The sequence below is a fragment of the Conger conger genome, chromosome 3 (genome assembly GCF_963514075.1).
Source record: "Conger conger chromosome 3, fConCon1.1, whole genome shotgun sequence".
Taxonomy (NCBI): domain Eukaryota; kingdom Metazoa; phylum Chordata; class Actinopteri; order Anguilliformes; family Congridae; genus Conger; species Conger conger.
The window spans coordinates 35,712,348-35,834,243 of NC_083762.1; the positions used below are offsets into that span (position 1 = coordinate 35,712,348).

Here is a 121,896-nt window from a genome sequence, read left to right on the forward strand (position 1 = left end):
TCCTTTTTATCTGATCCAGGGTCCAGTTCGGTCAGGGCATAAAGAGGACCGGCGATGCAGGAGAAGTCCCTAATGTGCTGGCGGTAGTAGCTCAGTAGCCCCATGACTGCTCTCAGCTCTCCTACAGTGTGTGGCCTCTTCTCATTTAAAGCTCTCACCGCAAGAGTGTCAGCGGGGTCTATTTTACTGCCCTCAGCAGACACGATGCGCCCTAAGTAGCGGACCTGTCCTCACATCCTCTACTGAAGACCAGCATGTCATCCAAGTATGGAATACAGATCTCATCCCTCAACCCTTCCAAACATTCTTCCATACAGTGCTGGAAGGCAGCTGAAGCGTTCATCAGGCCAAATGGGATTCTGATCCATTCATAGAGACCCCACGGTGTTACGAAAGCGGTGATGGGTCAGCTCTCCTTCGTCATGAAGCCCTGATGATAGGCTTTCCCTTGATCCAAGAGAGAGAACCATGAGTGTCCTCCTAGGCCTTCCATTATATCTTGCACTATGGGGATAGGCTGGCGGTCAGGAAGAGTCTTTCTGTTCAATACACAGTCGTAAACTCCAGCCTTTTTTTTGAACACACACGACCGGATGATGCGTATAGTGAATTAGACTTCTCTATCCAGCCCTGAGCGATGATGTCATTCAAGTAGTCCTTCATTTCAAGGTACAGTGGCTTAGGCACAGAAAGATATGTTTTTGCTACAGGCTCAGTGTCTTTCAGTGATATGCTGAGTTGTAATTTTTCTCTTCAGCCGATATCACCATCCATTCTTGAAAAGGAAGCACTCCTCTCTTAACATCTTGTGAGCTATCTCTTTCTCTGGCTCACTGAGATGACTCAGATCCACAGGTGGGTCCCAAATATCGCCAGTAGTTTGATCCTTTTCAACTCTGATGTGATTCATTGTAGCTGGAGGTGGATAGACTGCCTGAATATACTGGACAGTCCCAATCACAGTTCTCCCTGCTAACACTATGTCATGGTCTGTAAGGTTTTGCACACTTACAGTAATAGAGGGTTTAGCACCTTTACTCACTTTTATGAGCGTGTCACACAATTTGAGTCCCTCAGTCCAGCGGGGGTTTGCATCAGGCTTGAAGATTAGTGAGGTATCTTCCTGTGGTGAGTCCATATTCACGTCGCACTCAATTTGGACTGACATGTATTTGGGAATGCTAATCGTCTCCTTTTTTGTCTTAACGATTTACTCAATACTGACTTGTTCTACAAAGGCTTGAGCTTGGCCAGGGAATATAGCCCTTACTGTGTCACTCACATTTTTAAGCCTTCCAAGCAGTCAAGGGGTCAGCCCCAGCTTACCTCCAAAAAATCATCAGACCCTACACACCTGCCAAACCTCTACGTTCAGCCACCACAAGCCGCCTGGCACCTCCCCAAGACAAGCATAGCATGTCTAAAAATGCTATGCACTGGGTATAAAAGGATAAGTTAAAATTGCTGAGTTAAAATGCTGTAATTCATTGCAATGCAAGGTTAAAAATAGGGTAATTCTAGGTAAAGCTTAAAGAGGTGCGTCTTCAGTCTACACTTGAAGATGGCAAGAGATTCTGCTGTTCTGACCTCCATGGGGAGTTTGTTCCACCACCGTGGAGCCAGAACAGACAGTAGTCGTGAGCGGGAGGTGGAAGTTTGGAGAGGGGGAGGTGCCAGGCGGCTTGTGGTGGCTGAACGAAGAGGTCTGGTAGGCGTGTAGGGTCTGATGATTTTTTGGAGGTAAGCTGGGGCTGACCCCTTGACTGCTTGGAAGGCTAGTACCAATGTTTTGAATTTGATGTGAGCCATCACAGGTAGCCAGTGGAGGGAAGTAAGCAGGGACATGCAAGTGTTTGAGAAGGTTGAAGACCAGACAAGCTGCTGCATTCTGGATAAGTTGGAGGGGTCTGATGGCAGATACTGGGAGGCCAGCCAAGAGAGAGTTGTAGTAGTCCAGGTGGGACAAAACCATAGCTTGGACCAGTAGCTGGGTCGAGTAGGGGGTGAGAAAGGGGCGGATTCCCCTGATATTGTATAGGAGGAACCTGCATGACTGGGTCACCGCTGCAATTTTCTCGGAGAGGGACAGTCTGTAGTCCATCACCGCGCCAAGGTTCCTTGCACAGGGTGATTGAGTCAGTGCGATATCCCCTAGAGAAATGGAGAGATCCAGACGGGGAGAGTGGTGGTTGTCCATCCAGCTCTGGATGTCACTCAGGCAAGCAGAGATGCGAGCTGAAACCTGTGTGTCAGATGGTGGGAATGAGATGAAGAGTTGGGTATCATCAGCATAGCAGTGGTAGGAAAGACCATGAGCAGTGATAACAGGGCCAAGGGAACGAGGGTAAAGAGAGAAAAGTAGGGGGTCTAGGACTGAGCCCTGGGGAACTCCTGTGGCAAGGGGCTGAGGTGTTGATACTGTACCAACCCAGGCAACCTGGAAGGAGCGACCAGAGAGGAAGGACTTGATCCAGTTCAGGGCTGTGCTGCAGATCCCCGTTACTGACAGGGCTGGTATATACACATCTCCAGGGTGAAGTTGCCCTTACCTGCAGATCAGATTTCCCAACCCCAATTCTTTAACCATCTCAACTTTAACCATTGTAGCCTACAATACAATGCTAAACTAATCCTGAACATCATTATTTGTGAAATAACAGTTTTCACACATAATATTTGTGAATATTTCTAGTTTACTGTATCTTTAGATAATAGGCTAGTTTTGGAGGAGTTCATGGACTGTTCTTAAAACCTAGGTCTATATAAGAAATACAACACTCTGCTGCCTCCTACTGTTGGAACACTGCAAGCATTGCAGTCAGCAGTGGATTAGAGTGCTCACATTTGCCACCTGGTGGTGGTTGAGGTTTTATAAAAAATACATGAACTACATTCGTTCATGTCAATTCATGTAACCTTATTGTGTTACCAAAATATTTAACTCACACAATACATTTTTATTTCTTCTTCTGTTAAATTTAACCGGCAACCCTCCGACTGCCAGACGACTGCTCTTACGGCCTGAGCCATGTCACCCCAGTATGATCAGTAACATTTTGAAATCTGTCTAATATTTATGCAAAAATGTAATCTAGATTTCAATCTGCTGTGTAGGATGCACAGAATCATTCTTGCAGGAAATTCCCAGGCTGACTTATTTCAAGCCCAAGAGATAAGAATCACAGACTGACACTTCAATGCAAATGTCAGCAACAAGGGTGGAGACTGACCCTGTGTGAATGCAGAGTCATCTGTACCATGTGCAGTGTGGAGGAGGGGCTTGCAACAAAAATGGCTTGGTTTCAGTTCCACAATGCAAAAGAATGATGCTTCAAAACTGTCTCATCTGCTTTACATAGGCGATGCATCTGTGTAAAAGCAGTTTCATATTTGTATTCTTTGTGAGTATTAAATATTCTTCATGCTGAGATGTACTTTGAGAGTGTTCTTCTAGCAAAATTTTCATGTCAGTGATACACACTCATTAATATGCCTTCTTGATTTGTGTACTTAACAGGGTGGATTCCAGTCAATCAATCAATCATTAATAAAATAAACATTGTAATTCCCGCCCTGCGATGGACTGGCGACCTGTCCAGGGTGTATTCCTGCCTTTCGCCCAATGTATGCTGGGATAGGCTCCAGCCCCCCTGCGACCCTGTTCAGGATAAGCGGGTTAAGATAATGGATGGATGGATGGACATTGTAATTCCCATCACTTGGAAGCATGTATATCATTTTACATGCTTCCAAGTGAATAATACAAAAAAGTGTATTAATTAATATGCCTTCTTGATTTGTGTACTTAAACTGTATTATTAGTACTAATTTTGACTTATGGCATTTTGCGAGTCTACTCTGATGAGCAGTAATTAAATGTTGGTCTGGGAGTATGGGGAAAATATAAATTCACTGTAATATGTTATTTATGCACAAAGAATAATCAACAACATATCACAGTGTAGCAAATTCCAATACTATTCATGAAAACAAATCAGAGAGAATGCTCCTTAAAAACTAAATAGCACCATCTAGTGATGGAAGAAGTGCTTATACAGTATGGGCCGGTTTCAGAAACAGATTAAATTTAGTCTAAATTTGACACTAAAAAAGGGTTCCCTTTTTGCCTGGTTACTCAGTTTGGCCAGACGGCCAACTCTAGGAAGGAATAATTCTTCAATTTCAGAATTATTGAGGCCACTGTGCTTCTGAGAACACTCAAAGCTTTAGAAATGTTTTTATACCCTTGCCCTGATCTATGCATCACCACAATTTTATCACAGCACTGAGTATACCTACTTTTTCATGCAATTGAAAAAAATTGATCTCAGTGATTTAGACCGTGGCGGCACGGATGGTGCAGTGGGTAGCACTGCCGCCTCACAGCAAGGAGGTACTGGGTTCGAATCCCCGTCGGCCGGGGCCTCTCTGTGCGGAGTTTGCATGTTCTCCCCGTGTCTGCGTGGGTTTCCTCCGGGTACTCCGGTTTCCTCCCACAGTCCAAAGACATGCACGTTAGGCTGATTGGAGAGTCTAAATTGCCCGTAGGTATGAGTGTGTGAGTGAATGGTGTGTGTGCCCTGCGATGGACTGGCGACCTGTCCAGGGTGTATTCCTGCCTTTCGCCCAATGTATGCTGGGATAGGCTCCAGCTCCCCTGCGACCCTGATCAGGATAAGCGGGTTCAGATAATGGATGGATGGATGGATGGATTTAGACCGTAGCATGATTGTTGGTGCCATGTGAGCTGGTTTGAGTATTTAAGAAACTGCTGATCTCCTGGGATTTTCACGCACAGCAGTCTCTAGAGTTGCAGAGAATGGTGTGAAAAACAAGTAACATCCAGTGACAAGTGGTTCTGCAGGCAGAAACACATTGTTAATGAGAGAGATCAGAGGAGAAGGGCCAGACAGGTGACAGTAATGCAATTAACCACGCATTACAACAGTGGTATGCAAAAGAGCATATCAGAACACACAATGCATCAAACCTCGAAGTGGATAGGCTGCAGCAGCAGAAGACTTAATAAGTATAAAAAATAAGTCAAATAAATACCTAATAATGTGCTCACTAGTGTATACAGGTGTGTACCTTTCTAAATTTTGTCCAAGCATGTTCTAGACACATCTCAAGGATAAGTACAGCAACCAGGATGCACCTGGACACGATTTGGAGTGCCACAGCAAAGGGTCTGGGGTACTTATATAAATTTGCTGAAATTTCTAAAAACACGTTTTTCACTTTGCCATTATGGGTTATTGTGTTATTGCGATGGGCAAAAATGGCAATTTTATCCATTTTACACAATAAAGTGGGCAAAAAGTGAAAGGGTCTGAATTCTTCCTGAAGCCACTGTAAATAATTTGGCATTTCATTTGGATTTTGGTATTGGAAGAAAATGGCATCAGCGAGTGCAAGTGAAGGTGAAAACATCCTGTATAGGATTCTGCAGGATTCTTTCACACCCTCAAACCATGAAGAAAGACTGAGAGTGAAACAACAGAAAAGACCTTGTTGTTATAAAAATACTCGCTGGTATGACAGAGTGATTGACAGCTTCACCAAGAAAAATAGGGTGGCAGAATGAATTTAGAAGGTGAGTGAAAGACTTTGAAATGAAATAAATATTTTATTGCAAAAATTAACTTATTTAAAATCCACTGCAGTTATAATGTACAGCCACTGTACAATTACTTGAGATGTGATGACCTAAGTGCAGTAAACTAACAAATCTAAGGACAATTGAAACAAAACTGTGTGATTTTATCATTTGTAACAGGATGACACATCTCAGATCCTTATATTAGAGGTAGGAATAGGTGGAAACAGGAACTTTATTTTATAGGAATATCATTATATCTACGAAGAAAATGCTAATTGATGGCATCCAAATTTACCATGTTCACTGGATAGGATTCAGATAAAAATTTTGTCAATAGTGTTTCCAACATCCGATGTGTAGCAACCTTTTCCCAGGTACAGATTCAAATAAATGTTTGAAATCCATCCATCCTTTGGCAGGGGCCTCTCTAAACCACTATGTAGTTCAAGTTCAATATGTTTCCAGTAGTACTCTATAATTGGCACAGATTTGAAGTAAATTTGATGCTGCTTCATATAAAAAAAGTGTTATTAAATGAGAGTATTTAAGTCAATGAAAGTAAATAACATTTAATATTTGCTGGCATATCCCTTATTTGCAATAACTTTATCAAGCCTGTGGCCCGTTAACATCACTAAACTGTTGCATTCTTATTTTGTGATACTTTTCTAGGCTTTTACTGCAGCCTCTATCAGTTTATTTGTTTCAGGGGTTTTTCCCATCAATCTCCTCTTCAGGATGTAATGCTCAATTGGGTTAAGTTATGGTAAGGTATGGCCAGTCTAAAACCTCCCACTTTTTCTCCATTTATCATTTGTTGTGTTGGCAGTGTATTTTGGGTCATTGTCTTGCTGACAGTTCCTCCCAATTTGTTTGGACACATTTCTTTGTAAGTTGGCTGATATAATGTTTTTGTAGACTTCTGAATTCATCCTGGTGCTACCATCATGATTTGCATCATCAATGTAACGATTAGTGAACCCACTGGTTAATCTTGGTCTCATCAGTCCATAAAACTTTGTTCCAGAACCTTTGTGACTCATCTCTGTACATCTTTGAAATTGTGATCTTGCCTTCTGATTCTTACTACTGATGAGTGGTTTGCATCTTGTGGTATAGCCTCTATATTGCTGCTCTCTAAGTCTAATGGTTCTGATCGATGTCCCCTCTTTTCTAAGCTTCAAAATAGCGTGCTTTTTCAAGATTTAACTTCACTTTAAAGTACTGAACTAATATTTAGTTGCATAACCATTGTTTTTGATAACTGCCGCATCAAGTTAACCAACTTCTGGCACCTAGAAACAGATATTTCAGCCCAGGATGAACAAACTACATTCAACAGTTCCTGTGAATTTTTGGGTTTTGCTTCAGAAACTGCATTTTTAATGTCACCCCACAAGTTTTCAATGGGGTTGAGGTCGGGGAATTGAGCTGGCCACTCCATTACCTCAATTCTTTGTCTGGAACCAAGATGTTCCATGCATACTCGTGTGTTTGGGGTTGTTGTCTTGTTGAAACACCAATTTCAGGGGCATTTCCTCTTCGGCATACGGTAACATAATCTCTTCAATTATTTTGATGTATTCAAACTGATCCATGATCACTGGTATTCGAAGCTAACACCACAGTATGAAAAACATCCCCATACCCTGATTTTTGCGCCGCCACGCTTCACTGTATTCACAGTGTACTGTGGCTTGAATTCAGTACCCAGGGGTCGTCTGACATACTGTCGACGACCACTAGACCCGAAAATATAAATTTTACTGCCATCAGTCCACAGAATGTTACACTAATTTTCTTAGGGCCAATCGATGTGTTCCTTGGCAAATTTTAACTGATTCTGCACATGCCATTTTTTCAACAATGGTGCCTTACGGGGGCTTATTGCTGGTAGCTTAGCTTCGATCAAATGTCTTCTGACTGTAACAGCACTTACAGGTAATTGTAGATTGTTGTTGATCTTTCTGGAGCTGATGAATGGCTGAATCTTTGCCATTCTGACTATTCTTCAATCCGTTTTAACAGTAGTTGCTCGTTTTCTTCAGCGTGTTTCGGGGTTTTGTTGCCATTTCATTTGAGATCAATTTATCTGAGCATCCTATAATTTGCTGCGCTTGCTGTTCAAATGACGTTGTTCCTACAAACAATGTTCGGAACGGCCCATTTTACTTAGCAATTCAGAAGGAAATATATTTTATCACAATGTATGAAACATTTGCTTCCCTTCTTCCTTAATAAAGGACAATTAATGACACCTGTTTTTTCAGAGAATTAATTAAGTCTGTAATTAAACTCCATACTGCTATTATATTGAACACGCCCCTTTCAATGAATGAGTCAATTACTCAGAACAAGCGGTGTGCACGTCATGACAGTTGGGTCTGTTGTTTTCATCATCTACAAGTAAATTATTTGCCATGCAGAAATATCACTTCTACTAAAACAGTGGTTCATCAGGTTACTGATGTTGTACTGCTATTTATTTGAACACAACTCTATTTTGATGTTTTTCATCCTTATTTTAAAGTAATTCCTAGGCCTAGAACTAAGTTTTGGGGTTCAAATTACAGTTAGGATTTGGTTAAGGAATATGATAAATGTTAGGAGTATGTTTAGGAACTAGGGTAAGGGTAAGCCTTTGATTATGGTTGATAACAGCAAAAATATAAAAAAAGAAAAGGCTACAAGAAACTAAAACCTAAAACTGAATAGCAGCAAATTAACCTCTTGACCATGTATGTATGATTTTATTATTAAGTGATGGGATTTGGTCAACATGTAAGCATTTTGGATGACAATCTATCTGAATAGTGATCAAAAAGCCTCCTTTATGTACGTCACACAAGATGGGTCTGTTGAGTCTTGCCGCCTAATAATCACCACACATGTACAACGAGGTTATATTTAACTTACATGTTAACTTGTGGTTATTTGGCCTTTTGGGATTCCTGGACATGTAGCAACCAGAAACACCATATTTGTGCTCAAGGAAATTACTTTCTAAGAGCTTTCCAGTGACGTGGCAGTAATCAACAAAATCACAATCAAGATTATAGAATACCAATTATTTTTGCATGTGTGTCAGCAGTTGTAGACATCCTGTGTAAAAGATATAAATAATCTGCATCTGGAATCAAAGTCACTCACTCAGTCATTAGAATCATCAGTTGACATCTTCTCTTAGAAGCAACCAGACTTCAAAGGCATGAAGGCTGTAATTCTTCTATCAATAGCATTGGTGCTTGTCAGCACGAAGTCAATTCCAATCAAGAAGATTCAACTGGAAGAAATTCATAAAGAACTAAGCAAGAAAGATCCTAAGGTAAGAATCAGGACTTTTACCATCAAGCAGTAAACAAACTGAGAGCCACTGAATAGGTAAAATACAAACTTTTCTATTAATTAAAATATTAAAATGCTTTTTTCCCTCAGATATTCACACACGACTTTGTTTCTGATGTGATCAACTATGACAATTGCACGGTAATTATTTTTTGTATTATTATTATTAACCATTTCATATACCGGTATATATTTCACATATAAATAATTGTATATTTAAAAAAATAATAATTCTTCCATTACAATGTTTTTTTTTGGGCCTGCTCAGTTTGCTAAGTTATAGTATGCAAGGGTGTATGGTACTCACATATTATACAGGTGTATTCCTCTGGATTTCACAAAAATCACATCACCTTCAGGAGACTATGGTAGTTGAACTCATGGGAGTGTAAAGATTCTTTTGACTGTAATTTCAGTGATGTAGCAAGTATGTAAATGTCATGTGAATGTGAATAAAAATCATTTATTCGTTGATGATTTTAATTGTAATACAGAAAGAAGATGTCTGCAAAGCTTGGAAAATCACATCAAAGGTCCTAGGGCCAACGGCCAATATCTCCAGATTGTTCAGGGCCTACGCTGAGGTAAATTTGACATGATTCTGCTTAAGTCCTTATTAAAGGTCATATGTATGTGCAGCATTTAAGTACAGTGCCCTCCCAAAGAATGGTAACAGTAGAGTGAACTCTATTGCAGGGAGTTGCAGGAGAAAAGCAAATACTTAAAAAAAAAATCTTGTATTAATTTTTTTTATATATAGAGTAATGTGCAAAAGTCTTAGGCACCTGAATAACATTCTGTACAGATAAGATTCTTTCAAAAATTATTCAATGAAAGGTCCTAAATAAATGTACTATACATTTTACATTACATTTTAGTCATTTGGCAGAATAGTTAAACTGAATCAAATCAATATTTATTGTTATCGGTGTTAAACTTCTCTGAGATACAGAACTGCAGGACAGCGTTGGCTGCTACAATCAGCAGGGAGGTTGTTCCAAGCATGTTAGAGAACTTGCCACAGTTCTTCTGCAGACTTTGGTTGGCTCCTTGCTTCTGATCCCAGAGAGCCTTGATCAAGTTTTTATGTAAAAATGAGTAAATTGCTTACAGTAATATGTTACTTCTTTTAATGAATTCCAAAAATGTCTCTGTAAAATTAAATCTTTTGGAAAAGGAATATTTGGAAATCTCAAATGTGTTATTATATACTAACACACACAAAAAAAAGAAACATATATATAATAAAGTCTAGGGTGCCTAAGACTTCTGCACAGTACTGTATATAGAAACATTTGAACACATTACAAAAATAATATACGAGCGCCATTCATGGTCCCTTTGAAATATAGCTATATGCTGTCTGGTCATAGTTTTGACAACACTGATTTAGTGGAAAATTGCAGGAAATTGCATAATTATTTTCACAATTATTCTGGGGGAGGACCCGCAGTCCCAAGGAATAATTGATTGTGCCTCCCCTACATTTTTTCCTTGCATGACACCCCTGGTATCAGCACTAAGCCAGTAGCTTCAGCCATTTTAGATAATGCCTATTTCTACCTAATTGTTTCCAGAAATTGTCTGGAGTGCTGCGTCTTTTAGATGGGGGAAATTGTAAAGCAAGTTGTGATTGAATGCATTCACAAAATGTTGACTAGAATATTTACCTTTCTTTCAGGGGACACACTGCACTCTCAAAGACAATGGAAAAGAGCTACAGATGAAAGAATTTTTGAAGCGTATGACTCCTTGTGTTCAGAAAATTTACCGTGAAACGCATTAATACAATTTTCTGCTACTGGTCATTACCTGTTCCTTAGGCACTGCATGTTTGCTACATTCCTGTGTTATTTATTAAGATATCTGTTTATTTATCATATTTTATTATATTTAAATTATTTATAGAGAGAATAAAGTTTACATAGTGATACAATACTATAGTTTTCATGATTCCTGTCATTTTTTTGGTCATTATTTTCAAGTCACACTAAAACAAAAAGGTTTTGTACAGTCGTTCTTCTACTAGCTGCATATTTTATACAGTCAGGTCCAGAATTATTGGCAAAACAAATACCTGATAATGAACATATATAAGAAACTCACAATTTTAGAACTTAAGCACTGCTTTTGATAGTTGACCACAATATCCCGAACTACAGAAGTGTGCTGGCCTCTCTGGCACAATGTTAAATTGGTTCAGGCTTATTTGTCTGGTAAAGGTCATCTAGCCTTCCTCGCGAGCACACCTCAGCTAACATTAAAGTAAACAAGGGGGGCAACATTGGCTCGATAAGAGCAGTGGTCTAGCAGTTGGAGGGTTGCCGGTTCAATCCCTTCCTAGGTGTTCAAAATAATAGCAGTGTGGAGTTTAATTAGAGAATTCATTCATTCTGTGAAAAAACAGGTGTCATTAATTGTCCTTTATTAAGGAAGAAGGGAAGCAAATGTTTCATACATTGTTATAAAATATATTTCCCTCTGAATTTCTAAGTAAAATGTGCTAAGTAAAATGGGCCGTTCCAAACATTGTTTGGAGGAATGTCATTTGATTAAAAAGTTGATTGGTGAGGGGAAAACATATAAAGAAGTGCAGCAAATTATAGGATGCTCAGCTAAAATGATCTGAAATGCTTTAAAATGGCAACAAAAACTCGAAACACACTGAAGAAAACGAGCAACTACTGTTAAAAACGGATCAAAGATTCAGATTCAGCTCCAGAAAGATCAAAGATGATCTACAATTACCTGTAAGTGCTGGTACAGTGAGAAGACATTTGATCAAAGCTAAGCTATCAGCAAGAAGTCCCCATAAAGCACCATTGTTGAAAAAACAGCATGTGCAGAATCGGTTAAAATTTGCCAAGGAACACATCGATTGGCCCAAAGAGAAATGCCGTAATGTTCTGTGGACTAGTGAAAGTTAAAATTTTCTTTTCGGGTCTCGTGGTCGTTGACAGTACGTCAGACGACCCCCGGGTACTGTATACAAGCCACAGTACACTTTGAAGACTGTTTGGGGATGTTTTTCATACTACGGTGTTGGGTTCCGATACCAGGGATCATGGATCAGTTTGAATACATCAAAATACTTGAAGAGATTATGTTGCCATATGACGAAGATTAAATGCCCCTGGTCACAGTTTGTATGTTGTCCCTTTCAACAAGACAACGACCCCCAAACACACAAGTAAGCGAGCAACAACTTGGTTCCAGACAAAAAGGATTGAGGTAATGGAGTGGCCAGCTCAATCCCCCAACCTCAACCCAATTTAAAACGTGTGGGGTGACATTAAAAATGCAGTTTCTGAAGCAAAACCCAAAAATTCACAGGAACTGTGGAATGTAGTTCTGGGCTGAAATACTTGTTTCTAGCTGCCAGAAGTTGGTTGACTCGATGCAACTAAATATTAGTTCAGTAATTTAAAGTGAAGTTAAATCTTGAAAAATGTATTCAGTTTATACAGTAAGTGTTTGAGTTTGAAGAGAAAAATGTCGACACTTTGCTTCCTGTAAAAGAATAACGCAGACTTGATAAAATTTGTTAATGTTTTGATTTGGAATTGAATGTTCCACTACATTTGAAATATGGAACTAAAAGCACTTTATTCACTTCTTTTAACGCACTGCTATTTATTTGATCACAGCTGTACCATAAGAGCAGTGGTCTTGCACCCAGAATTGCTCCCAGTGAAAGGACGGATTGGTGCCTTGCATGGCAGACTTTCACCGTTAGATGCGCGAGTGTATGCATCTTTAACCCCCTTGATTGGGTAAATGAGAGGAATTCATTGTAAAGCACTTTGGATATATAAAGGCAGCCTTTATATGCTGCCTCTGGGAAATATAATCAGGGAAAATGGAATTGTTTACGAAGTGGATAATTATACACCTCTAAATCACCTATCGAAATCTGTGATATTGATAAACTGGTTCAGTGATCATATTAAACTCTGGATGTCATAATTCCTTGCAATTGAACAATGACAAGAGTAGTTATCAGAGCAAAGGCCACAGAGAGATGCTGAGTACAAACTTAACATATCTGGCACAAAATGCATCATAGAAATATTACAAAAGCGCAGAAAACTTTTCCCAGGCAGATACTGAGAGACTAATGAATGGTTTATGGCTAGCAGGTTAGACTACTGCCATGCTCTCCTTTCTACCCAAGAAAGCTTTCAATGCAGATCATTGAAAGTGCACCAGCACACATACTGACCTAGACCAGGAGAGCACACATTACACCTGCTCCTTCTTTGGTTGTCTGTCAGTTTTGGAATAGATTTTTAAATTATTTGATTGGTCAATAGACTAGTATCTGAATACTTGTCAGAAATGATCCTGAGGTATGTTCCTTCTTTTCAAGCTTTTTGTGTCTATGGTCCTCACATGTGGAACACCCTAACAGAGGACCTGAGGGCATCACAATCTGTCAACACTTTTGTGGAAGTACTTTATCCGCAAACCCCAGCTGATCAGAAAGCAGTACGCAAGTATACCTTCATAATAAAAATGATGATGCGTCAAAAAAATGGTTCCAGTTCCAAAGAAAACATGCTTTATAATTATAATAATTTATTTTCTATTGAGCATCAAATAACAAAAGGAACTGTGTGGATAGGAGGACGAACTCATGAAAACGTGCAATGTAGCCTAATCGAGAAGAGTTTTTGTAGTAGGATACTGAAAATGTGCTTTAGATGTGTGCATAAGCCATTACAATACAGCCCTCAGATGACCTGGATATTCTTTGTGGCATGCTGTGTGGTACATAACATTGTTAAAAGTCATGGATGTGTCAGACATACATGACGACACATTACAGGACTTGCAAACTGCATAAAAGAATACAAGACATGGTAGGATTAAATCAGTCCAATCACAAAAGCAAGCACTTCTCCACAAATGAATGTGTGCAATAATTTATTACCTATATTAATTGGGTGTGGGACCAGAACATGTAAACATTTGACATACAATACAGGAAGATTTACATTTTTATATTATATTTAGTCAAAATTTTAAGACTACAGAACAGCAAAGACAACATTAAAACACAAAATAGTATGTTAGCATCTCAGACAAAAGGCATCACATATGGAACTATATAACATGCAAATCCTACCCAGCAATACCATAAAATTAAGTATTAAGTACTATTTGCTCCCATTTCAAATTCAACATTCTAGAATTACATTGCCATCAATATCACATTGGCTGCATGTGTCTTTTAGAGCGCTGAAAAGCAGTTGCACAGTCTTTCTGGAGTAAAAGACCCTGCGCCTATGAGGGCAAAGCCTTACCCTTGGTCTTGTGCTTATCAAGACAGATAACTTCCTGTCCATCAAACCCAAAAGAGCCTTTTGTGCATCTGCAGAAGACAACGAAAGGCCAGCTATTAAAGTGCATCTTAGAGCTCTATTCAATCTAAATGCACTGAACTAAAACACGTAATTCTTATACAGCATTTCTCATCAATTTCAGGAATGGACTGACTCACGGTACACACTGTAAGAAATGAAGAGTAAAACCTGCTTGAATTCAATAGAACAAGGTTATGGAGTTCTCAAAATGACCAACAATTTAGAGTAGAAGAGTAGAGTAAGAGCCTACGCTACTCATGTTATATATACACATATTTTTACATAAAGAAGCCAAGTGTCATCATATGTAAAGTGTTGGTCCATTGAAATTATACCCTGAAACAGTGTTAAGACTTCAGCTTTTGCCCTGCGTTTTCATTTGTTTTATTACATACGGTAAAATGGTAAAACCTTTCAACAGGGACACTGGCATATGAGTAGTATTACATACTGAGAAAATTTCACAGGTTTTTAAAGGTTATTTCCAAACAAAAATGAGAAATAGTTTTCTATGCACAGTATGCATACTTACATTTGAAACATACAAACTGTGACCAGTAAGCCACAATCCTGGCCCCCATAACAATCAATGATCCAGCCCAAACCAGAGAATCTACAGTAAACCAAACTAGATGCTCAGAAATGGCTTCACCTGAAAGATTCCTCAGTCTGGATAACACTATAGGCTTGTATTGTTGGCTATAGGAAGAAACCTATGTGTCTGGCTGATTAAGCTCGGAGTGCCCAGTCATGTATGTAACTGCTTGATACATGCCATGAAACATTTTTTTCATTTTTGATAAGAGTCCATTCATAGACCTGGTTTCTTCAGTGAGGTTGCAGTAGTGACTTTTCTCCATGAAAGGCTTATTGCAGAAGGGACTCAATCACAGCCTCAGGTTTTGAAGACCTCTTCCTGGGTAAAAGTCAGAAAAAAAAAAATCCGGTTTTTTTCCATTCATTATAATTCGATTTTATTTCTTTTTTTATCTTCAGGTTCTGTTCCACAGAAATTTTCTTTGGTCAAATTGACCTTTTTCTTTTTACTGCTGCAAATCATCCCTCAACTATTCAACTCTGAGGATAATACCACCTTTTCAATCATAATGCCATGTGTATGGGGAAATTAGTATAATTATTCACCATGTCTATCTTTGGAGTAAATTTTCTGAAAACCTGATTTTGGACAATATTACAGGACAACTTTGCAAACTTTTTTTTCCATATCCAGGAAAGTGTTTTGAGAAAATTATTTTCTTGTTATTAGCTTTAGGGGCAGGGACAGCATCATGAATCTCATTGTTAGATCCTGAAATTTCATAATTTTTCTTCATGAAAAAGTGATTATTGGGTTCTGGTGATAAATAAAAATGTCTCAAAACAACCGTCAAACATGTCTTATTTAGAATCTGAAAGAATTATAACAATCTTTACTTGGTTCAGATTATAGAAATGTTTGAATTTGTCATTTCCGTCATTTATATTTGCAAGTCCATATCTCAAGATAATGGAAGTATGTACCTCTGAAATGATCTAGATTTCGGTAGAACATAACCTTAACCACGTTGTATATTTAATTTCTGGTTTAGAAAATTCATAATCACTTGTCTGAAGTTAAACAAATAATGTTTACCTTCTGCCTGTTTTTGGTCTGGATTTACCACTCTTGGAGGTCCTAGGCCTCTCCAGTTTCATCAGTGACTGCCTCATGCTCTCCTCTGTATATGCCAAGTAAACATGGGAGAGGTCCACCTCAAATGGCTGAGAGAGAAAGAGAGAAAATGGTTATCGTTTGATGATGGCACCCACTTCCTGCTGAGATTGACAAAGCGGAAGAAAAAGAAAACACACACATTGCAATTTTTGAAATATTTTGCTAACATACAAACATACCCATCCTGTCAAGGAGGGAATAACAGATCTGCAAGTTAGCATTGAAAGGTTAACTTGCTTTTAACCATATCATCATTATCATTATTCTTTTATTTTAGAAGTTATAAAAATGTTATTTGCATTATTCAAACTTGGTTGATATTTGTTTTTTTGTTTTTTTTTCCCTTTTTCTCCCAATTTGGTAGCCAATTGTAGTGTTAGCGGGAGGAGAATTCCCTTGGGAGAATATACATATAGACTGTTATCTGAATTCAGTCTACACTGGCTAGTAACTGTGACTCATAATTAAAAGCATGTATTGGTTCTTCTCTGCACAAAAACTGACCAAACACGGACAGAATATAAAAAGTCAAGTTTTTAATACAATAGATGTTAGGTTTATACTACTTTTTTTTTTTCACTGTGCCTTACTAACACCTGCCAAAAGTTACAGCCTTGCTCAGATGTCCATGATCATATGTTGATCCAAAAGAAGTGTGCTTCTTCACACAAAGGGAACTGTATAGTCACATTTTAACTGGGTGAGGTGTAGGCTATACCATGGGAATACCACAGCTTGCCATCCCAATGTGGCTCAGATGAGTACAACTTACATCTTTTTCTTTCTTGTCTGGCACCGGGGTCTGCTTCCTCATGTTGTTGCCAGTATATGCCACACATTTCTGTAGAGAAACACAAAGTCTCAGTTTAAGTGGTGACCATGTTGTCCAGCTGCCTTTTTTCAACAAATTCCCCAATGCTGGAATTGTTTTTTTTATTGTTTTTTTTTTAATAAAAAGAATCTATTCTTTTTAATTCAAGGGCATTTACTGTACATCCTTTTTTGGTGATCTGTGTCCAATGAATTATGGTGTTCACTGCAACTGTTCACTTGATACAATGGGGTTGAAGTGCAAACAGTCAGATTTCATTTGAGGGCATTTAATTTAATTTCAAAAGGTTTAAATTCCGTGTTCCCCATTGAGGAAATGAGAAAGGACAGGAGTCTGTTAACAGTGTATAGTTATGAAAAATGGGAGTAGCTAATGTAATTTGCAGATGGCCTTTGTATTAATGTCAAATTGTGAGAAAATGAGATTATGAAGGCGAAACATAATTTAATTTCCTTAAATTAAGAAAAGAAGAAAAAAGAAAAGAAAGCTTTCAGCATCAACTCTTGATTCTTGGCTTTAGATTGCCTTTGGAGTCTGTTATTGGAGGCTGTCAACATGAGGACCATTGCTGTGCCAATGGCCATAACAGCCATTATGAGGCTGTTATGGTTTCATTTCAAATCCAATGTGCTGGAGTAGAGCCAAAAAAACAGAAATTGTATCACTGCCCAAATACGTAGAGACTGCACTGTAAATGCCACAAGCAAAAACAGTGACCACCATCGTACCTGTAGCTTTTTTAAATCAATGACAATACAATTCGGTCCCTTTTCATAAATTTGTTTCTGTAATGGTCCACTCACCAGTTGCCATTCACCTATGTCCTCATTCCAGTGCACATAGTTCTCAATCATGTCCTACACAAAAAACACAAACCACAAACACCTCTGGAATTAAGTCTATCAATAATGTTGACTGCAAAGAATCATTTAAAGAGCAAAAAAATTGAAATATGAACATAAATAAATGGTAGCCTATGACTGCATTCCTGCAATAAATACAAATCCCAGGTTTAAACCACAACAGTTTTTGCTCTTTGTGGAAGTTGTGTTCAGAGGAGACAAACAGGCAGTATCAGTAATATACGGTGGCATACAGTAAAGACCACTTCATTCACCTGCTGGTTTTGGGAGGTTTGGGAGAGATGCTCACCTGGTACTCATGGGGGATGAAGTTGTCGATGATGAGCATCTGCAGGCGCAGCTCACGGCTCAGCTGCCGAATGTTCTCGAGCAGCCCCTCGATTTCACGGTGATGTTCCTGCTGCAAGTCAGCCATCTGCAGGGGGAAAACCCGCCATTACCACCCACTGCCAGTGTAAACCTGCCATTACACTCACTGCCAGTGTAAACCTGCCATTACACTCACTGCCAGTATATAATTAAATAATTCACCCCTTATACTGTCCTTTTCACATGATCATATTTATTTTCATAATAACAAGCTGTATTTCCAATTATTTTCCATTTTGTAATGAGAATTTTCAAATGTATTTATTTCACATCCTAATTCACTTATTTATACATTTATTTATATAACTCCATATTTCTTTATTTATTTTAATTTTAACATGTTTAGTCCTTGACTAATGTGTGAAAGAAAGATGCATAAATTAGAAATGACTTATTTAAGGTAAAGTTACCTTTAATTAAAAGGCAAGATTAGGTCTTGTTAAAATAGAATAATCTTAGAATAATGCCTTCCCACAATACTGAACTTATGAAAATCACTTTAACTGTACTTTTTTTTCTTATTTAAACTTAATGCAATTAGGATACAAAGTTTTAGTTTTAGTTAAGCACACAAGCAGCCATGTCTTAATGTGTTGGTTTGTCATTAGATTGTGTGTATGTGGGAGGATGTACATATGTATGCGTGAGAGAGAGAGTGTGAGAGATGATAATCAGTAAAAAAATTTGCTAGTGGCTCAACTATTCAGCAAATTATAAATACAAAATGCTACCATCAAACTTCAGGAATAACTGCTGCGACCTTTGTTTACCATAACACGATCTAGTCACTTCATGAACGTCCCTTCTGGAAATTACCTTTGTGACCACAACTGAAACTATGATTATTATTTTCACCCACATTAACAAGTGTTCTTAAGTAATGTTCCCTTGGGAGAATATACATATACACTGTTATCTGAATTCAGTCTACACTGGCTAGTAACTGTGACTCATAATTAAAAGCATGTATTAGTTATTCTCTGCACAAAAATTGACCAAACACGGACAGAATATAAAAAGTTAAGCTTGAATTTGGCTCCTAATTACCAAATCAAACACGCTTTACGTGTCATGTTTGTTATCAATCACAAAATCGACTTCGTGTACAATGTCAAGTCTGTTTATTCATTTATAAGCTTATTTCAAAGTTCCTGCACAATTTTGTCTTTATTCATCATCTGATTGTATTTAAAAAGTTCATGCTTGTTTCAAATCTCATGGTCATTTATAATATTGATGTTGGTTTAAGAAATGGCATCCATTCATAATCTCATTTTTATGTTCATCCATCATCTCATGCATTTTTATGTTATTTCATGTTTGAGTGGTCCTTCATTATACCTCTGATTTGGCAGCCATTAGCATGGTCCAAACCTTCTTCAGCTTCTTGGTCTTTCCTTGGGCCTCCTCTTGTAAACTAGTGTACTTCTCCTCGATGTCAAGACGCTCTTGCTGTTGTGGGGGCGGCGGGTGTGGGTAAGATTAGGAACACAGTGCAACCGGCTTGTAAGCATAATGGATGTGGGAATAACTCAGATTAAAATCAATATATTTGTCCAAATGTACTTGTTCAATACATTTTTATGAATGCACTCTACTTCTAAGAACAAACTCATTTGGGGATGGGTGCCATTTCAACATACATTTTGCCCACTAATTTAAGAAAGAGAGATGTGCCTCCTGAGCATAAGAAGCCTACTCCACTGCCTGACCTCCTTCTCCTCCAGCTCCCTCCGTAGCTGCTCCGCACGTTTCCTCCGCTCCTCCAGCTCGTTGTTGGACTCCTCCAGCAGCTTCTCCTGCTCCTCAGCCTTGGCCAGCAGGTCCACTCCCCCCACAATCACCTTCTTCTCCAGGGCCAACAGCTTCTCCAGCAACAACTGATGCTCCTGCCTAAGGAAGCACACAAGGCACTACAATACAATACAGGTTCATTTTTGGCATATATGTCTGCCACAAGTACTGGCTCACTGTCTTCATTGATTATGTAAATGCTAATAGCAGCAGCAGAATGACTTTGGAAGTGTACAGAAACATGTCATCTGCTCAACTTCACGCAAATGCCTCAAAACACATTGGAGGGCACTTCATCCAACAGCAAGTGAATGACCCCAAACATACTGCCGAGCAACAAATTAGTTTTTCCAAAGCCAAAAGTTGGAGAATTCTCGACTTGTCAATTTAGCCATGGATTCAGTCAATTCAGTCGATCTGAATCCAACGGAACAGGTTTCAGCATCTGGGTCACAGACGTAAAGCAGTCATCGTATGACTGAGAGTCTGCTGCACGTTGACTGCATGTGAATGTGGTTTTTAAAAATGTCTTTGTACCAAACATTATGGTGACCGCTGCATATCCACTGATAGCACAGAGCTCGTGGGAGAAGGACTCACTGTGCCTTGAGCAGATCCTTCTCTCTTTTCTCTAGTTCAGCACGCGCCTTGTTCCGCTCCTCTTCTTCCATGTCTAGCTTGGCCTCCAAAGCCTTTCTCTCCTCTTCAATCTTTGCCTGCATCTCAACCATCTTATCAGGTGAGACCTTCTTCTTTCCTGAAAGTCAACCAGTTCCACGTATACAGTGCATCATGATGCTCATTTCCAATATACAACATTACCCAGAAATAAATGTACATTCTGAGAATCACAGCCCACTTTTCCAGTATCTGCGACAATCCCATAAAACAACTAATATCAACTCAGCAAAAAACTTCAGCCAAGACACGGTTCATTTTAATTTGTGGTCATTAAGGATGTTTTGTGAGAAGAAATAAAAACTATCAAGTATATTCACCAACATTTCATCACAAAAACTGTAAATTCACCTTCCACAGTAATAAAAAGCTAACCAGCATTAACATGAAAATAATCTCCTAAAGAACGGTTTCACAACACAGTTCTCAACTGAACATAAAAGTCACCACATTATTCATTTTGTCTTTCAGATTTGTTAGCAAGAGATAACGAATACAAATGATTCAATGTATGGTTTAGAGGACGTGGTTCAAAATGAGAATTCTATGAATGTACATAATGAAGATTATGGACAACATTAACATGGTGAGATATGGATACAGTAAAATCCCGAAATGCAGCCAATATTCTGTCTTTCATGGCTATACAGCTGTGGTTGAAAATCTGTTCTTAATACATAGCTCTGCTGGGTAGGGGATCATTCCAAACCAACCTGCTTGGTCTTGAATTAAGAAGAGAATAGCAAGTCAGAGAGGCAGCGCATTGTGCATCAGGGAGGGGGAAGAGAAGAAGAAATACACATTACTTTTTTCACCTGAAAACCCACAACCGCCTACTTTCCCCCAGAGATGACTGACAGACACAGAACACAGACACAGGAAGAGACTTAGCGTAGCGTGAGACACAAGATGTCACATACAGTGGGCTCCAGAATTAAGTCGTATGCTTTATTAATGATTCAATGGAATCAACCAAAATCTTACATTTTTCAAATAAAAAAAACAGGTTTCACAATTATTGGCACCCCTGGATTAATACTTTGTGCAAACACCTCTGGCGAAGATGACAGCAACCAAGGTTAGAGAACACATATGGAGGGATTGTTGACCATTCCTACATGAACAACTTGTCAGAATCATTGATATCCTAGAGACTGAGATAGCCATTCCAGAATATGGTTATTGCTTTTACTTAACCATTTCTGTGTGGATTTTGATGTATGCTTGTAGTCACTGCCTTGCTGGACAATCTACCTATGACCAGACAGAGCTTCCTAGCAGAGGCAACCAGATTTCTAGCAAAGATTTCCAGGTACGTTCATTGTGCCATTGATCTTATATGGTGCCCCTGGATCACTGTCAGCAAACATCTCCCAAACATCAATGACCCACCGCCAGTAGGTATGAAGTGGTTCTCCTGGTATGCATTCCATTTTCTGCTAAACATGTTATTACATCCCGCTTTAGGGACAGGCCGTAACAGGGTAATGACTGGGAAGTGGGGAATGGGAATGAGAACTGCAGGCTGACGAGTAACTCCAGTCCTGTCTGCCTAACCAAATTTAAATAAACCTTGCTAGGTTTACCGGGTGTGAAGCGGACATGTAGCCAACCCCCAACGGAGATCAGATCTCCACCCAGAACCACCTTCATAAACAATAAAATAATCAAGCAAAATAACAAAGTGTCCTGTTGGAAGGATGCAATCCAGCTGGACACACTCCGGAGCCACTATACGGCGAGCAGAGGGGCAAAGCAAAGTCAGAGTCAGGGTGGGTGAACAGGGTCGAGCAATAATAAGTCACTCGGTCAAACAAACCAAAAAGGGTTGAGCTAGAATCAGAGTCATAAAGGATAAAGCAAGGGTCAAAATCCAATCAGCAAACAAATCAAAAAAGCTAGAAGAGAGTCTTAAGTCAAGCAAAAGTCTGTTGTACACAAGTCAAACAAAATCTGTCGTACACAAGTCAATTGAAGTACACTGCGTTCCAAATTATTATGCAAATGATATTTTTCTCTGATTTTCCTAAATAGTTGATGCAAATGACAGTCAGCATAACTTTCAAGTCATCAACTGTTAGGGTATAATTTTAATGTTATTGAACAAACCTCCCAATGATAACAGTATTTTTTTCAAAAATAAAAAACTTAAAATGCACTGGTCCACATTATTACGCAGAACAGAGTTTCAAAACATTTTATAGGTTGTAAAGAACTGAAAATGGTCATTTGTTGAATTTGCAGCATTAGGAGGTCATATTTACTGAAATCAAAAGCTATTTCAATCAAAAACATCTTAAAAGGTCAAGTTACATTTTAACACAGGACCCCTTATTTGATAGCAGCTTCACAATTCTTGCATCCATTGAACTTGTGAGTTTATGGAGAGTTTCTGCTTGAATTTCTTTGCAAGATGTCAGAACACCCTCCCAGAGCTGCTGTTTGGATGTGAACTGCCTCCCACCCTCATAGATCTTTTGTTTGAGGATGCTCCAAAGGTTCTCAATAGGGTTGAGGTCAGGGGAGGATGGGGGCCACACCATGAGTTTCTCTCCTTTTATGCCCATAGCAGCCAATGATGCAGAGGTATTCCTTGCAGCTGAAATGGTGCATTGTCATGCATGAAGATGATTTTGTTACGGAAAGCATGGTTCTTTTTGTACCATGGAAGAAAGTGGTCAGTCAGAAACTCCACATACTTTTCAGAGGTCATTTTCATACCTTCAGGGACCCTAAAGGGGCCGACCAGCTCTCTCCCCATGATTCCGGCCCAAAACATGACTCCGCCACCTCCTTGCTGACGTCGCAGCCTTGTTGGGACATGGTGGCCGTCCACCAACCATCCACTACTCCATCCATCTGGACCATCCAGGGTTGCACGGCACTCATCAGTGAACAAGACTGTTTGAAAATTAGTCTTCATGTATTTCTGGGCCCACTGCAGCCATTTCTGCTTGTGAGCATTGGTTAGGGGTGGCCGAATAAAAGGTTTATGCACAACTGCAAGCCTCTGGAGGATTCTACACCTTGCTGTTAAGTTTTCGTGAAATATCTAAGGTTTTCATACCTTGTCCAAGGCATTGAACTATTTCACGCTTTGCGGCAGCAGAGAGATCCTTTTTCTTTCCCATATTGCTTGAAAATGGTGGTCTGCTTAATAATGTGGAACGTCCTTCTTAAGTAGTTTTTCCTTTAATTGGGCACACCTGGCAAACTAATTATCACAGGTGTCTGAGATTGATTTCAGTGATCCAAATAGCCCTGAGACACAATACCATCCATGAGTTTAATTGAAAAACAAAAAATGTAATCTTTATGACACTTAAATACAATTTGCATAATAATTTGGAATGCGGTGTAATCCACAAGTCTCACACACGGAAAGGGTTCGCAGAGCTAGTCTATCACGGACAATACACTTGGCCTGGTGACCCCAAGACACAACCAATCTCTGCAATTCTTAAACTGTGGTCCTTGGGTTACTCCCTCACCATCTTCCTTCCTGTCTGTGGGGACAATATGCACTTGCTGCCGCTTCCTGGCAAGTTTGCAACCATTCCATGTCTTACGCCTCTTTATTATTGCTCCTACAGTGCTAAGTGGTTAACAGTTTATGTATGTTTTGTACCCATTATCCGACTTGTGATGATCAATTACCGTCTGTGTCTTCTGAATTGACAGTTCTTTGGCTTTTCCCATGGGTATGGCGGACATATATGGCATACTTGTTACCTCATTTATATAATCTAGTGAAACATGAAGTGATGGAATGACACAAAATAGTTCCTTTAGACTGAGATTAACTAAATTAAAGTAAAATAGTATTGCCAATTTCACTTTGATTTCACTTACAATAATTGGGGTTAGGGGTGCCAATAATGTTGGCACCTGTGGTTTTCAGAAAAATGAGATTAGTAAATAAAAACATTAAAACATGAGAGTAAATGTATTGCAATAAAAGTATATAATTTCCCCTTATGTTGGAACATTAAATATACATAATTATCAATGTTGATTATTATATGCAGCCCTTCTTCTACATTTTTATCAAGGGTGCCAATAATTCTGGAGCCCACTGTATAACAGAACATCAAAGACAGTAAAATATTTCTGGACGAGATGAGAAAGTGAATGATCATGTTTTAAGTACTCGCATGGATACGGTCTTTGTGTAAAATAGGCCAAAGTTTACCAGCAGCACCAAATGTTAATCAGTTTTTAAATGCCATTTTCTACCCGACAGCCTCATGGTTGGTCAGACAAAGTGCAGATGATAAACACAGCTGTTCCATGGTGAGCAGTGCCAGCAACATGCATAGGATAAGGGATAATGAATCATTGAAAGAAAGTGCCATGCAGTTTGATGATGCCATTGTGAGCTCTTGCTAAGCATTGTTAAAAGGGAGAAAATTTTTTGGGGATGTTCCTTCCACTCTGACAAAAAAAAATAAAAATAAAAATTACCAAAGGGTATATCAGTCCCATGTGTTCAGAACCAAACAAGTAAAAGGCTATGCACTTGTGTGTAAGTCATAACCCCTGCATGTGAAATCACAATGCAAGTGTCATTCATAATTCTTGTACATGTAAAATAGCCATCCAAATGTTTGGATGTGTTGGTGTGATTTGAGCCATGTTTATGGATCACTGTTTTTGGGGGTTTTATCCCTTCTTATGGATTTATGCATTTAAATGGGTTGTGTCCCAGATCAATTTCAATAGGCCTTGGTCCAGCCACATCATAAAAAGCCCAGCCTGGACCCTTCTTCCCCTTTCAGCTACAGGCCTATATCTAAACTGGCCTTTTTATCTAAAGTTATTCCAACAACTGACAAATGGTCTCTGAAAAAAAACAACCTTTTTGAATCATTTTCCGTTTCCGTTCCACACATAGCACCTCTTGGACCACAGTGCCGCATTTGATACACTAGTAATTTGAGTAGAGATATCTAACATTGCACTTGATTGGTTCAGATCCTACCTTTCAAATAGACAGTTCTCAGTGTGTTAAGGTAGCTCACTATACTCCCCTGAAAACATCCACTAAATAGTCCCTCAGGGAGCAATTTTAGGCCCAATCCTGTTTTCTTTGTACATGCTCCCACTAGGGGAGATTATCAGAAGATATAACATCTCAGTTCATTGCTATGCTGGCGATACACAGCTTTATGTGCCGTTAAAACCTGGAAACAAGTAAAAGAACTGCCTTGTTACAGTGACTCTGACATGAAGTGTTGGATGGCCGAAACCTTTCTCCATCTCAATGAAGACAAGGCTGCGTTTGTTGCTGTTGGGCCTCCCTCAGCCACAAGGCAGTTACACAGTACTCTTACCAGTCTGTCTGAAAATGTGAAGGCTGCAGCTAGCTAGCTAGCTTGGTGCCATATTTGATTCTAAACCTTGATGCTCATGTCACAAAAGATCCTGCTTTCATCACTTAATAAATATAGCAAAGATGAGATCATAAAATGACTTTGAAAAGGTTATTCATACTTTGATCTCCTCTAGATTAGATTACTGCAAGTCAGTATACTTGCCTTAGCTGGAAAACGATTATCACGATTGCAGTTGGTTCAAAATGCCACTGCACGTAAACTTAGAAGAACCAAAAAAAATATGACCCTATTACCCATTTCAGCCAGACTACACTGGTTGCCAGTGAGTTTTAGAATTGATTAAGATTGAAAAAAAGAATAACTTTTAAGGCCCAGCAGGGCTTAGTTTATTAGCCTAATGCTGTCTTTTTACGCACAAGCTCTCACATAATATGTATTGTACTGTATTACAATTAACAGATAAATCCTACACATCTAAACATGAGAAAAAGAGGAAATAAAATCTCAGGTTCACAAGAAAAAGACTGGAAATGACAAGCGCTCCAGCTGAAGCCTTAGAATTTGCACTTTTCCTAAACCAAGAGGCTGCATTACCAATTCACATTGATCAAACTTTCAAGGTCTGCCAGTGCAGATAATGTTTCAAATCAACTGAATTTCCACAGAACTGTCCAACAAAGGCACAGTGGACACATGGACAGTAGTATTGCCTAGGGAAGAGAATAGCCATCTGTAGTCCCCGTCTTATCTGGCAAGAATGACTCCTCTAATCTACCATGTACTTGCAGGCTGCCTTCACCAATTGCAAATTAAGTGCATTTTGCCAACACATTAGCCAAGAAGCTCAGCAAGTGGGCTACAGGCATTTTACATGTACATATTCTGAGGTACAAAAAAGGTGTTAGTCACATGGACTGACAGCGATTCTTCACACAAGGGGCAGGAAGGAGGACTGGGTTAGTTGTTCTGAAGTTGCTCCCACTCACTGGGCTGGGATTTCTCCAATGAGTTCAGAATTACAGAACAGGCGGAGTCTGAATCTGAACTACTGCTGCTGCCTGCAAGAGAGAGAGACACGCCACGACATGGCTGGCCAATCACAGTACAGCACAGCAGAAGACATGACAGGCAGAGAGCAATAACATGGGTGCACTTGCGCTGGGAGAACCCTCAGCCCATCTCTCTTCACTAGGTTCTGTATAGGTAGAAACTGCAGCACACCTGAGCAATTAGAATGCTAACTCACAAGTGGCAAATGTCAACCTTACAAAAACCCAGCTGAGTGTCATTTTTGTGATGAAAATTGACTGCCTGTTTGTTTGACCAAGAGTATTCCAACTCCAACTCACAATAATAACACAATAAATATACACTACCGGTCAAAAGTTTTAGAAGACCCCAATTTTTCCCGTTTTTTTTTTTTTTATTCAAGCCGTTCAAGTCCAATTAATAGCTTGAAATGGTACAGAGGTAAGTAGTGAAGTGCTAGAGGTAAAAAAAAGGTAAGGTTACCCAAAACTGAAAACAACTTAAAGCTGTTCTGCAGCAATGGAGGTTGATCAAGCCTTGAAAGTTGGTGCTACCAATTCCTACAGGTGTTCCAACTTTTCTTGATTACTTACAACAACAATAAAAGTAGTGTTGTAACACACTATGGTACCATACCCTTGTGAGCATCATTTGAACAGTATTGTACTGCAGAAAGTAGTGTGTTACTATAAAAATGGCGAGAAAAAGGCAATTAACAATGGAAGAGAAACAGACCATCATGACACTTAAAAATGTAGGGCTTTCCTACAGAGAAATTGCGAAGAAAGTCAAGGTGTCAGTGAGTACAGTTTCCTTCACCATCAAAAGGCACTCAGAAACTGGGAGAAACTCTGGCAGGAAGAGGTCTGGCAGACCCAAAGCCACAACAATCAGAAGACAAGTTTCTGAGAGTCAACAGCTTGCGTGATAGGCGGCTCACAGGACAACAGCTTCAAGCACAGCTTAATAGTGGTCGTAGTAAGCAAGTCTCAGTTTCAACTCTGAAGAGAAGACTTCGACTTGCAGGTTTGAACGGTCGAGTTGCAGCAAGAAAGCCATTGCTAAGACGTCAGAATAAGAAGAAGAGGCTTGCCTGGGCCATGAAACACCGCCAATGGACTACTGAAGACTGGAAGAAGGTGTTATGGACTGATTAATCAAAGTTTTAAATCTTCGGTTCATCACGCAGGATTTTTGTACGCTGTCGAGTAGGCGAAAGGATGGTTCCTCAGTGCGTGACATCAACTGTCAAACATTGAGGAGGAAGCGTGATGGTCTGGTCTGATTTGTCTGGATCCAGGGTCGGTGACTTGTACAGAGTGAGAGGCACCCTGAACCAAAACGGCTACCACAGCATTCTGCAGCGCCATGCAGTACACTCTGGTATGCGCTTAGTTGGTCAGGGGTTCATCCTACAGCAAGATAATGACCCAAAACATACATCCAAGCTATGCCAGAACTACCTCAGGAAAAAAGAACAAGATGGTAAGCTTGAAAACATAGAGTGGCCAGCACAGTCTCCAGACTTAAACCCCATCGAGCTGGTTTGGGATGACTTCTGCAACAGAGTTGGGAAGAACTTTCTGCAGAAAATTTGATTTCCATTGTAGAAAGAATGCCACGAGTGTGTTCAGCTGTTATATCTGCCAAAGGTGGCTACTTTGATGAGTCAAAAGTTTAGAATACATTTTGGTTTATAAATTGATTCCATGATTTATTTTTTAACCTCAATTGTTTATTTGTTCTATGCTTTCATTTCAGAGTACAATGAGACATTAAACTGCATAATTTTCAATAAAAAACTGGAAAAATTGGGGTGTTCTAAAACTTTTGACCAGTACTGTATGTTGTTCATAATTTAATTTAATCATTTAGTAATTTAATTTTACACTTGCAAATAATAGTAATAATAAATAACCCCAAAAAATGTAACTTTGCCTTTCTGATCAAAATGCATTTTTGCCACACAAACCATAGAGCGATTTCAGTTTTAATTTACTGAAGCTAGCTGGAGTGCAACATCTAATTTTTTCACTTTTCGACATAAAAAAAACACAGAATCCTGCATTGACGTGATCACAACTTAACCTTTTCTTAAACTTAAAACTTAGTTCTGTATTTAGAGGCAAAAGAAAGAGCAAGCCCTTAAGTAACTTATCCAGCAGTATGAAATGCAGTGACTGGTTTTTAGTTCCTTATCATTTATGTCATTTGACATTTCCAAGTCTCTAATAATGGTAAAGTACCAAGAAGTCATCTTGGGGTGTTTCTTTGAAAAACGGATGCAGAAGGAAAAATATGCTGATGAACGCATGTACATTATCATCTGCTGGTGTGACTATTAACCACAACTGATGAGAAGGGGAGACAAACCCTTGCAGAGGGAATCAAGTATAAATCTTTAAATGCATAAAAAAGTTTATATAGCTCCTGTATTATTGCTCTGCAGCCATTCACTGCAAACAGCTGTATCCAAGTCAAACTGTACTAACAGAACTTGACATGAGATATGCAGTGATATGCACTAGAATTAATATGTAAGTGAACAGAATCAAACCTGACCTCTACATGGTAAAATGTTAAACATGACACATTTCTACAAATTTTAAAGCAAGATTATTATTTAATTTAAAATTCTGACAGTTTCAAAATAATGAAAAAAGGCAAAAGGCCCTGTGAAAAGGTGAAAAGGAACCCTGTCAGTTCCTCCTCGAGCAAATATAACAGCTTGTAAACGAGGCTATACTTCAAAATGTAAACCACTGGCGAGCCACAAAAACAAGATGGCCAGGTTCCAGTACTTAAGAGCAACCAGAGAGAAAGAGGTCCGCGGTGAATAGGCTGACAGGAAGGAACAGTACAGTATCAGGAACAATAAGGCAAATACCCACACATTTCAACAGTGGTATGCAGATGAGGATCTCTGAACACACAAGTCAAACCTCTAAGTGGATAGCAGCAGAGACCAATAAGTCTAATAAATACCTAATAACGTGCTCACTGAGCGTATGTGTGTATGTGTGTGCAACAGAAGGAAAATGTAAAAACCATTTGCTTCCGCGCTTTGACGCACGCAGACACAGAAACATGGACACACTCAAATACACATACTCACACACACGCGCACACGCAGACACACTGTAAGTCCTGTAACCACACTTCTATCGCCATTTCAATATTTTTGGATACTGTGGAGGTGATCTTTGAAGACCTAGTCTCTCAGAGTAAAAGTGCCATGCAGGTAGAGATGCACTGTGAACCACGTAACTGAAAGCTGTACCATGCTCCCTCTCCCGGCCGATAAGGCTGCGTACCTCTGCGTTTCTGTCGCCTATCCCCTCCTTCGCCTCCCTCCATATCGCCATCCTCCATGTCCTCGGATCCGCTCCCCTCCGAACCGGAGATCTCCTCCCCTGTAATGCCAGAAAAGGGCTCATGCTTTTCTCCGCAATAACGCACAATCTTTCGCGTTCCCGGCAAAATCACAGATAAAAATTTCCCCTTTAATGTCACAGATGAACATTTTCCCCTGTAATTTCACAGATCAAAAAGTCAAATCTGAATCTTGTTGCATCACATTATAAGATTATAAAGTACTACCCACAACGTATTTCGCAAAACATATAAGAACTTCAATATTAATATAGACATTGACATTTCCTGTTTCTTGTGAATGTGTCATAGTTGTATTCCCTTGTGGTTACTATATGGTGTCTGGTTGGTGTTCGCCAGACATAGCACTTGGAGTTCTGCCCAAAGAGTACAATCACAATCTCATGCTCTCAGAGTCCTTTAAATACCATTTGGCAAACTCCAAACTCAGAAGTGGTTTCTGTCTAGCCACTCTACCACAAATGCCTGATTGCCAACTCTGATGTTTCCATTTCAGAATTATTGAGGCCACTATGCTCCTGGGAACACTCAAAGCTTTAGAAATGGTTTTATACCCTTGCCCTGACCTATGCCTTCTGACAAGGAGGTCTACAGAGAGCTCCCTGGATTTCTGTCCCGATATGCAGTGTGAATTGTGGGACCTTATATACACAGGTGTGTGTCTTTCTAAACTTTGTCCGATCAATTCAATTTGCCAAAGGTGAAATACAATCAAGTTCTAAATCCCAGGAGATCAGCAGTTTCTTAAATACTCAAACCAGCTCACATGGCACCAACAATCATGCTACGGTCTAAATCCATCCATCCATCCATCCATTATCTTAACCCACTTATCCTGAACAGGGTCGCAGGGGGCTGGAGCCTATCCCAGCATACATTGGGCGAAAGGCAGGAATACACCCTGGACAGGTCACCAGTCCATCGCAGGACACACACACTATTCACTCACACACTCATACCCATGGGCAATTTAGACTCTCCAATCAGCCTAACCTGCATGTCTTTGGACTGTGGGAGGAAACCGGAGTACCCGGAGGAAACCCACGCAAACACGGGGAGAACATGCAAAGTTCTAGACCCATCTCAAGGATAATAAAAGCAAACAGGATGCACCAGATTACAATTTGGAGTGCCACAGCAAAGGATCTGAATACTTATGTAAATGAGATTTCCGTTTTTGATTTTTCATACATTTGCAAAGAATTCTACAACATGTTCTCACTTTGTCATTATGGGTTATTGAGCATAGATTGATGGGCAAAAATTGAAATTTTATCAATTTAAAATTAAATCTACCACATAGTGTACAAAAAGTAAAGGGGTCTGAATACTTTCTGAAGCCACCTTACAAGTGATGTTAGAGTACAATTTGTGTATATTTCTTGTGCTACCCTCTTAGCAAGGTTTCTTTGGTAAAAGATTATTCTCATTTCTCATTTCAATAAAAATTACATTTTAAAGGGTGACACTTTCTCTTCATGGTCATCAGAAGAGTCACACTATCCATCTTGAACCAGCTCAACACTGCCATCTGGCTATGGCTTCGGTCATTCCATTCAGGTTTTAAAAGGTTAACCCCTGCCATTTCTGAATGTTCTAGAAAAAAAGCATACCTTCCTCCAGTTTCTTCTTGAGCTCCTCAATCTCCTTCTGAAACTGCCGGAGGAGGGCATCCTTGGGGTCCTCATTAATCCTGGCTTTGTTCTTGATGTTCTTTGCCCGGTTGGCATAGCGCAGGGTGCTGATGGTCTCGTCATAATTGTAGTCCGCAGGCCCAATGTTTGCACACTAACAGGAAATAAATATAGAGTAAATTCTGCCTCACAGGTCCAAAGGGACAGCAAGAATGTATGAAGGGGTGATCTTGCGCTTGAAACAGTGCTAACTGCTGTGCTAGCAGGCTGTCCTTACATTCTGTATCACAGGAAGTAAATAAAAGGCTTCAAACCAATGGTAACATGATGGACATCAAAGAAAGAGTCGTTACCATCATTGTTTTCGAATTTCCTCCCAGTGAGTCTTGCAGGAGGCGGGTGAGTTTGGAGTTTCTGTAGGGCACATGGGTGCTTCTGCCATCCACCAGAGCAGAAATAACATTCCCCAGGGTGGAGAGAGAGAGGTTTATTTTTGTGGCCTCTTTCAGACGCTGTCCTGTTGCTCCCGTCTTTCCCTGCCTCTCGGATCCCTGGACCAAAAACAGCAGAATTCAATTCTACAGAAGACCATTCCCAGGATATATGTAAATAACGACTTTGCATGGGTGACAACAGAGGGTGAGGAAAATGCACTCAACATAACAGTATCTGAACCTATTATTAGCGGATAGAGGGTCACAAGACTGGATCCATGTTGAACATCAGCTAGAGGCTGGAAAGACTCACTGCCAGGTCTATGGCAAACGGCTGTAGAGTCAGACTGCCAACTTGGCAGTGAGGAAGAGAGAAAATCTCATTGCTGTTAGCAGATGGAGGGTCACAACACCAGGTCTGATGATGATGTGTGACATTAACAGCTTAACAGCTTGAGGGTCTTACCGCGAGGTCTACTAGGTGTAGTTTGCCCATCCGCACATGCTGGTTTCCATCGACTCCCTTCTCACTGCATTCAATTGTGATAGTGAAGATGGCGTGAGATCGTGAACTGTGTTCGTTCATGTTCGTCGCTCCCACCGAGCCTAGAGAAGAAGGACCGTTTCATTCACTCCATTTCATATTTCCTTCCACCACTGTATGCATTAAGATGGACAACTGCAGCATCAGACGTTTTGTACATTTCCTAACTTCCTTGTAAACCAAGACAAAATAACAAAACTAATGTAGAGATTGAGATTTTGAGAGGGAAGAGTAAAAGTGCAAGTGGTCACTTCCAAAAATAACGATTGATCTTTTCAGATCTTTTTCAGGGCTGCTAGTTGGCCAAGGTATCAAATCTGGACTATGCCAGTGTCAGTGGCAACTGTGAATTTTGCATTACTACCTGGCAATGCAAAGAAAAGGCTTTGGTGTCGCTGAGGGAAGGATATATTCCGCCAGCCCAAAAGGCCATGTTTCATCACCCAGCAGGAAGCCCTACTGGCACCCAGTCTGCTTACTCAATCTAAACATAAAGCTTCTTCCGCCTGCTCATCGGCTGATCTGCTCATGACGGTGCAAGCTGAACATTTTGCACCGTCGTGGACTGCAGTACGGAAAGATGCAACGGTCTGATTTCACAAGTTTCAGATGAGAGCACATGCGTCTCTGCGCTCTCTGAAACACAAACAACCCCAGATTGAAAAAGATTCCCCCAGATTCTTACATAATCATATAAGCACATACCATAAATGAAGTGCTTTGAAAACTGCTTTTAAGTTATATGGTGAAGAATATTCTGCTGCCTCCACATTTCATGTGTTCAAGACTGTCTGCAAACTCACGGTTCTTGTGCCCAAGTGTCATAATCCTGTCCATGTCATCTGCATTGTTCACCACATAGCCAGACAGGTCCTTTATGTAGACTCCCACATCTGGTCTTTCTTTGACCTGTTCAAAGAAATACACACAGAAAAAAAGCTGTAGATTTCTACTGCTGTAACCTATCCACTTAAGAGTTATGATGCATTGTGTGTTCAGAGATGCTCTTCTGCATACTGTTATTGTAATGTGTGGTTATTTGCGTTACTGTCACCTTTGACCAGTCTGGCCCTTCTCCTCTGACATCTCACTAACAAGGCGTTTCTGTCTGCAGAACTGCTGCTCACTGGATTTTTTTTTTGTTTTTTTGCACCACTCTTTGCAAACTCTAGAGACTAGTGCGCATGAAAATCCAAGGAGATCAGCGGTTCCTGAGATACTCAAACTCAAACCACCCTGTCTGCCACCAACAATCATTCCATGATCAAAGTCACTTAGAAATTTTCTTCAGCCCAAGCTCATCTCTATGAATTTTTCACTCCCCTCTCAATTAGGTTTGTGTCTTCCTGAGTTTGAATGAACTTGGCTTCCATGTTTCAGCGGATACTTTGAATTTTGTGCACAGCACAAAGACTGACACGTTGACTGACCAACAGACAGTAGCTCCCTACTCATTTGATGAAAAAACTGCTTTACCCGCACACCATTGCTAATTGAAGAATAAATGGTTGCAAGACTGAACGTGATTGAATAGGACACATCCAGAACAAAAACAAAGACACGTGGTATCGCGTTATGGCATTTACATTTTAAGACCTTGTGTCACATGTTACAAAAGAAGGGATGTGATCATATTGATATATTACACAGAATTAAATTCCTTCTGTATATACTATAATTTTAGGGTGAAAGTAGTAAAGTTATGTATTCTCTTGACCTGGCCAGTACATGATTGTATGCATTGCACTGCTGCCACACAATTGGCTGATTAGATAATAGCATGAATGCGAGTGTATATTCACAATCATCATATATCATTATGAGGGATTCTAATCTGTGGTCATTACTACTGGTGCACTACTGTTCAAACATTTTCAAATTCTGAGATATGAGGTTGTTTCCTGACTGAACTACGATCAGATTTTGTAGGAAGATGACAAATGTATACGTCTATAAATATGTATTCACAAAGGCACTATCAATGAGCTATTTTATAAGCAAAAGTTAGAGTTAACCCCAAAAGAACAGCAGAATTTATTAACACATTTGTTCAGAGAAAAGGCTTTAGCAAGCAAAAAGATTTTTCTAATTCATTGACCTTTTAAGCTCTGAGTGCAACCTCCCACTACAAGCATAAAACTACCAAATCACCTTCTGTTTCATGAGAATTGAGTGATTATGACCATGAGCACTCACACTTGAAACTCTTTGAAAATTTCATGATCCTTTGGTCTGTTCTTGTGAACTCTCCTCTTCAATTCAAACACGCATCAGTTCAAGTTTTAAGATTGAGATGGCCATAGCAAAACAGTACTTTTGTAGAGAAGAAAAATGTGGCGGAAACTACTGGAGGGAATAGAGCATCTGACTCCCATCTCACCTCTAGCCTCTGCATCTGGTCCTTGCCCAGCAAGTCCCTCACTTCTTCATTGTAAATTTCCAAGTAAGACACTCGTACCAAGAACCTGACAGGAAAGATGTGGATTAACTCTGAAGGTCCTTGCCCTATACCAGTGTGTTGCCCAAAAGCATTAACAATGCAATCTTAGCTTTAACAGTTGTTTTGAATGTAAAATAAGAATTACATTGCATGCATCCAACAAAACATTCAATCACTGCTCATTTCCAGAGGACATGAAATTCTTTTCAAAGATTTTTTTATCCAACGGTGTTTCCCAGCCAACCGTGATAACTTGACATTCTCAAATATATTTAAAAAAACAAGAAAAACACAGCACTCTTTCCCCACATAAATGTTTAAAATGTGATTGTACATTAAAACAAATCATCCTACTAGTGAGCCTGCGTCATTGTGATGCATTACCTACATGAAGCATTGTGTGACATCAAAAATATTTTAAGCAGGTGGGGATGGCGTCAGCTGTAAATTTAGCCAGGATAATTCACATACTGTGCTTTTGGGTTCTCCAAAAGGATGGAGAAAGCCAAAATTATTCACAGATTTCATTAAGATGCCAGCGAGCATAATACCTGAATGCTACCAATGTATTTTACATAGTATTCAGTGGTCACTCAAATCTCTGAGAAGGCACTGAGGCTAAAAGTAAAAATCTTACTTGTCAATCTGCCTCGCAGGAAATGTAGAAGTACCATCATTTATATACAGGAGAGAAGTGTTTTTAAGTGAAAATGTGTGTCTTGTATTGGGGTACAAGTCATCAGCACAATATGCTAATTAGGTTCGTGGTCTCACCTAGTGTCACCCTCTGCTTTGGCAATGTGGCCAAATACATGAGCGAATGAATTGGGAATTATTCCTCTCAGCTCCGGTACTGCTCGGACACCTTCCATTGTGAAAGTCTTACCGGTCCCTGTCTGGCCATAGGCAAATATTGTTCCTGAAACATACAATGAGTGACCTTTTACTGTAACAAACAGACAACATGTTCGCATGTGCAACGTGCATAGTAGACAGTAGTTATAACATATACAGATCAATTTTGGGCCAGATTCACAGATATAGTTTAAGCTTTGTGCTGCACTAAATAGTTTTGTATGGTTCATTACAAATTGAGTTGTAGGACTAGGCTTAATCTACGTTTGCGAAACGTGCATACATTGTATTTGTAGTCAATAGTATTACAGGCCAAGACTTTTTAAACAAAATAATGACACGTGATACCTACTCACCATTGTAGCCTTCCAAAACTGAGTCAATGATAGGTCGGGCAGTTAGATTATAAACATCCAACTGTTTGCTCTCTGGTCCAAACACTGTGTCAAATGTGAATGTTTTTGGAGGTTCGTTGGAAGTTTCTAATTTGTTGACCGTTATTGTCCCCCGTATCTCGTCCACAGACACCGCCAGCTTGTGACCCATCATTTTTTCCTTTTGATTGAGCGGCCGACATCGCACCACCACTTTGACATTGTCACTGACCTCCACCTTTTCTGGTTTTTCCAGCTTGTTACTCTGTTAATAAAAAAATAATAACAGTGATAGCTTGTCATTTATGGAAGCCTATCCATGCTAATTGGCAATTACATTTCGTTTTCATTCCATAGTTACAAAAACTATTTCATAATTCAAATGTTTGCACATTTCCAAGTTAATGTAAGCACTTTATCTCACAATATTAAAATGAAAATGCAAAGTCCATTTTGTATCCAGTTTCTGTCACCCTCTACAACAAAAGCATGTCGTAATTTAAATGAAAATGAAAAACCAAGTTTGAAATAATAATTTATTGTAACCGCATTATGCATGACAAAAATTGGCCGTTTCTCATCATGTAATGTTCATGTTTTCATGGCACAATATTTAGGAAACGGCTACACTGAAGGCGATTTGAAAACACATAATTTAAGCAATTAATTCAAATAATCTCAACTGAAAAAAAGAGTGAAAGAGCTCCTTTAATTTGAAAATGAAAATGCAAAACGGGCTTTGGCATTTTCATTAGAATTATGACTTTTTTTATACACGGAATGAAAACGAAATGTAACTGCTGATTTACATTTTAATTGTGGGGCGGATATGCTTCCCTAGTAATTAAGATGACATGTATTCATAATTATAGAACAGTTAGTACCGACTTCGCCTTGTGATTGGCTGTAACAAGGAGCGATATTATCACAGGATAAGTCACCACTTCTCGTGTATTACTGCATAAGCAAACAGTTGCTAAGCTACATAGACAATAAAATGACTTAGTTTGCTATTAATCAGTTGCAGCGTACATGCACTGCATTTCTAATCAATTTAACAATAACGTTGCAAAATAATGAATCATGTAACATCTCTGTACAGTAGTGCGCACCAGCTAACGTTAGCACTTAGAGGTAGCTACCTGCTGAAAAAACAGCCTGTAACTGGTTGACCAAAGACCAGCTCCCAGCTCGACATGGTTTAACTGGTTGACCAGTTCAGACTAGCTCCCAGATTGACATGTTTTGACCAGGTCAAGCTATGTTTTGAAACAGCTGGTAGCTGGTTGACAAGCTACCAGCACTCGCTGGTTGACCAGTGTTATGACCATCTTGGCCATGCTGGTTGACCAGCTCATACCCAGCTAGACCACCTTATGACCAGCTAAACTAGCTCAATTTTCAAGATGGCATAGCTTGATTTTACAAAAGGGGCGTTCATTCAATTGAGGCAGAAAGGGCAAAATCTGACAAACGTTGGGAATCAGTGCTATCGTATCGTCGGTCAAAAATAATTGGCTAGCGAGATAAATAACGTTGCCTGTACAAATGTCTCAGGACGAACAATTACTGGTTAGCTAGCTAGCAAGCCAACATCTAACATCTAGCTAGCTAGCTAACATAGGCAAGTAGGTCATTTGAAATGTCAAGCAATGCCCACATCTGTACAAAAGGAAACCGCTAACTGCCATACATTAGCAACAATAGCTATAACGTACGGTTGTTAGCTAGCTACTAATAGCCAACCAGCTTACATTACGTACATCGTAATATGGTGGTGTTAGCAAACAAGCTAACTTACTTGTAGAATTAATCAAACCACAAGATAAACAACGTATAATATTAACACGGCTACACTGGCAGGCTAGTTAACTTGCACAAGTAAATACAACACCATGCATGTCGTTAGCTAACGTTAACCATCAACAGAAGGATATAGCCAGTCATCGTTTACCGCATAGGAAGGGAGGGACCGCTGCTAGGCTAACAGTCAAAACAAAAGCATTAACTGGTGAGCTTGTCATCATGCTAGTTAATAGATCTCTTACCGGCATTTTTAGAAATCAGCTAGTACGCTGAAATATGCAGACATCCACTGCCAAAATAAAATGGCAAAAATGTATCTTAGGTGACTTGACAAAATCACATACAGGTAGCTCGTCAACAGAGCTCTACGACCCCATTTAAAAGACCAATACTTTTTTCATTCCTGACACACTGAGCATGTGCAGACCAGTTTTGCCCCATTCGGTTCTTTGAGCCGATTGATGCGAAAAGTAGCCAATTATAAGGAAAGAGCATCTATACTGCACCAATCAAAGAACAGTGGATGGCCAAACTACTGACGTCATTTGATGTCCCTGGCATTACTGTATAATGTTTGCATCTTGTATTTCTACATTGATTTTATTTTCATTTTGTTTTGTCTAATTTATTTTATTGAATGAAGGTATTGTACACAATCATAAAAAAACCAAATGTATAATCAATGGGGATGGACCATGATCTGCAATCACTTTATTGAATTCCCCAACATTCACCGCAGTCAGACAGGATCCCTAATTAGACTGTCTAATTGTAAAATATTACAAATACGTTGTGAAATTGACTAATGTTACAGGCACATTTGATTTATTGAAATGGTTCTATATAAATTCTTTAAAGTACTTGCTTTTTGACGCCAACAGGTGCCACTGTTGCACTATAGATCCAAATGAAAATATGAGGTCACCAGATTCATTCATTCATTTATTCATTCATTCATTATCCTAACCTACTTATCCTGAACAGGGTCGCAGAGGGGCCGGAGCCTATCCCAGCATACATTGGGCAAAAGGCGGGAATACACCTGGACAGGTCGCCAGTCCATTGCAGGGCACACACACCATTCACTCACACACTCATACCTACAGGCAATTTAGACTCTCCAATCAGCCTGACCTGCATGTCCTTGGACTGTGGGAGGAAACCCACACAGGCACAGGGAGAACATGCAAACTCCACACAGAGAGGCCCCGGCCGACGGGGATTCAAACCTAGGACCTCCTTGCTGTGAGGCGGCAGTGCTACCCACTGCACCATCAATGCCGCCTGTCACCAAATTAACAAAGTAAAATTGAGTGGATATGATTAGTTAGAAGACCAGTAACACGTCCTGATTTAATGTGCCATTTCTACACTTTACCACAACCTTTACTGCTTTAAATATACATAGTGAAGATCTGAAGAGGAGGGAATTTGAACCGCTTACAGTTTATTCTTGTTTATGTGCTTTGTGCTTCCTTTGACAATATCCTGAAACATTTCCTTTATTCATCAGTCTAGTCGCTAGTTATTTCTGAGTAATTTCCCTTGGTTTCTCTGAACACTCCTATCATGAAGGCCTGCTGGAATACACAATATGTATTGTGGTAGTTAAGATGTGAATTAAGCAGATGGCTCTCTTGTTTGGAATTTAAGTTGGCACAGTCACTGGTAATTCATTTTTAGGTATTTTTTTGCTGTTGCCTTGGTGAAGTGCTAGTGAAGAATAGGAAATTATGCATCATGTTTCAGAGTTTTTGTGAAAAATATTTTTAGGTGGACTGTACACATTGCTTAGATTTATGTTCTAACTGTAATATAGCATACAGTATGCACATGCTTTATTACATCTGTACATCTGTGTGTTAATGCAAGAATCTAATCAGCCAATCATGTGGCAGCATCTTAATGCATAAAGCATGCTGATATCCTGTGTTTTTCATACACAACAGTCTCTAGTTTACAAAGAATGGTGAGAAGAATTAAATAACATTCAGTGAGTGGCAGTTCTGTACACAAAAATGCCTTGTTAATGAGAGTAGTCAGAGGAGAATGGCCAGACTTCTGCCAACTGAAACCCTCAAACAGTGGTGAGAAAAATCTCCCCAATGGGAAGAAATCTCTGGAGGAACCCGGCTATAGGGGCATGCCTATGGCCTTTAAGTTTGATGTATGCCACAATAATGGTATGCAGAAAAGCATCTCTGAGCACACAACACGTCAAACCTTGAAGTTGATGGGCTACAGCAGCAGAACACCAGTAAGTCTAATACATACTTAATAAAGTGGTCACTGATGGAATAGTAATTATTGAAAGATGAGAGAAGAGATGGGAGAAATGGATTCAGATAAAGAGTTGTCTCAAAAATTGTTTTCAAAAATGGAGAATAATAATAAATTCAGCAACATGTCCACCACAATTGTAGATTGTAAATAAACAAATTAATTTTACAGTGCAGATTCTCAGCTTTTATTAAAGGGTATTTTTTATACATTTTGGTTTCACCAGGTAGAAATGACAGCACTTTTGACATATATTCCCCAAATATACATACCCTATTCAATTTAAGGCAATTCTGTGTTAACTGGAGGGCGGGCAAAGGCAGAGATGCCATATTAAACTGATTATGGCTGAATAGCAGGAACAACTGTTTAAGATGTCATTACAACACATCTTGACCACTAGTCATATATTTGCTTCAGACTTGGCAGTGTTAATACTTTTTCCGTCTTCAAATAGCTGCATGTGTACATTACAGATGCTGTACAAGGGCCTCATGTAATCCTTGATGTACAGTGGTGTGAAAAAGTGTTTGCCCCCTTCCTGATTTCTTATTTTTTTGCATGTTTGTCACACTTAAATGTTTCAGATCATCAAACTAATTTAAATATTAGTCAAAGACAACACAAGTAAACACAAAATGCAGTTTTTAAATGAAGGTTTTTATTATTAAGGGAGAAAAAAAATCCAAACCTACATGGCCCTGTGTGAAAAAGTGATTGCCCCCTAAACCTAATAACTGGTTGGGCCACCCTTAGCAGCAACAACTGCAATCAAGCGTTTGCGATAACTTGCAATGAGTCTCTTACAGCGCTGTGGAGGAATTTTGGCCCACTCATCTTTGCAGAATTGTTGTAATTCAGCCACATTGGAGGGTTTTCGAGCATGAACCGCCTTTTTAAGGTCATGCCACAGCATCTCAATAGGATTCAGGTCAGGACTTTGACTAGGCCACTCCAAAGTCATCATTTTGTTTTTCTTCAGCCATTCAGAGGTGGACTTGCTGGTGTGTTTTGGATCATTGTCCTGCTGCAGAACCCAAGTTTGTTTCAGCTTGAGGTCACGAACAGATGGCCGGACATTGTCCTTCAGGATTTTTTGGTAGACAGCAGAAATCATGGTTCCATTTATCACAGCAAGTCTTCCAGGTCCTGAAACAGCAAAACAGCCCCAGACCATCACACTACCACCACCATATTTTACTGTTGGTATGATGTTCTTTTTCTGAAATGCGGTGTTACTTTTACGCCAGATGTAATGGGACACACACCTTCCAAAAAGTTCAACTTTTGTCTCGTCAGACCACAGAGTATTTTCCCAAAAGTCTTGGGGATCATCAAGATGTTTTCTGGCAAAATTGAGACAAGCCTTAATGTTCTTTTTGCTCAGCAGTGGTTTTCGTCTTGGAACTCTGCCATGCAGGCCATTTTTGCCCAGTCTCTTTCTTATGGTGGAGTCATGAACACTGACCTTAACTGAGGCAAGTGAGGCCTGCAGTTCTTTGGATGTTGTTGTGGGGTCTTTTGTGACCTCTTGGATGATGTCGTCACTGCGCTCTTGGGGTAATTTTGGTCGGCCGGCCACTCCTGGGAAGGTTCACCACTGTTCCATGTTTTCGCCATTTGTGTATAATGGCTCTCACTGTGGTTCGCTGGAGTCCCAAAGCTTTAGAAATGGCTTTATAACCTTTTCCAGACTGATAGATCTCAATTACTTTCTTTCTCATTTGTTCCTGAATTTCTTTTGATCTCGGCATGATGTCTAGCTTTTGAGGATCATTTGGTCTACTTCACTTTGTCAGGCAGGTCCTATTTAAGTGATTTCTTGCTTGAGAACAGGTGTGGCAGTAATCAGGCCTGGGTGTGGCTAGAGAAATTGAACTCAGGTTTGATAAACCACAGTTAAGTTATGTTTTAACAGGGGGGGCAATCACTTTTTCACACAGGGCCATGTAGGTTTGGATTTTTTTGTCCCTTAATAATAAAAACCTTCATTTAAAAACTGCATTTTGTGTTTACTTGTGTTGTCTTTGACTAATAGTTAAATTTGTTTGATGATCTGAAACATTTAAGTGTGACAAACATGCAAAAAAATAAGAAATCAGGAAGGGGGCAAACACTTTTTCACACCACTGTATTTGTTTGAATGACCCTTTCTCTTACTAACATACATTTGTACTGTACGGGACCGTAATTTGTAATTATTCATTACTGCAATGCAATTTTTTTTGTACCTATGTGTGTTTTTTAGTACCCAGGTATGAGTGGTTTTATTTTGTATGTGACCTGAAATATACCTTTAAACGTCTTCAATGAGGGCAAGGCTGTTGCTGTCCAGTGCAGAGGCACAAAGAAAAGCATACCTTTAGACTGTAACATTGTGCGCGTCATGGCAACAGCAGTTCTCAGGTGGCTTGCTGACACGTTAGCAGGGAACTTAAGGTGAAGTCTGCAATGGCTGCCCCTGTGACGATAATAGGAGAGGACTAATAAAACACAGAGAGGTAGCTGACCGACTTCATATTGGTCACAATCTGGTTTGTTGCTGCTGGCATTTTATGAATAATTGAGGTGGCAGAGTCTTGGTTCTGCCATCCCCTCCCCTCGCTTCACCGTGGTTTCCAGTGCCTGAACACGCATTCTGCATGAGAGCGGGAGAGACAGAGACTGCTTGCTTCTCCTCACCTTCCGGAACAGTCTGTGGCAGTTAAAGAGCTCTCATCCCCATTCTGTCAAGCACTGAGAAGCACCAGAAACATCTCAAGCAAACTTTCATTTATCTTACATACCCCACCACCAATGGCCTTTGAAACAAAATAAGTCCCAACACCTCATTACTTATTCATTTATCTGTGCAAGAAGGTCAATGACTCAGCCATAGGTTTTAGTTGAATTTTTTTCAGAAAGTGTTCTCTGGCATAAATGGTATGAATTCAGAGCGATTGACTTCAGAGTGAGTCTTGTTTTCTTTGCGAGCAGGCTCCACATTTCCACATGCCAGCTTGCTGTTGTCTCAGCTTTTTGAAGGGGTTTCTCTCAGCCAGAGTCGGAAACGCACAATGTGCCATTGGTTTGGGCCGGCAGGCTGATGATTGCATGTGAAAAACTAATACCTCTGAGCAGGCATGAATAATAGAACAGCCCTCACTTCCCACATGCCCCTCTACTGCACCAGGCTTCATCTCAATTTACCTCATAACAAGTGTGTTATGGCATCCCATACATGGGGCATTCCAACTATCAATAATTCAGAGCCCCTACCCTGCCCCCGTCTTCCTACCCAGGGCAACTACACCCATATACTGCAACACAGTTGACACATCCTGTCATCACTTTAATTTGACTCTGATACATTTGCTATTATAGGACCACTGTTTCCACTATGCATCAAAACAAAGGCCAGCATTTGTGTTTTACAACAATGACATTAAATGGAATAATAAAGGCAAACTATTCAGGGAATAATTTGCTATGAAAGTCTCACAATGAATGTATTTGTTGTTGATATTTAACTGTGTGGATATAGTCAGAAAACAATTGGCTAGCTAAACAGATAATATTGTGGATATTGGTATGTGGCAATTAGAGCAGCCCAGAGCTCTGAAGGTGGGCTGGGTAAATGCCTTCCTGGGGTTACATGTACAAAAAAATAATGTAGCAGAGAGAACACTAGAATAATGCCTATTATTCCCGTTTATGACCCGTTTTGTGGAAATTACACATTGATAGAAATCTGATGAGCAGTTTTGGGTTAATGTAGGGTGACAAGATTCCCTGGAGGACCATGTACATGATGCAATAATTGCACAAAAATGCAATTACATTCACAAACCCACTGATACGGTATGACTAAAATACAGGACAAATCCGTTTCCTCAGTCGGGACACATGAAAAGGGCCTTAAATATGGGGCTGTACTAAAAAACATGGGATGCCTGGTCACCCTAGGTAAATGCTAAGTGAATTTTACAACATACAGCAATGCATATTTTATCAGATCAGCAGACGCTGAATTTCTCACATTCTTACTTTTCCGTTACTTGTCTCTGTTGGTTGGGCTTTGCCCACCTCACACTCCCAATTAAGGCTGCTGCAAATTAACTCTACATTGCAAGTGACTGGAGCGTTAAAATTAGAGTGTGTGGGAACTGGCCATTTCATTCAAAATGCCATACATTTAAACTGGCCATTTCATACGAATTATGGTGCATGGCAGTCGACGTCACACTCTCAGAAATAAAGGTATAAAAAGAGACTAAAAAGGTACAAATGCTTGTCACAGGAGCGGTCTCCTATATGTACACACAATTGTACCCCTGACCAGCAATATATAATACATTTACTAATTTGTACCCAAAGAGAACATTACTGTACTTTTAGGGTACATTTGTGGAATTTGATCCTTGAAGAACAAAAATGTACCGCCACTGTGACTTTATTTCTGAGAGTGCAGGCAAACAGTGCCCCATTAATCAAAAATCAAATGACTGCTCTGAATGGGAATATACTGAGATGGAACACACGGCTTCAAAACATGTCAGGTGGTAAGTTGTTCTCTTATGGGAACAGAGCACCCCTTATAGCCTGCTGAAAACGTTTCGGATCAGCTAGGTGAAACCTTTCACCGTGTATCATGTGACCACTGAGGAGCTATCATACAGTTTAATCCTGCTATGATGCTCTGTGTGCTCCTATCCATTTCCACTGCCATTTGCTTACTATATTAAATATTAATTTCATTTTTTTTTCCCCAGCATGTTGTTTTTAAATTACATTTTGGATAAAAATCAAATACGCAATTACCAAAGAGGACATTCTTGCCTGCATTGCTCTCACAGGAGAACAGATTCATAGAGGATGTCAAGAAGTGAGTAATCAGTAAATCAATGTAACACAGTTATCCATTGAAATTATTCAGTTATGGAATTGGACTGTTCAAACAGTTGGTCTTTTCTGACTGTCTGGTTATTTCCTGGTCATTTCCAGTCGAATTGGACTTTGAGTTACAAATTCAAAGCCTAGACAATATTTTACTTTCTTCCCTTTTTCTTGCTAAACAAGTTTGGTGGTGGTGATGATGATGATGATGATGATGATGATGATGGTGATGATGATGATAAATATTAATTTAAATAACTGGGGTAATGATATGTAGGCTATGAAGTCAAATAATTTAACAACTCAATAATGCACAATGGCCCATGGCAATAGATTGTCCCTCATCCAGAAAACAAAAGAAAATGGCCTATGTTTCAAAGAAAAGTATGACTAAGTTACACACATTTATATTGCTTAGTCTTACTTATGAAAATAATGTAGTCACTTAAAGTTTGTTTTCTTGAAAGGTGGTATTCAATTTATTGGCATTGAGCATTTTGGTAACTACTCACCTCAAAGACAACAGTTGCTCATCCTGATTGATTCTTGTTATGTAGGCTGTTTATTATAATAATACTAAAAGTCTTTTTACTTAAAATTGAATAATTAATTTATGATCTTGTATCTCCTTCAACCACAAATTATGAAGGTTCGGGTGAACCTCTGGCATAATACAGAGAAAATGTCGAGGAAATATACGTGTAAATGAGTGTAGAAAATATGAATGTATTATCTTTTCATATTTAATATGTACATGTAATTAATAGCATGGCATATATTAACAATTGTGTACACAGCTTTAAAACTATAATTTTTATATTTGGAACAGTCAACAGGCCCGTTTCTTCAGCTCTCACCCCTTTCTTTGGTTGTGTTTTGACGAAGAAAATCATTCCAGGAGCTTTTAAAACAGTTTAATAAGTAAAGACGCTTATTTATGTCTTCTCAGTTCTCCATTCTTAACCTAAAGTTACGAGTTTGTTTTCTTTTTTTTCAGATTACAGCAAGCAGACCATACTTGGGTAGCCTATACAGCATTCACAGATTTTTAAAAAAATGAATGAGGTCAGATTAACAGTTACCGAAGACAACATACATTTGGAAACCTACTTGGAAAGCCTGTCAAATTAGGCTACAGCTGAAGGTTAACCTAATCTGAAATCTGAAACAGCTGATTCGTATTCATCAAATTTGAATATTAAATAATGAAAATGCACCCGCATTTAAAATTCCATTATTTAATTAATTTCCTCTGTGAATGTTCTGAGAGGTTAAGAATGATACATTTTTAAAAATAGGCTATGTCTTGATGAATGCAATGAACCGTCCCTAATGGAGAACTGACCATATACAGTAGGTTAAGCAAAAGTGAATGGCAATTAAAAACGAGAATAGGCGAATATATACACTGCTTACAAGAAAGATTCAACATTTAGTGCGAAGCCTATTACTTGTAGGCATATGCAACACACACAACAGAATGAGATATTAAAGTAGAATAGTGTTATATTCAGTTTAGAAATATGTTCAGAAAGCATCTAATCATAATTACGATCAACGAAACAAACATCTATTTTGTGTCCAGTAGCCCACATTTGTGAACCACTTGACAGATTATTTGTCTTAAAACTTTGCATTAAACAAGATACGATTCATAGATTAAACGATTAAAAGGCAGCATAACAGACAAGACTACATGTTTGCAATTCCGTGAATTGGAATATGAGGGCAATACATTAAAATTGTTGTCAGCATAAGGTAATCAAGTGGCTACTGGCATTACATCTCACATTTGATAGATTCTGCATGGCTGATAATCATCCGAATTAATAATTCGATGATTTCATTTATATGATTAAACAGGGCGTAGCAACAATTGTAAAATAATATAGCATAGGGAATGCGATGCACAAAGCGCATTATTTTATCGTAGTGTAGTTGTGTACACAATCTGAACGGCTAGAATAGGCTATTATGTAGTTCTAGTACCCCAACTTTGCTGAAAAATCATCAAACACTGCTCTTCACAGGGTACATCACATGTATTTAATTTGTTCAAACCCCACAGTATATTGTAATGGGAAATGCATTAATTATTCAATGGGTTGAGTCAAAATTTTAAGAGGATTGGAGTGACAGTCATGGAAACTCCTTAGTAAAATATTTCGCTTTTCGGAAAAAAAAAATAATAATTACAATAGATTTGGTGCGTCTCAGTTTCATCCGGCATGATATGCACAGGCAGTAACAAACTATTTATGCTTTTCTCTGACAAGGGCGCCGCTGAAGTTAAATTTAAAAAATTAAAAAATTAAAAAATTGAAAATAATTATAATAAATGACCCCATAGAAGAATCTTCATGATAATGTAATACATTTAGTTAGCTTAAATGTAAGCTTTAGTTAGGCTATTGTAGAATTAACAAATCGATATTTCCTGCCTGCATAAAGTGTCAGAGTAAAATCAAGGAATGAAGTTTCCTCAAATGGTTCTATTTAGCCAAAGTAAAGTGAAAAATAACTTTTAATGAATTTCAAAATTATCACACAATCGTAGGTTAAAGTTAAAATGTAAAATGAACTTATTTAAACCGAACTGCCTTTTATTTACACATTTATCAATTTAAGATTTAGGCTAATTGTTTAGTTCAGTCCATGCAGAATGCAAATAGAATCATGCTTTGTGTATGCAATATTCAAACGTATTTTAGTTGGATACAGGTCACTTAGGCCTATACGTAGGCCTAATGTACGAAAACTATAGGTCCTGACTTGAAAATGTTTAGGTTAATGTGTACAAATATAGCCAGAGCCAAACAATATTGTTAATTTGTTTAGAATAAAGCATTTTCAATCAATGAAACACCAAAGCGGTATATTGCAGTAATGTCACAACATAGAAACAGCAATCAACTACAATATAATACATGGAGGAAACAAACTAAGTGACGAACAGTTTATCTTTGTGCACGATTGGCTACATAAGTTATTTTACAATTTAAGTAGTCCTAGGTACATTTCAACAAACAACCCAGCGAAGCAAAACATTGAAACCCAAATAAAAGTTCATAAAATAATAACCTATATTTATTGTAGAAATAGTGAAGTTTTTGAAGACATGGATAGATCCCTGCTGTAGGCTATATCTCATAGCCTACCCCATAGTCACGACGATATGTAAATTAATGTACCGCTGAATATTTCATCCGCTTCTGTTTCTGTCTTTGATTACAAAACCAAACGCGGACCACGTTCTTTTTAAGGTCCAACTTTTCAGCAATTGCCGCGATCTTTTCTGAAGATGGACGGGGCTGAATTGCAAAATATGCTTCCAGGGAGCGTTTCTCTGGTGCTGCTATTGAGGTACGTTTTCGCTTCCTTTCGTTACCATTAAAAAGCTCTGGCTTGCCGTTTTTCTCTCGGTGTGCCGCCTCCGCCTCTTCTAGCCAAGCTTGAAGGACGGGTTTGAGGGCAATCATGTTATTGTGAGATAGAGTCAGGGACTCGAACCTGCAGATGGTGCTCTGGCTTAGAGAACCAACACCAGGTATCTTCAGGTTTGCGAGGGCAGAACCAACGTCTGCCTGGGTAACTCCAAGCTTGATTCTCCTTTGCTTGAAACGCTCAGCAAAGGCTTCGAGCTCTCGAGGGTCAGATTCCACGTCATTGATGCAGGTCATCCCATTGTGCGTGGGCAGGGAATGTGGATGGCCCATGCCCATGGCTTGGTGCAGATGACTCATGGTCTGAAGTACTTGATGCTGGTGTACTTGCGCCGACATCACCGACGGATCCGGTCCCCCCATTCCATTCAATGTAGAGGAAATGTGGTCCAACAGATCTCCCTCCAATGTTTGATGGACGTGGTGATGGGAAGTGAGCGTAGATGGGTGAGAAATGGGCACAGTAGAGGTGGTTGAAGTGCAGGGAATACTACTCATGGTATGGTAGCTGGCGTCTGGCTTGAAAGGATGGGTCTTGCCGTGAGAGACGATATCAACAGCCGCGAGAGCTTCCGCACGGGCCAACAGGCTCTCATCAAAACCTCCGAATATATTGCCCTGGAGCTGCAAGCAGGAATGTGCATATTGGAGTCAGTGGGGAATTCTGTCAACTCAGGATTAAAACATTTCCAGCATAGAGAGAATCCTTCTCAAAGCACAGGTCATAAAAATTAATAGGCAGAACTCGGCTTGAATAGACATGTGGATCAGGGAGAGACAGGGTGAGAGAGTAAAATGGAGAGAAAGAGATAGGGGAAATCTTGAGTGAGACAGAGGGGGGGGGGGGGGGGGGGGGGGGGAGTGGGTGAGGAACGGTGCAATTTTATTGTTTCTCTGACATGAAAAGAACATTAAGCTATTGCCAGTCAAAAGGTGCCGAAGTTATTATACAAATGTATATAGGCCTACCTGTGGGGGCGGAAGGCAAACTCTGCGCATAGATTCCTGACTTGAGTGGAGGCTCGAATATTTGGGTTCCTGTAGCGCGGGGTGCATGGAAAAATGTTGTTTGCTGTTCATGGTCATCATCTTCGTTGTGCACCTTGCTGGTAGCTAACCCTGACATAGATGCTGGCTGGGCACTCTGGCTTTCTGCAGTCAGTGTGAGCTCTTTCCAATGACAGAGCCTCTCCCTATGCATCTCTACCCACCTGCTCCTTTACTCATCTTACAAGCTGCACTCCAGGGCTGGCTGCCGTGCGCAAGCGTGGTACAAGCAAGGAAGCAAAGAAAGTAGCCGGAGGAGCCACAATCATTTAACGTCAAGTGTGTCTCAACAATCTGTCTAGGACTACTTAAACCGCTTTTCCATCTTCACTTAATATGAATGGATTCGTAAAAAAAGGCGCAGAAAGTTTGCTTTGAATTTTGTATTCGTTCAATTTCGCAGCGTAAATCGTACGGCTATATATCCTATTTATAGCCTAGCGTACTGAACCGCATTTAATCAAGGTGCAACGCGAATGCAAAAATCCAACATTCTATATCGAGAAATGAAGTCACCTTTTGCCGCGTAGCCCAACTATGCTGATTGGCTGAAATTATTAAAACAAACAAACAAATAAACAAAAAAAATTTCAGCCACAGGTTTGCTGCACGACTATTTATTATGGTTATTTACAAATATTAATAATTCGTAGAATCAATTCATAAATATTCTTTAATTAGGTCCATTTTACGATTCTATTATTTCATGTACAGACCGTGTCCCCCTAAATACGTGTATTTATTTATTTATTTTGTCTCAAATAAATTGTAAGACTGATAATAACTCTCACTCATACAGTCGCAGTCACGAATGGATCCATAGCTAATGTAGCTACGTGTTGAAATTAAAATGCATGTGAGAACATAATGTTTTAAGAAAGCATATAGGCTAATGGATTCCTTCCCTTCATGCATAATAATTCAGGAATCGGGGTTCAATTAAGTCTTGAGGAAGAGTAGCCTATAGCCTAGCTAAACGAATCATAGAGGTTATTTCAGGGCAGTCACAATCAGTATCTTAAAAACAGAAAATTACATTGTTCAGTGATAGGTGACACCCATGCAAATGGAACAAAACTTTGCCACAGTTCATTAGTCTAATTTATGGGAAGGCTACAGAGCATACGGAACGCCCGTTGAAGCGATAGACTAAGTAATTATTTTTCTCCCCAATTCAGATAAATCATTCACAATTTTGAATGACCCAAGTGATTAGTGCACTGATGAAAGCGCGTGAACTGTAGAACATATCTTGCATAGCTACGACCATGGCAGCGAAGAGAAACGAGTGGATCTGGAGAGTGAACTGTACTTCAAAGCAGTGTAGGCTAATCAGCGTCTTTGTCGCTGATTTTCATAAAACATTCAAAGCAAATCATTTATATTTCACGCGGCCTAAATAGCAACATGAAAGTTTTATTTAAAGTGCCACTATATTTAAAGCCAGCCACTGCTAAAAGGTAATTAAGTGATGTGCAAATTGTATTAGCTTTCATCTTAATAATTTAACACATTTATGGTTATTCAACTAACTGAATCAAGGCAACAGCCACATTTGTTATTTAATGTAGAGAACACCAGTAATTTGTTTACATTATATAGTACGCATATTATTGTCAAATATGGGCACTATATTTGAATTTGGTTATTAAACAAATATTTAGAAAAAGCGTAACGTGAAAATAGCATTATTGTGTGAAATGAAATCTCAATAGGTTGCGATTCATAAGATATAGGCCTACGTCTATAACTATAAGCTTTTTTCTTAGTGCAAATGTAGACAATTTGGCATTAGATGATGACGTTTTCTTTTTTAGACTGGTGTAATCACACAATCTACCTAGGAAAACAGTTGTCTATAAAAGCTGTAACATCGATCAGTTCCAGTGTCATCAAGGATGATAGAGCCTACTGGAATTATCCAGTTCAGGGATTCTGATCCTGATGTTTTATTTATCAAAAGAGTAATTTGCCTGATAGTTGAGTTGGCTCAAATCGAAAACTATATCCTATATTTTCTGTAGCCTGTAGTGACATTTAAAAGTGTCGCTAAACACAAAATAGGCTATTCTTGTTATTTAGCTTCTTTTTATTGTTGTTGTTCGTCTTTTTATTATTATTTGTATTAAGAAAACACAAATAATGAAATTTTTAAGTGTTGAGAATGCAGAAGATTTTCATGAACTATATTTTTATGGCTGCCGTTATTCAATCCATAAAGAAAAGAACGCAATTGGTATTGAATGTTTGTGATACATTATTTAGCAATAAGAGAAACAACTTTCAAAAGTTCAACAACTGCGGACATCAGAATGGCCAGGACAAAATATAGTGAGTGAAGTAAGTGTTTACCCACTGTCATTACAGCAATCCTATAGCAGTAGCAAAGGTTTCTGTGACCCGACTGGGAGTATGACTGGGACTGGGAGCACATGTTCTGATAGCTAAGTCAGAAGAGTCTTTTGCTTTGGACTCCCCTCTCTAGGTATCTTTGTAGTTACTGTTTACATGCTCTCCAGCCCAGAGGACAGACCACTGACAGGACTGTTCCATTGCACAGTAAGATCCTTTTGGGTTCTCATGTTACCCAGACAGTCAATAATTCAGTAGGTATGTGGCATGCATCAGTTACCTTGTTGTGTTTTCTTATTCATTAAGGAGATTAAACAGAATACTCTAACCGAGGAGAAAATGTGTTGCTGAGAGACAACACGTCCAAAATATATAGCCCAGCCCCTATGCTCAATGGACAGTGTCTCCTTTTGATCTTTATGTGTGTGAGATGTGTGTATATATGTGTATGTATAAGCTACTGAATGCCTAAAATTTCCCTCGGGATGAATAAAGTATCTATCTATCTCTATCTATCTACAGCACAGTGTCCCCATCAATTTTTTATTTTTTTTTCCAGAGGGACTGCCCCCTACTGACATAAAGCACCACTTCCAGCAACAACTTTGCATTTCCATGAGGTCTGTTAGGTCTGAAGTTACCAAGCCATATGAAGGTATGTCACTAATTTGCTTATCTTAGAGCATTGTGTGCTCACATGCCACTTTGATATGTTACTCAAAACATTAGAAATGAAGCATTACATTTGATGAATCCCATGCTGTCATAAACTTATAGGATCATGCAATAATATTTGCAGAATTTCAATCTCTTGCAACAAGGCCATTACATTCTTCACAGTTAGAACTTCCATTGAGGCATCATTTTAGTTATGTTCTTATCTAAGCTGATTTTAGAGCTAAGCCAAATCACTACCTAAACACATTTTCTAGTAATTAAAAACATAAAATATACCATAAAAGAGAATACAAAAATTTGCATTGCCTAATCATTGCATTTTGAAGATAAACAGAAAACCTTTAAAACTTTTGCTTGACATTTAAATATACACTTGATGACCACTTGATTAAATAGACCTGTACACCAAGTTGTTAAAGCAGGCATCTAATCAACCAATCACGTGGCAGCAGCTCAATTCATAAAGCATGTAGACATGGGAAAGAGGTTCAGGTGTTGTTCAGAGAAAACATAATGATATAGAGAACTGGTGGGGATGGATTGCAGATTGACAATCAGAATGATTTCTGAGGAACTCAATCATCCATCCATCCATCTATTCATTATCTTAACCCGCTTATCCTGAACAGGGTCACAGGGAGCCTATCCCAGCATACATTGGGCGAAAGACAGGTCACCAGTCCATCGCAGGGCACACACACCATTCACTCACACACTCATACCCACGGGCAATTTAGACTCTCCAATCAGCCTAACCTGCATGTCTTTGGACAGTGGGAGGAAACAGGAGTACCGGGAGGAAACCCACGTGAACAAAGGGAGAACATGCAAACTCCACACAGAGAGGCCCCGCCTGACCGGGATTCAAACCCAGGACTGGCGGCAGTGGTACTACCACAGCACCATCCATGCCGGCCTGGAACTCAATCAATCAATATGTACATATAAGCAGATTAATTATAGTACATAAATGTCCAATCCTAATTAATTAAGTCCAAGCAAAGATGTAGAGATGCCAGGAACACAAATGGGTGGCACTGTCAGGCAAGGGGACAGGTTTGGTGCTACAGCTGCAATTAAAGAGTCTGTGAGGACGATCTCGGTGGAAAATTTGGGCATGCAGAAGGCATGGTGCCCAAGTCGCTCTCCGAAGACCACAAGAGTCACCCTTCCCTGAACCACTTGTGCCACCTTCAGGATGTTACAAAATCAAGTGCCAGTAGAGAACTATTTCCTTACTCCACAAAATCTTTCTTCAGAAACCGCCATCAATCTTTCAAAGGTTATTGTAGGATCTTCAAGCTTGTCATCTTGATGCAAGAAAGTTCATAATTGCACATGGCATGTTTAATTGATTTGTTTACAGAGAAACATGACAGGCTTCGTCTCTTCTCACGATGCATTACGTCTCGTCACCAAGCGGCCAGCTAATTAGGGTTTCGGCACTCGTTCTGGTCGCATTTGGAATTCCACTGTGAACACATGGCATCAGGAAGTCACACAGAGTGACGAGAGGACGAAGGCGTTCGCTGACATGCCTCCTTCCGCAGGGGACCAAATAGCACTGCATTAAAGCAAATTAACTTGGAGTGCTTCTCACATGAATTCCCATAGTAGAACGAATGCATAATTTATAGATATCTGAATAAGCCATTGAACCAATTGGAATTGACACAATGCTCTGTAATTTTGGGATTTCCAAAGGAGATAATTATGGCAGGGCAGAGCCCTCCTCATTATTTCTGAGTGTCATCAACCTTTACTGTAAAGGCAATGTCAAATATATTTAATAGTGCACACAGTCACATGGGGAACGTTTGAGCTTGCGAGCAAGATGTTGGTAAATCAACTTCCATTTCATGAGTGAAACAAAATTCAGTAGTTTACAGCTCTAAGCATTAAGTATGAAACTGCTGCAGGTTATGTTTTCCTATTCAAATGAAAATGCAATATTTAAAGAAGGTTCTTGGCTGCTTTTGACATAAAAATTTCACCTTTCACCTGATTACCCTGTAACATGATGTAGCAGGGTGATTTTCAATAACATTTTTGAAACGCATCCAGTTTTAAGTCTTAGAACTGAAATTCTAAAATATAAGACCGTTAAGTTTGACAGATTAAATGGAGACAGAAATCACGCCAGACAGAGATGTAGGTGACAAGTTTCGGAATGGATTCTTTTCTTTTCCACCCAATTTATGTATTTTTTTCTGATAATCAATGATTACTTGTTTTCTGAAATGTATGGGTATATATGCATACATGCACATATACATACATTTCCTTTTTTTTGTATGTTCTTGTTGCCGCCATTCCTTAATCTTTATTGGTAAAAGCCAACATGCTAGTGTGTTAGAAATTGATATAAACAAGAAATCAAAAATACATCCACAAATCCCCATATATAAACAGTAAGTAACAAATCCAATTACACATCACCACCATGTAAAACTCATATGCACAGCCTGTTGTACAAAGGGGAAAATTCCCTTCCACATAATCATTGCGTGTATTGTCGGGGCACACAGAGAAAAGAGCAAATTTAAGATGTATAACTGGATCAGCTCAACACACCCGTGATCCTGCATTTTTAAAAATTTACCATAGTGCACATACATTTTAAAGAAAAAAAACTGTACTGTCAAAATAAATGAAGGTTTCAAATTTACACCTTCACAAGCCAATTCTTCAAGCAACATAACTTTTTTAAATTGAGGTAAATTATTTTAAGAAATGATTAAAGGATGCCTATTTGATTAAACGCTATGAGCCGAAATGGACGTCCTGCAAGTTTTTTGAGAGCGTACGATCTGCTATACTTGGAGGGAGAGACTTGTAGACACTGCTCCAGTATATGTAGAGAAGCTGATGGTTTCGCCTGTTGTAAAAAGTGAATGTGTGTGCATGGCCGGACCTGTGCTCGCTCCCAAAACCAAATTATGTGAAAGGGACTTTTCCTTCTGCTGCCACAGTAATCCAATATTGATTTATTCTAAAAATAAAACCTATCTACACTGTCCTTAATGTTATTGCAAAGGTCTGTACAGAAAAATACACACAAAAAAAATGATAAAAATGCAACTGTCTGCTGGTAATTTAACTGACAAGAAGGCAAAATCATATACAAAAAATACACAACATATATTCCTACATGACTCTGCATATTGCAGATGCAATTAACATGTCCCCTGCAAATAACGCGCTCTCTTCAGCAGGGATGTGTGGCATGCCAGGCAGCTGACCTCTTCTAAATGATCTATTGTCAAATCACCAAAGACCAGGTATTTCTAGTCAAAGATGACACAAGCTAGAATTATATTTAGGGGAAAAGATACATATATCTTTGTGTATACATATATATATATAATTGACACCTGGATATCTTTTTTTTTTCCTTTTTTTTTTTTTTTTTTTTTAAGAAATACTGGCAAAACCTTTCAATTTGGATGTCAATATTTACATAAAGTGGCACTGTGTCTTAATGAAATGTAACTCAATACAGGAAGAAATAGGTGTAAATTTAATTTAGTCATGGTAAGGGCAATTTCCGATGTGTAAATGTTCTCAGATTTCATGTTTTCTCCACAGAAAAAACTAATCTTGCCCAGCCAGAGAGCCGTCATGCCTGAATCTAGATATAGCATTCAATACAATCCTGTGATTGGCTAAGAATGGCTCTGATGTCACCCACCAGACAGCTGGAGTTCACACTCCCTCTAACAGAGTCGAATGCACTGTAAAAAGGGACATAACCCAACCTACTGTTGTTCCACTTACACATAAAAAGGAGAAAATGGCTAAAGGAGAACACAGTATGTATAAAATACTGCAGAATATTACTTTTTTGGTGGCCAATAGCATAGTTTTCAAATGTCTACTGTGTTAAATGACACTCATATTTCTTTTAAAAAGAAAGCAGTGAGAAGAACCGGCATAAAATGTACTACAAATATTGATGAAAACTAAAAACACCTCAAAATGCTGTATTGGATTTTAAAGTAAAAAGGCTAATTTTTTTTATAAAATGGATTCACAAGCTTCTCACAAAGTATAGTTCTGGAACTGAAACCAGTTCAGCAATTTCTGGGACTCATTTCAGTATTTGTAAATCATGAAAAAGGTTAACTTTTATATCTCTGAAAACAAAACAGAGAGATGACAGAATTGTTAAGCTCACATGAAGCTGGAGACCTCATACTAACCAGTACAGTATGAGACAGCAGAATCTTCTGTGATTTAGAAGTTTTCAAAAAGTCAAAAAACTCTGAACACCTTATTAAATACAGGTAAATTTGTACTTAAAAAAATCAACAGTCCTTTTCACAAAAAAGGATAAACTTTTACAGTCCTTTCATCTTCTCCATGAACGGCTCTCATCCTCATCCTCTTCATCATCATCTTCCTCCTCTTCCTCTGGAAGCAATAGGGAGCTCTCCGACTCCTGTGGATGTACAACAGTTCCGGTGTGATCAGGTTAAGGTTGAAGATGGAATTTGTAGATTTAGTACATTAGAATATTAATCCTACTTCAACACCATTGTAAAAGTGGTTAAGCACTGGTGACATTTCCATACTGAACTACAGTTCTCAACATGCAAATATTCCACTTGGTGGACCAGATTTTGTAAAACTTATCTTCTGTTAATGTTCAATGGTCGGTCAGGGTTGGTCATTTGTGTTTTTAACCATGCCATCAGGCCAGAAAATCCATCTTTTATGTGATAAAACAATGACCGTTTTATGGGTAATCTGCTATCAACACAAATAAAGACATGCATATCATATTAAAAATAGGTATGTGCTAAATAAAATGAACGGGAAAAAAAGAAAATGAAGCAAGCTAAACATAGACCTAATCTTTTCACTGTGGAGTTGCTTGCATTGTTGGTCAAGTTGACGAACATGTTCTTTTCTTAAAGTAATAATTCAGCAGTTTCATAATGCATAAGGGCAGAGGCTGCTTGCTTCTCATGCTCGTTTACTGTTCTATTTGAAGCAACCGCTCGAGTCAAAATGAAAATCCGTTAGATGCAAGACGATGCCCATCAATCACCTTGCAACAATGTTTCCCAGAATTTGCAACCAAACAGGGAGGCAGAGCTACACACAGCCTCCGCTTCCACGTGATTCAGAAACTATCTGATGCAAGTCTTGATTTGCGAGAGAGATTTGTGGCCGGAACGTGGAATCTTTGTGGACCAAAGAAAGCAGAGCAGCGCTTCTCCAAATAATGAAATGAGCAACGCAATGTGATCCCACTAATGTTGGGCAGTTTCTCACTGCTGGTACAAATAAACATCAAAAAGGCATACTCTTGTTTGCTCACCCACGGTAACTTGCTTGCAAGTTTACTAACATTGTATAGCAACCACCTCGCACTATTTACAAGCATGTGGGAACTACTTCCTTTATTCTTGAAATGAAACTGTTAATAAAAAAGTTTTCATTGGATTGTGTCTACATATGTGTATCTATATCATTATGTTTGGTTATATATATATATATATATATATATAAAAATATAAAAACTCACTCCTTGCGTGTTGGGCCAAACAACACCCCTTAGCTGTGATACAATTTATATATATGTCACTGCCTGTGTTATTGCTTAAATACTTCCTATGAAATTACATGATCCATCCATCCATCCATTATCTGAACCCGCTTATCCTGATCAGGGTCGCAGGGGGGCTGGAGCCTATCCCAGCATACATTGGGCGAAAGGCAGGAATACACCCTGGACAGGTCGCCAGTCTATCTCAGGGCGAAATTACATGATTGAAAAACCATTTAAATATTTTAGTTTTTCTGTTTTCTTCTAAAACAGGTTGTGCAAATCTATAAAATTAAAGTATGTTTCTACTTACCCAGAGTACCATCTATCATTCAGATAATTTGTCATCTCAGGAAAACATAGTTTGACGATTTTAGATGTAGCTCGCAGTGACATAATGGACCTCTATGGCTCATTTTCTGGTAATCATTGCACCGAAAAGTATCATTTGAAAAGCTCAACATCTCTTTCCGCATGCAATGGGCAGTTACTTGTGAACACCAACAGACCTCAGAAATGCAAAACTTAATTGATTAATTGCCAGAACTCACCAACTGTGTCCGCAGCATACGTTTCCACCAAAGCACACCAGTATTCTGATGCAAAGTGTCTATGTAGTGTCTGTAGTCCAATATTGCAAGCTAAAGAAGTTCCTATATGGTCTTGGCACAATTTTGCTAACTAAAGTTCACAGCTGGCGATACACAAGCCAAGCACAGCAAACAGCTGGGTAAAACACTGATCAATACAATTGACACTTTGCCCCAGATTACTGTTCAGAATAAGCTTGGTTTTTTTTTGTGTTTTTGTTTTTTTAGATAATTTCTAAGAAGCAAAAATAAAAAATCAAATACTACCAGTTTGCTGAAGTTTTACATAAGTCCAAATATTTCCCATTCTGATTCTAAAGTTAAGTTTTTGTATACTTCTATGTGACAAAGCATGTTTGCACAATCAAACCCTTTTCCTATAGACACTATTATAAAATTCCAATTTTCCTCACCTCTTCCTTCGATTCTTCCTCCTCCGGTTCAGTAGATACAGATGGAGTCTTGGGTTTGTACCAGGACATTTGGAGAGTGCGACCTTTGAATTTTGCACCTTGGTTTGCAGCCTGAAAGAACATTAACTGTTTATTTGAAAGAATCCAACTTTTTTTTCTTGATCAGGGATTCACTAGTCAACAAAATCTAGTCAAATGCATGAATATCCCTTAATTCACATTAAAGTTTGCTTTAATAACTTCCGACACCCTCTCCTATCAATTATCTTTTATATTAACATTTACCAGCATTAGCATGAGGTTAAGCTTTCATCCAGGAAATGTTGTTTGCAAAGCTGAGATAACAGCATGGTGTATTGTGCTTCCTCCCAGGTAAAACATGAAGATGAAACTCGACCCCTCTCCCGAGTGCAGCGGACTTACATTCTCAGCATCACTCCTCGTCTTGAACGTCATGACAACGCTAGTAGCATCATGGTCACGCAGTTCCTCAATCTCCCCAAATTTCTGTGACAGAAACACAATGCAGCCATGAAGAAAACAAGAAAATTCTGCCCAGACCGTTTAAAAACCAAAAAGAAGCGCTCACTTGACCTATCCATTGTTTTTTTAAATTTTTTTATTTATTAAATAATGGGTCAATAACCCATTATGGACTAAGGCGCTCATAGAAAGGCCTAGGAACCACAATGCATTTCAACAGTCATGCGTCTTGAAAAACTGTCATATGATCAAACACAACACTGTAAGGGAGATGTAACGAGCAGGTTGCATCCGGCCCCAAGAGGTTAATCTCTTTTTTGTGGCAGCGTGTCTGGACACTTACCACAAAGTGGGGCATCAGTTCGTCCTTCTCTTCTTTGCTCACCCCGAGGATGGCGAGCGCTCGTGGCCTGTGGTCCACGACCATGTGACTGCCTCCACCCCGACCCCTCAGGCTCCTGCCCCGGCCCCGGCCCCGGCCCCGTACTGGGGCCGGCTTGCCCCGTACTGCGGGCGGAATTAGCCCCAGTCGAGCAGCCTGTTTGGAGACAGGCTCGTGCATCAGAACAGCAGCCACCAATCTTATGACCTGCTGCCCTTCTGTCTATAAGGTTGAAATTACTTGGGGCATCAAAAGGTCACTCCGCCCAAACGAAGAAGCCCTTTTTTTTTCACTCATTGGATGGTTGACAGAAGGCCACATATTCCTGGTCAAACTCCCATCAACTCGAGCTTTAATGGACTTCTTTTAAAGACGACTTTGTGTGTCCTCAGGGCTTGTAAAGTGCCTTCTGTTTAGTGTGGCTGATAATGTTAAGGAGGGAAGAGGAATCCATATTTCATGCTAGCTAATTTAAGCACACCAGTGACACAAAATGACCCAGCCGGTGTAACAAAACCAGTTCTCATTTAAAGCCACATTCTATAATATGTAACCCTATGGAAAAGATCTTGCTACTTTGCCCTAAATACCTCAGGACTTGAGTTACCTTTTTCTTACCTTCTCCATAAAAAAAATTTAAAAAAATAAAAAAGTCTACACCACAGTTCAGCAAACTGAAAGCTGGACAAATTAATGTAACACTGGTTACAAAGTATGAAGCTCACAGTCTGGTTCAGTTACATTCAGACAATTGTATGAAGAAGCCCTGTCCTTCAGAAGTAACTGAAAGGAAGGGGGCTGACTCACCTCCATCTGTAGCTGACTAAGTCGCCTCTTCAGGTCGGTGGTGTCTTCACCAGAGCTCAGCTTCTTGTGAAAATCCAACTCGGCATCCAGCAGTTCCTTCTGCGCCTGCATATGCAACATTTTCAATAAAACTATAGTTACCTAATCAATTTATTCACATCATTACATTACAGTTATTAAGCTGACACTTTTATCCAAAGTTGATTAGACTATGCAGGGGTCACCAACCCTGTTCCTGGAGATCTACCACCCTGAAGGTTTTCACTTCAACCCTAATTTGGCATACCTGATTCTACTAATTAGCAGTTCAATGAGATCTGAAGGTGTGCTTTTTTAAGGAATGAAAACCTATAGGACGGTAGATCTCCAGGAACAGGGTTGGTGACCACTGATGTAGGGTTAAGGGCCTTGCTCAAGGGCCCAACAGCTTGGATCTTATCATGGCTACACCAGGGCTTACACCATTTAATTGACAGGGTACACATTGAAAACAGCTCACAATAGAAGTGGCCCTCAGATTACATACCCATGGACCTTGATGATGCACCCAAATGTCTACAGTCTTATCCTGGTCACACTAGTGTAGACTGTACCCAAGAGACCAGTGGAAATGCACAACTTACTGTCCTCCTGTCTGCAGTTTGTCTGGACAAACTGTGCAAGTGCTGCACTCCATTGAAACAGAGTGAACAGCATTGCTGATGCATTTCTGAGGACATGCTAGTCTGGACCATTTTTAATTTCATGACATTCTTTGACCCTCCTTTAATATATATTTACTTGTTTGCTTAATGTAGACTGATAGGAAGCAGACAACACAACAGCTAGAGAACAGACAACAACTGAGAATATGCCATGGTTGGGATGAAATCCCCATGGACTGGGCCACACGCTATGCCAGTACATGGGGCTGCGTAAGGACACTGCAATGATAGGAGATGATGTGGTAGGTTAAATAAAGCTCAACTCAAAGCAAGAAGAGATGCAATCCTTGCTAAAAGCAATCCGATCGTTTTCATCAAGCATACATCAAGATTTTTTACTACCCAATAAAAATTTGGGTTTGAAAAATTGTGTTAAAATAAAAGGTAGAATTTTCATAAAGGGTACCAATAATTCTGAAGGCGATTAGCCTCTTGATTGACACGCCAAACATTGCTGTATAGTCCAGAGTCCAGTGTGTCTGTTTTACAGCTCTGCCTTTAATGTAGAGACAGACAGACGCAGACAATACGAGGTACGGTGGACAGACTCACATCTATCTTGGTCTTGGGCTGAACAGACTTGGCTGCAGAGTTGGTTGGTGGCTTGATTTCATCCTTCATCTGATAGATCTTTTGAGAGAGCTCTTTCAGCGTGGTCATGATCATTGCCCTCTCTTCTGGTTTCATCTTCTTGTTCTTCTCCAATTTGCTTATCAACGCCTGAGGAGAAATGAGGTCACATTTACATTTCCAAAACTTTTCACTCATATTTTAACAAAAAAAACACATATTTGCTAGAGTTGCAGTAATTAATTAAATTAAATTTGTATGAAATTGAATTAGTGAAGATTCAATTGCAGAAAAACAACAAACTCTAATTTCTCTTAGCAGAAAATACTGGTTAATCAAGGACCAACGTCAGTGGGCTCAACATTACTGAGCAGCGAGAGTTCACAAAATTAGCACAATTTTTAAAAAAAAGTAGGACAGTTAAGACTTTCAATCACTTTTCTAGGGTGAAAACTTTTGAAAGGATTTTCAAGGACTGTGGAAACTTAGCGTGTAAGCTGAGCAAGTACAGGACAGACATATTATTTTTCAAGACATACTCTCTCGGTGTCACCTCCTCTGAAATGACACCTCCTCTGTGACTGATTTCATTAAACCCCCAGCCACTTAGCACAACAGTACCGGGGCCTAGAGTCCCAACAGACATCTGCAAAGGATGCATGAAGTCTCCGTGTCTCCTTAGCAATGGTAGCACCAACCTTCTGGCATTCTAAATGCTTCTCCACCATTTCCTGCTTTTTCTTCCTCATGTCTTGTTGTAATTTTAGTGTCTCCTGAAATCAAAGCACAACATATACAAAAGTGAGGTGCACAGTTCATACATCTATGAAGGGGGAAACAGTCTAGTGACAAGGGGAGGCAGGGGACTAAAACTTACCTGCTTCTTCTTCAGTGCCTCATGAGCTTCCAAAGCCTTTGCTGCTTTCCCCATTGTCTTGGAGTTCATCTTCATCACTGAACAGTAGGCTCCCTTTTGGAGGCTTGTAGAGGTAGTCATCGCCTGAAATGACAAAGAAAACCATGAACATCACTTCTGATTACTTGCGCACAGAACCAAAACCGTCAATCATCACATTTCTGTCTTTTCTGACTCAAATCTTGGAAGCCTGAACCCTAAAATAATTAAAAATCATGGTCCTATTACATCTGGCATTTCCAGTGCTTCATGACATGTGTATCAACAAAAAGGACATGCATCATTTCCTGCCTCTGTGTCAGAAAGCCCAGTTGATGACACCATAATATTGATAACTGATCATATGTGAAGATGTATTGCATACAGTGCAGTCTGTATGCATGCGGACATTTGGTACAATTTCTGTTCTTTTGGCTCTGTAGTCCAGCACATTGGATTTTAAATAGATTTTTTATTTTCTTTATTTATAATGGCTTGCTTGACTATCATTGGCACAACTCTGGGCCTAATGTTGACAAACACCAATAGCAGACTAAAGGCAATAAAAAGCCTAGAATCAAGATTAGATACTGAAAGCTTTATCATGCCTGCACAAAGGAAACAATTGAATATTACATTACATACACTTGACTATTCACTATTCAGAAGCAGCTAAGGAGCCAACCGTCTAATTACTTTTGGTCCCCTAAAAAAAAGGGGGGGGGGGCGCGCTATGTACGAAAAGGGATGCAATTCCTACACATATCCCACGATATTCATGTAAATATCCTCAAATTAAAGGGGACAGTCTGCAATTTAACATCCCATGAATTGTTTCACTTCGGATTTGCTGGACTACATACCCCAAAGAACATAAATTGTACCAATTGTCAAATTACATACAGACAGCACTGTATATAGACACACACAATGCACACAATATCTTCTGGTGATAATTCCCCTTTCAACAGAGAACTGAGCTGAAATGAAACCGTTCTGAAGTGCAGAGAATTTGTGCTAAAAGAGTGAATGATGACAAGGGACCTGGTGATGCCCTGGCTGGAGTAAATATGGAATATTAGGTCTTAAAATGTAAAACAAAAGGAAGCAACTAAAATAGGGGTGCTCAATAATATCTTCATCTGTATAAGCACCAGCTACAGACACAGACTCCAAGTGCATCCTAAAGATGTTTTCAGTGCTCCAGTAAAGGAGTGAACCAGTAAAGTGTATAGAATTGTCAGAAAACAAACTATGGTAATTGGATAAAATGAAAACCTGCACGCAGACCGGAGTGGCGCACCCCTGAACTAAAAGCATCTTTCCATTGCTGCACGTTTTGCTGCTGAGGACACATCGTTACCTGAGAGGTGTCTGGGGCAGGGTGCAGCGGGTCCACTTTACTCAGAGGCACGCCTCCCAGGCGATGCTTCGGAGTCATCTTGTTCAGCACGTAGGAGCCAGGACTATGTGGCCTGTTGATAACCTTTAAACCACAGAGAGACCGACCGGGGAGTGAGACGACATACCAGCCATTTCCATCCAACCGAGTTCAACATAGACCCCTAAGCAGAGTCCGGAAAACAGCAGGGCACTCCCAACGCAAGTCTTATTAGCGAGGGTTGGCTCCTTTTCAGTCTTTAATCCACCGGCTATGCTGTGCAGTTGTTGCCGTGGAAAAATGCGCAAGGCCTGCCTTCGATCTCTCAGAGGAGTCACTGCATGAAGAGGCGAGGACAACTTGGATGTCAGATAACATCATGACAGTGAGGATAAGAACCGGTTTAATAAAAGCATTGTGTGAAGCTCTTATGAAAATATGCTCCAAGCCATTAGATTTACCAGTATCCCAAAATAGAATTGGTCACTGTGTTTCAGCTGGAATTCACTGAAATGGCTGAACTCATTAATATTCCCCTTGTTAATGGCAGGCTCATTCCACAGAGGAGTATTGAGAATGTTTCCATACTCATGGCACAAAGGCATCAGAAGGCAGTGGAGTGAGCAACTCATTAAAGATACAAAAACAAACAGAATGCACTTCAACATACAGACACTCTCAGAGAGAGAGAGAGAGAGAGAGAGAGAGAGAGAGAGAGAGAGAGAGAGAGAGAGAGAGAGAGAGAGAGAGAGAGAGAGAGAGAGAGAGAGAGAGAGAGAGAGAGAGAGAGAGAGAGAGAGAGAGAGAGAGAGAGAGAGAGAGAGAGAGAGAGAGAGAGAGAGAGAGACACACACTCAGACAGACAGACATACACACAGACAGAGACACCTACCTTGTGGGCTCCAGCATGCTGAGGCCCAAGGGGAGCGTTCTGGCTCTGTCCCTGGCCCAGGGGCTGGTGCTGCTCATTGTTCTCCCGGTGCCAGTACACCCTGATGAAGCGGTTGTTCAGCACTGCCTCTGTGCTGGAAATGGCCCGTCGGGCCTCATCGTTCGCAGTGTACTGGATCAGCGCTGCTTCCGGGTCACCGCCAAACACAACCTGCACCACGGATGATTGGATGCTTATTCATACTGGGATGCTTATTCAAGCCCTGGGTCCCATCCAGATGTACAGTACAACCCTTACCATACCAAGAAAAATTGTTATTAAGCTATACAATAACTGAAGTTTTCCAGTGGATAAAAGTTCAGTACTGTGCATTGCATTTTATTAAGCAGACACTTATCCAAAGTGACATGCAAAAAGGTGCATATCAAGGTCATTAGAACAAACTACAGAACAGGTTGGAGAGGCAAATAGACATGCTGCACAGTCATGACGTGCCAGAAACTGACTGAAACAGGACTGCGTAATATTTAAAGAATACTTACCTGAATGTTCACAATAGTCCCAAATTTGCTGAAGTGCTCATTTAATTTTGTGATATTGTTCAGATCACGGGGGATTTTGCGAACTTCAAGTTTGGTGTTGGCATAGTGATTCTTCTTCTGAAAGCCAGGCTTGTGTTGATTATTGAAGTTTGGCCTAATGAGAGAACATAATTGTAGAGGTGAGCACCATTTTGAGTTTTTGAAGATTCTGAAACAGTTGCATGATGGACGTCTGATACACAATAGGGTTAGCCAGTGGCTGGCTTATCTTACTTGTCCATCCAGGGCTTCTTGGGCGGGGGGCCTTCAGTGGCCCCCAAAGGCCTCTTCCTGCTGTCCTGGTCACTGCTGTACCTCAAGCTGCTGTTGGATGCTACCGACACGGACGGCTCCGTCTGAATCACGATGTTGGCCGCTGCAACATAAATAAATAAAATAAAATGACCCACTCAGAAACATTATTTCAACACAAATGGTAATGAACAGTAACATTAGCCATGAGCAACAGCATGGCAATTCAGATCGGGAATGACAACAAGGAGCAATTAAGCCAGCATATATTTGAAATTGGACTAAAACAGAGGAAATGAATGTGTATACATGGGCGTGCGTGCGTATGTATCCATGCTTCCTCATGCACCCTGTCCTTTTGCTTGAGACTGGTACCTCTGGAGTTCTGCGTGTCCATGTCTCCAGACGTGAGGCCGATGAGGTTGGGTCTCTGCGTCTGGATGCGGGGGATGAAGTGCCTGTACTGTGTGATGCCGGGAGCCTCAGGGTTGTAGGCCTCCTGCTCGTAGTTATCTGTCGAGAGGCCACAAACCGCCATTTGTACTGCGAACAACGCTACCAGCAGCACACAATGAAAATTCAAAGCTAAACACAGCTAATGTTTCTTCTCACAAGTTTTCACAAGACACATTTGCCCAAAAGCCTTTATCCAGCAACACAAACACAAAGTAAAGACAGATTTGCCACTGACAGAAAGCACATACATCCTCTCGATCAAGTAAAAGAGTACACATGCTTACATTCTGACAGTGTATACGGAGGATGTGTTGGTATAGGAGGAGGAGGAGGTCCAACTCCTGGCGGTGCAAGAGTAGAGATCAAACTTGTCCCAGAGTGCTCACCAGTATCTATTGCACTTGTTGGTATTAATGGAGGTCCTATGGAAGATACAACATCAAGTCCAACTACAGGTTTCTGAACATTTCAATTGAAAGGCGCTCCAATCTCCCACACTCCTTAGCTACTGTTGCTCAGTAGGATAACACATTTCTCAAGAGACTCTGGTCCCACTGAACACCGAAAATACATTTTGATTATTGCTGTATTCGATTAAAAAATATGAATCATATAAAAATAAGCAGTGTGTGTATCATTCAACCATTTCAGCAACTGGTGAAATGCTTGTTTAAAGTGTAATAGCTTGAATGGCTGCTAGCTCTCTCCATCTTCCATGAATTTCTTTCATTTTATAATGACTGAAACACGTTATGATTATTTTCGAAGAGCATATCAGTGTCTTTAGGCAGAGTGGGGAGTCCAATGTGGGTCAAATTTGAGGGTCACCCAAATGGTTATTGATTCTGTTTAATCAAGGAACATTCTCATATAGGTTAACATTCACAGATATCTAAAATGGAGGGGTCAGAATGTGAATGATTTTTGACAGAATGCCCCTTCTAAATACCACTAACAAGGCTTTCAGTATGCTGTTGAGTGTTAGATACATCATGCAACATGCACGAACAAATCAAGTAAAGCTAAATGTCATAGATCCATACAGAGAAATTACTTTATTTCGAAGTGAACGCCAGCAGGGATACCATGGGGCAAAACTGCTTATGTGCAGCAGGGTACATAACATTACTAAATTATTTTACGAGTATATAATTTACAGTGGCGTCTGTCGAGCTGACAACAGGGTAGAGAACTTCTCTTTGAATTTATCATTGCTCTAAAACCGTTTTCATTCATTTTACTTGATTAACAAACGTTGCAATGATCTCAATTTATTGGCAGGTAAGCGCACAAGTTTTTTTATCCACATCACGTTCGGGAGATTAAACAATAAATAAAATTCATGAAAATCAGTTTTAATCACAAAGGCGGCTAAAAAAAATGATGCACCACTCCGTTAACTACACCGATGTATTTTGTTAATTTGTAACACGCACCTTCGGCAGTTTCAGGGAGCGTTGTGTGAAGCTATTGATTGTGTTCGCTCACCCAGCTCATGCGTACCGAGCTCATGACTGGCTTTACGGTACACACGAACACGATGCTAGCATGAATCAGCTAACGCATGAATAATCAGTTGTGTGTGCACATATACGCAACACTGCGTTACACCGCGTTCATATCCTTGCGAAATCGATGTGTCGCTGCTGGAAAAATATGGTTGTTTAATATTTGCCCTAGTAATTTTGGACCAGCGATAGCTGCTGTACGTTTCATTTGTAGGCAGTAACAGATGGAGGAGACACGTATTTGGGGCTGGCCAGGGACAGCTACCATGGAGCAGAGAAGGAGAGAAGAATAGGAACATAGGAATAGGAAATGTTTAAGTTATCAAAGCCTGTACATGCGTTGCAAATGAGAAGTCTGAGGTCCCGAAAAAAAGCTTATTCTTGTTGTACCCAATCACTGATATAGCATAATGAAGAAAACAGTTCACATACCATCAGTGGTAGTTGTATAGTTAGAACTTTTTAGACATCATCTAACTGTATACAATCAACTTAAAGTGCAGTCCATAAGTTCTTGAAGAAAGTGTTATGGACAGATGAAACAAAGATGACCCTGTACGAAAGTGATGGAAAGAGCAACGTGTGGAGGATAAATGGAACTGCCCAAGAACGAAAGCACACCCATCATCTCAGAAACATGGTGGTGGGGGTGTTATAGTTTGGGCAGTTATGGCTGCCACAGGTGCTGCTTCACTTGTGTTCACTTGCTAAAGACCAGACCGAAGGCAAACAGTCCCCAAAACATGCACGAGCTGAAGAGGGCTGTAGTACAGGCCTGGCAGGGCATCACCATGGAAGATATCATCTTATATCATATCAGATGATAAAGGATTTGAAAGAAAATATTGAATATGATTACTTTATTTCAGTTAAGTTCATTTGTCCAATTACTTTGGGCCACCTAGAATTGGGGGGTGGGACTATGTATATATTGTGATTGGTACATTTCAACAGTTTTTTTTGCTGAAGAACAGAGCGAAGACAACAAAAAATGTGTCACGATCCAAATACTTAGATGGCCCAGTATTTATTTTAACAAGAGATTGTGTGCCATTCTAATATTATGGATAACTGCTTAACCATGACATGGAACACCAACTTTTTATGTTTTCACATTGCATCAGTTGTGAACAGTATCAGACAAAATATTCCCAACGATTTGTACGCATTTACGTATTGCTAATTTCTCACGTCCCTGATATGTAATGGCCTTAATAGTATAATAGAACATTATCATTAGGGTCATCTACAAACATATTGTAGGCCACCAGCAATTTTTCTTTTTAAATAGAAATGTATTTTTTACAATCACATTTTCTTTAATTCATTCTAATATAGCTGAAAAGAGTACAGTGAATGAATGACGTAATGAATTAATTATGTGGTGGAAATATTGATAGCACTGTTTGTCTTGGACGTCATTGATATTTTGGGTCTGATCAACCAGGAACCGGTACCAATTAAATACCGGTTCTTGATACCCATCCCAACATCTAACAGCCTAATGGAGGAGAACCAGATATGACTGGTGGTACGGAGTAATTTGCGAATAAATCACAGTATTTTAAAATGAATGATCAATGAAAACGATTGAAAACAGGTCAATAGCATAGACTGTAGAAAAATATGGACCAAGTGTCTGTTACGTCACCCAGTGACTATCCATGGGCTCGTGAAAAGCATTTAAGCCAGGGAAGTCAAGTTAACCGGTGCCGCAATGTTGTAAAATTTGGAGCCAGAGTCTGGACAGTAGGGAATCTAATGAGGCTCCTCCACTAAGCATGTGAGAGAGTGAGAGTAATCAGTCTCTGATTCATCCAGAAAGCATTGGTGTACTGTGCTAATAACATAACTATTTATTTATTCATTTTTATTATTTATTTTTTATTTTTTTGTTTTAACAAACAAGCTTCAAAAAAGAAGCCTGGTTTTTACCGCTTGGTCAAGACCAATTTTCAGCTCAGCAGCCGCCAATGACAATACCCATAGAGTAATTTATTAATGTTACATACCCTGCAATACATGAGCAGTTTTGCCCCATGATATCCCTGTTGGCACTCACTTCCACGATGACGCGGGAATGGGATGAGTGTTTCACATATTTCTTGAGTCTGTTCTATATACAACTCCACGCAGAGTGCTTAATCATGTGCAGGCCAAAAAGTAGCTAGCTGTCCTTCCCAAATCTAGGTTACTCCCTTGAAACAAGTGTTTGTCCAAGCAGACAAACTGCAAAGGAGTATGGGTTATCTTCACGCATTCTACAGTCCCCAATGACTCACAGGACAATCTGGGGAAGGTGTTATGAATAAACTACTACACTCCTAACACTGCACAGGACCACTGAACATTGTGATGCAACGGTACAGGAGAACAATCTCGTACCTATGCCACGGTTCTTTGGAGAGGGTGCTTTGCAGACTAATCTAGGACTGTTGCAGATTTTATAATGTATTTTAATTTCTCTTGGTACTGTTAGTACTGTCCTAATTCCATACTGACTTGGCCTATTTGCCATGTGTACTGGAAATAATATTCACGGCTGTACAACTGATTCTTCGCAAATTGTCGGCTATCCGACCCGTTCTGTAGTTTGTTTGAATGACCTTGATGAGCACTTTTTTGTACTTCGCGTTGGGATAAAAGCGCCTGCTAAATAAACGTAATGTAATGAAAGGGGAGCGGAGGCGACCACCCTACTTCCTCCACATTCTCGCTTCAAGTGACCAGCAGAGCTCTGCTCATTTTAAAGCAGTTTAAATGTGTTTGAGAGGACGAGCGTCTCAGAGACTCACCAGGTGGCAGGGGGAAGATTCCGGGCAGCGGGGGGGGCTGTCCGTGGGGGGGCATGGGCATTCTGATGTTGGGAGGCGGCTCCGTCATCGGGGGCATGGGCATCCGAGGGGGGGGTGGCATGCCGGGCGGGGGTGGAAAGGGAATCATGGTCGGCAAGGTGACGTCGTCCACTATCAGGGGATCATTGCCGTGATCAAAGGGACACAGGTCTCCACGGACACAGAAGCCTTTTTCTGCGAAGACGGTAAAATCCACCATGAGCACCAACTTGGATAAGGACACCTTTGCAATAGGCAATCAAAAAATCACGATCTCTGCCATGAACAAAATCGTTATAAAAGTGTCAAGTGATTAACATTACGGCCATGATTAATGGCCATAATTAATCCTTTGTGCAAGGATCTTTCTCCACAAAAGGAAAATAAAACAACCATTATTGGCTGGAAAAAAAAGAAAAAAAAATTCTGAAAATTCTTGGAATTTTGTTTCAGTAATAGACAAGTGCCTCAATCATTTCACATTGCTGCACGCACACTGCTAATTCAGCAGATTCATGTTTTAGGTCATAAAAAGCAACAGGGCAAAAATACTGTACCTCAGAGCAAATGAGTTTCAAAATGTATTAATACTGCAACTTAGAGTGCATGATACTGTATCTTAGGCCAAATTAAACTATAGATAACTAAACTAAAGATCCAATTTCGTTCCTTAATATAAATGAGACCATAATTATGTATCTATATCAAGGGAGTAAAATGAGATAATACTATACATTACAGCACACAAGAAACGGACCACGGATTAAATGCGTTACCCAACTGTAAATGAGTGAGACATTTTCTAAATATGCAGCTCAGCGTAAATGATTTGGTAAATGTCTAAATACTGTACCTGAGAGTAAATGAGATGATAAATATATCGACCACACTTTGGGAGCTTTCCCTCTAAGCTTTAAGGCATCCTGAGGGACACTCAGATCATTAGCGCATCTCCACAGTGGGCTAAGAGGTGCTATTTGTGTTACCTATGTCAACTCCAGCAAACAGACCAAGTGCAGCACTCTATGGATATTATGCCACATTATATAGTAAATCTGACAGCATTGTACGGTCAGTCTCTCCAAAACCAGGTAAAACTCCTCAAATAATCATTGTACTCAACAAGTCCACGTCCTAAAACCTTTTTCTCCCGAATTAAATTAATTTTGTTTCACAAAGGCAGTGTCACTCACAAAAAGAGCATGAAATCACCAAAGAACAGTTATGGCACTAAAATGAACACATCCAAGAGATACTACATTACTATGCAATATTATTATATTTAAATAATAAAAAAATATATAAAAATAATATATATATATAAATTTAAAAAAAAGGTAGAATTCTCACCATGCCGCCAAGATAACAGAGACATGTGTGGCAGCCACATAAGATCAGAGCAGAGGAGTTATGAAAGCGTGTAGAGGGCCTTCATTAAATAAACGACTGAGCTGCAGCGAAGAAAGCCCAGTCACGTCCGCCAGGCACGAAAAGGCTCGCAGAGACTGAAAGACGCTTCTGAAGACGCGGGGAGAGAGAGAAGGCGGGCGCCGGCGATCTTACCGTCGTAGTCACGGCAGCGACGTTTCAGAGAGCCGCTTTTGTTGAACTGTTTGCCCTCGCTGTGATTGGAGAAGTAATTGGACCAGCTCTCACTGGTGCCGTCGGGCAGGTGAGCTGGCACTACCACGGTAACGGAGCTGGGGAGGACCGGGGCCCCGGAGGAGAGCTGGTGGTGGGGGGGAGGAGGAGGAGGCAGAGGGAGTAGGGAGCTGCAGGCGGGCACGGCCGTGGGAATATACCCCTCCTGCTCCTTTCTCTCCTGCTCAAACTTTGACCGGTGCTCTGTATCATGGAAAGACACAGAGACAGACACAGACACAGACACAGACACAGACACAGACACAGACACAGACACAGACACAGACACAGACACAGACACATGGGTTTTAAGGCCTCTGCAAGCTTTCAAATTACAAATGCATTGCAGCCCATGATAGTTCCACACAGACTCCTGAGAGTTCAGCCCCCACCGCTGGCTCTGTGTTCCTAAACCTGGCAGGGGATGGACAACCAAAGGCAAGGTAACACAAAAGCTAGGAGTATAAAGGAAAAGTACCATAGAACTCTGATAGTTAAAAAGGCAAATTCAAAACTAAGATAGCTAAAAGCCATTACTCTTTTAAGTACCTCGTTTTCAGTTTAAGAAAACATTTTCAGTTCAGTTCACCCTAACCATCTTGGAATGGCCAAATGTACCACTTCATGCTAATCAAAGTAATCAATTTATTGACCTGCACTAGCTCAGCATACATTCTTATATAGCACACATTCTTAACGCACTGCTTTCAGGTTTCAAATTGCCTTAACTGAGCATCTAGCCGGCATAGAGTTTCTGAAAAAGAGCATAATGTCCCATTAAACGAGCACAAATACGTTGTGACGCACAGCACACTGGCTTAAATCAGATAACAGAAAAGCACTGGCTTGTGCATATGGTGAATTATGTAGCAAACTAATTCCAATCGAACAGTAAGACTGAAACTATTTGAAGCGTAGAATTTCTGTCACATTCATGTCGTCCTCTAATTACATCCAGCACATGAAAATAGAAATCTCCATCTGCAGAAAGAGTGGTTTTACTTTCACTTCATTAATAGAATAAAATACAGCTTGAAGTGTCTTTCCTAATAACTTTTTTCTTATTGGCATGTTTGTGAAGAACTCCAGTGGCGCTTGTTCTCACTGCTATTTCTAAGTTTTCAACTGGTAGGGTTACTACTACTGGTGAGCAAACAGATATGAAATTTAGCAAAATGTATGTGTGGTTTCTAAACACAACTCTGCTTTTATTGTCATTTCGATGCATTAGTCTCCACTGCATAACAAAATAAAAATAAAAACATATAAGGTATATGTACTCCCAATGGACATTTTTGGCTTGAAATAATAAGTTCAATAATATATATATATTTTCTTTTTCTACATCATCGATTGTGACAAGACCCAGAATAAAAGCACAGACACTACATGGGTATATCACTCGCGAATACGTAAACGTTTTTTGTCATTATATTGCATTGGAATTCCCTGACCCTCCCCATGAACATGCTGAATCTGTAATGGCACTTGTGAGCAGTGTCACGCAGGTTATAGCAGCCTATGATACAGCGCCCCTGAGCGAGGGAGTGAGTACCTGCAATGTAGTGGCTTTCTCTCCCCGGCAGCAAACACGCCGTAGGAAAAGGTTTTATTAAATACATATACCTGTTCCAATAGGACAGATATGAAGGACGATGACACAGTGTATCATTCCTCTTAGGCGTCTGTGATAATGTCTCATTAAATTGTCTCCTCAGAAGTGCTTGTGCTCCCTACCATACATTCTCTCTGCCACATTCACCTGCTTCAAATACAACTGTTTGTCTCATCAGATTAATCAACACGCAAGTTCTTATTTTTCTGGTCATTCCTAGAACTTTGAACTGTACTTCCCTCACTGGTCTTTCAGCACATTTGTCCCTGGTTTGGTTATGGGAAAGCACTTTGTTGAATGTTGATCTGGATAAGAGTGTCCACCAAACGCCTCTGATGTAATGTAATGTAATGTAATGTTCCCACCATTTTCCATCAGCCACACAATGTCCTTTCTGGACAACTGTCCCACCCCTGTGTGACTCGACACCCACCGACACTGGCCCACACAGCCCCTCCCCCTACACCAAGGGTTCCCAAACTGTGGGTCGGGAGCCCAAGTCGAGTTGCTCTATTTCAGGATGGGGTCGTCTGAATATCTTTAAAAAATATAAAATGTAATTTCTGTCTCTTGAAAGTATGTGAATGCAGGCCACTACATGTTTAACATTGCAACAACCCAACTATAAAAAAGCATCAGGAGAGGTTGTGGTATATTTCCAGTATAGTCGTGGCTAAAGAGTGTTGTTAGGCACAAGACATGTGTGGGTGAGATGTTGGAAGTTTGTGAACATTCATTTGGGGTCTCATGTTTGGGAACCCTTGCCCTACACAGCCCCTGCCAGCCTGCCCGCCTGCCCCTCACCTTTCCCTCGGGCGTGCTCCTTGTCCCCACTCTTGCCCTACACACCCTGCCCTGCCTCTCACTTTTCCCTTGGGTGTGCTCCTTGTCCCCACTCTTGCCCTACACACCCTGCCCTGCCTCTCACCTTTCCCTTGGGTGTGCTCCTTGTCCCCACTCTTGCCCTACACACCCTGCCCCTCACCTTTCCCTCGGGCGTGCTCCTTGTCCCCACTCTTGCCCTACACACCCTGCCCTGTCTCTCACCTTTCCCTCGGGCGTGCTCCTTGTCCCCATTCTTGCCCTACACACCCTGCCCTGCCTCTCACCTTTCCCTTGGGTGTGCTCCTTGTCCCCACTCTTGCCCTACACACCCTGCCCCTCACCTTTCCCTTGGGTGTGCTCCTTGTCCCCACTCTTGCCCTACACACCCTGCCCTGCCTCTCACCTTTCCCTTGGGTGTGCTCCTTGTCCCCACTCTTGCCCTACACACCCTGCCCCTCACCTTTCCCTCGGGCGTGCTCCTTGTCCCCGCTCTTGCCCTACACACCCTGCCCTGCCTCTCACCTTTCCCTTGGGTGTGCTCCTTGTCCCCGCTCTTGCCCTACACACCCTGCCATGCCTCTCACCTTTCCCTCGGGCGTGGTCCTTGTCCCCGCTCTTGCCCTACACACCCTGCCTTGCCTCTCACCTTTCCCTTGGGTGTGCTCCTTGTCCCCACTCTTGCCCTACACACCCTGCCCCTCACCTTTCCCGTGGGTGTGCTCCTTGTCCCCACTCTTGCCCTACACACCCTGCCCTGCCTCTCACCTTTCCCTTGGGTGTGCTCCTTGTCCCCACTCTTGCCCTACACACTCTGCCCCTCACCTTTCCCTCGGGCGTGCTCCTTGTCCCCGCTCTTGCCCTACACACCCTGCCCCTCACCTTTCCCTCGGGTGTGCTCCTTGTCCCCACTCTTGCCCTACACACCCTGCCCCTCACCTTTCCCTTGGGTGTGCTCCTTGTCCCCACTCTTGCCCTACACACCCTGCCCTGCCTCTCACCTTTCCCTCGGGCGTGCTCCTTGTCCCCACTCTTGCCCTACACACCCTGCCCTGCATCTCACCTTTCCCTTGGGTGTGCTCCTTGTCCCCACTCTTGCCCTACACACCCTGCCCCTCACCTTTCCCTCGGGCGTGCTCCTTGTCCCCGCTCTTACCCTACACACCCTGCCCTGCCTCTCACCTTTCCCTTGGGTGTGCTCCTTGTCCCCACTCTTGCCCTACACACCCTGCCCTGCCTCTCACCTTTCCCTTGGGTGTGCTCCTTGTCCCCACTCTTGCCCTACACACCCTGCCCCTCACCTTTCCCTCGGGCGTGCTCCTTGTCCCCGCTCTTGCCCTACACACCCTGCCCCGCCCCTCACCTTTCCCTCGGGCGTGCTCCTTGTCCCCGCTCTTGCCCTACACACCCTGCCCCGCCCCTCACCTTTCCCTCGGGCGTGCTCCTTGTCCCCGCTCTTGCCCTACACACCCTGCCCCGCCCCTCACCTTTCCCTCGGGCGTGCTCCTTGTCCCCGCTCTTGCCCTACACACCCTGCCCCGCCCCTCACCTTTCCCTCGGGCGTGGTCCTTGTCCCCACTCTTGCCGCGGCTCCCGCTGCGGCTGCGGCTCCTGCTGCGGCTGTAGCTCCGGCCGCGGTTGTTTCCCGCTCGGCGGTCGTAGCGCTCCCTGTAGGAGTCGCCCTTCGCGTAGCGGTCGCCGTCACGTCTCTTGCGGTCATCTCTCCTCCGATCGTCGCGAGCCCTGTGGAGCAGCGCAGCAAACACATTATGTCCACCGCGGCTTAGACGCACCGTTTTTAGTCTACGTTCTTCACTTTGGAAAGATTCTCACTTATAATCTGTAACTCCAGAAAGTTCTCAAGATGAACTACTATACGTAATAATTTTAACAGCCTACACTGACATACATTTTTTGGAGGAAAAATTATGCTAAGATTAAAATACATATGAATGAAAAGCAATTTATAGATAATTAACTTTTTTTTTCTTCAAACAAGGTTGGAAAATGCACGATACCTCGGCAAAAATCTAAAGGCCACAACCACATGAAGTAAATCTTTTCACCGTCATTCATTGCAGGACCATTTTATTCAGACTGCCAGGCCAACTGCATGTCAGCAATGGCAGAGCAACCTTTACTTGCCTGGATTCGTTTATGTCAGATCGGTTTCTCAAAGGGCTCCTCCTTCTTCTGCCATCCCGTTCTTCCTCAGCATTCCCAGGCTGAAGTGACAAAAGGCAGATGGGGCACGATATCACTCAACAGCAAGGGAAGCTGAACATCAAACAGTTCAACACTAAGGTTTTCACATTTGCCCAGTTGGAAAGTTGCCCCAATGAAATGTGCTCCCTGCCTGAATATGGCAAAATGACACCTTACCTATGACATGAAGAGAATGAAACAAATATAAAAATGTGCAATAAAGCTTAAAAACAAGCTGAAACAGAAGTTACGAATCAGCACTATCTTTCACAATATGACGTATAAGCGAGTGAAACAAATCTTTGGGGGGAATCTTTTGAAGGGCGAGGAGTTTTATTTGATTGACATGAAATGAGGAGGGGGGAAGCAGAGCTGTAACCAATGGCTCTGGGGGTAAGAATGTGCTCCACTGTGTGAACGGACACTAACTGGAGGAAAAAAGAAAATGTACAAACATTTGATCAACATACATGCCCACTACGCGATGACGTAAAATCTAAAATCAAATCGTTTTCCAAGAAGTGGATGGAAAAAAGCTTCAGTGTGAAAGTATTACAACTTCATAAAGTTTATGCAATATAAACTTTAAGATGTGTCTGCATAACTGAATTTCGATTTCAGCTTATCTTTAACTTCTTATTTAGTATGTGGCTTCATCAGATAGGCATTAGATTTCATTTAGAAAATTAATCTTGCGCAAATACAGTAGAGCCAAGGAACTGAGAACGGGAATCATTCATAACCTCAATGTTTGCAACTTTGAATGTGAAGTAAAAATACATCAAAAATTTATTGTAATAGTTACTTGCATTAATATAGCAAGTAACTATTCCAAAAAATAAGAATAATATTGTTTTTAAAAGCATGATTTCCTTCTTGGGAATGTGTGTCTCAAGAATCTTGGTACCCTTTTCTCACAAACAAATCCACTTCGGTGCTAGCTTAGCAGCGCCAAACATTAGGAGCACATTTGGATTTATTTGAACAAAATAAAATTATGAAATATCCCTTAATCTGGCTGGACAAGCAACCGAATGGTTTTACTTTCTCGAAAACTGCTTTTATTTGCTTTCATTCAGCATTACTGGTGAACCATGTAAAAACTACAGTTTAACACTGCCTTGCAGACATTTCATTTGTAGTAGAACTTTTGCACAGGCATTGGTTTAGCATGGCACAGACAGCACTGCAGCACAAAGATGTACCTCTTCTCTGTCTTCCTGTTTTAGCACTGCAAGCTTGGGCTCAACTTTAATTTCTTTTATTGGCTCTGGATTCCCCAAGTAGTTTTTTGTGGTCAAACATTCAAAGAGTTTATCTACAAAACCAGTTGTCTCTGAAAGAGAAGAAACATCCACTCGGTTACACACAAATCTTCTATCAGACAATGTTAGCAAGGATTCAATAATGAAAGATATAAATATGGAAAGATGCAGCGGTATATAATTATATGTACTGTAGGATGTAAATTCATGTACCTTTTTGTAAGAAGACATCTAGTTGATCTGCACAGAGAGCCCTGAGATCTTTCTCAGGTTTGTCTTTCTTAACTAAGGCCACTACATAGTTGGCCAAAGCTGAAGGGTCTGCATCACATCTAGAAAACAGAGGAAAATAAGCAATGCTGGTTTCAAACTGAACATTTGTGTACAACCTCTAGATAAGCTGTCAAACAGTGCAGAAACATAAACAGGGTTTTCAAAATATTCATGTTCTAGCCATTTTAATTGACATTTTTATTTTATATATATTCACTATATTCGGTCAATTAATTTTAATTCATTCAACTGAAGAAAAAAAAACTGAATGGCCCCTTTTCTATTCATGAACTAAATTTCAATTTACCCCAAACCTGCTCGACACCAACTCCTAGACACCACAACCTAAACTTCATACAGAAACTTTTCCAGAAGCATTTGACTTTGAAAATATCACCATGTAATTATGACTAACAATGGTGTGTGGGTAGGCAAGATAAAAGCATATGATCTGCGTTCACCAGTAAATGTATTAACCCAACTCGAACTCAAGGAAGAGTGGTTTAGAAAGCAAACTAAATGCATCCCGATTTGTTGTACTATTCTGGTCCAAATCAACAGAGAGAGAGAGTGTAACTGAGATTGCTATATAGTCATTAATGAATGAAAGAAAGGGAGAGATGCAACAAAACTTGTTCATGTGGCTCGCTAGCATAATAGCTAACGTTATAGCTAGCTAAGTTTAAAAGCTTATTAGCCACGTTAGATATGAGGATGTGCTGAATGGCCTAATCTGGAGAAGAGAGACTAGCTTGGCAGTGTTAGCTTTAAATATACTGTAAAGTGGATTACAAATAATAATTAACGATAAAGATAATTTTATAGCCAAAGTCACATTAAAACATAGCGCAGACTATACATTAGCCAGCTAGTCTAACGTTAGTGGCACCTCCCACTCAACTGTCCTGGTCCTGACACTCACTTCTGGCCTAGAGAACCTGCACCAGCAAACCAATGCTGCGTCAGATCACTTGTTACTAGCTTGTTAGCAGCAAGCTAACGTCAGTGCCATTTCAACTAGATCAGAAGATAGCCTAGCTAGCTCCCAGCTAACAACACAACTAGCAAACCAGAATTGAATGCAAAGCTATTCGATAGGAAACAACCTAGCGAACTTCGTCATATAAAAGCTGAATTTGCCACGTAGTGTAACATTGGCCCCAAGCTAACTAACGTTAACTAACAAGTAACATCACCAAGAACTTATCCAACACGATTCAGCTAACTAGCTAGCAAGCTAGTAGCACGACTATTCCCCCTAAACTGCACAGTTAGCCAACAGTTAGCTAGCTAAGGTTAGCTAGTCACTGCATACAATTAAAATGACATTTTGATTTATCACTCACATTGGCTCCAGGAGTTTAGCCAGCCACGATTTCAGAGCTTCCACATTCTCAATAATCATCTTTTCCGAAGTGTCCGCTAATACTGACTATAAATAATGAATATGTTTGAATAATCCCAGTTTCATCGTCAGTGCAATACCCAGACACAGCTTCGGCCTACTCCGGCTACAGTTCAGACAAACTACTATACGTAGTTTACGTAAACTGACCAATAAACGGAGCAACGTACCAATAAGCCAATCCGCTGTCAGGAAAATCGGCGTGCGTTTGTTAACGTGAAATAAGTTCTGTTACCTTACGTAGCTTTGTAGTTTTTGGTGATATCGGAAACTGTTTTTTTTTATTAACCCTCCTAAATGCGTTCGAAAGCTGCGCGCACCTTTTGTGTTAGCGGGTCAAATTTTTACCGATGTTTTAACTCGGCACAAAACACAAAAAAAATCATCATCCAATATTGTTTTTGACCTCATATTGTAACTAACTTATTATCCATTCATAACCGTACAATCACTGTTTATTATTTATGGTTCCCAAACCATTTACCTTACAATATACCACTCATTTTCAGGAAAAAAAGTCTAAATGAAGTCATCATTCCATTATCATAACCCGCTTATCCTGAACAGGGTCGCAGGGGGGCTGGAGCCTATCCCAGCATACATTGGGCGAAAGGCAGGAATACACCCTGGACAGGTCACCAGTCCATCGTAGGGCACACACACCATTCACTTGCACACTCATACCTATGGGCAATTTAGACTCTCCAATCAGCCTAACTTGCATGTCTTTGGACTGTGGGAGGAAACCGGAGTACCCGGAGGAAACCCACACAGACACGGGGAGAACATGCAAACTCCGCACAGAGAGGCCCGGCCGATGGGGATTCGAACCCAGGACCTCCTTGCTGTGAGGCGGCAGTGCTACCCACTGCACCATCCGTGCCGCCCGAGTAAAAAAATAAGTATTTTAATTTCAGTCTAAAAATGCAAAGAAAAGGAACAGTTAAAATATAAATGTAATATTAACTGTTCTTCAGCATTGCATAATGAGCAGTTTTCTGTCGGAATTTATCACAGGGATAAAATTTATGTAGGACCTTCATGTGAATTTCTTTGTAAGGAATAAAAAAATAATAATAATAAAAAACAGTTTGATGCCGACCATACCCTGTCTTTAGGAGCATTTGCGAAGACTTGATTCCATAATGAATATGTCTCATCGGAAACAGAATACAGTAAATTGAGATTTTATCAGTCGGGCAAAGATGGAGCTTTTAGGCAAACGGCAGAGCCTTGTTGTTAAACAACATGTAAAATGGCAAGGATTTGTCAAAAGCCCTGACAACACTGTCCAGAGTACTGTCCATCATTAAATATTTTTAATTTTTAATTTCTGTCCAAAATAAATGGCAACATTAGATTGTACTAGGTTAGTACGATTTCCCTCCTCTCTTCTCTCTTCTCGGCTGTCATTACAGAATGCATGTTTCTAATGGGAGGAAAAACCTTGCTTTACTCAGGGTGAGATTAGATCTAGCATTGGGTTTGGACATATGATACATGCAAGCACAAAAAACAACAATGGTGGTGAAATTCTTCATCTCCAACTGACACATGAACTGTTTATGTGTGCCAGTTTTTGAGGGCCCAAACGTAATTGCTGGTATCTCCATTAATGTCAGAGGGGAACCTCCACAACTGTCAACAACCCCCTTTATCCCTGACCCCTCATCAATACTCTCAATTTTGAAAATTCATATCTAAAAGAGTTTGTAACATAAAATGTGATGTGCCATTTTTTTACTTTAGAAGGTGAAGAATAAGAAAACTGTCCTCACCTCAGATTATTGTGACTTTGTAAACATGTGTGTCACATGTAAACAGGAAGTTGACCTCAGAACATGAAGTCACACAAAATAGCTACTAAATGTTTGAGGTAGTTAAAAACAGTATCCGTGTGACAACTTACCCCAGGCTCCCCTACAATGAAACACATTAATAGTAGTACTGATGGTTGACACTTTGCTAATGTCCTGTTAATGTACCAAAGTTATTATCCATCATTATGAAGCACTGCTATACATCTTGCAGATTTGAAGTGAGTGCAATACATGGATGTTTATATGGTTGAAAAAATTAAGTGCTTGGAGAAGCAACCTGTAGCACAACGGTTAAGGTACATGACTGGGACCTGCAAGGTCGGTGGTAGCCACAATAAGATCTGCACAGCTTAAACAAGGTCCTTAACCCATAATTGCTCCGGGGGGATTGTCTCCTGCTTAGTCTAATCAACTGTAAGTTGCTTTAGATAAGTGTCATCTAAATAACATCTATATGGAACTCTATTAAGAAGAAAGAGAGTGGGACTGGTAGGCTAAGGAACACCTCTACAGTTTAAGACAGAGTAACTCTCACCATAATGAGGAAAAAGAAAAAAAGAAAAGAAAAACTCTTCATGAGGCAGGTGTGGATGCAGAGGACTTCACAAACAGAGGCTACATTGCAAACCACTCTTTAGCAGCATACAAATCTGATGGCCATGTTACAGTTTGATAAGTAGTATCAAAAAGAGTTCTGGAAAAAGGTCTTGTGGACAGATAAGACCAAGATTGACTTGACTTGATTGTCTCAGTCATTTTCCAAGAGCAATGTGTGGAGGCTAAAAAGAACTGTCCAAGAACCAAATCAATCCCCCTCATCTGTGAAACACGGTGGTGGGGGTGGTATAGTTTGAGCATGTATGGCAGCCACAGGTGCTAGCTCAGGTGCCATCATTAATAATGCAACTGCTGATTGATAGCAGCAGCAAACATCTGGAGTGTACAGAAGCATCTTTTCTCCTCAAGTTTATTGAAATGCTTCCAAACTCATTCCACAACAAGGCAATAATCCCAAACATACACCAATATTCTTTCTTTCTAATGATGTTCCAAACAGTTTTTTTTTTTTTTTGGTAAGCCTATTGTTTGGCCTATGTCTTTGATCAAGGGCATATCCTAAATTATTATTATTATTCTAAACACATACATGGATTGAACAATTCTGGGCTGAGCATCCATACACACGTCACATGGGTCATGGCTATTTATCTGATCCATTTCCATACAGACTTGGCACAAACCAGAGCTAAAAAGTTGCAATTCTACATGGTCTTGTGCTGCTCACCTTGTTATGAACACATTGTAAATATGTCACATATGAGGTAACACTGAAATGGACCACCTTTAACTGCAGTCTGTAGCCCTGGTTTCCTCATCCTCTAGTTCACATTTCTTGAACACAGTTTGAATAATTAAAAATCCCACAGCCTTCAGAGGTTGATTATTTTGGTCTGGGGCCTGCTTTCAGCCATGGTTTGATGCAAGCCACTTTGATGAGCTTGTGGCTCAGTGCTTTCTTAAAAACTGCAAAAAGCTGGAGAAATACACTGAGTGACTTAAGGAGACTCGACAGCTGTCATGTAAAATGAGTTTCCGGGTACCTAGGCTTTAGCAACAGTGAGATGGCCTCCCATAGAGCTTTTAAGAGAAAACACAGTTTTGGTTTATTCCAGCTGAGATTATATAAAATGCTCATGAATTATTTAAAAGCCAATTGCTCTTCTCAGTCATGTATTTGAAGCAATGTGGTAATGGAGCTCAAGGCCAATTAGAGCTTCTCTTTCTGACTCAGAACCACTGAACCCCTGGCCAGAGAAATTCTGTTTTTATGAGGGGGCTGTCGTATATACAGATGGTGACAGCAGACTTTTGATTCATTTGCACACTGCATTGTGTAGATGTCTAAATCCACCCCCTACATTGTATTCTGTCTGGCTTTTGTTCCTCCATCATCAATTTATCTTACCTTACCAACCACTACAGTGTAATAACTGTAAATAAATAGCTTGTAATAGTGGGAATCTTAGCAAATGTGAATTTATGAAGGGCTCTGGAACATGCTTATTGGTACATGTACCATCTAGAATACATGCAGGGTTTTTTTTGCTCTGCAAACCACCAGCTGAGCTGCACAATAGATGCCCTACCTGTAGGACAACAGGACGTATGCAGGAAGTAAGGCAGCATGCGCTAAACTGACCAGAGTACTAATTTGTAATAATGATAGATAAGACTATTCATATATCCGATTGACATTTTAATTTGCATTATGGCCATGCTGTACCATGACGTGATTTTCTTTCATTTAAAATTTGTCAAACACAATTCATGCTGAAAAAAGGAATTATTAAAGCATTTTCAATTATGTTTTGCCATGATATATCCACACATGACTAGTAAATTAAATGGTTGAATACAATTACATTTACATGAAAGAAATTACAACATTTCATTTTGCATTTTCATTTTGGCAGGATGAAAGGAGTTCTGAGGAACAATTTAGCATTGCAATGTAAAAACAATAAGCACGCACTATTTACATTTTGTACTGGTATCTTATTTTTGGTTTCTGCTAAAATATTTTTTTTTTCTGTGTCGACAGCAGAGTTTGATGGCAGGGTTTGGTTTGGTTTTACACATTTTTATATTTTGGTCACCAGGAATGACCCTTTTTTGGTTTTGGTATTTTTTGATATTTTACGCCCTTGCTATATCTTCTGCAAAAGAAGTACACATCATACCCATGTCCATCAGTAAACATGAGCTATTACTGTATATACTCTGATATGTTAGGCAAAGAAAAACAACCTGAAGCTGCTGAATCCACCTGTGGGTTCAAGTTTGCTCAGGCTGCTATAGCTAAACCTGAAAAAAAAAAAAAAAATTCCAGGTCAAAACATTAAACTATTAAAACTTGCTTGGGACCATAAAACAGTGTATACTTATCTCTTCTCTTCATCTACTGACTTTGTACCCACGGCACCAGAGAAATGGTTGGATATGTATGTATAACTGTCTCTGTCCTAAATATGCAGATGTAAATCATTCAGCAAATCAGTAAGTGGTGGAACAGAATGAGATAAATGTAAAAAATATTATGGGAGACAGAAGTGTGCTGTTGTATTTGTTTATCAATGCATGCTAAAGAAAGGGGAAGCAAATGTGGCAGCAGGTGCCTCTGGAAACAATTTATTTTTTCAAGACATTAACTCTATGGCCATTGTGTACACGCCAACATCGAGAGCTGCAATAACAGTACATTACAATAACAAGGAGGAATACTAATAACATGCAAGGATACTATGGTTCCCAAAGAAATAAAATAAACAGACAAACATAATAATAAATCCATAGCTAGCGACATCATAAAGGCTTGTTACTGTCCAAAGTGTAGCATTTACAGATTCCTTCTTTCGTATTCAACACAAGATGCGACCTTTGCGACAAACACAAAAAGGAAGAAAGCACATCACTTTCCAACAGATTTTGTCGTCTGCTCATGTATTTCTCCCACCTCCACCACTGAACTACATAAAGTGTTTTGACATTATATTGTAATAATACATTTTGACATCTACTTTGTCCACAACATCCACTACATAACATCCTATCTATAATGGAGGTGGACCACAAAGTGTCAAATGGTAAGGTGAAAACCTAGACATATGCGACAGACGCTCCCACACCCAAGGCTCTCTGACTCTTCTCATTTACATTCACTTCCCAGTATGGGACACATCATAAATGCTTTTGTCCGGAAAAAGAAGCCTAGCATGGTGCACTTGTGAGTTTGGAAAAAAGAATACGCAGCATTTCCAAATGTTGGATGGGTTCATAATGCAATGCTTTCCTCTGCTTTGGTAGATACTGCATGTAAGTAAAGTGCATTTAAACATGACAGTGCACTTTCCATGGAGTTACCATATCAAATCAAATCGCATTGATAAACAGGAGACATGTCTAAAAATATTAATTAGTACCTCAGGAAGACAATATTGGCAAATGAGCTTATGTAGCATATAGAGACCAAAACATATAATTATAGGCCATGGCTTTGCATTCAGTGAAATTCATCATTGGGTAATCCACCACATAAATCCTTTCATTGGGAAACACTTAAATTGAAAAATGGTCAGAAAATCCTCTTTGGATGCTGGAAGTCAAAGTGCATTAGTAGCTCTTCGATTGTATTATAGTACAAGTTGGTAACATGCTACTTTGGCAAATGACATGCATGAAACATGGCCTGTAGTCAGAATTGTGTCACCAATTGTACAATGAGTTTTAAAGGCCCACACACATATTTTCTTTGTATTTCTGAGCTGTTCATATCATCCTGGAGCTTTTGATTTGTGTTCCATCCTGGATTCAAGTAAAACACTTGCAATTTTGGTAGATGCATATTTCAGGGTTTAACTTCTATTTTTCTGAGCTGTTTGATCAATTATTTCCCACTTGACATGACTTATGTTTTTGCACAATTATCGGATGGAGTTGCTAAATTTTACCACTAAATTTTAGAGAGCTGACCACAGGATGCGGAATGGGAGGAGTTACGGACCTATGTCACTGCTCTTTTTTTGTGGGAGTTCTAGACACAGGGCAGCCTGTGGCGTAGTGGTTAAGGTACATGACTGGGACATGCAAGGTCGGTGGTTCAATCCCCGGTGTAGCCACAATAAGATCCGCACAGCCGTTGGGCCCTTGAGCAAGGCCCTTAACCTGACATTGCTCCAGGGGAGGTTTGTCTCTACTTAGTCTAATCAACTGTACGTCGCTCTGGATAAGAGCGTCTGCCAAATGCCATTAAAGTAATGGAAAAGATACTAAAACCAGGAAGAGTGCGTGTGGGCCCTTAAATAGCTTTTGTTGGTGGACAATGAAATGTAGTTTGTGATTTTTGTAATAGCTGTTAGCCAATCAAACTGCTATTTATTGTGTATGTTATTTTACTTTGGCTGAGCTGGTAACTGCATACCATATAACAAGTGTTAGTCAGACCAGTGCAGTCTTTAACACCTCGACAGTGATATGTTATATTAGTCCTTTATGAGAAAAATATTTAGGTGGAAGTAGACCTGGGTCAAATACATATGTTTTGGATACAGATACCCTTTCACGCTTTACTGCAAACCCAGACTTCTGGTCCTCTTGGTTGGCTCAACTGCACCAGGCAAGATCAATCGAGCACAGAAAAGTCCAAAGCAATTACATATTTGACTCAGGTCTGATTGGCAGAGTCTGTACTAATGAAAATAAAAATGGGTATTGTGCAACTTATTTGGTTTAATTTTTACTCCAAGTTTGTAAGAGAAAAAATCTAGCATAATTTATGATAAAGGGGATAGTAATGTTAATATTCCTCAATACAATAATTGCTATTGGAACAAGACTGGTTAAATAACTAAAATTAAATAAATGCAAATACATTGTACAGACATAAATACAACGGCTTCTTTCATTTCCCTTTATGTTGGTGCACACACGACAAGAGATGCCAAATCTAGCTGTACATTAAGATTCCATATGAAAGAAAAGCCAAGGCCAGGACAGTGAACAACAAGCTGCACACACTGCAGCTATATTACTACTGCCGTATAAGAAACACTATAAACAGCAACATATATATCTTATAGTAAGAATGTATTAACAGAAAATGTGTTACACATTTTATTTGTTTGTCACTGCTCTTCATCCCTCACAAGGCCCTCCGACTACTGAAAGCTCACCATCACAGTTGATTGTACTACAGTGGCTCTTACTCCACAAAGAACCTAGGGGTGATCTTAAGACGACCAGCTGGACTTCTACGAGCACTTCGCAGAAACATCACGGTCCTGCAGGTTTCTCCGATACAACATCAGATATCTGACAACGTTCTCCACCCAGCTACTCATCCAGGCTATGGTAATCTCCCATCTGGATTACTGCAACTCCCTTCCAGCAAGCCTACCTGCCTGTGCCATACAGCCACCTCAGCTCATTCACAATGAGCTCATTCTGAATGACCCTCCAGTCCTGAATCTGGCCTATAAAGGACAGGTCCTTCCTACCCACTGGACATAAGTGAACCCTACGCACCAGCTCGACCACTCCACTCTGCTGCAGCAGGGCCATTTGGGTGAATGGTTCTTGTTGTCCCAGCCACAGAGCTTCTCCACCCTATCTCCCCAATCGTGGAACGACCTCCCCGTTCCTCTACAAACTGCTTAGTCACTGCTCATTTTCTGCTACTGTCTGAAGACGCATCTCTTCAGACTATGCCTGCACTATCTCTAGCAGTCTCCTGCAGGAGTGCCCTAAACCTAGTATCACTCCTGAATCACTTGGATCTGGATCTTCTAACCCTTTTGTTGTATGTGTATCTCCATCTACCACTTTCATTTCGCACTTGTTTCTCCATTTTGATGTAGTTCTTTACCATAATTCTTGCCTGACTTCTAGTTGACATGCTATAACGTTACTATATTTTATAAATATAGACTATCTTCTGAAGGAGCTTTTGATAGTCATCTGCCAAATAATTGCAATGTAATGTCATGTACATTGCCAGGTTTCAGTGTTTTTGCCAGAGAGTGGAGTGAATGGGACAGACAGACCAGTGACTGCTGCAGGGATAGTGTAACACCCTTTCACTCCCTCACAAACACAGGGGTGCACACAGCAGGTGGGAGTGTAACAGACTGCTCATCTTTCAGATACAGGCACGCACACACACAAGGGCATGAACTTTGGCAGTGACAGACACAGACACACACACACACAGCAGGTGGGAGAGAAACAGACTGGTCATCATTCAGATACAGACAGGCACACACATAGCAGGCAGGAGCTTTGGCAGAGACACAACGACAGACAGACAAACACACACACACAAACACAAATACACACATACACACAGAAGGGGGAGTGGAACAGACTGGTCATCATTCAGGTACAGACATGTACACACATAGCAGGCAGGAGCTTTGGCAGAAATAAACTGACAGCTAGACAGACATACACACACACACAAACACACAGCAGGTGGGAGAGTAACAGACTGGTCATCGTTCAGATACGGGCACGCACACATACAGCAGGCAGGAGCTTTGCCAGGGTTTCTCTGGGTCAGCTGAGTTTCTCCAGAACCTCCAACACGACGCTCTGGAACAAGCCCGTATTCCCGCTCTTCTCCTGGGTCACCAGAACTCGGCCGTCCTGCCGAGGCCTCTGCACCAGAACCAGCTCTCCTTCCCGCAAATGCATCTCTGAGTCAGTCTGTGCAGCGTATGCAGCCATGACCCTGTACCTGAAAACACACACACAGGTAAACACCATCACTCTGAGTAATGTATCCAGCCAGTGTGCCTTTCAAACACACAGACACACGCATGTGCACACACAGGGATACACACACACATGCATACACACACAGCATACAGCCCTGGTCTTATAAAGAATAGCACACACACATACAATCACTAGGAATGTAATGGTTCTCCAAGTCCACAGTCCAGTTTGAACCTTTACGTCTGGGCAAAGTCAAATCTCTTTATTGGGGGCGGGGGAAACAGCGACACTTATCAGTTTACTAACACGCTTCAAAATCACTGCTTGAGTTATACTGTGTAATACTCCAAGGACAATACAAATTATAGTAATTTAAAACAATTCTCACAGAGGGCTAATAGGTAAGTTACAATTTCTGCCTTGATATAAGAAAAAAAGAGATTGGCACCTCACAGCTGAGAGGGTTGCTCTCTGTGGTCTCACAGCGTGCACCACTGTGGACAGTTTTTGGTCAGTCATCTTTGAGAAATTATGCCAATTTAACATGTTAATGGCCATATACACTCAGTGATCACTTTATTAAGTAGACCTGTACACCAGCTTGTTAATACAAATATTTAATCAGCCAATCATGTGGCAGCAACTAAATGCATAAAAGCATACAGACATGGTCAAGAGGTTCCGCTGATATTCAGACCAAATGTCAGAATGGGGAAGAAATTTGATCTAAGTGACCCATGGAATGATTGTTGGTGCCGGACAGGGTGGTTTGAGTATCTCAGAAACTGCTGATCTCCTGGGATTATCACACACAACAGTCTCAACAGTTTGCAGAGAATGGTGAGAAAAACAAAAACAAATATCCAGAGCAGCAGTTCTGCTCTAGAGGCTGTTGTGTGTGAAAACTGTTGTGTGAGATCAGCCATTACCGTCTGAGATACTCAAACCACCCTGTCAGGCACCAATAAACATTTCACTGTCAAAGTCACTTAGATCACATTTCTTCCCCATTGGGTTGATGTGAATATTAACTGAAGCTCCTGACCGGTATCTGCATGATTGTATGCACTGCACTGCTTCCACACGATTGGCTAATTAGATAATGGCATGAATGAGTGGGTGTTCCTAATAAAGTGCTCAGTGAGAGTAGAAAAGCTTATCTAAGAGCTGAAAGTCTGCACTTTAACCCCATTTAAATGTATTATGACACATCCAAAGTGCTGAAGTACGGAGCCAAAACAAAAAAAAATTGTCACTGTCCCAATACTTTTGCATCTGTGCATCTACTGCTCATTATATTCCCCTTCCGTCAAGAGACGGAACTTGATTCTGTTCAATGTATCACAAAGACAGCATGTCAGCATAAGCAAAAGAGCAGCCTGTAGCGTAGTGGTTAAGGTACATGACTGGGACCCGCAAGGTCAGTGGTTCAATCCCTGGTGTGGCCACAATAAGATCCGCACAGCCATTGGGCCCTTAACCCTGCATTGCTCCAGGGGAGGATTGTCTCCTGCATAGTCTAATCAACTGTACATCACTCTGGATAAGAGTGTCTGCAAATGGCATTAATGTAATGTAATGTAATGTAATGTAATGTAATGTAATGAAATGTAATGTAATTAAAGAGCGACTGGGAGTGGGTGATCAAGAACAATTTCAAACGACGATACTTTAACACGACAATAGGGTTTCCTAGAAAATAATTATTATATTATTTTTCATATAACAATAATAATAAAATAAATACAAATAAAAAGAATCATTCTTTTTATTGTTGTTATTAATATTATTACTACAAATAATGATAATAACGATTCTCACTTATTATTATTAGGAGAAGGCCACACACTTTTTCCTCAATGCAAAATGTCACCCATATTCACAGCTGGCCATTGAAGGCAGTTTGAAGGCAGTATAAAAACCCCAGGCTCCGGACCTCCGGAGAAGAGGGGCTACCTGCAGGTGTTGGGCTGAGCGAGTGAAGAAGAGGCTGGTTTGAGGCCGGGCGGTAGTGCGTCTACAGATGCGGGATCCATTGCCAGGAATTTCTTGTTAGCGGCTGCACTGCCGTCCATGGGCATGCAGGACAGCTCCAGGCCTGGACCCCCAGGCAGCATACCGGGGCTCACCAAACCGCCCGGGGGCACAGACACCATCCTCTGCACAGTGGCTGGAGCCTCATGGGTGAGGAAGCGCACTGTTTTCATGGGCTAGGGTTAAAACAAAAACAACTGACCAACCAGCCTCAGGTATCCAGAATTCACAAATAACACTGTGTTTATGTGTACTGGGATATACTCTTTATTCTACCAGTGGAATAACAGTTTGAACCATAGAAAAAATCTACAACAAATACATTAAATGGCCGGTCTAACCTTCTCTGTGTTGTACTTGTGAGCATCCGGTTTCACTAGGATGGACTGCAGTCCAGCTGTGGCCTGCCTGTCTGGGAGCTCTCTGGCAGGAGTTTCTCTTAAGTCGAGAACCAGATAGTCACCAGCAGAGGGCACCGTTGCCTCAGAGATCCAGCACATGGGTCTGCTGAGGTTTTCAGGGTGGCTGTGTTTCCCTCGCTGCATAGCAGGCATGGAAGAGAGGCCCTGCACCTGAGCCAGGGCCCCTGAGGGAAGTGACTGCTGGGGTCGCCCCGCAGCCGCGCCCGGGGCTGGCTTCCGACCGTGCAGACTACCATGCATGGAGGGCCCTGCCAGAAAAGCAACACGAGACCTTCATTAACATATGACCCAATTCATTCACCTGCATAAATACACAGTAACTGAAGTAGCTGCAGAAGTTAGCCTGGCTGGATCAGGTTTCCAGGGGGTCATACACAGTGATGGTGTGGTTTGGTGGAACATGTGCTCCTAAGTTTAAAACTTCAGCAGTACACCAATGCATCCTATATAATTTTTTCAATTTTTAATTTTTAGCAAACATCAATTTTCAGAAGTATATGCTCCTAAAATTGAAGTAATGTTGAAGTACTAGTGGTACTCACCTCTGTGTTTCACAGAGCCTCTCCCTTGCACACCCTCCTGTACAGCTACTCTCATGCCACTACCTGATGCTGTCATGGCGACCAACTGAGCCTGCCCAGCAGGCCTGACTGTGCCATTGGTAGTGACTGGACCATGGGGCTTGGCTGTTACAGGCCTCTTTCCTGTGGCAGATTTCTGACCCGGAGCACATTTGGAGTCCAGGAACCTAGCAGAAGTTCTGTAGCAGAGGTGACAGAGTGCATGAATGAGGCAGGAATTTAAGTTTAGTTTAAATTCAGTGTTATGATGAGAACATGAACTACCCTTCAAATAAATTGTGTTCATATCCTGCAATGCAGAATAACCAGGCTAATGATATAAGCCTCAACTGGGAAGAAACATGTTTAGTCTTTCAACAAACTGCCAAAGCATCTTGGATGACTGTTTATTCTTTCACCAGGCAAAACTTATTGCTTATTTGCAATCACATGTATGTACAGAGATATAAAAAATAAAAATTTAAATTAGTTTAAAGTAAGCGGTCAGTGATTTAAATCAACCAATGCAGCCAAAAAGATATGTAGCAGCATGAACAACTCAATTAAGTTATTCAGTTTGGCAATAACCTCCGGAAGAAACGTTAAACTTTCACAAATATGCATGAGGAAACACGAGAGAGGTGGTCTTTTCAGAAAAAGATTTTTCATAAAATCGACTTTCATTCATCAGAATGTTTTCTTGCCCACCAAGGCATTAGTAATTATTACAAATATATGATTTGTTTATTTTGTGAGCAAAAATCCCCTTGATTCCAATGCAACCCAAAATACTACTTCTGCATAATCATGTTGACAGAGATTCCAGCTAATCAGTGTTCTCTAGCCCAGTGGTTCAATACGCTCCTCATTAGCTTGCTGAACACATGCAATCTTAAATAATGTTTTCCTGTAATTTAACACAATGCAGACAGCTCCTAGTCATTTGCTTTTTCTTTGAATTTGTGATTATCAAGCAAATTGTTAGTTAGAGACTGTGTAGGAAGAGCCAATTGATCAACCTCAGTCTTTAATTTGATCAGTTAAATAATTTTACTTCATCTCTTTATGAAAGTAGTTGCAATAAAGCACAGTGTGAACATTGGAGATTTACTCTATATGGTATTTATTTCTGACATAATGCCCCTTAACCCCTTTAGTCACCCTGGGCTGGTGAGGTTCTTCGTGCATTCATTCCTTTTTCCATGGTGCAATTTTCAATCACTATGGTAACAGGATATACCGTTTGAAGCTTAAAACTCACGGTTCCATCTGCGTAACCTATTGTAAGATGCCATTGCTTTGGCGACAACAGTTCATTATTTTGTAACATGTGGGTGGTAAAACAAGCATGAGGGGACCTCACTTTCTTTGCATTTTAGAAATCCACATACTACCAGAAATAAGGTAATGACAAGAGTCCACTGAACATAATAGTTCATAATATGCATAATGCATAATAGTTTATTATTCAGGGAAACATCAATAGAATGTCCATTGTTTACTTAGAATATCTCTGGAGGAATTATCAACGCTGTTTACTTCTACAAAAGTACCTGTACATAGGAATGTTATTATCTAGGTTTTGCATAGGCTTTCTGGCACACGGTGAGCCAACGTGTGAGCATCTCTGACCAGAATTGGTAATATAGTTGCAGAGAAAAAGCGTGGTTAAGAAAATTCAGTATAACATCGGCTCACTTAAAGAACTGACTAGGGGCATGTTATTGAATTGATGATTAAAACGCATTTTAGGTAATAACACTACATTTCCAATGGTGTATAGTTTGTTAGGCTTCCATAAAACAACACAGAATTTTTGACTGCATAACGAAACCGTAACATTTTCAATACACACATTGAGACTGTTGCACTTCGGCAAAAGCAGTTCTTGTGATTGTATGCTAAAAAGGGTTGACGCTTTACAACAAAAAATGCATATTGCGATGTTTACATCTAAATAGAGGACTTCCTTTGGATGAGTTCCAAGGAATCTCTCGTCTGAGGAAGACAGTGAAATTGTTTTTGACTCCCCAATAGAGGGCATTTTTCGTGATGTGACGCCATTTTATATTGGTGAACATCGAAATACATTCTCAACATATTGTATTATTATTCAGTTTGCTTATAAATATGGAGCCAGTCTGCTTTTGAATAATAAATAGCATGTGAAATTGTGGTTTGACTTGTTGATATGTTGATCTGTTGGGGGTTGGGTATTTGACAAGAACCTCAATCAATGGACCTCAATGAATATAGTAGAAAACAAGATGGTATTATCGTGATTATTGTAGTTATTTTTCATGATCTTCTGGACCTTCTCCTTGTAGCTGTCTGAGGACAGCTATAAGGAGAGGGTGATTGAGACAGAGAGATAGGGGAAGGGTTACAAGTGGGGGGGAAGTGCAAACACCTTTTTTTAGGATAAAAGTGTTGTATAGTTTTGGAAGAAAAATACAGTATTTTACACCGCATAAGACCCATAGTATAATGTGTCTTTTTGGAGTCTACAAATGTCCTTTTTAGAAAAAATCCCAGACATATCATAGAATGCTAATTTTTGGTGATATTGTCATTAAATTAGAAAATTTGAATTTATCCAGTGTTGTGGCTGTGACTCTACTGTGTTTCTAAGTGCATAAGCCACAGCAACAATAATCTGTATGCAGTCAAAAAGGTAAAATCTTTACAGTGAGTAAAAAAGGTTCCACTTTCACCGTGTTTGAGCTTCTGTAACTTAGTTTTAGGAATATTTTGGGTAATTCTGACTCTTGGAAAACAAACCAAAAGGGTTACCTTTCAGAAGAGACCACGATTACACCAGTTCACAAATAGTAATAATTTTATTTTGGGTATGTAATTTTCAAGCTTGTGTCGAGAAAAGGGGTTAACTTCATGCAAAGGTGAAACACTGATAATTACGAATCAATTCAGATTCATTTTGCACAAAAAATACTTTAAATGCTTTACAAAAAAAGCCCTTGCCAAATCTTCATGGATTATTAATATTTCAGTGTTAAGATGCAGACATGCGAATAATAAAGCACAAAGGAAATGATTTACACTATACAGTCTTTCTCTGGATGTAGCACCCTGCATTTTGGTTCAGTTCAGGGAAAATTTGGGCCTTTTTCAGGATTTCATGCCCTCTTTTAGTCTTAATTATATAATTAGCACACTCATATCTTCATCTTACATTTGTGTATGCACCAGCTACAGTCACAGACTGTAAGTGCATCCTAAATATTTTACTGTGCTCAAGCAGGAAAGTGAACCAGCGTAGTTTATAGAGGTCTCAGAAGACCAAAAACCACGACTGGAGCTGTGCACCCTTGCTTTAACTAGGCAATCACCCCTTGTAATAGTACTGTAATGAACTAAGCACAGGATAAATTGGCATGTGCATTATACATCAGATTATATCAAGCAAAATGTGAGCAAAATCTTAAAAAGTGGTTTTGAAATAATTTGGTGATTAATTTGAATTCTTACTTAATTCATGCAAAGAATCAAGTACTCATACAAAATATACAAACAAGTTGTACTCTAAGTTTTGTGATTCTGATGATGTTAAATTACCGGTGTGAAATATCAGAAAGACCTGAGAAGTCAAAGTTTAAAAGGGTCCATTTTCCCCCGAAATGACCCCACTGAAGATGCTAAGTGTGGTCTCTGCTCTGATGGGTACTTGTACAGAAGCGGGGATGAACTGCTTGATTCTTATATAGAGTAGGCATGAGCTCACATTGACACCTGTGAGTGGTTGGCATGGCAACAGGCCCTCACCTGAGCACAGGTGTGACAAAGTTGGCAGGCAGGATTCCCACTTTCCCGGTTCTCAGAGACAGAGCACGGAGCCAGCCCTCCTTGAATCGTCCGTACACACCCACCATTTCCCCTTTCTTCAGCTCCAGCTCCTCTGAGTGGCGCGGCGTGTAGGGGTAGAGCGCCGCACACCTGCGCAGAGAATGACTGTCACACAGAGAGCTGAGCCTGAACAGTGCACACACACACACACACACACACACACACTCACACACTTAGACACACGCACATACTCACACTCACACATTCTCACACAGGACCGCAGCATAACACATCACACAAGCACACACACACAAACACACATACATACAGACACACACACATACACATACACATATACACACACCAATACACATACATACACACATAGACACACACACACTTCATGTATGGCTGCATAACACATTCACAAACAGGACAGCAGCATAACATACATCACACGCAGACGCACACACACACATGCAAATGCATGCGCGCACACACACACACACACACAAACATACACACAGACACATACATGTATACACACACACACGCACACTTCCCGTCTGGCTGCATAACGCAACCAGCAGGGCAGTATTTATCTGAAACCGCTCAGGCAACTTCTGGTGTTCAGTCCCTTTGAAACGGACTTTGTTTTCTCTCGGAACTGAGTGAAGAGTGAACATTATTTTCAGTGTAAAAACCCCCCAGATTGATAAGGCAGAGGAAACTCTGTGATATACAGCGGTGGCGATGACCAAACTAGTGCCAGCTCGATAAGCAGCAGCAGAGAATAAATAGCACACTTTGGAGATGCAGGAAACTTTTACAGAACATCACCGGGGACTGGTGTCAGAAGCAATCAGTGAATCCCACACAAAGCTTTAATATTTGAAGTGAGATGAGGCACGTTGACGTGCTGCATGGGCTTCAGGAGCTGGGCGGAATCACTTGGCGTACAGCAGTGTGGGCTGTCTGCTGCTCCCGCTCTGACCTGCCTGCTGTTAAAAGCACACTTGCGTGGGCAGCTGAGAAATCGCACAGGTGCGTCCACCATTACTGCATTCAGATTAATAAGTAGCAAGCCTAGTTTGTTTTTGCCAACATATAGTACCAATGCTAAATAAAAAAATAAAAATCAATAAATTAGAAGCAGAGAGAATGAAAACGCATGCATTTGCTAAACTGGACTGAGTATATACTGTATGTTGGAATATAGAGTACAATCTAATCTACACACAAGTTAAATGAAACATTGATAATGGATGGGATTTGGCCACAATGGTAATGTCAAATGACACTCTTTATAAGTTACATCGATAACAACGGTATTTCCACAGGGTAATCCATAAAAATAAAGAAGGGTGTGACAGAAGGTGCAAATCACTATGGTTAACATGGCAATATTTACATGAAAATATCTATGAATGACTGCAAGAAAAGCAATATGCTTTTTTGTTAGCTCTGTTAGCTTGACTGAAATCCTGATGTGTTGGCGGAAAGAAATCCTACATTGATAGGTGTGGGGTTTCCTTAAAACACCAAATAAATGCCCACCCCAGTATAGCATAGCATAGCAGGACTTACACGCTGATGGAAAGCCGTTGGTTGGAGGAGTGCTTGCTTTCCATGGAAGCTGAATGGGACTTGGGGTTCAGAAGTGCCATGGCAAAGTTGGATGACACCGGGTCGCCGTTAGGTTTTCTCTCAGCCGGAACCACAACAGACCCCTAAAACAGAGCAAAAACCCCACACGCAAACATTAAAGATCAACACGATAGTGCCTGGTATGTGATCTGCTCAGGTCAAGTTCAATTTCAAATTTCAATTGTCTTCCTGTGCTGTCGTACAAGGAAATTGTTCCAAACAAAACTAAGATCAAGTATCATTTTCTGAAGAATTTGCAATATACACAATTACAACCTCTAGGGGCAAAACATAGCTATTGAAGCTGCTTTGGAGTCATACATCTGAATGCCCCTATGCCAGCCTTTATAAAGTAGGCAGAACATTATAAATGTCTTTAACTATCCAAATATCCTTCAGTGCACAGAAAACTGTCTTGGCCAATCAAAAACAACGCTAAAAGTGAATTAATATGAAAATCCCAAGTTCGTAAAAATGTAACATTTATAAATGATTTAAAAAAAAGAAAAGTAAATGTTCTGAACTGAAAATGAAAACACTGAACTTTTTATTCTGAAGTCATTTATATTCTGAAGTAAGTTTTATTCTGAAGTAACTTTATTCTGAAGTAACTTTATTCTGAAGTAACAGCTTCAGTCTGAAGTAACTGAAGTAATTCTGAAGTGGCTATTCTGTATGGTGTTGACAACCATGGGTTCCTCTAAACAGTTGTCCAAGGATGTCAGAATGAGGATGGTTCATTTCCACCAAGAAGAAAAAGGCTACACTCTCACAATGCTTCCAACTGCCTGTTTCCACTGTCAGAAACATTAGAAGATGGAAGATAATTGGAACAGTTTAAGTCAACGCAAGGTCTGGAAGACTAAGAAAATGTTCAGATAGAACGGCCTGAGACCAGGTGAGGAATGCTCAGAAGAACCACCACAGCACTGCAAAAGAGTTGGACAACAATACAACGTACTTACTTTAAACAACAAAGACCAACATGGCAGCTAAGGTCACTGTTCATGACTCTACAATAATAGACAACCTGGGCAAAAATGGGATTTGCGGGAGATTAGGGTGAAAACCTCTGCTAACCAAGAGAAATATCAATGCTCATCTCACATTGCAAAAAAAACCTGGATGAACCCCAAGCCTATTGGGATAATGTTCTATGGACAAATGACTCAAAAGTGTAACTTTCTGGATGACACGTCCCATTATGTCTGGTGTAAAACAAATACAGTATTTCACAGTAAGAACATCAAACCAACAGTCAAACATGGCGGAGGTAGTGTTATGATGTGGGGATGTTTTGCTGCCTCAGGACCTGGATAACCTGCCCATTTTTAAAGGAATCATAAATTCTTAAGTCTTAATGTCCAGACTGTGAGCTGAAGCTGAAGCATAATTGTGTTACACAGCAAGACAATGATCCAAAAACCAAAAGCAAGTCCACATCTAAATGCCTGAGAATAAACAAAATTATAGTTTTGGAGTGGCGTGGTCAAAGCCCTTTGTCTAATCAACATTTTTTCAAAACATCTGAAACAATACCTTCATGGCACTACTCACAACATACTCCTACACAGCTACACAGCCACAGCACTATATCACTACTGCACAGTTCCCTAATGATAAAACTTGACTGCTGCCCCACAGTCAATTACACATTCATTGCTTTTGATTTAATAAACAGCCCAAGTACACATTGGCACCACAAAGACATGATTCATGTTCTGCCTTCATCTCATAAACATGTCCTTTCACCTTCCAAGGAAATTTAGCCAATCCAGAAAGCAGGCTTAGAGTCTTTCAGCTGCTATTTGAAAGGGCTACTTAGTCACAGAGGAACAAAAGTGCAAATCACCAAAACGTCTCAAGATCTCACATCTGGACTGACCAAAGGAGAACATACCTTGTTAACCAGGTTAAAAGGGTTGATTGGGTGTGGTTGTACATTCTTTTACCAAAAACTGGAACAATACACAACAAACACAAATATAGCAACTGATACTGTATATCAGTGAAGAAGGTGTGTTTCAATAACCTGCCCTGTCAGGAACTCTAAACCCTGTGACTCATGATACCTTCATGCAAGTAGTGCCAAGTCGTCTTACTGTGGGAAAAAGTGTCTCATTAGGCAGTTTGTTTCTTGTGGTACTCAGTGGACATCCGCCAGCACACAGCATGTTTGTATTAACATTTGTGTGGCGGCCGGGCTCGGTTTGTGGGAAGGAAGCAGGGAAATCCGAGGAACACGCCTACTGGTTAAGTAGGCACACACCTGGACAGTGTTAGAAATCAGTCCAGGAGTTTGGGGCAGAGTGAGCTGAAAAGCTTTTGTTATTATTCGATTTGTCTTTTATTTTAGTTTATTATTTTCTATCCCGATCCCGTGAGGGTGACGAACAAAGCCAGTTATTATTTTTTCTAAAGCTAGGTGGCCATTTGGCACATCAACCTGTCTAAAAGAGCCACCATGTTACAGTATCCAGCTAAAATCTGACTCTCACCTTGCCAGAGCAAGGTGGCTTTTTGGCACAGCTAGCTAGGTTGCGTATCCACCTAGTTCAAGTACCGAAGCTAGCGGTCTAAAAAGCAAAACAAAACAAATGTGAATTTTTTTTTTTTTAGGGTGAGAATTCTTTGTCCATGAACTATAGAGGACTTAGTTGATTACTTTTCATCTAAAAAGGGAGGGGGCGGGGCTATGAATAAAGGAGGATGTGATTCCGAAACGCATCACCAAAAATTAATGTAAATACTAGTGGTGGCTGGTGGCCATTTACCTGGGTGGGGCCCCTTATACACATGCACGCACACATGCAGGCACACAGACAAACACCAGTACTCACGTCCAACCTGTATAATTACAAAGGAAAGACAAAGCAATGCCAATATTAAAATATTTCTGTATATAGAACAATGAAAAACAAGAAAATAGTAAACATGTTGTCCCAATTTGTCTACTTGATGCCTAATGTTGGCAGTATCTAATAGAAATATATCAGGTTAGGATGATGCCACTGTTTGCTTCCCTGTCAGAAAAACTTGTAATAAAAGGAAACATGCTCACGAGTTGTGGATGATAACATTTTATATTGTATTGGCTATATCCTAAACTAAGCTACATGTAGCAACAATAACAACCAAAGTATTTTTTTAAAACAAGCTAGCTAGGATAGGTTACTTTGCGAGTTAACTGGTTAAATCTTGGCAGCACACAGTAGCTGGCATCTTGCTTCTATAAACCAATTATGCTCTATAAGCTAAAGATTATGGTCGATAAGCCAACGATGAAGGCAGGCAATATTCAGCCATTTCGGATGGCTAAATTAAAGAAATGAGTATTTAAACATGAATAAATAAATGACTTCCCATACTTGCTACATCTGTGATGGAGACAAACGGTTCCAGACTGCTGCTAGCATTAGAATCGCAGTCTCCGCTATAGCAAAGGCTCTCTGGGCTTCTGGGAATAGCATATCTATGGCCCAGGGATGCAAAAAAAGGGCACCCCTCCGGGTTTCTGGCAGCAGCCAATCACCATGGCAAAAATACGTCACTCGAAACAGAAAACACGCCCCTCCAATTAAATGTAGAGGTGTGCCAAGCCAAAACTGACAGTAAATTGGCAAAATGTAGGAGCCAATGTGATAAAACGGATATTTTTATTAAAACATTTATATTCAAATATTGGGCAGCACGGATGGTGCAGTGGGTAGCACTGCTCCCTCACAGCAAGGAGGTCCTGGGTTCGAATCCCCGTCGGCCGGGGCCTCTCTGTGCGGAGTTTGCATGTTCTGGGTACTCCGGTTTCCTCCCACAGTCCAAAGACATGCAGGTTAGGCTGATTGGAGAGTCTAAATTGCCCGTAGGTATGAGTGTGCGAGTGAATGGTGTGTGTGCCCTGCGATGGACTGGCGACCTGTCCAGGGTGTATTCCTGCCTTTCGCCCAATGTATGCTGGGATAGGCTCCAGCCCCCCTGCGACCCTGTTCAGGATAAGCAGGTTCAGATAATGGATGGATGGATGGATTCAAATATTTGTATTATTTTTTTTCTCACTGACAGATTGGGTTTTCCCACTGACAGGTGGGGGGGTGGGCCGGTGTCCCTATTGAGCGGCCACCACTGGTAATTACCTTCAAATTAAATGGGGACAGTCTGCACTTTAACCTCACATTTATTGTTTCATTTCAAATTCAATGTGCTGTCCAGTCATGAGTGCATACGTAATGTAAAGTAGAGTAGACATTTATCTGTGCTGATACACCTTGATGGAGAGCAGGCTGATGTTAGCATTAGGGTTGATGAACTTAATTTCCTGACTTTTGAGGCTTTCAGCAAATGCGAACAAATTTCACTTAAAACATTGTTTTTTGTGATTAATATTGATAAATAGTGCCAGACCTGCTCAAAAACAATCCCAGATCAGTGAGTACCAAAGCACTAATGAAAATGCTAGGAACCAATACACAGTACCGTACATCCAGACAGCATCCAAAACAAGCCCAAGAAGAGAACATAAAACCATACAATTGGTACATTGTAAAATAGGAGTGATGGTGGTTATGGATAGGAGGGGAACCAAGATGCAGTCCAGTGTTCAATCTGTATTCAAACAAGGCCAATGATTCTGTTGCCCTGAACACTGCTGGATTAAGGGAGGCTCTGCACATTTCCCAATGCAAGGCTGGGGTAGTGAAATATGTCCAAAGATGAACACTAAAAATAAATCTGTAAAGTGCAAGGAACTGCCCTATGGGCAGGTCAGATGTTGGGGCAGATTCACTTTTTCTACTGAACTGCTGCCTGGAAATCAGTGCGCCAGCAAGCTGCTGATGTGAACTGCTCAGTCAAGAGGAATGAGCATTACAGCAGATGCGAGGCGGACAGTTACGTAACTGCCATATGAGTCATGGGCATGTGAAAGAGCCCCAGTGCCCATAATTCCCTTCCCTCACTGACCCCTATGAAAATGACGCAGGGAAAATGTTGTCGTCAAGCAAACAATCACAGAAATAAAGGCCATTTTAGGTCTAAAAATTACACCAAGTATCTTCTCTGGTCTAATGGTAGTCTGCAGAGAGTAAAGTAGGGTGGCTGTAACTCAAAAACATAGCAAATGACAGTGGGATTTCGACAGAATGGAGCCAGATTATTAGGTCCCTCTTTTGGATGAACATTCATCAACTGACTGACGATGTCCATTTACTGGGACATGCAACTGCTGCTGATTTCATTTTCATACGGTTTCTTTAGAACTACACCACTGCTAACATAGTTTTCATACACCTCTTTATAAGCACAATAGGACCACTAGTGTCATATTAGCTCATCCCCTCACTAGGATTGCATAATTGCTGATGATACTGTATTTTAGCACATCCCCTCACGAGGACTGCATAATTGCTGATGATACTGTATTTTAGCACATCCCCACACTAGGACTGCAAAACTGCTGATGATACTGTATTTTAGCACATCCCCACAGTAGGACTGCACAACTGCTGATGATACTGTATTTTAGCACATCCCCACACTAGGAGTGCACAATTCCTATGGCATTTTAACACATCCCTCATTAGGACTGCGTAAGTGCTTATGCCATTTCTACATTTTCAATCCTTATTTTGGCTATCAGCATGTTTAGGCATTGTCATTGCAGCTTAAAGTGGTCTTCATTACAAGGTTATTTCCATGAAAGCATCATTTACACATTGGCATGCACAACTCACAATGTCAGAAAATCTGGATAAAAATACACACCCAACCTTTGTTTGATTTTGGCAGAGGGTGAAAAGACTTTGAAAAGCAGCTCATCCAGAAACGTTTTGCACTGATCCACAGCAGGAAGTCCAGTTCTAAAGTGCTTAGACTTTGTATAATCGTTTTTAAATGGCATCCTGAACAGGGCAGGTCCTAAACAGGGCTCTCTTCTCCTGTGTCCTGTCAGATGCCAGGTCTGACTTGTCCATGCATGCACAGAAGAAGAGCCTTTCTACCATCTCATACCCGAGACTTGCCCAATCAGGCACAGAGGTTTCCTTTGGGTTCCAAACTATGCTTCTACAATTGTGTATTACGGGCAGGAAGGTATCAGAAGTAGCTACCTTATCTCTTTTGAGTCAAAAGAAAAACCTGATCTGCTTCTAAAATAAACCCCAATGTCAGCCTTGGCTTTTTAGCAAGATACTGAAAGTGGGGCTTAAATGTACGACAATCATCAAACAGGAATCCAAGGTATTTATAGGCTGATACTATCTCTATTTGTCTTGCATCATATGTAATTGCGGTAAAGTCAGAAGATTCTCCTTATCCTTTGAGAATATCATCAATTTAGTTTTAACTGACATGGCAGCACAGCAGTAAATTATCATCTGCAAAAAAAAGGAAATTTGCAGCAGATACATTTTGACCCATGTTGTTAATAGACACTCTGTGACCACTTTATTAGGGAGACCTATACCGCAGCTTGTTAATGCAAATATTTTATTCGCCAATCATATGGCAGCAACTAAACAAGAAATAGTGAAGAGGTTCAGCTGTTTTTAAGACCAAATGTGAGAATGGGGAAAAAAATTATTTTGATCATGGAATGATTTTTTTGTGCCAGACAGGGTTTTTAAGTATCTCAGATCTCCTGGAGCTTTCAGAGAATGGTGCAAAAAACATCCAGTGAGCAGCCTTTCAAAACTGGTTGTTAATGAGATCAGATAATGAGATAATGAGGCCAGAGGTGAAGGGCTAAACTGGTCAAAGCTGACAAGAAAGTGACAGTAACACAAATAACCACACATTACAACAGTGGTATGTAGAAGAGCATATCTGAACACACAACACATCAAACCTCTCAGTGGATAGGCTACAGCAGCAGTCTAAAAAATAAGTCAAATCTAATAAAGTGCTCACTGAGTGTAGATATAGATAATAAACAGGAGGGGGCCCAGGACTGAGCCCAGAGGGACCCTATTAAGGGTAGCCAACCTATCAGACAACTAAACACAGTTTACACAGCTTTTAAACCAACTAACACATTTGTCATGGCCAAAAATATCAAAAGCCTTGGATAGGTCAATAAAAAGAGGTACACAGTACTCTTTCTTATCTAAGGCATCAATTCTGTCACTCAACTTTATTTGCTGCAGTAATAGTACCGTGTTGAAACATTGATACAATTTTCACCCAAATAGAATTAATACATTACATTACATTATTGGCAATTTGGCAGACACTCTTATCCAGAGCAACGTACAGTTGATTAGACTAAGCAGAAGACAATCCTCCCCTGGAGCAATGCAGGGTCAAGGGCCTTGCTCAAGGACCCAACGGCTGTGCAGATCTTATTGTGGTACACCGGGATTAGAACCACCGACCTTGTGTGTCCCAGTCATTTACCTTAACCACTACGCTACAGGCTGCCCCTAAAATGTTAACTAAAACAATTCAACATTTTGGATCTGTCTGAAATAGTTTCAAAATATATATAGTAATGCTAAATGGTTGGCATTTATATCGCGCCTTTATCAAAATTGATGCTCATTCACCCATTCATACAAACACTAACGGTGATTGGCTACCATGCAAGGCACCAACCACCAATGGTAGTCTGCAGAGAGTAAAGTAGGGTGGCTGTAACTCAAAAACATAGCAAATGACAGTGGGATTTCGACAGAATGGAGCCAGATTATTAGGTCCCTCTTTTGGATGAACATTTATCAACTGACTGACGATGTCCATTTACTGGGACATGCAACTGCTGCTGATTTCATTTTCATACGGTTTCTTTAGAACTACACCACTGCTAACATAGTTTTCATACACCTCTTTATAAGCACAATAGGACCGCTAGTGTCATATTAGCACATCCCGTCACTAGGATTGCATAATTGCTGATGATACTGTATTTTAGCACATCCCCTCACAAGGACTGCATAATTGCTAATGATACTGTATTTTAGCACATCCCCACACTAGGACTGCAAAACTGCTGATGATACTGTATTTTAGCACATCCCCAAAGTAGGACTGCACAACTGCTGATGATACTGTATTTTAGCACATCCCCACACTAGGAGTGCACAATTCCTATGGCATTTTAACACATCCCTCATTAGGACTGCGTAAGTGCTTATGCCATTTCTACATTTTCAATCCTTATTTTGGCTATCGGCATGTTTAGGCATTGTCATTGCAGCTTAAAGTGGTAGTTTCAAAATACATATAGTAATGCTAAATGGTTGGCATTTATATCGCGCCTTTATCAAAATTGATGCTCATTCACCCATTATACAAACACTAACGGTGATTGGCTACCATGCAAGGCACCAACCGATGCAAATACGATTTGCAGACATATCAGATCCAATTGCTTTCTAAAATTTGTAAGAGTTATTAAGTTTTCCTGTAGTGACCTTAGACTGCGCTGTTTTAATGACAGATCCATTTGATTCTTAAGCACCTAAATCAATTCAGAATGAGTTTTCCTGGCATGAGCCCATACTAATCTTTTCAATGAGAGAAATGAAGTATTTGCTAAAGTAAAGTAGATCATGTAAAAAAAACCTTGCTCTGTAAAATCTTTAAAATGTAGGGTTTTTTATTTTATAAACCAGGGCTTTGTTTTAGGAACCTTTGTGTTTCGTATCATAGCAATAACACAAGTTAATAAGTTAATCATTTGCGTCAAATTCATTGTGTCACAATAGGCCTTAAAATCATCTGAGACCGGCTTTAACAAATCCCAGTTCAGATCACCTATGATAACAATATTGTTGTACTAACATCTTTGCATAAGATCTGTTAATGCCCTTACGTCTCAGTCAGGGCTGACAGGGGTAACAGCCAGTCACTCATATTTCATATAATCGCTCATCTTGCAACCTTCCTGCCATTTACGCAATGATGTCAGTCCATAATAATTGACCGTTACTGCCCAGTATTACACACCATAATGGGATTTCATTTCATTTGGGGAACCCATTTGGCACATTAAGTACCCAAAGTATTTTGTGACTGTATATTTCTTTAGTAGTTTAAGAAAGTGGTGTCCCAGTTCACAGTTATATTATACATAACAGATAACCTTTTTTCTCCTTCTGAAATAGCAGCTGAATTTCACCACAGAAAAAAAGTGAAATTTGATAAGCAACTTCAAATGGCCTCACATAATCTCTCCATTTGGTGTGAAATCTAAGCCCTGACTCTGAGGTGTATTTTGCATTGTCAATTCCACGAGACCTGCTGCACACGTGCACATAAAAGCACCTGCTAAATACCAGAAATTCATTGTAACAATCCCTGGTAACCTTTCATTAACCTCAGCTACTAGGAGTATCTGGTCTGGTGTGACTTGAAAAGCAGAATATGTGGAAAGGTTCTTCAGCTGGGAAATATAAGCTCAGTTTTGGGGTTGGGGGAGTGGTTTGTAGGGGCAGGCTGAGGGTAGCTCACTGAATAACACTGGGATTATCTAGAATATATTCTCCTCTTGCAATTCCTCAGAGCATCAGGTAACATGATTCTAAGTGAATTAAATTAAATGATACAGAAGGTCTGACTGACAGGGAATTTACATTCTCACAGAGTCTTACAGGGCATTTACACTGTAACACTGTCCCAACAGATGGGGTATGCACACCATCACACGTTATACTTTGACATACTAGGATAAAGTAAGTCACATTCATAGTTCTGTAAAAGCTTAACAGAACCACCTGGAGAGAAATTATCACCAGCCATGATTAATCTATAAATATTGTCGTTGCAAAAAAACAAAACAATCCCTCAGTCAGCCACAATACCAGGAATGCTTTATAAGAACCTTTCATTCTGTGCCAACTGCACTTCATTCAACCTCAGAAAGGCAAAACAAATGAACAGGGGACCCCAGCAGGTCAGTCCCTCCCCCCTCCCAGACTGCGCTCACCTGAGGCAGGGCGCTGCTGTTGCCCTCGCTGCCAAACTCCCCCACCCGGGGCACCACAGTCAGGTTGCTGGAGCCAAGAAAGACAGGGAGGCTGATGTCCGTGGGGCCCTGGGCTGGGTGGCTGGGATAGCTGAGGGGGCCTGGAGCACTGGGCATCGGGGGGCACAGTCTGCCACCACTCCCGCTCCGCGTCTGGGGGATCCCGTTTCCCTTGCGTTTGTCCAGGAGTTTGACGGCAGCAGAGTTGGGCTGTGTGAGAAAAGCACAGTGTCGCTTGTTGCTACTGGAGGCTGACAAATGTGCTGCGTTATCCCTCTCTCTCTCTCTCGCTCTCACACTCTCTCGCTCCCTCCCTCTCTCTGTCTCTCCGTATCTTCGAGCAGATGTGCTTACAGGAAATGATTACATCACTGCTAAGCGGTGCCTGGAAATGATAATCATTGCGATCGGTTTGTTCACCGTTAACTCCATAATTTAGCAAAGTATGACATCACATTCTAGAAATTTACATCATTGCTAACAAGAAGAAAATTGTTTCTTGCTAGTGTTAGCTGATTAGCTTGTGTTAAATTAGCTGGCTTATCACCTTGCCCTTCTCATTTCATGCTCACTCTCTCAGTTGCAGTCCACTCAGTCCGAAGAACTTGCACAATGCTTTAACAGGTCTGAAAGTTGTACATTGACAGTTTCATGCTTTGAACATTTTGAAAATTCACATAAGTTCTAAGTAAGTGACTAAGGCTGTGACAGTTCCAACAGTTTGCTCAAGGATATGACGGCAGTGCACTGACTGCAAATTTGTACCCACGAACAAAGCAGCCACTGACGTCAGGGCCCACAGGTCCCAAATCAACACAAAGCGGTGCCTGGAAATGATAATCATAGGGATTGGCTTGTTCACTGTGAACCCCATCATGTAGCAGTGTGACATCACATTCTAGATAGTTCCACAGCTTAGGAACAAGAAAAAAAAGACCTGACTAGATGGTGCCTTAATACCTGTATGCCCACCAGTGCCTGCGCTCAGCAGACTCAGCCAGGCTACCAGCGGTGAGTGCAGAGTGAGTCACACAAAATGCCCTCATAAGATGGAAGCACTTACCCACAATACCCACATTTTCCTGCCCTGCAGAACACAATGGAAATCTCATTCACAAGAAATGCAAATTATCAAACAAATTTCCGTAACCCGGAGGAAAAGTTTGTCACAGTCCCAAAAACTGAAGGGAAAATGAGAAACATAGCAGATACAATCCCCTGCTTTTGCTTCTTGGTTGAATAATGGTGAATAAATGTGGTCAGGTAACAGTTATTGCACATATCAAAGAATATCAAAGAATATTTTCAAAGGTTGAAGCAGTAGCGTAAGTTTAATTTAAAAACATCAAAGCGTCATGGAAAAAACTTATAATACCACTCAAAATTCAGGGAAAGTCCATAGAAAAATGTTTTAAAGAAACCGAGATGGCAAAAGATATTTTCTTTTTAATGATGCAGTGGTGCAAAAAAGACACCCCAGCGCAAGATGCATAAAGAAAAACATTACAGGACAGACTGTAGTAGTAGTAGTAGTAGTAGTAGTAGAGTAGTGTAGTAGTACTGATGATGGTCCTTTGACCAAAACCTTTACGCTGTCTGTCTTTTCCTTTCTTAATGCACCATGCACTGGGGCAGCACTTTTATGTATTAATATAACCAATAAATTATAAAAGAATAACTAAAATCTCAAATCTAAAGTCTGCACACATCCATATTTTACAGAACAAACAAAATAGACATCTTCAATTCTGGACAGCATATCCTTTCTGCAGGCTTGTCACGATAGCCAATGGAATATCTCATTTTCTGAAGGCAGGATATTACAAATTTACAGGAATTCCATTGTGTTCTGACAAAAGCAAAGTATCTGTGCCATAATAAGCCCACAACAATAACACAATACATTTATAGTATGCCCTCAAACAGGCAGAAAAGCCAACAATAACAAACACGAATAACTAGTCAACATACAAGACAGCACCTAGTGATCACACTATAGCTACATTGCCACAACGGCCAAGAAAAATGTGTTTTGAATCTAGCTTAGCCTGCCATTGACAGGAGGTTGTGGAGGAGGTAGCTAATTCTGAATGCATTGTATACACTGCTTGTCTTCAGGGACCGACAAGCCAGTGTTTGAGTTTGAGACTGTAAACGCTTAAAGTCCCTGTGCTCTAATAGATAATAACATTACAGCTTCAAACGATAAAATAAATGTGAGGTATTGCCCGGGGTATATCAGGAAGCATGATTACTGAGCTAGCTAGAAAGGTTCACAGAGTAAAACCTGTTCTGTGTCTTACTTACTTTGTACCTATATTACCCACACTGTCTTCGCTTTTTGAGTTTGAGGGCCGTATTTTCCGGAACCATCTTCGCATGCTGCATTGGCGCAGTCACAGGCGAGGTGCATGCCACACTGGGTGAGGTGTGGCTTTTGAATGACGGCATTTTCGTAAGGTGAAGTGAAGGGCACACTCATCAAGGTGCATGGCGCAGGTGTATTATCAGTGGGTGTGGTGCACCTTCATTCACTCATATCCAATCAAATTAACTCTTTTCATTACCATTAAGATCCATTTATACTGCGCAGGTTATACTGGCAATTTCCATAGTCACAATTAATAGTCTACAAAATGTGAGGTAAATAAGACAGATGTTTCTCAAAAGTTATTTTGCAGCAGGTACAGACTTCCACTGAATTGTTTAAAAAATTTAGCAACTAACCAATCTCATAAATTAGATAAATCCGAATTTCTACGTATTTTCTCGTCAGAATTTCAATAAAACATTGCCTAAACGTTTATTATGGGCCAATTTTGATTCCCCATTAAACCTACAGCGCAATAGTTTAAACACACTATTCTATAAGAAATAGCCTATCTTACTAAACAAAGTAATACCAGGGAAAATCATAACACAGGCTATCAAGCTATTCACAGCAGTGAATCACTCGGTATGTTGATCAAACAAAATACAAAAATAATGTACAATTAAATTAATTCATTCATATGAATTATATGGCTTACTAAACTGAAGTCAATCAATTTTCTTTGGAAAACCCAAATATTTGAGGCCATACTGCCAGTAGGCGATATTGTAGCTATCTTTTTTAACTACTGGTACGTAAATAACATGAAAAGTTGTGTTATGCCATTCTTCCCGATACGGACGGGTGTAAGAAAAAGAACGAAATACAGTACTACTCCAGGGATCGCAGTCTACAATGAGAACAGCCACAAACAATTAAAAACCAAAATAAAATCAGGAATTCAAATTATAAAGAAGAATGAACAATAAATACAATGTAGCCGATGCAGTTTCTTGGTTGTGGGATTTAGCTATATCCAAGACAAAATGAATAGCATACAATCTGCAAAAACTGTTAATTGGCTTTTGAGTGACTGACCATGCACACATTGCATGCGAAAGCCCCGAAATGAGCAATATACCATAAATTGGGCTGCGACTTGCTCCTTAGACCTGGGTTGAGAGGGTGGTTGGCGAAAGGGTGAAATGCGGATCTGTCTGACCTGAAAATCGCAATAAGCTACACCAAAATGGCAATGCGCTGCTCAGTCTTGACTGACACACCCCGAGCAGTGGCTCTCCTCCCACACGCATTGCGATAAGCTGTTTGTGCATTATTTTCTACAACCAATGATCTCTATTGACATATCAAACATTTCTTATTTTCATATTGATGAAAAGTTCTATCGAGGTATAGTGTATATCGTTATCGTTTTATGGTCCAGCCCTAGTTTCAAGTCAACCTCGCACCATAAAGAACAGTAATGAATGCTGTCCATTAATACAGCTATAATATGGCAAGCTTCATAGTTTAAATGCATCTAGACTCACTTGATAATGGGGAAAAATGTAGAAAGATAAACATTAACGTGCAAATTAAGCTACCAGCTTTGGCTACAGTGCAACGTAGAGTGTGTTTGCACAAATGTACAATGAGCAGAGAAAGACTTACTTCTGTAAACTGGAGAGGAAAAATTCCAACTTTTTCTCCCAACTTCCCTTCAACCCAGTTCTCATCCACTCGTCTTATCACTGAGATGATGTCTCCCTGCAAGACAACATTTGGAAGAAAGAAGACAAGATGTCCGTGAATCCCTGAAGAGCACTAGGCTATACCATGACAATGACCACTCTCTCCACTCCAAAAATCTGAAATTATTATTTTTTTTAATGGCAATTAGGCTATCATCTGACTTACAGTGTACAATTTAAATGAAACTACTTTAATGGGCCAAAATAAAGTTTGAAAATGCAATTCCATTTTTGTCAGTAGGCAAAATAAATAAGTAATAAATAAATAAGATACAACCCCTTGCGGTCATGTGCAGTGTCGGTTACAAGGTTAACCATTTTGAAATGTGATGGTAACCATTTACAAAAACTGATAATTTGCCACATCCCTACCTACCACCTGTCTTTCAAGAGATACCGCAGATTCTCTCTCACCCGTTTTGAATTGCTCCTTCAACCACATTCTAGCATGGTTTCTCCCTAGACTGTCACAATTCATTATCATTTTTGAGGACGACAGAACAGAGATGAATGCTTAATAAGCCTGTATACAGTACTGTAGATGTGAACTGCCAGGCCTCTGGCCTCACTATTCACTTCTGCAAACTCAAATACAGTTATAGCCAATCGGAGGCTCTCTCATCCTCACGATTCACCTCAAGCTGAACTACACACTATTCCAGCCAACATTTAACTCCACATTAACTTCTCCTACCCATCTTGCACCTTGTGATGCAATTGCATTTTCAGTGTTGAGCACAACCTTTCTGAACTCACCACAAGCATCAATATTCAAGAGAAATTAAACCGGTCATGTTAGATTAGAATTGCATAAATACAGTGTAATATTTATTGTGGTTTCTGGCCAGAGCACAGCATATAAATGATAGTACCATCAGCAGAGTACATGTTTGGCCTGATCCTGGCTGGGGGGCTGATACGATTGTAAACTTCAAATACAGACTTGAGTCTCCTGCCAACCTCTGCTCTCTGTCAGGGGTGATGAATCAGTATGTGTATAGCTAGATAACCAACACATACAGTGGGGTCCAAAAGTCTGAGACCACATTGAAAATCAGGATTTTTTTCAAGTAGTCCTAGAAATAAGGGTTTAGGATTTAGAAAAATGTAAAATGAATTACATTTACTACTCAAAGAGCAAGGAGTGCTGCACAATCCACAATCACCTGACCTTAACCCCACTGAGCATTTATGGGGGCACTTGAAGACTGACTAAATTCAAGCATTCAGTAGAATCACAGGATGCTCGTCGTTGATTTGCCTCTGATTTGCCACAATTTTAGATTTTGAGTCACATGGCTTCACAGGTGTTTAGAATTGCTCAGGTGTGATTAATTGCCACCTTAATGCAGGTATAAGAGAGCTCTCAGAACCGAGCATTTCAAACTCGATGATTGTGTTACCACTGTCTTCCATGAACATTTAAAAATTTAAAGTTGAAATGTCTTTAAAAAGTTTTTTTTTTAATCTACATTTTGATCAGAAAAGGGGAGTTTCCTCCATTCAGATTTTGAAGAAATAATGCTAAGATTTGACTTGAAGGCTGCATTACTATAGAGGATGGAAGTAGAATAGCTAAAAGACTGGATCCATAATAGTGGCCCCATTCTTTGCAGAAGAAAAACTGCACACAGAAAAGAGCAATCACTCTTATCATATTCACAGGTAACTCATAGCACTCACCCCCTGGCATTCACAGGTAACGCACACCGAGTGGCACATATTAATTTCACTGAATATCATTGAAAAAAGGGTCATCATAGGTATTATTACACTTTTAAAAATTAATCCTGTAGAAAAGGAGCAGATGTGAATATTCCTTTGTTAAGAGTACTATGATAAATACTTGTATTTGATTTATACTGAGGCAGTGGTAACCTGAATAGTTGCATACCTTAAAGAATGTTAGGCAGTCCTTGACTTCCTCCTGGTTTTTGTCCTGTGTATCAAAGTCATAGAGAGCCCGGCAAAGGGGCAGAGGCTGGGGCAATTGGTTGACAACCTGCACCATGTTGGCCGGGACCAGCCCACTGCTGCCATTGGCCTCTCCATGGTACCAGTTCTCATCAACCCTCCGGCGCAAGATGATGACGTCACCAGATTTTATGTTGAGTTCACCTGGAACATTTCCTCTGTAATTCCCCAGGGCTCGGGCCCATGGGACCTAAACAGAAAGGCAGCAGTCAGTTTTCACTTTTCTGGAGATAATAAAGTCAAGTAAGTCAAGGATAATCAACTGGTACCTCATGGCCAAAATTATATTTTACCAGCTATTAACCCTTTCAGTCTGAGTATAAATAGTTTTACTGAAACAGAAGTACTCATTAACAGACTAGTAGATTCTAGAGGGGTCATCCTGAATTGAATGATCAATCCAATGATGTTTTGTGTCACAATGGTGTAGCAACTCTCGGTGCGACTGAGAACAGAGCTTGACAACCTCACAGTATAAAAGTTGATTTCATCGTGGAGCTTGGGATTGTATTCATCGGTTGCATCGATGTAGCTGTTCTCAGTATAGCGTACAAAATAATATATTAAATGCAATATACGGTTGAAGTTATCATACATTGAACTGTACCATTACCGACTAGCACTGCAGTAAACTCCCTCTCCCACTCCTCCTCCCCCAGTGCGCTCAGGCATGCAAAACTGGAAAAACATAGGAGCCCATTCCGGACCTCAAAGACATCTGAGGCTTTTCAGATGTGTGTTTGTTTTTACTGTCACCAGTGCAGCAGCAGCGCAGAGCCGACCGAGTGCTTGTCCCAGTCCGCTCAGGCCTCATGGCGATAGGGGAATTCCACGAGAGGTGCACGTGAAATTGTTTAGCTGGCCATTATTCCTGCCCTGGTCTATTCCAATTATGGTCAGGTTAAGGTGTGAGAGTATTTAAGGGTCAATAATTACTGATGTGTGTCAATAGTTTAATGTCGTATTTCAACTGGGGTGCACAAAACACTTAACAGCACTAAATTATTTACAGTAAAACACAGTCATTTTATAGTTTGCTACAACTACTGTATGCTGTATGAGAATCAATTTTCACTGAACTGTGCAGCTCTTATTTATTGTGATGCTATAAGTTAGGTAAAATCTGATTTGTCCTTATTTGAGGATATCTATATCTAGGGAGGTTAGAATGTATACAATTCACATAATGATATATAATAAATGTGCATAATAAATGTAAGACTGCATGATTCATGGTCTGAACCACGACACCAGGTCACCTCTTCGGAAAGATGGTGAACATGCCCTGTCCAAGTATGACATGGCCAGTGAAGAGAGAATATATATTATTTTATAGTGGTCAGTTCAATAAGCCCCAATCCCCGAGTCCTACACTGCTCCCTCCAAGTGTTTTCAATCAGTTTACCACAATATCCAAAGACGACAGAGCTTAATTCATAACATGCAACAGTTCAGGAGCATGCCAGTGAGTCAGTAACTGATAATGAGGACCGTTATCTCTCTTAGGTCCAAACACATAACAGATAGATACACTGTGACACGGCCTGCATTCCCCACGTTGTGTGTCACAAATACAAGAATGGCATATCTTCCTTCATGTAGACATAGAAAGCTGAACTCATGTGCCCTCAAATTAACTTTACTCAGAGCCCAAACAAAGGAAATGATTACACAACCAAAATATTGTCAATACAGAGTACTTACATGGACTGCAAGTCTTAAAATAAACCCATTTGAATATTATATTTATGCATCTTCCACATTCATACCAAATTTTAATGGGACATCTCTTGTGCTTTGTTTTTTATCTCTGTACACTCCAAAATGCCTCCGCGATATTGCAGTACATTCTCCAAACCCACAATGAGCAAAATCACACTGAGATGGATTAATTACCCTTTGATAACACCCTTTATTGTTAAGGCAATAATAGCCCCTTAATTTTAACACTGTGATAACACCGCTTTAATGCCACTGTGATACAACACTCTCATTGTCACTCCGACCGTATTAATTATAAGTTTATTTCACAGATAATTTCAAATGAGCATTAATATTTAATATCCTGCTGCAGCCTTTCCCACATTGTGAGAACAGAAAGTATGACATAGTGTAGGCGCTGTTGGGAGCCGGTTCTGTTAAATACTGGACACACTTCACAGACTGTTAACAAATTCTTACCATGCCAGTGCTAACTCTGGACCACAAGACTTCAGAGCTGTGTATAATTAGTTGTTTCATCATCCAGGGAGGCAGGGTTCAACCAAACTTGTCAAGGAAAAGCTCCTACTCTCAACAATAAGGCACATGCTACCTTCCTCCAGCAGGTACAATCACCCCAGCTAATCAATAACAACTCAGCTGAACTGACCGAGAGCAAAGTGAAAAAAGCAATGGGTGGCACTGGCACAATACCCTTAGCAGCTCTCTTCTGAATTGATGAAGGATGCCATCTGTGAATGGCAGGGTATCCTATTCGTAGTGAGGACAGAAATTTGTTTTAAAAAGTATTGTTTATTCTCTGAGCTGGACAGTAATATGCACCTGAGAGTAGCATGAAAGTGATGTAGTTGCAATGCAAGCAGAATCTGTTCATCACAGGATATACAATAAAAGTAGCCAGAACTGGAGGACTATCTTTCACAGAATCCATTATGTTTGGTTCCAATCCAGATTCTGGCAACACACTAAGTTTACAAAGCTGGACAAAATAAATTCGGCACAGAACATTTCCTTATATCTTTTCCCCAAATGTCCAAATAGATACTGGACTCCTTAAAACAGGTTAAGTGTGCTTTTCACAGTGAGGTCCTCAAATGGAGCATACACAGACATGAGTCAGACACCAGAGCCATAGCACTTCATGTTGTGCTTTGAAATCACTGGAAAGTGAAGAGAAATGGTCATTATGCCTGACTGAATCCCTCCAAACGTGTATCGTACTATACAGTGCCATAGTTTTTAGTCCTACGCGATAGCGAGTTCATATTTTTGAGCCGTGGGTAGCTACGCTCGGCAGATTTCTAATGCTTTTTCCCGATAGGAATTTCTGCCAAAAATAAGGTCTGCAGTTAACATAAAGTGAAGAGAGTCTCACATTTTGTTCTACGAGTTACATTGGTTAAGAGAGCATGCCTATGTTCCCTCAGATCAGTACCTCCTCCCAGGCATGTAGTGGTAAGAGAGAGGTGGGTGAACTATGTCGAGTGCAGAGTTTACCCGCCTTGTTTCCCCTCATTGATGAATACAGTTGATGTGAAAATAGGTCATCACAATTTTCTCAAATTGACCCAACATAAAGACTGTGTTCAGCAGTGTTAATTTGGATGACAATAATTCATTTTGTTGATCATTTCTGTCATAGTGTTCATCAACAACATTTTTTTTCACTGACGAAAACGAGAGAAATAAATAAAAACGAATTCATGATGACAAAAACCATGACAAAATATATTGACACTTGGGGCTGAGGGAACATAGGGCTGACCCCTCGGTTACTATTCATAATAACTGTGTATTTTTAAGTGGTTATGTGCTTTAAAAAGGCAACAAAAAAGCAAGTTGCTAACAAGTCGTTACATTGAAATGACAACAACGGTCAAATACCTCCACTCAACTTTCATGCTAGCTCACCCGCATGCAACATTACCATTGTAGCTTCGATATAGATACCAAATTGAGATCCAAAATTCGACCTACTTATTCACTGACATGCAGAGAGCCATGCATTATACAGCATACATTATAAAACATGACAGACTCTGAGACTCTATGAGAAAATCCTAGAAAACATAATTATGTCGGTATGGACTATTCATCCCTGAACACAACGCATGCATGGCCAATTAATTTATTACAGACAAGTGAAAGTAGCATGGTGCCGCAAACAGCAAACAGCAAATTTTACGCGACAGAATCTTGGAACACCATGAACTTCAAACGGTCTTGTGGGTTTGTCTTTGAAAGATACTCAAACAACAGGCCATACTTCATCATTCAGGGGGGGACACGTTGGTATTCTGGGGCACTCAGCCCTACCATTTTCTTTGAATGACTCCCAAACTATGACACATCCCCAGGCAGCTACCAGTAAATTCTCTTGGCACTGGGTGAACAGTTCAGAAAAAGTCTGATTGGCAGAGATTACTTTTTGTCATTTCTGCTCGGTGACCTTCAGTTGGATCTCCCTTGATTAGATGAATAGGTGGGAGTTCCTGACTGCATGACGCACTGATAAGTATTTTGACAGGATAGCAGAGCTAGGGTTTCAGAATGTCCCCTTCTTACCTAACATGAGCTGTCAGGCATTCCAGCAGTCGTCAGTGCCTGCAGTGTGACCATTTACCTTGGAGTAGCCTACACAATTATTAATATTGGCATTAAGGCCAAATAAAACATAGGAATGAAATGCCTCACCAGAATACAATTTTTAAACGTGGCATTCACCCAGACAAAAAGCATAGGGATATCTTAGCCAATGCAAGCTGTAGGGTTTTTTACACTAATGCTAGTTATAATTTTTGTAAAGTGAATTAAATGTTACTTTGCTAGTTCTCCAAGCCCTTGCTTTTTAAAATGCCATAACCTTTCCAACTTATCTTGATTATACTATAGGATTACCTTGCAAATGGCTGGTGAAATTATTCTTGTTGTTAATTTAATTTAAATGTTAATTTAAATTCTTGCTCAGAAAGCTCTGAACCAGCTAACTTCTCATTTACTCTGGCAGGGTAGTGCAGAGAAAAAACGAGCAAGCAAGAAAAAGTAAGTACATTTAAAAATCTCTTGTCTAATCTCTCATAATTCTCATTTTAGAACAGCGGTACAATTTTTTTTTTTTTAACACAGCACAAAACTAAAAAAAACGTGCCGTTTTAAAAATCCTTTTTTTGTTCGAAAGATTGAAATGTGGCTTAGTATCACAATGTGTTTAGGTTATCCTAATTAAGTAACTAATTTTAAGATAAGACAAACTATGTGGTAGAAAAATCTAACACATTGACATTCCATATTGTTGTGTCCAATCCATCCTGTACAACTGTAAAACCACTACTAGTTGATGGTTGAAAACATTATTTTATTCATAACAAGATACTGGTACTGTAAGCTGTAACTTGGTTTTACATAAATATCAAAGTGGACTGACTCCTACAGTTGAGTGTGCCAATGGAATATGCTGACAGATTCTGAGTAATATACATAGTACTCCGATTTCCATGAGTGAATCATGCATTTTAAAATGCGGAAAAAATAATTGTTACAGAATGCAGCTTAAACCATTGTTTTACAAAAGGCCTGGAAGTTTTCCATTTTGACATAACTCAGCACCACAAACTTGGATATACACTGGATATACACACACGCTTACAAACAGAACATGTCTTTTAAAATGCTTTCTTTTTCATCTCAGACTTGCACAAATCATACATGTTCACTTTCCCTGACATACATTTTCTCACTCAATCTCCCCCTCTCTTCTGCAAACACACACATCGCCTCTTTCCCTCGCCCTTGCACACATAAACACACACATAGAACAACATTAAATTAAAACTCCTCAGTGGAGTGATGATGCAGTGGGGCTGTTAATGGCTAATTCATGTCCTTTTGCTTTGAACCTTTATGAAAAATAGATCCACTCTAAGTGCACTGCCAACTTGAAAAACAGGGCTTAAGGTCACGGAGAGGGTTTAACTTCCCCGTCTTTGTGTCTGCCAAGTATAAACATGCTCTCATGAGCAGAAGGTCTGCTGCTCCAAAGCTCCAACTTAAAGGAGATATTAATCTTCAAATCAAAGAGTGAAGACAAACAAGGGGTTATGCCTGGTGTACTCTTTACCACCACATAAAGATGAATTAGACAAGGTACTTGCCCCATCCAGAGCATTCCTGTGGCCGTGCATCTGCCTGCGTTGGGGGGATTGAGTATACTGGGCCTCTCTGGTTCTTCTTACAGACTGGTCCTGAGCAAGAGGCGCATTGTATGTCCCTGATCCAGGCCCCTGGTGGAGGCCCTCCAGGAGACGCACCAGCAGGAGGTTGGCAGGCAGCTCCTCGACTCCTGCAGGCGCAAGCGTGCGGCACTCCGGGCAGCGCAACTCGGAGTGTGACGACACCAACCTACGCAGACACGGTTTACAGAAGGTGTGCTGGCACGGTAGCACCTTGGCCGTCGCGTCCAACCGCTCCGAACACAGAGGGCACTCCAGAAAATCCAACAGGGCCAGCTCATCCATCCAGACCAGGGCAGAGACACCAGCCCTCACACTGAATATGCATTACTGAAAGGGAATAAGGTTCTTCTCAGCACGCTTCAATGCATGTTCCAACAGATTAGGAACAGTGGAATAGTAAATTGTGTTTTTGTAATTTCCTCTGAATCTCAATAATCATTTTATCAAGTTAACACATTTTAAATGTCCAATCTGCCATTCTAAAATACATACATACATACATACATACATACATACATACATACATACACATTTGACCTCCAAACAGGGCACACCATACAAATAATTCGTTTAATTAGACTAAACCATTTTCTTTCACTCCTCTGTCATGTCACCGACAACAGGACTGCTGTTGAGGTGCTGCTATTGTGTGGACTTTCTGCTTTTGCTAAACACACCTCGCGGCCTGGCTGCTCGGAATCTTGAGGAATGTGTCAGGCTACCTTTTCTTATACAACATTTACTCATCGATTTCATACATTGTTTTTGCGAAAGCTTTCTTGAAAAGTTGCAGCGGCGATTCCTGTAGCATAGTCCGACATAAACTATACGAAATAAGCTATACATTTTGACAAGGAATTACTCTTCACACCAGAGACAGGTGTCTCAAAAGCGTACCTGTAACACTAGGAAGTCAGCACCGCCGTGGCACAGTACTAAAAGAACATTACGTACTAGGTAAAAAAAAAAAACATTGGGAATACACGTTCACATTATGAAAACTCGAGTTCGCTCTTTACAGAACCAGAATTCACAAAGCTGCATGGTTTATGGCAAGGAAATAACCAAGCGAACTTATGTTTGCTAGCGAGCTAACTTGTAAGGAGACAAATACGGAAATACGATTGGATAAAGGACATTCGCTTTACTCAAATTAGCCAACAAATTTGTATGCAAGTACTGTTGAATAGTTTTAAATTCGGGACTAACCTTGACTCCCCGTCACAGGACAGATAATTCACTCGACCACAGACAAGACGGGTCCCAATACTCAACAGTTTGACAAGTATGCACTACGACTCACTCGTCGTGTCAATTTACATGTGAGACTTATTAACCCTTGAGAAGCTCGGGATCTTCCTAAAATGCGCGGACAACGCTGTGTAAATGTATACTTATGAATAACCAATAACAGCCTCGTAAAAAGGCTATATTTAATACATTTACGTTGCTCCTGAACATTGCAGTAGTTATAGGCTACTGTTGCTTTGTGTGCACATTCTGTATGGAACAAAGCTGATTTCAAAGGAGATTTCTAGATTAAATAAAAGTTACATAACTTCTTCATTATTACCCCACGCAAACAGCTGCAAGCAAATCTTTGTTTGAAATAGGTATTATTAAGCCTACTGTCCATATTTTGGATTTAGATTTAAATATGCCATCTTTGTACAGTATTACATTTTTGTTGTCAGTCTTAATCTTTGGCAGCCAAAAGCGCTGAGCTGACAGTGGTCTCTGTCTAAACTTTAGACTCTAAAGGGATAGCATTAGCCTTTTCG

At 40.3% G+C, this 121,896-nt stretch overlaps 4 protein-coding genes across 6 annotated transcripts; all 4 read right to left on the reverse strand.

Annotated features, from left to right (window-relative positions):
* Window positions 1-13,856: 13,856 nt before the first annotated feature.
* kif3a (kinesin family member 3A) lies at window positions 13,857-38,810 on the reverse strand. Of its 2 annotated transcripts, XM_061234714.1 has the most exons (18): window positions 38,651-38,810; window positions 36,585-36,867; window positions 36,148-36,292; window positions 35,314-35,398; window positions 33,737-33,842; window positions 32,856-32,995; window positions 32,309-32,506; window positions 31,935-32,109; window positions 30,243-30,341; window positions 26,886-26,957; window positions 20,486-20,642; window positions 19,804-19,984; window positions 19,433-19,543; window positions 18,012-18,137; window positions 17,663-17,716; window positions 16,800-16,868; window positions 15,947-16,074; window positions 13,857-15,229 (listed from the first exon to the last, which is right to left on the reverse strand). In XM_061234714.1, the coding sequence occupies exons 1-18, from the start codon at window positions 38,654-38,656 to the stop codon at window positions 15,181-15,183; spliced, it is 2,184 nt and encodes a 727-aa protein (XP_061090698.1). In that variant the 5' UTR covers window positions 38,657-38,810; the 3' UTR covers window positions 13,857-15,180. The 2 variants fall into 2 exon arrangements, with proteins under 2 accessions (XP_061090698.1, XP_061090697.1); XM_061234713.1 differs by lacking the exon at window positions 26,886-26,957.
* Window positions 38,811-48,745: 9,935 nt separating this feature from the next.
* On the reverse strand, window positions 48,746-50,095 carry LOC133124907 (POU domain, class 4, transcription factor 3-like). The gene is made up of 2 exons (XM_061236467.1): window positions 49,976-50,095; window positions 48,746-49,630 (listed from the first exon to the last, which is right to left on the reverse strand). The coding sequence occupies exons 1-2, from the start codon at window positions 50,093-50,095 to the stop codon at window positions 48,746-48,748; spliced, it is 1,005 nt and encodes a 334-aa protein (XP_061092451.1).
* Window positions 50,096-55,235: 5,140 nt separating this feature from the next.
* rbm27 (RNA binding motif protein 27) lies at window positions 55,236-80,717 on the reverse strand. 2 transcript variants are annotated; one of them, XM_061234474.1, is made up of 21 exons: window positions 80,553-80,717; window positions 79,147-79,265; window positions 78,874-79,004; window positions 77,609-77,688; window positions 77,013-77,206; window positions 72,949-73,230; window positions 71,347-71,580; window positions 67,328-67,465; window positions 66,963-67,100; window positions 66,570-66,711; window positions 66,297-66,450; window positions 65,755-65,964; window positions 64,917-64,967; window positions 63,464-63,577; window positions 63,285-63,359; window positions 62,569-62,736; window positions 61,313-61,417; window positions 60,467-60,661; window positions 60,064-60,147; window positions 59,641-59,751; window positions 55,236-57,524 (listed from the first exon to the last, which is right to left on the reverse strand). In XM_061234474.1, the coding sequence occupies exons 1-21, from the start codon at window positions 80,609-80,611 to the stop codon at window positions 57,435-57,437; spliced, it is 2,874 nt and encodes a 957-aa protein (XP_061090458.1). In that variant the 5' UTR covers window positions 80,612-80,717; the 3' UTR covers window positions 55,236-57,434. The 2 variants fall into 2 exon arrangements, with proteins under 2 accessions (XP_061090458.1, XP_061090457.1); XM_061234473.1 differs by having other exon boundaries at window positions 63,464-63,586; window positions 64,845-64,967.
* A 4,877-nt stretch (window positions 80,718-85,594) lies between these two features.
* sh3rf2 (SH3 domain containing ring finger 2) lies at window positions 85,595-121,435 on the reverse strand. The gene is made up of 11 exons (XM_061236933.1): window positions 121,325-121,435; window positions 120,035-120,442; window positions 114,082-114,351; window positions 112,108-112,203; window positions 108,087-108,335; window positions 98,111-98,253; window positions 96,503-96,673; window positions 92,702-92,919; window positions 92,079-92,407; window positions 91,660-91,913; window positions 85,595-89,722 (listed from the first exon to the last, which is right to left on the reverse strand). The coding sequence occupies exons 2-11, from the start codon at window positions 120,395-120,397 to the stop codon at window positions 89,542-89,544; spliced, it is 2,274 nt and encodes a 757-aa protein (XP_061092917.1). The 5' UTR covers window positions 120,398-120,442; window positions 121,325-121,435; the 3' UTR covers window positions 85,595-89,541.
* Window positions 121,436-121,896: the final 461 nt, after the last annotated feature.

Excerpts from the sequence above, each read along its gene's own strand:
- kif3a (XM_061234714.1), bottom strand. Across the intron at positions 32,110-32,308 it reads GAAATTCGAAAACAATGATG|TGTGCAAACATTGGGCCTGC; the intron begins GTAACGACTCTT and ends ATTTCCTGTTAG. Across the intron at positions 17,717-18,011 it reads TCATCCCCCATGAGTACCAG|GACATGATTGAGAACTATGT; the intron begins GTGAGCATCTCT and ends TTTTTTGTGTAG.
- LOC133124907 (XM_061236467.1), bottom strand. The coding sequence starts at position 50,095 with ATGATGACCATGAACAGCAAACAACATTTTTCCATGCACCCCGCGCTA. Across the intron at positions 49,631-49,975 it reads TTTGCCTTCCGCCCCCACAG|CTCCAGGGCAATATATTCGG; the intron begins GTAGGCCTATAT and ends TCCTGCTTGCAG.
- rbm27 (XM_061234473.1), bottom strand. The coding sequence starts at position 80,611 with ATGATTATTGAGAATGTGGAAGCTCTGAAATCGTGGCTGGCTAAACTC. Across the intron at positions 67,101-67,327 it reads TCCGTATACACTGTCAGAAT|ATAACTACGAGCAGGAGGCC; the intron begins GTAAGCATGTGT and ends GCCTCTCGACAG. Across the intron at positions 66,451-66,569 it reads AAGAAGCCCTGGATGGACAA|GCCAAACTTCAATAATCAAC; the intron begins GTAAGATAAGCC and ends TTCTCTCATTAG.
- sh3rf2 (XM_061236933.1), bottom strand. The coding sequence starts at position 120,397 with ATGGATGAGCTGGCCCTGTTGGATTTTCTGGAGTGCCCTCTGTGTTCG. Across the intron at positions 112,204-114,081 it reads ACTGCCTAACATTCTTTAAG|GGAGACATCATCTCAGTGAT; the intron begins GTATGCAACTAT and ends GTTGTCTTGCAG. Across the intron at positions 108,336-112,107 it reads TTCCTCTCCAGTTTACAGAA|CCCAACTCTGCTGCCGTCAA; the intron begins GTAAGTCTTTCT and ends TTTCTCACACAG.